The 121,896-nt window shown below is 39.9% G+C and overlaps 1 protein-coding gene across 3 annotated transcripts; it reads left to right on the top strand.

The window, feature by feature from the left end:
- The first annotated feature begins 3,267 nt into the window (after positions 1–3,267).
- Positions 3,268–74,227, top strand: TIPRL (TOR signaling pathway regulator). Of its 3 annotated transcripts, XM_019986375.2 has the most exons (8): positions 3,278–3,501; positions 11,185–11,304; positions 12,019–12,198; positions 12,950–13,049; positions 23,481–23,612; positions 67,995–68,090; positions 71,037–71,099; positions 72,059–74,227. In XM_019986375.2, the coding sequence occupies exons 2-8, from the start codon at positions 11,291–11,293 to the stop codon at positions 72,200–72,202; spliced, it is 729 nt and encodes a 242-aa protein (XP_019841934.1). In that variant the 5' UTR covers positions 3,278–3,501; positions 11,185–11,290; the 3' UTR covers positions 72,203–74,227. The 3 variants fall into 3 exon arrangements, 2 of the variants coding, with proteins under 2 accessions (XP_019841926.1, XP_019841934.1); XM_019986367.2 differs by lacking the exon at positions 11,185–11,304 and having other exon boundaries at positions 3,270–3,501; XR_011564670.1 differs by lacking the exons at positions 11,185–11,304; positions 71,037–71,099; positions 72,059–74,227 and adding an exon at positions 58,865–59,047 and having other exon boundaries at positions 3,268–3,501.
- The last annotated feature ends 47,669 nt before the right edge of the window (positions 74,228–121,896 follow it).

The raw sequence follows: 121,896 nt of genomic DNA, 5'->3' as shown, positions 1-121,896 counted from the left end.
CCTGGCAGGCTACAGTCCATGGAGTCACAAAAGAGATGGATACCACTTAGCGACTGAACAACAACAGCAACAAGCTCTAAACAATAGACCTTCATAAATGCTACAGGCTATTTAGAGACAATGAGCCTCTGCTTAACAAAACTTTTTGTTTTTGTTTTTGAAAGACATATACATTAATTTGATAAGCTTGCCAAGAGAGAACATGATATAGCTTACACATTATCTATGTGGTGGAGAACTTACTTGCCTCTCTGGACTCTTCCCAGTTTCCTCTTACTCCAGTCACACTGGCCTTCTTGCTCTTCCTAAAATGTGACAAGTCCATTGCCTCCTCTAGACCTGAATACCTGATGCTTGGAATGTTCTGTCAGATTTTCTCATGGATCTTCTTTATTATCAGCAAGTCTATGCTTGAACGTTACCTCCATCGATAGGGTTCTTCTGATCACTTCATCTACATAGTCTCCCCACCTCCCAAACACACACACACAAACACACACATACATGCATTTCCACTTAATTCGCTCAACATTCTGCACAGAATTTATCCATATCTGAAATTATAAATTTTGTATTTACTTATTACCTGTCTTTTATTTTTCCATTAGAACTCCAAGATGAAAGAGATGTTGCCTTTTTTATCCACTGCTCTGTCCTTGTACCTAAAACTTTCTGGCATCATAATAGGTGCCCAAAAATGTTTGTGGAATGAGTTAATTTCTATAATAACCAGCTGACTGTTCTCAGAACTGAATCTTGATAAACTTGTAGATGATTTGATTTGGTGACTCTAACATACTTTGTCAATTTGGTTGAAAATAAATCCACCCTCCCCATCATCCCCATCAAGTCCCAGGAATTATTCCATCCTAAGAACCAGCTTTATAAAGTAGACAGTTGTTGCATGATGGCTCTGGCTCTCTTTGGTTTTTGGCCTAGCCATTTAGCATGTGGGATTTTAGTTCCTCAACCAGGGATCAAATCCATGCACATTGTATTGGGAGAATGGAGTGTTAACCACTGGACCACCAGGGAAGTCTTGCATGATGATTCTTGAATAGACACTGAAAAATACCCTGTTAATGCCTAAATATCTCTTTTCCTAATGTGTGAGTGCTTGATATTGTACTTTTAAAGATTCATTTTCTTATATACTCAAAGAATTTTAAAGTCCCCTAACACATTTCTGAATTGGAGGCCATCGAGATAATTGGTTTAATTTTTAGATTTTAGATTTAAATTAACATACCCTTCTAATAAGAAATCTTCACCATATCTTTTCTAGGAAAATTTTGGAAGGGAATAAATGTTTTAGGAGAACAGGTGGAAAAGCACTGACTCAGCTTTGGATAGGGTGGCCTGGTACTTCTCTATCAAGGCTACCTCAAAGCCAGCTCATAGAAAATGATATAAAAATCATTTATACTAAGATGTAAATGACCAACTAAGCCAATCAATGGCCTGTTGCCATATTGAAAAGCAATTAAAATTTTAGATAAAATGTGACAGATGGATAACATATTTTGAGGGGCAGTGAGTCTTTCCATGAATCACTGAAATCATATATTAGAATTCCATTGTCAATCTCTGTTGTAAGTAAGGGGGTGAGTGCTGTTTTGTAATAAAATAAACTCTTGGCAAATAGCAGGTGCTCAAATTTTGACATTTGGATTAATGAATTAACAGTGGTAACTGAAGTGAGAGAAGTTGACAAATCAACATGTTGGCTCAAAGAAAGAAGTGATTAAATCCAGCTCTAGGGTTCAGGAAAATCCTTTTGAAGGAGATGTATCATTCCAAGGATGATCATTCCAATCTAGTGAAAAGCACAGGTGTTGGGGCTGCTGGGAGGAGAGCAAGACGGATTCCATCTTGAAGACTGTCAACCATCTTAAGGCAGGATGTGAACTGGGCTTGAACCCTGTTTACCATCATTGAAGAAAAACCAGGAAACCCCTTCCTACAGACAGCAAACAAAGATTGGAAGGAAAGATCAGGTTGTCTCAGTTAGATTAATGATAGTGCCTGCACTTGTGTCTTGTAACTGTTAATTCTTCCACACCTGCATGTTGTAAAACTAATTACTGATATGTATCCAGTCATGTGGGGGGTGGGTATAAAATCAAGTCCTCCGAAATCATTTGGGTTCTTGTTGGGAAACTATTCCCCTTGGACATGCTGGTGTAATAAACTGTACTCCACTGTTTTGAGTGTTCTCTGAGGTGTGTTTGTGACTTTGGATTCTACAATACAGGGACTGGGGAATCTATACTTTTAGAAAAGTTCCAGGTTGACTCTGAAGTGGGACAGGTTTGAGTATGACAGTTTCACGCATATAGAACAGTAAGAGTAAGGTCTCAGTAGTAGGGAGGAGTGCAGGTGAGTAGACCTGAGAGGAGTTGCTGGAAATGAAGCCGGAAAGAAAGATTTGGGAGATCCTCTAACATAAAATCATATCATTTTGAGGCAGCTGAAACCAAATCATTAGTTAAGTGTTTTACCAAGGATTGGGCTTCCCTGGCGGCTCAGGGGTAAAGAATCCACCTGCAAAGCAGCAGACGAGGGTTCAATCCCTGGGTCAGGAAGATCTCCTGAAGGAAATGGCAACCCACTCCAGTATTCTTGCCTGGGAAATCTCATGGACAGAGGAGCCAGGCAGGCTACATACACTCCATAGGGTCCTAAAAGAGTGGGACAACACTTAGCGACTAAACAACAATTGCCAAGCATGCACAGAACAGCATTGCAACGGTGGATGTAGCACCAGATCTCCAGTGTTATTTCCACTGTAACAGAAGCTTAGGTAATAGCTAGATCAGGACAGTCTTGAAATGTCTGAAGGATGAAATTTTAAAGGTCCACTTGTCTTGCCGGACTTGATGCTGAACCTCCTAAACTCTAAGTGATTTTAAAACTTTGTCCTCAACGGAAAATTATTGGGCATTTCCTCTACACCAAATCAGTAACACGCAAAGTAGTTCACTGCTTTGCAAGGTCTACAGGGATCACGTCGGATTCTCCAAACTGGGCTTCCCCCGAAGGGGCCAAGATGATGTCATCCAATGATGTGCACGCCCCTAACCACTTCCCCTGCAGCCGAAGCCTCGCCCCTCGGCATTTTCTCCCCACCTTTTTCAGGTGCGTCGTGACGTAAGACGTGGGTCACACAACCTCGGCAACTGGTCCCGGAAGCAAAAAGTCGAGGGACGGAGAAGGAGGCGGAAAGGAGGGCTTGAGTCCGTGTCGCCGGCAGGGGGCGGGGTGGGGCGGGGCCGGGCATGGTAACGGCTAGGCTGCTGGGCTGGAGGGAGGAGGAGGGACCGGTATCTGCCGCCGCTACCGCTGCCGCCGGTGCTCCAACCTGTTCCGTGTGGCCCACGCTGGCCTTGCCGCGGCCATGATGATCCACGGCTTCCAGAGTAGCCACCAGGACTTCTCCTTCGGGCCCTGGAAGCTAACGGCATCCAAGACCCACATCATGAAGTCGGCGGATGTGGAGAAGTGAGGCTCTAGGGCTGGGATCGGGGTTGCGGGCCTTGGAGCTCGGCCTGGGCGGGAGGCAGAGCGAGGCCTGCGAAGCCCCAGCCCTCCTCTAGGGCGGAGGCTCGTGTCCCTCTGGACGGGACCTTTGAATTGACAACACCAGGAAATATTCCTGTCACTACTTCCTGTCCTTCGGTTCGGGTTCGCCAGGCTCTGGCTTCGTGAAACAGTCACTCCGCCGGGGTTTGAGTAGAGTATGACTGTTCTGGTGGACTGCCCCCTCCCGTAGGTCTCTACCTGCCAAAGCCGGCGCCACCTTTAGATTATTTCTGGGTGGCTGTGACCTATTTTCTTGAGGGTTAATAACGGGGGTGGTATATATGCTTGGTTTTTAACATGTCAGGTGCCATGCCAGGCGCTTGAGATACAGAAGATGAAAGCCTCTTCTTCGAGGAATTCACAGTCTTGTGAAAGACACAGTTGTACAGTGTGAATTGATAGAGGTGTACCTGCAGGGTTATTTGGGAATTTTTTTTTTTTTTTTTTTTTTGAGGTGGGGAACAAGGCATCCAGGAAATTGAGGTGCCTGAAATGGATCTTACTAAAGACGGTGGGATGGGGTGGGGCTGGGCTCGTGTGTAGCGCCGCAGGGCCAGTGAGAGTGACAACCGTGATGCATTGTGATGCCCGAGCTGAATCTTGACAAGGTATGGGGAGGTCCAGGGGGACTTACAAAGCCAGGGGAGTCAGAGAGAGTGGGAGGCATGAAGAACAGTTCCTGTGTGATTAGAGCATGAGGTATTAGAAGGGAAGAACTGCAGTGAGAAGCCAGTGGCAGATAGGCTCCGGAGCAGCGAAGATACCACGGAGAGAACTTTTATGCCAGGCTAAGGAGTTTTGTTGGATTTTATCTGACTACCAGCAGGTGTTATTTTATACTAAGGGACGACATCAGATGTACACTCTGAAGGATCTGAACAAAGAATCTGAACATGATGTGGCGGTTGGATTGGAGGGTTGCAGGACTGGGGAAAGAGATCAGTTAGAAGGGTAGAGAGGAGAGGAGAGGTTTTAGAGATTAAGTGATTTGATGGTCACTTAATAGGAGGAGTAAGGGTAAAAGGAAGAATCTATACCCTTGGCAAGATTTCTGGCTTGGGTTATGGAAAGTTTTGCCATTGGATATGGTGAGAAATACAGGAGGAAGAGCAGTTGGGGGCAGGTGTTGGATGGAGGATGAGTTTAGTTTGTTGAAAGATGAATTGAGTGTAGTTTATAAAGTGGAGATGTCTTAGGCACTTATCTTGGAGCTTAAAAAAGATGATTTATTTATGGGTTTATGTTTGGGAATCATCAGTTGGTACCTGGAGGCTTGAGAGTGCATTAAGATTGTCTAGAAATCATCCAGAAGAAAAGAAAAAGGTCATGAGGTGAAACTCTAGGGAGCAATGACAGATTTAGGCAGAGGAAAGTGACCAGAAGAGAGTTTGAAAGGATGTTTAGTATCATAATTAGTAAAAAGGTAACTTTCTTTTAGAGTCACTAAGAAAAATTTTGTTTCATCCCACCACAGGTTGAGTTATTCTCTGAGTTTTCCTCTGTTGTATAACTTTCTGCTACATATTGCACCATATATATATAAAATTGTGGTATATATTCAGTTCAGTGCTGGTGCAAATCTAATTGTGATTTCGGATTGTGAATTTTAAATCGTTGTAACTAATAAAGCACATCTTTATTAATCAAAATAGGAACCATTACAGTCATCACATTTTTACCTGTGAGAAATGTTTGTTTATTTCTGTAGTTTAAAAATCTGTGCTTTGGGATTCAGCAATGAACTCTTGGTAGCATTTTCTGCCTCCTACTTGTTGTGGAAGCGTTTTCCCTGCAAAAAGTTGAGATGCTTGGAGAAGTGGTCATCAGTTGGTGAGAGGTCAGGTGAATATGGAGGATGAGGCAAAACTTGGTAGCCCAATTCATTCAACTTTTGAAGCATTGATTGTGCAACCTGCAGTCAGGCATTGCTGTGGAGAAGAATTGGGTCCTTCGTGTTGACCAGTGCTGGCTGCACCCTTTGCAATTTTCAATGTACCTCATCAGTTTGCTGAGCATACATCTCAGATGTAATGGTTTCCCCCAGATTCAGAAAGCTGCCGTGGATTGGACCGGCAGCAGACCACCAAACAGTGACTCTAACCTTTTTTTTCTGATGCGTGTTTGGCTTTGAGAAGTGCTCTGGACAACCACTGAGCTGATTGTCGCTGGTTATTGTATATTAATATTTAAGTGAATTAGGAAAATTTTGAATTAATAATGGCTCAGATGGTAAAGAATCTGCCTGCAGTAAGAGACCCGGGTTCTATCTCTGGGTTGGGAAGATCCCCTGGAGAAGGAAATGGTAACCCACTCAAGTATTTTTGCCTGGAGAATTCCATGGACAGAGGAACCTGGTGGGTTACAGTCCACAAGGTCACAAAGAGTCAGACACAACTGAGCAACTAACGCTTTCACTTTTCTTTGAATTAGTGAAATTTCCTTTAATGAGTTAAGGCATCTTAATCCTATAAAGGCTTCCTGTCTTCTTGGCCTTATAAATTTGTTGTTCAGTTGCTCAGTGAATCTGACTCTTTGTGACCCCCATGGACTGCAGCATGCCAGGCTTCCCTGTCCTTCACTAACTCCCAGAGTTTGCTCAAACTTGTCTCCATTGAGTCGGTGATGCCATCCAACCATCTTGTTCTCTGTCGTCCTCTTCTCCTCCTGCCCTCAATTTTTCCCAGCATCAGGGTCTTTTCCAGTGAGTAGGCTCTTTGCGTCAGGTGGCCAAAGTATTGGAGCTTCAGCTTCAGCATCAGTCCTTCTAATGAATATTCAGGATTGATTTCCTTTAGGATTGATTGGTTTGATCTCCTTGAAGTCCAAGCGTCTCTCGAGAGTCTTCTCCAGCACCATAGTTCAAAAGCATCAATTCTTTGGTGCTCAGCCTTCTTTATGGTCCAACTCTCACATCCAGACATGACTACTGGAAAAACCATAGCTTTGACTGGACGGACCTTTGTTGGCAAAGTGATGTCTCTGCTTTTTAATATGCTGTCTAGACTTGTCATAGCTTTTCTTTGAAGGAGCAAGTGTCTTAATTTCCTGGCTTCAGTCACCATTTGCAGTGATTTTGGAGTCCAGGAAAATAAAGTCTGTCATTGTTTCCATTGTTTCCCCATCTATTTGCCATGAAGTGATGGGACTGGATGCCATGATCTTAGTTTTTTGAATGTTGAGTTTTAAGCAGCTTTTTCACTCTCCTTTTTCATCTTCATCAAGAGGCTCTTTAGTTCCTTTTTGCTTTCTGCCATCTGGGTGGTGTCATCTGCCTATATGAGGTTATTGATTCAGGCAATGAGCTTCATCCAGCCTGGCATTTTTCATGATATACTGTACATATAAATTTAGAAGCAGGGGCTTCCCTGGTGGCTCAGCTGGTAAAGAATCCACCTGCGATGTCGGAGACCCTGGGTTCGATCCCTGGGTTGGGAACTCCAGTATTCTGACCTGGAGAATTCCATGGACTGCAAAGAGTCAGAGACAACTGAGAGACTTTCATTAGCACTAACTAGCACTAAGCAGGGTGACAATATACAGCCTTGATGTACTCCTTTCCTGATTTTGAGCCAGTCTGTTGTTCCATGTTGGGTTCTAACTGTTGCTTCTTGACCTGCATTCAGGTTTCTCAGGAGGCAGGTAAGGTGGTCTGGTCTGGTATTCCCAACTCTTCAAGAGTTTTCCAGTTTGTTGTGATCCACACAGTCAAAGGCTTTAGCATAGTCAATGAAGCAGATGTTTTTCTGGAATTCCCTTGCTTTCTCTGTGATCCAGTGGATGTTGGCAATTTGATGTCTGGTTCCTCTGCCTTTTCTAAATCCAACTTACACATCTGGAAGTTCTTGGTTCATGTACTATTGAAACCTAGCTTGGAGGATTTTGAGCATTTGCTAGCATGTGAAATGAGTGAAGTTGTATGGTAGTTTGAACGTTCTTTGGCATTGCCCTTCTTTGGGACTGGAATGAAAACTGACCTTTTCCAGTCCTGTGGCCACTGCTGACTTTTCTTTGACCTTATAAATAGGCATGCTGCTGCTGCTGCTGCTAAGTCACTTCAGTCATGTCCAACTCTGTGCGACCCCATAGTCTATGCCCACCAGACTCCGCTGTCCCTGGGATTACCTGTATGTTACAAAGAGTAAAATTTGCCATTAAAAATGGGGTTAAAATACTCTGTTTGGCCTGTATTCAAGATAATCTGAATTTAGGATGTTTGAAGAAATGTAAGTTATTGGCAGGTATTTTTTTTGACATATATATAACTGGAGTATTTCAGAGGACTACCAGATTTTTTCAGATATGTTGGGAAAATCCACAGAATCACATCTTATGTTAGTTTATATTTCATATGCACTTTGCAGTGGTTGCAGGTTATTTATATCTAATCTTTTTATGAAATGTTTATTCTGATTATAATCCATCCTATTTAGTCTTTTAAGTATTTAATATTTTCTTTTTTTAAAAATTTTGTTTTATTGTGGTAAAAACACTTAATATGAATTCTACCCTCCTGACAAATTAATAAATTTAGAATGCATTATTATTGGCTATAGGGACAGTGTTGTATAGCAGATCTCTAGAAGTTATTCATCTTGCTTGCCTGAAATTTTACATCTATTGATTAGCAACTTGTTTTTCCCTTCCTCCAACCCTTGGCAACTATCATTTCACTCTTTGATTCTATGAATAAGTGGAATCATGTAGTGTCTGTCTTTCTATGACTGGTTTGTTTTACTTAGCATAATGTTCTTAGGTTCATACATGCCGTCACAGATTGCAGAGTTTTCTACTTTTAAAGGCTGCATAATATTCCGTTGTATATGTAAACCATATTTTCTTTTCTCTCTTTTTTTAAAATAATATTTTCGCTGTCTGTCATGTCTATGGCATTTGCATGGGAGTATTGATCTTTCTAGTATTTGTTATTTTCTATTTCCTAATAACAAAAGAATAAATTTTACTTAAATTTATGATGAAAATTAATGGTATCAGGTATCACCCTAAAGATGTGCAACTTAAAATGTTAGATCACTGGTATGTGCTTATATACATAAACACAGAGATCTGATGAATAAACAGTGAGCCTGATTTTTTTCCTTACTGTTGTATCATAAGCATTTTTCAACATTATTATATTCTCCTTTTAAATATTTTTAATGATTCTGTAATGTTTTATCATTTGGATAGACAGTTGTTTGTGTGCTCAGTCGCTTGGTCATGTCTGTCTTGTGACTCCCTGGACTGTAACCTGCCAGGCTCCTCTGTTCAAGGAATTTTCCAGGCAAGAATATTGGAGTGGATTGCCATTTCTACCCCAGGGGAATCTTCCTGACCCAGGGATCGAACCCGTGTCTCTTACATCTCCTGCATTGGCAGGTGGATTCTTTACCACTGCACCATCTGGGAAACCCAGACAACAGTTTACATAACTATTTATTTCCTTATCATTAGATTGTTTCTTTATTGTTATAAATGAGATGATTATGAGTATTAATGTACGTAGTTTTTTCTTCCCTGCATTAGGGATTATTTCTTTATTACAGATTTCCCAAAGCTGATATTTTGAGTCAAAGAATATAAATTTGATTAAATTCTTGGTACTTTTTTTCTTAATTTTTGCCCGAGGGTGGAATGTAAATTGACATAGTTCTTCTGAAAATCTAAGTGAGCAAGTGCTGGTTTCCCTCAGTGGGTGTATTTGCTTTTTTCATTATCACCTTTTAAAGCTTGCAACAAGTTGAGAATTTTACTGGCAAAGGTGTTTTCCTATAAGAAATAGCAGCTTTAATTTTTTAGTGTTTTTTTCTTTGTTTCATAGCCAAAATTAATATAATTGTTATGTGAGAACAGAAAATTCAGCAGAGATAGGAAGCCTATGGAAACATGGGGCTGTGGTACATTAACTTCTCTTCTGGGCAGTCATGGTAAAATTAGAACCCATCTTCATTCTTAAAAGTGGTGAGGCTTTGATGATCCAGGAATGAAATAGATGTTTCTACTATCAATATTTTTTACATTAAAAGTTTAAATAATTTGTTTATGCATAGTTTTTACAATATTTGATTGGTATGTCTAATTGGGAATAGATTTAAAGCAACTGGAAAGAGGATAATTGTGGTCTTGGGATATACATAGATCTTTGTTAGCTTTATGTAAAAATACATTCTGTAATATATTGTTTCACCTTACCTAACCTGTATAGCTATATAGCTTTCAAAAATCTGGAAGTCTTAAAAAAGGAAAAAAAAAGAAAACCTGATCTGCTAAAGTAGCTGTCATATACCACTTGCACTAAAATCCTGTGCTTTGTTCAGGATCCATTAGAACTTCATTCAAAGCATTTTTAAACTTTGGACTCTATTGCATACTTTATAACTGTATTAGAAATGTAAGGAAGGAGAAAAGATCCCTACAGTCTCTTTGCCCTAATAAATGAATTATTATTATTTTTCCTGTTCTCTTTTTATTCATTATGCAGTTTAAAGATGTGTGCTTGTTTGCTTTTTCCAGCCTTTGATAGGTTAAAACAAAATAAAAAGGGATCAGGGTGTTTCAGGGGCAGATACCTACATTCTAGAGCAGCTAGAGGTATAAACCCTCGAACTTGAGGACCTTGTCTTAACAAGTTTGTTAAATATGATGATCTTTGATCAGTAGGAAAAGATGAAATAACATTTTAAAGTTTTTGTTTGTGAACAAAGTACCTAATACTTTTTGAAAATTTTCTGAAAGCAGTAAAATTAAAAAATTGATATAAAAGATAATTAGAAAATTGCTTCCATGGAGCCTCTGTGTTAGTTATGCTTTCAGGTTGCAAGGAAAAGAGAATCCCTGCCCCACCCCTCAGCCCCCTTCCCATCCCTGTCCACCTCGGTTGCCTTGAGTGATGAGAATTTAATAGTACATGAAGAAATAATTAAACACAGGATTTAGCTCAGAAAATGAACAGTTCTTATGACCAAAACAACTATAGATGTTTCTAATCTTATTATCCTTATTTTTCAGTTTCTCCTTTGCTCTGTCTGCTTCTCTGGCTGTTACTTAAAGTGTTCACTCTCCCCTCCTCTCTACCTCATGGTTCTGTGTCATGCCATATCTCTTGGTTTGTGCTTTATTTAACTGTCATCCAAACTTATGAAAAGAGGGATCAGAATAAATTTAATTGGCCGTTATTCAATTCAGCATGACTGTATTGGGCAGAGTTCTCAGGCTAAAATTCAGGGGTTCCTGCCAGCCCATAGATAATTGCCGTTGTTTGAGAAGCTGAACTTCCATCCCTAAACTGAATGTCCTGTTTGTAACTGAGGTGATAGGGTTATAAGGCATGGTAACCTATACATAAAGGGCTTCCCTGGTGGCTCAATGGTAAAGGATTCACCTACCAATGCAAGAGACACAGATTCAATCCCTGGGTCAGAAAGATCCCCTGGAGAAGGAAATGGCAACCCACTCCAGTATTGTTGTCTGGGAAATGCCAGAGACAGAGGACTCTGGTAGGCAAAAGAGTCAGACATAACAACTAAACAACAACAACAAAAAACCTATACGTAGAGTTACTTTTTCCAGAAGTAACTAGTAGCCACTTAAAAATCTTTAAAACAGGGCTTACAAACTCAGCTTTCTAAAGAGTCAAGGGGACTGGTGAACCAGCAAGCTCATACCCCACGTAAAGAGAGAAGCCTCTACTCTGTTCCAGCCAGTTGGTGTCATGTGGAAATACAGGTGCAGTATTGGCCAAATCTTCCTTTTTATTTTCCAAAGAGAAACCGAAAGTCCAGATTTCTCAAAAATCTCTCCATTTTTATTGGCAACTCGATAATTTCGCCAGTTATTTCAAATATTAAAAAAGTATTCTGTGTAGGCTAGTCGTAACATATCTGTGAGTTAATAATTTGTGATCTTGGCCTCATAGTAGGTCTAATATAACTTTCTTGTGTAATAAGACTAGCCAGGTGAGGTCCAAGTTTTTATAAAGCAGGCCAGTATAATGGAAAGAGGCCTAGTTTTACCACTTACTAGCTCTGTGATTTCAGTTAGCTACTTAAGTTCTCTGAGCCTTTCTTAGCTCACAGGATAGTTTTGAGGCTCAGATTCAATTATCTCAGACTTTGATCATCCTACCTTAAATGGTACCCTTCCATTGCTTTGCTTCAATTTTCGTGTATCACTTATTACTAGCTGACATTATATTATGTATTTTTTGTACATTTGTTTATTACTTATCTTGTTATTTAGCCCACTACCTAGTACAGGCCAAAAAGGTATACACAAAGACAATGGATGATGAAAGCATTTATAGACTTCACAACTGTATCATCTTATTAAATCATATTATTTAACTCACTTAGGAGTAGAAGGTATTCTGTGGAGATCAGAAGGAAACAAGAGTGCCAACAGTGATATAAAATAATCCTCCTGCCTTTTGATTACGCATAGGTTAGCTGATGAATTGCATATGCCGTCTCTCCCCGAAATGATGTTTGGAGACAATGTTTTAAGAATCCAGCATGGCTCTGGCTTTGGAATTGAGTTCAATGCTACAGATGCATTAAGATGTGTGAACAACTACCAAGGAATGCTTAAAGTAGCCTGTGCTGAAGAGTGGCAGGAAAGCAGGTGAGAACCTGGGCAGTTAGGGGTTGAAATAGAAAAGAGTTGAAAAAGTATTCAGTTGTGATATTTTATTAGAATGAAGGGCTAGTGTTATTATTAAATTTGATAGTTGAATCTAGAGTTCATTTTTCTCATTGATAAAAGAGATCAATTACCCCCTTTTTAGTACTTCTTGAGTTAAATTGAATGATAGTTGAGGTGAGCTATGGAAGCTTTAGTTTTTTGAGCTTTCAGTGTTCTTTAGTGAAGACACATTACACTGTATACTTTAATGTTCCTGTTTTTGAAGAAAAATGTTTGCTTATGATTTGCATTGAAAATCTAAGGAGGATTGAAATCAAGAAAAATGAAAAATGTATTTTATTTTGTAATCAAATCGAGAGTTATTTATTTTGTTCCTGTTATGTATTAGGTTCTTTGAAAAAAGTATAAACCTTTAAAACCATGTCCTTAGGCAGTATACAGATTAACTGGGGAGACTACATTATCAATTCATGAATAACAGGTTAAATAACAATACATGTACAGAAAAGCTAAGAAAGATCTTATATTAGTGAATTTTGACAAGTATATGTGTTTATTAATAGGATACTTTATATTATGTATAGAATGTAATTTGGTGTGATGCGTGAATACTACAGTCCAGGGGGTCACAAAAGAGTTGGACATGACTTATCAGCTAAACAACAAAATGAATACAGATGTTCTATATTCTGCCTCACTGAATCTGATCCTTCTCATTTTGGTATTTGAGGACGGAGGGCGAACACTCTAAAGAGGTTATTAAACCGTATGATTGGACCTATACAACGGATTATAAGGGAACATTACTTGGAGAATCACTTAAGTTAAAGGTAAATCTTATTTTTTGCTTTTATAAATCATTGATTGCTTTGGATAGTCTCAATATTAAAGCTTCCTAGTAATGGGTTATTTTATGCTGCTACTTTCATCCTACTTACTTTGTATTGTGGGAGGCTTTAGAACCTATTGTGAGGGAATTTTGCTCATTGATTATCAGCACAAAATAAAAGAAGGCCATAGTGGAACAATTTTTATTAAAAATATGGTTGTAGTAGTTGGCAGATTGCCTTAATGTTATTATGTAATATCAAGAAGCATTAAAATGTATTGTCCTTGGTGTACTGTATTAGGTGTTTTAGACAAACCCTGCTTGCTAGTAGCTTGCAGTTTTACAGATAAACGGATATGTGGGCAGGGAGGAATTTTGGTCAGACAACTGGGATTATTTTTCTCTCTGCACTGTGTGTGAATCAGGTATGACTTTAGGCAAGTTATTTAATCTGATTCTATTTTATAAGTAAATTGGATAAACAGAAATATCTACCTTATAGCAGAATTTTGATATAAAATTATCTGTGGGAGTTTTCAGTGAATTCTGAAACTCTGTATTGATTTTAAACTGCATCTGTATAAGACCTGCTTAAGAAGAGATTCACTTCATGGTAAATGACACTAGGAATGTGGAACCGGCAGGCCTCGTATTGGGAGCTTAGCTACATAGAGTCATGGATACAGCAGAGTACAGACAAATAATCCCTCCACTACAGTCTAATGGGGGAGGAAGGTTATTCTAGTCTGTTAATACTTTATAGATTAATATTCCCTCTTTTCATTCCTGATTGAAAAACTTTTCAAAGTGTGTAGACCGTTTGCTGTTTCATTGCAGAAAGTGAGGAAATGAGAATTTGTTTTCCCTTATGCAATACTGATGACTTTCTTTGTGGGAGACAGGAGTGTGAGAGCAGTAGGAGGTGAAAGGCATATGCTCAGTGCTCTTCATTGGCACTTCACCCTGTCATCTGATTTGTCCTAAGGTGTTGCTGACAAATGTCAGTATGATCAACCACTCATTAGTGGTCAGGAGCTGAGGCTTTGGCAGACCTTAGTTCAAATCTCAGCACCAGTACTTAACAGCTTGGAAAAGCAATTTAATCTTTGCTAAGCCTTTGGGCTTCCCTGATAGATAGCTCAATTGGTAAAGGATCTGCCTGCAATGCAGGAGACCCCAGTTCGATTTTTGAGTCAGGAAGATCCGCCGGAGAAGGGATAGGCTACCCACTCCAGTATTCTTGGGCTTCCCTTGTGGCTCAGCTGGTAAAGAATCTGCCTGCGATGTGGGAGACCTGGGTTCCCTCCCTGGGTTGGGAAGATCCAGTATTCTGGCCTGGAGAATTCCAGGAGATCACAAAGAGTTGGACACAACTGAGCACCTTTCATTTTCACTTTCAAGCCTTTGGTAAACTAAGGATAATACCAGTTGTGATGTAGTAAAGAATATATGTATTAAGTGTTTATAGCACAGTGTCTGTTAACACAATTAGATCTTAATAGCAGCTGCTATTATTATAGTATCATATTTCAAATGTCAAGTTAATATTATTGAAATACCAAAAATAAAAGTAGATACATTGTCTAAATAGTATTTATCTCTTGCTTTATGATCTAAATAGAGTTGATAAATGTGTTCCTTTGTTGCCTTAAAAAATAGTGACTATTTTCCAGGTAAAATTGTTAGGACTTTGTTGCTTAACTCTCAAAATAATCTTGTTAGATAGGCATTATTCTCATTTTGTAGATGAAGAAATGGGTTCAAGATCTTTAAGTGTGTATCTCTTAGTAGGGTAACACTGATGCTAGAGCTTATTGTTAAGCACATTTGTTACATGCGGAAGATCACTTTCATAGGAACATATTTTACATTTAACTTTCTTTTAATACCTAAGGATTTTTTGACCTATAATATATATATTTTTGACCTGTAATATTATTTGAGATTTTTAATTATTTAATCCTTCAGCTGTTCCTCAGAACACTTATTCAGAAGCCCTAGTATATATAGGAAGTGTATGCCAGTGTAGGAGAAGGTATTTTATATGTATAGTAAGAATATCAGAGAATGAGGCATTAGAATGAAGCCTTTCCTTTGCCCTTAAATTTTTGCTTTTTAGTTGCTGGTGGCTTCTGGTGTGTGTGTATATTTAATGTTTTCTCACTCTTCAGATTGTTTAACCCATTACCCTCAGTTGTATCATGGTGTAATAGGAGAGAGAGCCAGTCACGGAGTAATACTGACCTTGCTGGATTCATACCCAGCCTTGTCATTTGTTGTCTGGGCTACCATGGGCACTTCTCTTAGATTATGGTATGAAGATATTATGAGAAAACAGGTCAAATGCATAATATGTACCTGGCCCATAGTAACCTATCAACATTTGGCTGGTTTTTTTTTTTTCTTTCCTATAAAATAAATGGGCTTCCTTGATAGCTCAGTTGGTAAAGAATCTGCCTGCAATGCAGGAGACTCCAGTTTGATTCCTGGGTCAGGAAGATCCACTGGAGAAGGGATGGGCTACCCACTCCAGTATTCTTGGGCTTCCCTTGTGGCTCAGCTGATAAAGAATCCGCCTGCAATGTGGGAGACCTGGGTTTGATCCCTAGGTTGGGAAGATCCCCTGGAGAAGGGAAAGGCTACCGACTCAAGTATTCTGGCCTGGAGAAATCCATGGACTATATAGTCATGGGGTTGCAAGGAGTTGGACATGACTGAGCAACTTTCACTTATTAAATAAATAAATTGGATATACAGGAAGATAGAAGTACAAGGTTGCCTCTTCTATTGATACTGTGTTTTAGGAATAAAACATGCTTAGTGTGCATGCATTTTAAAAAGTTTTTTTTTTTTTTTAAAGCACATTGGAACATTTGCCCAGTTATTTTAGTATGATTCAGTATCTTAAATTTTCTTTTTCTTTTTTCCTTTTGATAAAAATGTATATAACATAAAACTACTATCTTAGTTATTTTCAAGCATATTAATTAGTGTTAAAGTATATTCATGCTGTTGTGCCACCAATCTCCAGAACTTCCTTTTTAAAAACTGAAAATCTATACCTATTGAACATGAACTTCTCCATTTCTTCCTTCTTCAGCACCTGGCAACTGCCATTCTCCTTTCTGTTATTGTGAATTTGACTACTTTAGATACCTCATGTAAGTGGAACCATACATTGCCTTTTTGTGGCTGGCTTGTGTCACTTAGCATAATGTCCTCAAGGCTTATCCATGTTGTGGCATGTGTCAGACTTCGCATCCTTTTTAGGGCTGGATGATATTCCATTGCATGTATACACATTTTGTTCTTCCATTCACTTCCTCTTGACTATGGTGAATAGTGCTGCTATGAACATAGGTGTGCAAATATCTCTTCAGAATTCCGCTTTCATTTCTTCGAGTGTATACCCAGAAGTGGAATTGCTAGATCACATGGTAATAATTCTATTTTTAATTTTCTGAGGAACCTCTGTACGATTTTCCATAGCAGCTATACGTTTCACATTCTACCAGCAGTGTGTGAGAGGTTTTGATTTGCATTTCCCTAATGACTTGTGATGCTGAGCATCTTTTCATATGCTTTTTGGCCATTTGTATATAATCTTTAATATTTTGAGCTTTAAAAGTAAATTAAGTGGGAGGGCGGGGGTAACGTGCTGACACAAACATTGGAAATGAGTGGAGTTTGTAAGATAAAAGGCAAGAAGAACATATATAAATACTGTAGGCTTCTTTATAGTTGTTTACCACAGAAGTGTAGGTTAACAATTCTGATACTGTTTTAGTTTTGCAAGATGAAAAAGTTTTAGAGATCTGTCTGACAACAATGTGAATATAATTAACACTATTGAACTGTACACTTATAAATGATTTACATGGTAGATTTCTTGTTACTCATTTTTTCTCACCAGCAATTAAATAAAGTTAAACACAGTTATCATGTAACCCAGCAATTTCACTCCTAGGTATACACTCAAGAGAGAAAACTATATATCCACATAAAAACTTATATGCAAATATTCATAGCTGCATTACTCATAATAGCTAAAATGTGAAAACTACCCAGATGTTCATCATTGGATAAGCAAAACTGGTATATCTAGACAGTGAAATATTATTTAGTCTTGAAAAAGAAACAAAACAGTGATACATACCTTGGAAATGTTATGCCAAGTGAAAGAAGCCAGACACAAAGTTACACGTATATGATTCCAGAAGGATTTGCAAAACAAATCTATAAAAAAAAATTAGAGTAGTGGCTTCCAGGAACTGTGGGAAGTGGGGAATGGAGAGAGACTGCTAGTGGGTATGACAGTTTCTTTTTGGGGTGATGATATGTTCTGGAATTAGGTAATAGGGATGTCTACACAGTCTTGTGAACATACTAAAAACCAGTGAATTATAGTATGGGAGTTGTATCTCTTTTTCTTTTTAAAGAAAGAAATCACCATAAAACATAGCAGTTTCATGGTATTTCCTAATGGGATGTACATACACACACACACTATTTTCAATAATTTTTGAAAAGGAAATTTAACATTGGGTTCTTAACATTTGCTATTAATTAACTTTATATGATAAATATGAAAGTATTTATATCAAGTAATTTCCCTATTATAAACCTTCATCTGATGTGAGAGATAGAGAGACGTTCACTTGAAAGATGTGACCAAGACTTACTTTTCTTGCAAGGTATCAAGAATATTTTTAGCTTGAATATTTGTACATTTTTAAGCCTTTGAAAATTGTGAAATAACTTATAAAAGTTCATGAAATATGAAAATACAGTTTAATGTAACCACAGAGTAAAAGAAATAGAAGATTGTCATCACCCCCTGCACCCCCAGCAGGATTTGCCTGATCACAATTCTGTTTGAAAAGTATGTCCTAGTTTCTTTTGATATGTTCAACCTTAATTTTATTTCCTTGAAATAAAACTAGTGTACCTTGTTGTTTATAGCTTGGGCCTCGTTATTTTCAGCATTTAGAGTCTCTAGTGTCTTTTATTGTCTTATTTCTGTTGGTTCTGATTTACGGTGTCTAGACTCCTAATAAATCAGTACCAACAAATCACTGCAGATGGTGACTGCAGCCATGAAATTAAAGACGCTTACTCCTTGGAAGGAAAGTTATGTCCAACCTAGATAGCATATTCAAAAGCAGAGACATTACTTTGCCAACAAAGGTCTGTCTAGTCAAGGCTATGGTTTTTCCCGTGGTCATGTATGGATGTCATAGTTGGACTGTGAAGAAAGCTGAGCACTGAAGAACTGATGCTTTTGAACTGTGGTGTTGGAGAAGACTCTTGAGAGTCCCTTGGATTGCAAGGAGATCCAGCCAGTCCATTCTAAAGGAGATCAGCCCTGGGATTTCTTTGGAGGGAATGATGCTAAAGCTGAAACTCCAGTACTTTGGCCACCTCATGCGAAGAGTTGACTCATTGGAAAAGACTCTGATGCTGGGAGGGATTGGGGGCAGGAAGAGAAGGGGACGACAGAGGATGAGATGGCTGGATGGCATCACTGACTTGATGGACGTGAGTCTGAGTGAACTCCGGGAGTTGGTGATGGACAGGGAGGCCTGGTGTGCTGCGATTCATGGGGTCGCAAAGAGTCGGACACGACTGAGCGGCTGAACTGAACTGACTCCTAATATACCTTATTTTCTTTGAATCCTAGGATGATGATATTTTCCTCCACAGAGGATTTTTGTTTATTTCTCATAAGCTACTAAGGGCATTCATAGTCAAGGCCATAGGTCTGCAATCTGTTTATGTAAAGGATCAGATAGTAAATATTACAGGCTTTGAGGACCATAGAGTTATGTTGCAGTTACTCAGCTGTGCTGTTGTAGTTGAAAGCAGCCATAGACAATATGCAAACAAGTAGGCACAGCTGTGTTTCAACAAATGTTTTTTATGGACATGGAAATTTGCATTTCATACAGTTTTTTATTCATGAAATATTAAAAAAAATTTTCCCCACAGTCATTTGAAAAAATGTGAAAATGATTCTTAGCTTGCATTCATACAAAACTAAGTAGCAAACCACATTGGCCTGAAGTCTTAGTTTGCTAACCTCTTTTATGGGATCAGAGCTTGAGGTTTCAGTTCAGTTCACTTCAGTTGCTCAGTTGTGTCCAGCTCTTTGTGACCCCATGGACTGAAACACACCAGGCCTCCCTGTCCATCACCAACTCCCAGAGCTTGCTCAAACCCATGTCCATCGAGTCGGTGATGCCATCCAGCCATCTCATCCTCTGTCGTCCCCTTCTCCTCCTGCCCTCAGTCTTTCCCAGCATCAGTCTTTTCCAATGAGTCAGTTCTTCGCATCAGGTGGCCAAAGTATTGGAGTTTCAGCTTCAGCATCAGTCCTTCCAATGAATATCCAGGACTGATTTCCTTTAGGATGGACCGGTTTGATCTTCTTGCAGTCCAAGGGACTCTCAAGAGTCTTCTTCAACACTACAGTTCAAAAGCATCAATTCTTCGGCACTCAACTTTCTTTATAGTCCAACTCTCACATCCATACATGACTACTGTAAAAACCATAGCTTTGAGTATATAGACCTTTGTTGGCAAAGTGATGTCTCTGCTTTTTAATGTTCTGTCTAGGTTGGTCATAGCTTTTCTTTCAATGAGTAAGCATCTTTTAATTTCATGGCAGCAGTCACCATCTGCAGTGATTTTGGAGCCCCAAAAAATAAAGTCTCTCATGTTTCCACTGTTTCCCTTTCTACTTGCCATAAAGTGATAGGACTGGATGCCGTGATCTTAGTTTTCTAAATGTTGTTTTAAGCCAACTTTTTCACTCTCCTCTTTCACTTTCATCAAGAGGCTCATTAGTTCCTCTTCACTTTTTGCCATAAGGGTGGTGTCATCTGCATATCTGAGGTTATTGATATTTCTCCCAGCAATCTTGATTCCAGCTTGTGCTTCATTCAGCCGGAATTTCACTTGATGTACTCTGCATATAAGTTAAATAAGCAGGGTGACAATATACAGCCTTGATGTACTCCTTTCCTGATTTGGAACCAGTCTGTTTTCCATGTCCAGTTCAAACTGTTGCTTCTTGACCTGCATACAGATTTCTCAGGAGGCAGGTAAGGTGGTTTGATATTCCCATCACTTTAAGAATTTTCCACACTTCGTTGTGATCCACACAGTCAAAGGTTTTCGCTTAGTCAATAAAGCGGAAGTAGATGTTCTTCTGAAATTCTCTTGCTTTGTCTATGATCCAGTGGATATTGGCAATTTGATTTCTGGTTCCTCTGCCTTTTCTAAATCCAGCTTGAACATCTGGAAGTTCATGGTTCATGTACTATTAAAGCCTGTCTTGCAAAATTTTGAGCATTACTTTGCTAACGTGTGAGATGAATGCAACTGTGCTATAGTTTGAACATTCTTTGCCATTGCTTTTTGGGATTGGAATGAAAACTGACCTTTTCCAGTCCTGTGGCCACTGCTGAGTTTTCCACATTTGCTGGCATATTGAGTGCAGCACCTTAACAGCATCATCTTTGAGGATTTGAAATAGCTGAACTGGAATTCCATCACCTCTGCTAGCTTTGTTCGTAGTGATGCTTCCTAAGGCCCACTTGACTTCACATTCAAGGATGTCTGGCTCTAGGTGAGTGATCACACCATCCTGGATGTTTGGGTCATGAAGATCTTTTTTGTATAGTTCTTCAGTGTATTCTGAAGAAGGAAATGGCAACCCACTCCAGTATTCTTGCCTGGAAAATCCCATGGACGGAGGAGCCTGGTAGGCTACAGTCCATGGGGTCGCAAAGAGTCGGACACAACTGAACGACTTCACTTCACTTCACTTCAGTGTATTCTTGCCACGTCTTCTTAGTATCTTCAGCTTCTGTTGTGTCCATGCCATTTCTTTTATTGTGCCCATCTTTGCATGAAATGTTCCCTTGGTATCTCTAATTTTCTTGAAGAGATCTCTAGTCTTTCTCATTGTTTTCCTCTGTTTCTTTGCATTGATCACTGAGGAAGGCTTTCTTATCTCTCCTTGCTATTCTTTGGAATTCTGCATTCAAATGGGTATATCTTTCCTTTTCTCCTTTGCCTTTAGCTTAGTGGGCCTGTAATATAAGAAGTTGTGGATCCACTGTAGTACTTTGAGATGTCTTTGCAAAACTGGGAGCAGGGCAAGGAATTCTCCAAGGCCTCTGCTCCTGGTGAAGACTGAACAGTGTCACTTTTCTGGACTCCAGTCCTCTTCCAGATCTCAGTCCAGTCCTTCTTCACTTCATTGGCTGTATAATGCTTTTAAGAAGTTTTTTTTTTTTTTTTCATCCCGCTTTTTAAATTGCCTTTAGCTTACTTGGGCTTCCCTAATAGCTCAGTTGGTTAAGAATCTGCCGGCAATGCAGGAGACCCCAATTCGATTCCTGGGTCAGGAAGATCCGCTGGAGAAGGGATAGGCTACCCACTCTACTACTCTTGGGCTTCCCTTGTGGCTTAGCTGGTAAAGAATCCGCCTGCAATGCGGGAGACCTGGGTTTGATCCCTAGGTTGGGAAGATCCCCTGGAGAAGGGAAAGGCTACCCACTCCAGTAATCTGGCCTGGAGAATTCCATGGACTGTGTAGTTGATAGGCTCACAAAGAGTCTGACACAAGTGAGCGACTTTCACTTTTACCTTTCACTTTCAGCAAGAAAGTTTGTCTAGATTATTTATTTTGACAATGCCAGAAGCCAGAAATGTTCAGTATCTCTTAAGTTTAACTGTTTTACCTCTTCAGATGCTTGAGTTTAGAGAGGAGATAAGTGGAGTTGAGGAAGAAAAAAGGCTGAGATATATAAAGTTTTAAACATATTTTTCCTTATTAATGAAGAAAATAGTATATAGCTAAGCTAAATATAATGAATTTCCCTAATCCACGTGTTATCTAATTATTTTTTGTCTTTCTGTTTCAAACATTTTATGAGAACTCACTTGGCAAACGGATGGATTCATGTTCACCAATCACTTACTGAAGGCTTATTTGAAATATTAGTGAAATGGCCATTTACTAACGAGATGTAATGGTTAATTTTTGGAAATCAGATGTATCTATAAGGAGGATCTTTCAAATGTGTTCCTTTGAACTAAAACTAAATAAAAAGTAAGGAATTAAAAGTTGTATTTATTTAATACTAACTAAAGTTTTATGCTCTTAGGCGGTCCTAGAGGCACGGACCTTTGTCTTAAATAGATCACAAACATGCAGGTGATGCAAGGCACTGGTCATATGCCCTAAATCCTATCCCTACCCCTCACCGTCCTTCCGCCCCCTTTAGTTTCACCTCCATTGTGGTCTCATGTCTGCTGGATGTTGAAATAAAATTGTAGAGAGCTAAAATATCATCTCTAAGTAAACATGGAAGAACTATGGACATTTTTTTCACCTCTTGGGAATCAAACTGCCAGATTCTTTCATAGCACCCTTTCCTCCTCTGCATTACTTAACAGGGAGCTAAAACCATTTTCCTACAAAGTCTGTGTAATCACTTAGACATCCATTGTCATATTTTTATAATTCTTATCCAGTTTTCTGAAGCTACTCTAAATTTCTTAATTCTGTCCTTGAATGAAAAAAAAATGACCTATTCACAGCTTCTAAGTAAAGTACAATAATAGCTACCATATACCAAATACTTATAGTTTGGCAGGCATTGCTTTGTTGTGTTTATTCATGATACAGCTTTTTTAAAGAGTTGAAAAGCTGAACATTTTATAGTAAAAATGAATGTAGTATTGAATAGTACCACAAAACATACTTTCATGTTACGTTAGGAGATACTTGGATTTAGTGAATTACTGATGTGACCCACCTTGAGATTGTTGGTGCTTTTGTTGGGTTTTATATGTTTGTGTCTTGTAGCTGTAAAATAATACTTAGAAAAAAATATAGCCAGTATCTTCTAAAGCTCTTTGGAATGCTAGGAGTTTCCCTTAAAATTTCTCTAAAGTTCTTATTTATCTCAATATTTAAAACACTTTTGTTTGTAGACTTGGAGATAGATCTAAACTATGTAACATCATTCTTATAGGAAAGATTTTTTTTAAGTTGCAAAAAATGTCTTATAAGTAGACTTTTATAGCACCAAACTGCTTTGAACTTCTATGATAGTAGTAGTTTATTCTTCACATTGACTAATTTTCAGATAGTTAATTTTCTCATAGTCACAATAGAGCAGTTGATTTTACTGTGTCCTATTTCATGATTTGAATGAGATGATGAATTTTGACTGTATGTGTTGTGAAGCTATAATATTGGACATTTTCTGTTTTTCAGGGACAAGGTATATATCTCATGTTGTGTGTCTACCTATAAAATCAAAATTTAGAACCATGCTCTGGGTATGCAGAAAATATTGGTAGGAAAACTGTTTAATTTTTTTTTATGTGCCCATTCTTAAATTTTTTCTTTCAGGTTGTACCTACAACAGATCATATAGATACAGAGAAATTGAAAGCCAGAGAACAGATTAAGTTTTTCGAAGAAGTTCTCCTATTTGAGGATGAACTTCATGATCATGGAGTTTCAAGCCTGAGTGTGAAAATTGTGAGTATTGTGAATTTGTTTAAAATTAACTTCTTTCATTTTTGCTATTGGTTAGAAATATGACTCACTTCAAATCACAGTGTTAACATGATGTCATGTAGAGTTTCACTTGAGTCTAGGATACATCTTATTAACATCCATTATAAAATTCACAAGTCTTAGCATATCGCTAAGACTTTAGCAAAGCATTTTTTTTTTTGTAGTTTAGCAAAGCATTTTTTTTTGTAGGCCCTTCTAGTTACTTTGTGGTTTGTTTATTGTTTAATTTGAATGAAAATTATAGCTTAATTTCCTTTTGTTAATGAAGTTTCTTTTTTATCATCTATTTGTTTTTGGCTGTGCTGCATTTTTGTTGCTTCACACAGGCTTTTCTGTGGCTTTTCTGGTGAGTGAGGGCTGCTCTCTGCTGTGGTGCATGGTGGCTTCTCTTGCTGCAGAGTGCAGGCTTCAGGCGTACGGGCTTCAGTGGTCGCAGCTTGTGGGCTCTAGAGTGCAGGCTTAGTAGTTGTGGCACAAGGGCTTTTTTAAAAAACAAAACTAATGTATTTATTTTAATTGGAGGATAATTACTTTACAGTATTTTGATGATTTTTGCCATACATCAGCATGAGTTGGCCATAGTGTCGGCTGCATGTGTCCCCCCCGCCTCCCCCCATTTTGAACCCTGCTTCCACTTCCCTCCCCACCCTATTCCCAGGGCACTGACGTTGGGTACCCTGCTTCATTCATCAAACTTGCATTGCTTATACGTTTTATATATGGCACTATATATGTTTTAATGCTATTCTCTCAAATCATCCCACCCACTCCTTCTCTTACTGAGGCCAAAAGTCTGGTCTTTACCTCTCTGTTTCCTTTGCTGCCCTGCATGTAGGATCGTTGGTACCATCTTTCTAAATTCCATATATATGCATTAATATACAATATTTGTCTTTCTTCTTCTGACTTACTTCACTCTGTATAATAGGCTCTAGGTTCATCCACCTCATTAGAACTGACTCAAATGTGTTCCTTTTTATAGCTGAGTAATATTCCATTGTGTCTGTGTACCACAACTTCCTTATCCATTCATCTGCTGATGGATGTCTAGGTTGCTTCCATGTCCTAGCTATTGTAAATAGTGCTGCAGTGAACACCGGGGTACATGTGTCTCTTTCACTTCTGGTTTCCTCGGGGTATATGCCCCGCAGTGGGGTTGCTGGGTCATATGGCAGTTCCATTCTTGGTTTTTTAAGGAATCTCCACACTGTTCTCCATAGTGGATGTACCAGTTTGCATTCCCACCAACAGTGTAAGAGGATTCCCTTTTCTCTATACCCTCTCCCGGAGAAGGCAATGGGACCCCACTCCGGCACTCTTGCCTGGAAAATCCCATGGACGGAGGAACCTGGTGGGCCACAGTCCATGGGGTCACTAAGAGTCAGACAAGACTCAGTGACTTCACTCTCACTTTTCACTTCTATGCATTGGAGAAGGAAATAGCAACCCACTCCAGTGTTCTTGCCTGGAGAATCCCAGGGATGGGGGAGCCTGGTGGGCTGCCGTCTCTGGGGTCGCACAGAGTCGGACACGACTGAAGTGACTTAGCAGCAGCAGCACACCCTCTCCAGCATTTATTGTTTGTAGACTTTTTGATGATGGCTGGAACATAAAATTAACTGGACCAAAAAGAAGGCTGAGTGCCAAAGAATTAACATTTTTGAATTGTGGTGCTGGAGAAGACTCTTGAGAGTTCCTTGGACAGCAGGGAGATCAAGCCAGTCAATCCTAAAGGAAATCAACCCTGAATATTCATTGGAAGGGCTGATGCTGAAGCTCCAATACTTTGGCCACCTGATGCAAAGAGCTGACTCATTGGAAGGGACCCTAATGCTGGAAAAGATTGAGGGCAAGAGGAGAAGGAGGTAACAGAGGATGAGATGGTTGGATGGCATCACTGACTCAATGGAGATGAGTTTGAGCAAATTCAGGGAAATAGTGAAGTATAGAAGAGCCTGTCATGCTGCAGTCAATGGGATCACAAAGAGTTGGATATGACTTAGTGACTGAAAAACAGCAACAGTAATTCTAACTGGTGTGAGATAATACCTTATTGTGGTTTTGATTTACATTTCTCTAATAATGAGTGATGTTGAACATGAGTGATGTTTATTAGCTATCTGTCTTCTTTGGAGAAATGTCTGTTTAGGTCTTTTGCCCACTTTTTGATTGGGTTGTTTGTTTTTCTGGTATTGAGCTACATGAGCTGCTTGTATATTTTGGAAATTAATTCTTTGTCAGTTTCGTTTGCTATTGGTTTCTCCCATTATGAGGGCTGTCTTTTCACTTTGTTTATAGTTTTCTTTGTTGTGCAAAAGCTTTTATGTTAGGTCCCATTTGTTAATTTTTGTTGTTATTTTCATTACTTTGGGAGGTGGGTCACAGAGGATCTTGCTGTGATTTATGTTGGAGATGGTTCTATGTTTTCCTCTAAGAGTTTTATAGTCTCTGGTCCACATTTAGGTCTTTAATCCATTTCGAGTATATTTTTGTGTGTGGTGTCAGAAAGTGTTCTACTTTTATTTTTTTACATGTAGTTGACCAGTTTTCCCAGTACCACTTGTTGAAGAGACTGTCTTTTCTCCATTTTATATTTTTTAATTCTTTATCAAAGATTAGGTGTCCATAGATGCATGGATTTATCTCCAACCTTTCTATTTTGATTTATATTTTCTGTCTTTGTGTCAGTACCATACTGTCTTGATGACTGTAGCTTTGTAGTATAGTCTGAAGTCAGAAAGGTTGATTCCTCTATTTCCATTATTCTTTCTCAAGATTGCTCTGGCCATTTGGGGTCTTTTGGGCACATGGGCTTTAGTTGCTCCATGGTGTGTGAAATCTCCTCAGCTAGGGATCAACCCCATGTCCTCTGCTTTGGCAGGTGGATTCCTATCTACTGTACCACCAGGGAAGTCATATATCTTAACTTTTACATTTCTGAATTAAAATGTTTATAGTTTCCCTTCTTGTGCAGAAGCTTTTAATTTTAATTAGGTCCCTTTTATTTATTTTTGCTTTTATTTCCAATATTCTGGGAGGTGAGTCATAGAGGATCCTGCTGTGGTTTATGTCAGAGAGTGTTTTGCCTATGTTTTCCTCTAGGAGTTTTATAGTTTCTGGTCTTACATTTAGATCTTTAATCCATTTCGAGTTATTTTTGTGTATGGTGTTAGAAAGTGTTCTAGTTTCATTCTCTTGCAAGTGGTTGACCAGTTTTCCCAGCACCACTTGTTAAAGAGATTGTCTTTTCTCTGTTGTATATTCTTGCCTCCTTTGTCAAAGATAAGGTGTCCATAGATGCATGGATTTATCTCTGGGCTTTCTATTTTGTTCCATTGGTCTATATTTCTGTCTTTGTGCCAGTACCATACTGTCTTGATGACTGTGGCTTTATAGTAGAGACTGAAGTCAGGAGGGTTGATTCCTCCAGTTCCATTCTTCTTTCTCAAGATTGCTTTGGCTATTTGAAGTTTTTGTATTTCCATACAAATTGTGAAATTATTTGTTCTAGCTCTGTGAAAAATAACCATTGGTAGCTTGATAGGGATTGCATTGAATCTATAGATTGCTTTGGGTAATATACTCATTTTCACTATATTGATTCTTCTGATCCATGGACACGGTATATTTCTCCATCTGTTAGTGTCCTCTTTGATTTCTTTCACCAGTGTTTTATAGTTTTCTATATATAGGTCTTTTGTTTCTTTAGGTAAATATATTCCTAAGTATTCTTTTCATTGAAATGGTGAATGGAATTGTTTCCTTAATTTCTCTTTCTGTTTTCTCATTGTTATTGTATAGAAATGCAAGGGATTTCTGTGTGTTGATTTTATATCCTGAAACTTTACTATATTCATTGATTAGCTCTAGTAATTTTCTGGTGGAGTCTTTAGGGTATTCTATGTAGAGGATCATGTTATGTGCAAACAGTGAGAGTTTTACTTCTTCTTTTCCAATCTGGATACCTTTTGTTTCTTTTTCTGCTCTGATTGCTGTGGCCAAAACTTCCAAAACTATGTTGAATTGTAGTGGTGAGAGTGGGCACCCTTGTCTTGTTCCTGACTTTAGGGGAAATGCTTTCAATTTTTCACCATTGAGGATAATATTTGCTGTGGGTTTATCATATATAGCTTTTATTATGTTGAGGTATGTTCCTTCTATTCCTGCTTTCTGCAGGGTTTTTATCATAAATGGATGTTGAATTTTGTCAAAGGCTTTCTCTGTATATATTGAGATAATCATGTGGTTTTTATTTTTCAATTTGTTAATGTGGTGTATTTCATTGATTGATTTGTGGATATTGAAGAATCCTTGCATCCCTGGGATAAAGCCCACTTGGTCATGATGTGTAATCTTTTTACTATGTTGGTGGATTCTGTTTGCTAGGATTTTGTTAAGGACTTTTGCATCCATGTTCCCTGGTGGCTCATACGGTAAAGCATCTGCCTGCAGTGCAGGAGACCCGGGTTCGATCCCTGGGTGGGGAAGATCCCCTGGAGAAGGAAATGGCAACACACTCCAGTACTCTTGCCTGGAAAATTCCATGGACTGAGGAGCCTGGTAGGCTACAGTCCATGGGATTGCAAAGAGTTGGACACGACTGAGTGGCTTGTTTCAGTTTCATCAGTGATACTGGCCTGTAGTTTTCTTTTTTTTGTGGCATCTTTGTCTGGTTTTGGTATTAGGGTGATGGTGGCCTCATAGAATGAGTTTGGAAGTTTACCTTCCTCTGCAATTTTCTGGAAGAGTTAGCTCTTCTCTAAATTTTTGGTAGAATTCAGCTGTGAAATTGTTTGGTCCTTGACTTTTGTTGGCTGGAAGATTTCTGATTACAGGTTTGATTTCTGTGCTTGTGATGGTCTGTTAAGATTTTCTGTTTCTTCCTGTTTCAGTTTTGAAAAGTTGTACTTTTCTAAGAATTTGTCCATTTCTTCCAAGTTGTCCATTTTATTGGCATATAATTGCTGTTAATAGTCTTTTACAATCCTTTGTATTTCTGTGTTGTCTGTTGTGATCTCTCCATTTTCATTTCTAATTTTGTTGATTTGATATTTCTCCCTTTGTTTCTTGATGAGTCTAGCTAAAGGTTTGTCAATTTTATTTATCTTCTCAAAGAACCAGCTTTTGGCTTTGTTGATTTTTGCTATGGTCTCTTTTGTTCCTTTTGCATTTATTTCTGCTCTAATTTTTAAGATCGCTTTCCTTCTACTAACCCTGGTGTTCTTCATTTCTTTCTTTTCTAGTTGCTTTAGGTGTAGAGTTAGGTTATTTATTTGACTTTTTTCTTGTTTCTTGAGGTAAGCCTGTATTGCTATGAACCTTCCCCTTAGCACTGCTTTTACAGTGTCCCATAGGTTTTGGGTTGTTGTGTTTTCATTTTCGTTTGTTTCTATGCATATTTTGATTTCTTCTGTGATTTGTTGCTTATTCAGCAGTATGTTGTTCAGCCTCCATATGCTGGAATTTTTAATAGTTTTTCTCCTGTAATTGAGATCTAATCTTACTGCATTGTGGTCAGAAAAGATGCTTGGAATGATTTCAACTTTTTTGAATTTACCAAGGCTAGATTTATGGCCCAGGATGTGGTCTATTCTGAAGAAGGTTCCGTGTGCACTTGAGAAAAAGGTGAAATTCATTGTTTTGGAGTGAAATGTCCTATAGGTATCAATTAGGTCTAACTGGTCTATTGTATCATTTAAAGTTTGTGTTTTCTTGTTAATTTTCTGTTTAGTTGATCTATCCATAGGTGTGATAGTCTCCCACTATTATTGTGTTATTGTTAATTTCCCCTTTCATACTTGTTAGCATTAGTCTTACATATTGTGGTGCTCCTATGTTGGGTGCATATATATTTATAATTTTTATATCTTCTTCTTGGATTGATCCTTTCATCATTATGTAGTACCCATTTTTGTGTCTTTTCACAGCCTTTGTTTTAAAGTCTATTTTATCTGATATGAGTATTGCTACTCCTGCTTTCTTTTGGTCTCTATTCGCATGGAATATCTTTTTCCAGCCCTTCACTTTCAGTCTGTATGTGTCCCTTGTTTCAAGGTGGGTCTCTTGTAGACAACATATATAGGGGTCTTGTTTTTGTATCCATTCAGCCAGTCTTTTTCTTTTGGTTGGGGCATTCAACCCATTTACATTTAAGATAATTATTGATAAGTATGATCCCCTTGCCATTTACTTTATTGTTTTTGGTTCGAGTTTATACGCTCTTTCTGTGTCTCCTGTCTAGAGAAGATCCTTTAGCATTTGTTGGAGAGCTGGTTTGGTGGTGCTGAATTCTCTCAGCTTTTGCTTGTCTGTTAAGTTTTTGATTTTTCCTTCATATTTGAATGAGATCCTTGTTGGGTACATTAATCTGGGGTGTAGGTTATTTTCTTTCATCACTTTAAGTATGTCTTGCCATTCCCTCCTGGCCTGAAGAGTTTGTGTTGAAAGATCAGCTGTTATCCTTATGGGCATCCCCTTGTGTGTTATTTGTTGTTTTTCCTTTGCAGCTTTTAATATTTGTTCTTTGTGTTTGATCTTTGTTAATTTGATTAATATGTGTCTTGGGGTGTTTCGGCTTGGATTTATCCTGTTTGGGACTCTCTGGGTTTCTTGGACTTGGGTGATTATTTCCTTTCCCATTTTAGGGAAGTTTTCAACTATTACCTCCTCAAGTATTTTCTCATGGTCTTTATTTTTGTTGTCTTCTGGACTCCTATGATTCGAATGTTGGAGCGTTTATCATTGTCCCAGAGGTCTCTGAGGTTGTCCTCATTTCTTTGAAATCTTTTTTCTTCTCTATTTCATTTATTTCTGCCATTCTATCTTCTACCTCACTTATCCTATCTTCTGCCTCCGTTATTCTACTGTTGGTTCCCTCCAGAGTGTTTATGATCTCATTTATTGCATTATTCATTATATATTGACTCTTTTTTATTTTTTCTAGTGAACCAGTGAAGTTGCTCAGTCATGTCTGACTTTTTGCCATCCCATGGACTGTAGCATACCAGGCTCCTTCATCCATGGAATTTTCCAGACAAGAGTATTGGAGTGGGTTGCCATTTTCTTCTCCAGGGGATCTTCCTGACCCAGGGATCGAAAACCCAGGTCTCCTGCATTGCAGGCAGATGCTTTACTGTCTGAGCCATCTTTAAACCTTTCTTGTATCTTCTTGATTCTTGTCTCCAGGCTATTTATCTGTAACTCCAATTTGTTTTCAAGATTTTTGATCATTTTCACTATCATTATTCAGAATTCTTGATCAGGTAGATTCCCTAACTCTTCCTCTTTTGTTTGGTTTGGTGGGCATTTATCCTGTTCCTTTACCTGCTAGGTATTTCTCTGCCTTTTCATCTTGTTTATATTGCTGTGTTTGGGGTGGCCTTTCTGTATTCTGGCAGTTTGTGGTTCCTTTTTACTGTGGAGTTTCCTCGCTGTGGGTTGGGTTGGACGGGTGGCTTGTGAGGATTTCCTGGTTAGGGAAGCTTGTGTCGGTGTTCTGGTGGGTGGAGCTGGATTTCTTCTCTGGGGTGCAGTGAAGTGTGCAGTAATGAGTTTGAGTTGTCAGTGGGTTTGGTGTGACTTTGGGCAGCTTGTATATTGAAGCTCAGGGCTATGTTCCTGTGTTTCTGGAGAATTTGCATGGTATGTCTTGCTGTGGAGCTTTTTGGCCGTTGGGTGGTGCTTGGTTTCAGTGTAGGCATGGAGGCGTTTGATGAGCTCCTATCGATTAATGTTCCTGGTATTCAGGAGTTCTATGGTGTTCTCAGGATTTGGACTTAAGCCTCCTGCCTCTGGTTTTCAGTCTTATTCTTACAGTAGCCTCAAGACTTCTCCATCTATGTGGCACCAATGATAAAACATTTAGGTTAATGATGAAAAGTTTCTCCACAGTGAGGGACACCTGGAGAGGTTCACAGAGTTACATGGAGAAAAAAAGAGGGAGGAGGGAGATAGAGGTGACCAGGAGGAGAACAGGGGGAATCAAAAGGGGCAAGAACAAGCTCGCCAGTAATCACTTCCCTATGTACCCTCCACAGTCTGGATCCCTCAGAGATGTTCACAGTGTTACACAGAGAAGAGAAGAGGAGGAAGGAGACAGAGGTGGCCAGAGGGCTAAAGGGGGAATCAAAAGGAGAGAGACAGATCCAGCCAGTAATCAGTTCCCTAAGTGTTTTCTGCAGCCTGGAACACACAAAGAGATTCACAGATGTGGGTAGAGAAGAGAAGGGGGAGGGAGGAGATAGAGGTGACCTGGTGGAGAAAAAGGAGAGTCAAAAGGTGGAGAGAGCAATCAGGCCGGTGATCTCGCTCCCAAGTAAAAATGGGTACTGAAGATTGGGTTCTTATAGGTACAAAGTTGATAACAAATACCAAGAAGCAAAAATTAAATATCTAGAGTAGAGGTTAGATTCTCAAAAATACAATATTAAAAAAAAACACGACAAAGTCACAAAAATTATAAAATATATATTTATATATATGAAGTTTGCTTTAAAAATAGGGTCTTTTTTTTGGCAAGGTAATAGTAGGTTATAAAAATGAAAACTAAAGGAGTAATAAGGGACTTAAAATAAAATTTTTTTTTTTTTTCAATTTAAAAAATGGTAGTAGTAAAAATATATTTAGGACTTTCTCTGGAGCTGTTGTGGACAGTGTGGGGTCAGTTCATTTTCAGATAGTTCCTTGATCCAGCTTATACTTCTCAAGATCTATAGGCCCTTTTCTATGTAGTTGGTGCTAACTACAGGGTTTTAATCTATTGCACCTGTCACTTCCAAAGCGGTTCCCTCTGTTTATTTTAGCTTCTTCTGTTTACTGGTCTCTTCAGTGTCTAATTTCCACCCTGACACAAGGGGGGTGGTGGTGGTCACTTTTTTTAGGCTCACTTGTTCAGTTGTGCTTTGGGGAGGGAGGAACACTACAAACAAATATCACTGGGGTGTGTGGGGAGTGCTTGCAATGTCTTGGCCGCACTGGTTTTGCCCCTGCTCACAGCGTGTGTGCTTTCCCAATCTACACTGTTCAGGCTCTAGGTTGCTCTGATGGGGAACTGTCTGAGGCAGGCCCAGGGTTGCATGCAGTCCCCAGGTCTAAGCTGCTCAGGTTCAGGTTCTCGGGTACTCTACAAAGGTGCAGACTTGGTTGGGCCTTTTGGCATTTTGTGCCCTTCCCAGGTCTGAGCAGCTCAGGTGACCAGGTGCTTGGCGAGTGCAGTCACCCCCAGTTGAAGGCTGCGACTTAATGCATACCCTGTCCCTGGCGCTCGGTATTCTGGGTGTATAACAGGCGCGCCTTCTCAGGTGTGCCATGTGTCTCTTCTGGGGAGCTGATCTCTGGCTGCGACCCTCCTGGCAGATGTCGACCATCCAGAATCCCAAGAAGTCTTGGTTGGCAACGATGTCTGCTTGCAGTTTGGTAGATGATACCTCTCTGGGGCCGCGATTGCCCCCTTCCAGCTCTGGCTGCCCTCGCCTGCCTATCTCTGGCGGGGGATGGGCCAGTCCGCAGCCGGCTAGTTCTGCTCGGTCCTTTGTTCTGAGCGGGCCTGGCAGGGTCTTCAGTTCAGTTTAGTCCCTCAGTTGTGTCCGACACTTTGCGAACCCATGAATCGCAGCACGCCAGGCCTCCCTGTCCATCACTAACTCCCGGAGTTCACCCAAACTCATGTCCATTGAGTCAGTGATGCCATCCAGCCATCTCATCCTCTGTCGTCCCCTTCTTCTCCTGCCCTCAATCCCTCCCAGCATCAGAGTCTTTTCCAATGAGTCAACTCTTCGCATGAGGTGGCCAAAGAAATGGAGTTTCAGCTTTAGCATCAGTCCTTTCAATGAACACCCAGGACTAATCTCCTTTAGAATGGACTGGTTGGATCCCCTTGCAGTCCAAGGGACTTTCAAGAGTCTTCTCCAACACCACAGTTCAAAAGCATCAATTTTTCGGCTCTCAGCTTTCTTCACAGACCAACTCTCACATCCATACATGACCACTGGAAAAACCATAGCCTTGACTAGATGGACCTTTGTTGGCAAAGTAATGTCTCTGCTTTTGAATATGCTATCTAGGTTGGTTATAATTTCCTTCCAAGGAGTAAGCGTCTTTTACTTTCATGGCTGCAGTCACCATCTGCAGTGATTTTGGCACCCCAAAAAATAAAGTCTGACAGTGTTTCCACTGTTTCCCCATCTATTTCCCATGAAGTGATGGGACCAGATGCCATGATCTTAGTTTTCTGAATGTTGAGCTTTAAGCCAACTTTTTCACTCTCCTCTTTCACTTTCATCAAGAGGCTTTTGAGTTCCTCTTCACTTTCTGCCATAAGGGTGGTGTCATCTGCATATCTGAGGTTATTGATATTTCTCCCGGCAATCTTGATTCCAGCTTGTGCTTCTTCCAGCCCAGCGTTTCTCATAATGTACGCTGCATATGCAGGGTGACAATATACAGCCTTGACGTACTCCTTTTCCTATTTGGAACCAGTGTGTTGTTCCATGTCCAATTCTAACTGTTGCTTCCTGACCTACATACAGGTTTCTCAAGAGGCAGGTCTGGTGATCTGGTATTCCCATCTCTTTCAGAATTTTCCACAGTTTATTGTGATCCACACAGTCAAAGGCTTTGGCATAGTCAATAAAGCAGAAATAGATGTTTTTCTGGAACTCTCTTGCTTTTTCCATGATCCAGCGGATGTTGGCAATTTGATCTCTGGTTCTTCTGCCTTTTCTAAAACCAGCTTGAATATCTGGAAGTCCACAGTTCACGTATTGCTGAAGCCTGGCTTGGAGAATATTGAGCATGACTTTACTAGCGTGTGAGATGAGTGCAATTGTGTGGTAGTTTGAGCATTCTTTGGCATTGCCTTTCTTTGGGATTGGAATGAAAACTGACCTTTCCAGTCCAGTGGCCACTGCTGAGAACTGGAATTCCATTACCTCCACTAGCTTTGTTCGTAGTGATGCTTTCTAAGGCCCACTTGACTTCCCATTCCAGGATGTCTGGCTCTAGGTGAGTGATCACACCATTGTGGTTATCTGGGTCATGAAGATCTTTTTTGTACAGTTCTTCTGTGTATTCTTGCCACCTTTTCTTAATATCTTCTGCTTCTGTTAGGTCCATAGCTATCCCACAGTCTGGGTTGCTATCTCAAGCTAGTTCCCTCAGATTGCCCTCGGGGCATTCAGGTCCAGTCCTTATCCTTAGCAATGCAGCCCGCGCCTCCCTGTCCAGCCCCTGTTTGCTAGTGGCGGATGTGAGCCTCTGGGCTGCTGCTCTGCTGGAGTTGCTGTTAGGCACGTAATCTGTGGGTTTTGATTATTTATTTGTTTTTCCTTCCGATTATTTTGCCCTGTGAGATTCCAAGGCTCGCCACAGGCCCGCCGGAGAGAGTGTTTCCTGGTGTTTGGGAACATCTCTTTTTTAAGACTCCCTTCCCAGGATGGATCTCTGTCCCTACCTCTTTTGTCTTTCTTTTTGTCTTTTTTATTTTGTCCTACCTCCTCTCCAAGACAATGGGCTGCCTTTCTGGGTGCTTAATGTCCTCTGCCAGCATTCAGAAGTTGTTTTGTGGAATTTGCTCAGCGTTCAGATGTTCTGTCGATGAATTTGTGGGGGAGAAAGTGGTCTCCCCGTCCTATTCCTCTACCATCTTAGGACCGCCTCCCACCTACTTCTTTAAATACTTTTTTTTAAACCCCTCCATTATAGCACTTATCATAAGGACTGCCAAAAACAAAGGCCCAGCATCAAACATTGTTTTTGGAGCATGATACTGATATTGTGATTTAAATAATAATAAGGAATGAAAACAGTAAGTCAAAAGCAGCAATAAATGTGTTTTCAAGCTGAGTTTTCTGTAGAATCATAGGATTTGAGAATTGTAATGAATTTTTAGAGAATCATTTAGCCTAGCCTCTCTAGATGAGGCCCCAAAAGTTAATCTAAGGTTGTGACACTAACTAGTGACAAAGTTTTCTTTGTATCATTTAACATATTTCATTATTCTAGCATTAATTGGTTGTTTCTTGTTCACCTGTAACTTTTTCCCAGTTTATCTCTTGTAATTTAGATTTGTCCATTCTTCAGCTCATCTAGTCATGTACCTTTCCACTTGTCTGCCTACCTACAGAATTGACTGTGTTGAATTTTTATTATGAGTTTGCATATCTGGGTGTGCATTTGTATCCCAGTGGGTAGGTATGTGGGGAGCACATGTATTTTTTTTGCAGTTGAAGGAGTTGGAGAGGCTATGGGCATAAATGTATGATGTGTGTACCAGAATAAATAGTAAGTCTCAAACTGAAGAGTAACAACATCTTAAAGTATTTTTTTCTTACCTCATGTAACTTTTAAAAAGTTATGTGATAGGGTTCCATCTTAAGAATGTCTGGAAGGATTTCATTAGAATAGTGAATTTCTTTTCTGGGTTGATCTCTTTCTAAGAATGTAATAGATATTGCTGTAAATAAAATAAATGTCATAATTTCTGGCTTAGAGGTAATAGGGGAGGGACAAGTGAAGTTTTCTTCCAAAGACTAGCCTGACTAGCCTAAAAGCAAAGACTAGCCTGGTAAATATGAATGTAGGTGGGAAAGCAGGAAAATGATGCCTGGAAAGTGAAGGGAGTAGAGCTTTTCAAGAAGGATGGTATGGAGGTCAGTGTCATGCTGAAAAGAGATCTCAGTAAACTTAGAATAGCATGGTGTCCACTAGACTAAAACATTTGTTTATTGGTTTTAGCAGTTAGGTATTGTTATTCATCTTGACAAGGTCCATGCAAGTTAAATAGTTAGGGGGTAAATGAAAGATGTGGAGGTGGAGACAAAGTGTAGATTACTTTCTTAAAACTTACTGGATTAGGGGGAGAAACAGACATGGCTAAGAGAGAACATGAGGTTGACAAAGGAGTGTGTGTGTGTGTGTGTGTGTGTGTGTGTTTTGTTTTTCTTAAATATGGGGAAAACATTAGCATGTTTAAGGGGCAGAAAAGAGTCACTGGACTTGTAGAGTAAGGGGTGAAAATGGATAGAATGAGGTTTCTGAGGATGAGTATGGGAGGAAGGGGAGGGCTTTGAGCCTTTGCTGTATGTGAAACTGATTGTAAAAACTCCAGTTTTCTCCTGTATTTTCCTTTATTCTCACACTACTATTTACCCATAATGCTTCTGACACCAGATATGTGAGTTTTTATCCTAACACCAAGCAGTTTGTGACATCAGCTGGATGTCCTATAATTTAACCCAGTTCTGATATTATCTACCTGGAAATAGCGTCAGGTCCCACAGGTTAAGTGGTCCCATGAGAGTGCCTTCCCTCCTTCAGATGCCAGTTGCAAACAGTAGAACCTTGGGTTATCCACAACCCCTGTTGGATTTGGCTACAAATTGGAGGTTCCCATGAAATTCTCCATGGATTTGATTATTTGCTGCTGCTGCTGCTGCTAAGTCACTTCAGTTGTGTCCGACTCTGTGCGACCCCATAGATGGCAGCCCACCAGACTCCAGCGTCCCTGGGATTCTCTGGGCAAGAATACTGGAGTGGGTTGCCATTTCCTTCTCCATGATTATTTGCTAGAACTTATAACTCAGGGAAACACTAATGTTCACCAGTTTATTAGTTCAATTCAGTTGCTTAGTCATGTCTGAATCTTTGTGACCCCATGGACTGCAGCATGCCAGGCCTCCCTGCCCATTACCAACTCCAGGAGTTTACTCAAACTCATGTCCATTGACTTGGTCATGTCCATTGAGTTGGATGGCAACATCTTATCCTCCGTCTCCCCCTTCTCCTTCTGCCTTCCATCTTTCTCAGGATCAGGGTCTTTTCAGATGAGTCAGCTCTTTGCATCAGGTGGCCAAAGTATTGGAATTTCAGCTTCAGCATCAGTCCTTCCAATGAATATTCAGGACTGATTTCCTCTAGGTTGGACTGGTTGGATCTACTTGCAGTCCAAGCGACTTTAAAGAGTCTCCAAAACCACAGTTCAAAAGCATCAATTCTTTGGTGTTCAGCTTTCTTTATAGTCCAACTCTCACATCCATACATGACTACTGGAAAAACCATAGCTTGACTAGACGGACCTTTGTTGGCATGTAATGTATGCTTTTTAATATGCTGTCTAGGTAGGTCATAGTTTTCCTTCCAAGGGGTAAGCGTCTTTTAATTTCATGGCTGCAGTCACCATCTGCAGTGGTTTTGGAGCCCCCCAAAATAAAGTCCTCCACAGTTTCCCCATCTATTTCCCATGAAGTGATGGGACCAGATGCCATGATCTTAGTTTTCTGAATGTTGAGTTTTTAAGCCAACTTTTTCACTCTCCTCTTTCACTTACATCTAGAGGCTCTTTAGTTCTTCACTTTCTGCCATAAGGGTGATGTAATCTGCATATCTGAGGTTATTGATGTTTCTCTGAGCAACCTTGATTCCAGCTTGTGCTTCATCTAGCCCAGCGTTTCTCATGATGTACTCTGCATGTAAGTTAAATAAGCAGGGTGACAATATACAGCCTTGACGGACTCCCTTTGCTATTAGAACAAGTCTGTTGTTCCATGTTCAGTTCAAACTGTTGCTTTCTGACCTGCATACAGATTTCTCAAGAGGCAGATCAGGTGGTCTGGTATTCCCATCTCTTTCAGAATTTTCCACAGTTTATTATGATCCACACAGTCAAAGTCTTTGGCATAGTCAATAAAGCAGAAATAGATGTTTTTCTGGAACTCTCTTGCTTTTTCCATGATCCAACGGATGTTGGCAGTTTGATCTCTGGTTCCTATGCCTTTTCTAAAGCTAGCTTGAACATCTGGTAGTTCATGGTTCGTGTATTGTTGAAGTCTGGCTTGGAGAATTTTGAGCATTACTTTACTAGCGTGTGAGATGAGTCTAATTGTGCAGTAGTTTGAGCATTCTTTGGCATTGCCTTTCTTTGGGATTGAAATGAAAACTGACTTTTTCCGGTCCTGTGGCCACTGCTGAGTTTTCCAAATTTGCTGGCATATTGAGTGCAGCACTTTCACAGCATCATCTTTCAGGATTTGGAATAGCTCAACTGGAATTCCATCACCTCCACTAGTTTTGTTTGTAGTGATGCATCCTAAGGCCCACTTGACTTTGCATTCCAGGATGTCTGGCTCTAGGTGAGTGATCGATCACACCGTCATAATTATCCGGGTCATGAAGATCTTTTTTGTACAGTTTCTTGTATTCTTGCCACCTATTCTTAATATCTTCTGCTTCTGTTCTGTCCATACCATTTCTGTCCTTTATTGAGCCCATCTTTGCATGAAATGTTCCCTTGGTATCTCTAATTTTCTTGCAGAGATCTCTAGTCTTTCCCATTCTGTTGTTTTCCTCTATTTCTTTGCATTGATTGCTGAGGAAGGCATTCTTATCTCTCCTTGCTATTCTTTGGAACTCTGCATTCAGATGGGAATATCTTTCCTTTTCTCCTTTGCTTTTCACTTATCTTCTTTTCATAGCTATTTGTAAGCCCTGCCTCAGGCAGCTATTTTGCTTTTTTCCTTTCTTTTTCTTGGGGATGGTCTTGATCCCTGTCTTGATCCCTTGTACAATGTCACGAACCTCCATCCATAGTTCATCAGGCACTCTGTCTATGAGATCTAGTCCCTTATATCTATTTCACACTTCCACTGTATAATCATAAGGGATTTGATTTAGGTCATACCTGAATGGTTTAGTGGTTTTCCCCACTTTCTTCAGTTTAAGTCTGAATTTGGGAATAAGGAGTTCATGATCTGAGCCACAGTCAGCTCCCGGTCTTGATTTTTCTGACTGTATAGAGCTTCTTTTCCATCTTTGGCTGCAAAGAATATAATCAATATGATTTCGGTGTTGACCATCTGGTGATGTCCATGTGTAGAGTCTTCTCTTGTGTTGTTGGAAGAGGGTGTTTGCTATGACCAGTGCATTGTCTTGGCCAAACTCTATTAGTCTTTGCCCTGCTTCATTCTGTACTCCAAGGCCAAATTTGTCTGTTGCTCCAGGTGTTTCTTGACTTCCTACTTTTGCATTCCAGTCCCCTGTAATGAAAAGGACATCTTTTTTAGGTGTTAGTTCTAGAAGGTCTTGAAGGTCTTCATAGAACTGTTCAACTTCAGCTTCTTTAGCATTACTGCTTGGGGCATAGACTTGGATTACCGTGATATTGAAAGGTTTGTCACGGAAGCGGAGATCATTCTGTCGTTTTTGAGATTGCATCCAATTACCAGTTTATTAAGGTTATGTTAAAGAATACAAATGAAGAGATACATAGGGTGAAGTCTGGGAGGATCCTAAGCCTGAATCCATGATCCTCTCTGAATCACATTTTTATGGAGACTTGTTCTTAAAGGCATAATCAATTATTAATTCCATTTCCAGCCTTTCTCTCCTTCTCTGGAGAATGAAGGGGTTCTGAAAACTCCAAGCTTACAATCATGGCTTGGCCTTTCTGGGGACCAGCTTCCATCTAGGAGCCCATCCAGAGTCATCTCAGTAGAACAAAAAGTATTTGCTTGTACTTCTCTTATCAGTTGGGAATTTACAAGGGTTTCAAAGTCCTGTTTTGGGAAACAGGGGTAGAGACTAATGTATGATTCTGTATTATCTCACAGATAGCATGCTAGATAATTATCAGTATTACCTCATTTAATCCTCATGAAAATTCTATGCAGTGAATACTTACCCTTGTTTTTGCAGATATTAAGTTACTTGCCCTACATAAGTCATACAGTGGATGAGTTTGTCTCTGCCTTGTTCATAATCTTCTAGAATCTACATCATGAGTATAAGGACTAGCTTTAGGAAAGAGAGATGCTTCTTCCCTAGTGATCAGAGGAAAGGGGAACAGCGTTAGATAAATCTGCCTCCATGCCAGTGATTCCTAAACCTGGAATTTAATCAGAATGCCTAGTTATGTTGGAAATTTAGTTGCTTTTTAAACTGTAGGACAAAGGATATTTCTTGTTTGACAGCATATCAAGCACTCGCCACATGTCTGTTGACGGAAAGGTGGACAGACAGATGCAGAAACAGAGGGGACAGGCCAGGGAAGGCTCTTCAGAGGAAGTGGCCCTTGATCTGAGCTTGAAGTGTGTAAGTTTCTCCAGCTAGACTAGAGAGGCATATAGCAGTTGAACACAGTGACATTGATGTATTTTCTGAGTTAATTTCTTCAGGCTGTCATGTTCAGGCTAATATCAGAAAATTAAGTATGATGATTAAATAAATAAAATTAAATATCATTTCCAAAGTCCTTGCTAAGTTCTTTCCACTTTGAGCTCACTTAATTGGCCTTTTTCCATAGAGTTTTTTCCTGACTTAAAATCTACATTTTTCCCAATATCTGTCAAATAAAATGTGGACCATCAAAGATTATTTTCAGTTTCTCAAAGTTTTCCAAAGAACTTCTAAAAAAAAAGCATATATTTTAAGAAGTATCGTAGGTCTTTTCTTATTGTTAGACATTTGATCAGAGAAGGCAATGGCACCCCACTCCGGTACTCTTGCCTGGAAAATCCCATGGACGAAGGAGCCTGGTAGGCTGCAGTCCATGGGGTCGCTGAGGGTTGGACACGACTGAGCGACTTCACTTTCACTTTTCACTTTTATGCATTGGAGAAGGAAATGGCAACCCACTCCAGTGTTCTTGCCTGGAGAATCCCAGGGACGGGGGAGCCTGGTGTGCTGCCATCTGTGGGGTCGCACAGAGTCGGACACGACTGAAGTGACTTAGCAGCAGCAGCAGCAGCAGACATTTGATTGGGGGTGTGGAACATATAGATATCTCACTTTCAAAATGTTCTTAGCATCATTGGTAATACAGTTCATTGCTTTTGTTTGGTGTTTTAACCTTGGCTGAAAAACTACTAAATAGTTACTGTTTTAGAATCACAAATCTAGTTGGTTATGAGTGTTTGTTTTTTTAGTTTCCATAATAACTATAAAACATTCTGAAAAGAAATGTGGAAGATACTTATATAAACAAAGTAACATACTTTAGAATCTCGATGTTATTGGATTGAGCCTTCTAGGTTACTCTTAATTTCTTTAACCATTTCAGATTTTAAAGTGTTTTCACTTAAATTTTCAATTCTAAACATGGACAGTTTTTATTAAAAAAAATCATAATTTCATTGTCGTGCATTTCCCCAGTGGCAAAGAGTGGATTTAGAGCTCTATGCACCATGAGTCCTGGAATGTTTTGGATTTGTTTCATTGAGTTTATTATGAGTTTTGATAGCTTTGTGTGGCTGGCATTACCTATACATAATTAGGAGATGTTGCAGAAATTAATCTTCTTTTGTGTTTCTAAATTAGTTTCTCTCAGCAGTGTTTGTTTTTCGTTTAGAATTTTGTGTCTTAACCTACTGTCCTTGTTAGGGCTTTCAGCTTGTGGGACTGTGCTGTCACAGAGATCTTTTTTGTCAAGAGAAGCTCTTTTTTTGTGCTGTCAGTTTCTAGCTTTCAAAGAAAATTAGTTTCCTATCTGCAAAAGAGCTGCCTCATTGGAAAAGATCCTGATGCTGGGAAAGATTGAAGGCAAAAGGAGAGGGGGCAGCAGAGGATGAGATAATTAGATATCATCATCAACTCAGTGGACCTAAATTTAAGCAAACTCTGGGAGATAGTGGAGGTCACAGGAGCCAGGTGTGCCCGAGGACCCCATGGATCACAAAGGTTTGGATATGACTTAGTGACTGAACAGCAACAACAATCTGCCAGATACTGGCAGTGCTGTCATGTTATGTAATGGCTTTTATAGCTAATGGTTAATTCCATTCTGAGTCAGGAGTGAACATTGTCTACCTTCTGCTTCCATGTTTTGTTTTTGTTTGTTTTTTTTGGCTGCACCATGCAGCATGTAGGATCTTAGTTCCCTGCATTGTATGTGTGTGCTTTGTCATGTTCCATTCTTTGCAACTCCATGGACTGTAGCCTGCCAGGCTTCTCTGTCCATGGAAATTTTCAGGCAAGAATGCTGGAGTGGGTTGTCATTTCCTTCTCCGAGGGGTATTCCCCACCCAGGGATTGATCCTGTGTCTCTTGCATCTCCTGCATTGGCAGGTAGATTCTTTACCACTGAGCCATTTGTTAGTTCCATCACCAGGGATCAAACCCATATCCCCTGCATCCCTGCATTGGAAGTGTGGAGTCTTAACCACTGGACTACCAGGGAAGCCCCTCCTTCCATGTTTTATTTCGAGTCCAAGTGTAGTGGGCAGAGACATAGCTTTCACCTTTGTGTACAAAGAATTCTACAGTGCCTGTGCAGAGGTAACTTTTGTTGGACATGTAGTCCCATAGCATTGTTATATTTTACAGACATAGGGACCAAGAGACTGTTTCTTTACATCCCCTGTTTTTGTAGGTGAAAGAGATGACTTTGGGTGGTTTGGTAACTTGATGGTTCTCAACCTTATCAGACCCATTGCTTCATTTTTTTTTTTTTTTCCCTAAACCAAGTACTTTAACCTTTTGCTGTCCTGAAAGAAATTCATAGATAATATAAGCCACCTTCTTTCTAAGAAATCAACATAATGCCCTATTTATAAGATAAAAGGAAACTTTGAAATTGATTTAGAATAAAATGAGTATTTCTCTATGTAAGTGCACAGTATAACTGCATAAGTAGTCAGATACTTACATTTGCATGTGAGTCACTGTGAATATGACAGCTGCAAGTGTAGACTGACAGATATGCCAAGTGTCAGTCAGTGACTCAGATAACACCCATCAGTGATGTAATTTTTCAAAATGGTGGACAACTCTTAGTGAAGTGTCAGATCCAAGTATAATATTCCCTTGATTTACAAGGTAATTGCCTTCCTTGGAAATTGAGTGATTTTATGTTTAAATAATATAAAATAGAATAAGGTTCTGCTGCTGCTAAGTCGCTTCAGTCGTGTCTGATTCTGTGTGACCCCAGAGACGGCAGCCCACCCTTCCCTGTGATTCTCCAGGCAAGAACACTGGAGTTGGTTGCCATTTCCTTCTCCAATGCATGAAAGTGAAAAGTGAAAGTGAAGTTGTGCAGTTGTGTCCGGCTCCTTAGCGACCCCATGGACTGCAGCCTACTAGGCTCCTCCGTCCATGGGATTTTCCAGGCAGGAGTACTGGAGTGGGGTGCCATTGCCTTCTCCAAAGGTCAGATAATTAATTATAAGTTTATTTTTTTTTCACCTACATGAATGCCAGGTGAGATTATTTGGCAGTTTTGTGGGAAGCAGAATTGGAGTTTGTTGTAAAGGATTGACCTGGGCACTATCAAACATTAATGTGTCTGGTCTTTCACTGCTAAATGTTAGTATTGGCTGCTCATTTTTGTGACAGTGAAAAAATACCCTCAAATTTTCAGATGTCTCTTTGGAGAAAACGCCTATCTTAAAATATATAGTTGAATTGTAGAATTGGAGATAGAACTTGGATCCCTTAGATTCTCCATTGTACCATGCTGAAGTGATACTTCAACTTGCTTCATGTGTTGTGCCTGGATGATTGTTAATAATTTTGAAATTTAAAAAATGTTGCAAATGAATCCAACAGCACTCTGCCAGATAATGATGTGCTTCTCAACCAATTGTAATATCAAGTTATCATAAGTCAGGGTCTTTCTTCAGCTCTTCATTCCTGTAAGCCTTGCTTTTGAAAGTCTGTTGTTAATCTGCAGAATACAGTTTGACTCAGAGGTTTTTCTCCACCAAATAGCTTCTGGCCTCCATTTCATTCAGTCAGTAGTTAGCACCTGCTGTGTGCTAGCAACTTTTTTAGGCAGTAGAGACATTGTGATGAATGAAGCAGTTATTCCCACTGTCTTAGAACCTGCAGTCAAGTGGAGAAGAGATAGACTTTAAGCAAGTAAGCACATAAATGAATATAGTTACAGATCTGCTCATTTGTAATGGAGAACTATGAGAAACAATAACAAGAAAAATCTCGGTGATTATGGGACAGTGGGAGAGGCATTGACATTTATTCTGAGGTTTGAAGGACAAGTAAGCATTAACCAAGAGAACAACTCCAGGATAGGGAACAGGATGTTGAAAGGTCCTAGGGCAGGAGAGCTTGGCCTGCCACTGGTGACTCTCCAGGCGGTGAAGCTACTTTTGTTTCCTGGGTTATCTTGTTGTTTCTTTCATTAGCATTACCCTGTGCTTATCTGGAACTATTTCATGCTTCAGTACTTTATTTTTATTGTACGTGCTATTTCCTCTTTCTAGAATTCTCCTTCCCACTCCAGCTTTTCATTTCATGATCAGCTCTTCTCTGACTTTCTCCAGCAGACTTAACTACTTCTTTATTTGAGCACTTATTGAACCTTGTATGTACCTCTGTTACAGCAGCTACCACATCATTTTGTCTGTTTTCCTTTTTGATAAACTTCTTAGGAATTGAGATTGTACTTCATTTATGTACCTCCAAGGCCTACTAACTCTGGGAGATGGTGATGGACAGGGAGGCCTGGCGTGCTGCGATTCATGGGGTCGCAAAGAGTCAGACACAACTGAGCGACGGAACTGAACTGAAGGCCTACTATAATAAGAACCTGACACTTAGTAGACAATAGTATTTGTTTAGTAAATGGTCAAATATATTTACTCTTTTTAAAATAATCCTTTATTATAAAACTTCCATATTCAAAAGTAGATGCAATTCTCTTTTTTATTTAAAAAAATTTTATTGAAAGTCTAGTTGATGTACAGTATACAGATATACAATATAATGATTCACAGTTTTTAAAGATTATGCTTCATTTATAGTCATTATAAAATATTGGTTATAATCCCCATGTTGTATGACATATCCTTGTTGCTTACTTTATACCTAATAGTTTGCATGTCTTGATACCTTATCCCTGTGTTGCCCCTCCTCCATTCCTCTGTACTGGTAACCACTTGTTTGTTCTCTGTGTCAGCGAGTCTGCTTCCTTTTTGTTATATTCACTACTTTGTTGTGTTTTTAAAATTCCACATGTAAGTGATATCATGTAGTATTTGCCTTTTCTCTGTCTGATATATTTCACTTAGCATAATGCCCTCCGAGTCTATCCTTGTTACTTCAAATGGCAAGATTTCGTTCTTTTTTTATGGCTGAATAGCATTCCATCATATCCATATCTTCTTTACCCACTCATCTTAGGACACTTTAGATTGTATCCATATTCTTGGCAATTTTAAATAATGCTTCTATGAACATTGGAGTGCATGTATCTTTTCAAATTAGTGTTTGTTTTTTTCAGGTATATACCTAGGAGTAGAATTTCTTGGTCATATGGTAGTTCTATTTTTAATTTTTGAGAAACCTCCATACTCTTTTCAACAATAGCTGCACCAGTTTACATTCCCGGCAACAGTACATGAGGGTTCTCTTTTCTCCGCATCCTTGCCAGCATTTGTTATTTGTGTTCTTTTTAAATGATAGTTATTCTGACAGATGTGAAGTGGTATCTCACTGTGGTTTTGATTTGCGTTCTTTGATGATTAGACAAAATTCTATAATGAATCAGTATATATTTGTCATGTACCAATTCATGTCAATCTTTTAAAAATTTTTAAATTTTTTATTGCAGTAACATGGATTTACAACATTATACAAGTTTAGTTACTTTGTAGAAATATTATATTTCTACTTCTGCATACCCTACAATGTGCTCACCACCAAAAATTTACTTTTCATTTGTCACCATATGGTTGACCTCCTTTAACCATTTTGCCCTCCCCACTACGCTTCCCCCTCTATCTACTACTCTGTTCTCCATATCTGTGTGTTTCTTTGTTTGGTTTATTCACTTATTTTGTGTGTTTGTTAGTTTTTTATATTATACGTATGAGTGAAATCATACAGTTTTTGTCTTTTTCCATTTGACTTATTTTGCTTAGGCTTTCCTGGTAGCTCAGATGGTAAAGAATCTGCCTGCAAAGCAGGAGACATGGGTTTGATCCCTGGTTCGGGAAGATCCCCTGGAGAAGGGAATGGCAATCCACTCCAGTATTCTTGCCTAGAGAATTCCATGGACAGAGGACCCTGATGGGCTACACTCCGTGGGGTCACAAAGAGTAGGACAGGGCTGAGCAGCTAACACTTTCACTTTTTTTACTTGGCATAATGCTCAGCAGTAAGGAATTTACCTGCCAATGCAGGAGATGCATGTTTGATCCCTGGGTCAGGAAGATCTCGAGAAGGAAATGGCAACTTACTGCAGTATTCTTGCTTGGGAAATCCCATGGACAGAGGAGGCTGGCGGGCAATAGTCTATAGGGTCACAAAGAGTCAGACAAAACTTAGTAACTAAACAACAACAGCAACATGATTATTGATAGATGAGGATTTAGTCTTGCCCTGTTTCTTTTATGTTCTGGGGATTTCCTATGATATTTTTCTTAGTTTCCTCTTTCTTTGTTCTGTATCTCTGCTCTGTGTGGTTACCCTGAAGTTTGTATGAAACCTCTCATAGAGATGATAGTGCTTTTCCTGCTGATAACATCTTACTTTCTTTAATCTGTGGAAGTTCTGTTCTTTTCCTCTTCCCTTTTTATGTTTTTGTTTTCTCTAATTATCTACTTTTTAAAAAAAAATTATTTTACTTGGAGGCTAATTACTTTACAATATTGTGGTGGGTTTTGCCATATATTCACATGAATCAGCCATGGGTATACATGTGTCCCCCATCCTGAACCCCCCGCCCACGTCCCTCCCCATCCCATCCCTCAGGGTCATCCCAGTGCACCAGCCCTGAGCACCCTGTCTCATGCATCAAAACAGGACTGGTGATCTATTTCACATATGGTAATATACATGTTTCAGTGCTATTCTCTCAAATCATTCCACCCTCACCCTCTCCCACAGAGTCCAAAAGTCTGTTCTTTACATCTGTGTCTCTTTTGGGGTCATTGTTAACATTTTTACAATTCCATATATGTGTGTTAATATACTGTATTGGTGTTTTCCTTTCTGACTTAAACTTTGCTCTGTATAATAGGCTCCTGTTTCATCCACCTCATTAGAACTGATTCAAATGCATTCTTTTTAACAGCTGAGTAATATTCTATTGTGTATATGTACCACAGCTTTCTTATCCATTCGTCTATTGATTGCCTTGCCTAAGACATCTAGGCTGCTTCCATGCCTTGGCTATTATAAACAGTGCTGTGATGAACATTGGGGTACATGTGTCTCTTTCAATTCTCGTTTCCTCGGTGTATATGCCCAGCAATGGGATTGCTGTGTCGTATGGCAGTTCTATTTCTAGTTTTTTAAGGAATCTCCACACTGTTCTCGATAGTGGTTGTACTAGTTTGCATTCCTACCAACAGTGAGAGAGGGTTCCCTTTTCTCCACACCCTCTCCAGCATTTACTGCTTGTAGACTTTTGGATAGCAGCCGTTCTGACTGGCGTGAAATGGTACCTCATTGTGGTTTTGATTTGCATTTCTCTGATAATGAGTGATGTTGAACATCTTTTCATGTGTTTGTTAGCCATCTGTATGTCTTCTTTGGAGAAATGTCTGTTTAGATCTTTGGCCCATTTTTTGATTGGGTCGTTTATTTTCCTGGAATTGAGCTACAGGAGTTGCTTGTATATTTTTGAGATTAATTCTTTGTCCGTTGCTTCGTTTGCTATTATTTTCTCCTATTCTGAAGGCTGTCTTTTCACCTTGCTTATAGTTTCCTTTGTTGTGCAGAAGCTTTTAAGTTTAATTAGGTACCATTTGTTTATTTTTGCTTTTATTTCCATTACTCTGGGAGGTGGGTCATAGAGGATCCTGCTGTGATTTATGTCAGAGAGTGTTTTGCTTGTGTTCCCCTCTAGGAGTTTTATAGATTTTGGTTTAGATCTTTAATCCATTTTGAGTTTATTTTTGTGTATGGTGTTAGAAAGTGTTCTAGTTTCATTGTTTTACAAGTGGTTGACCAGTTTTCCCAGCACCACTTGTTAAAGAGATTGTCTTTTCTCTGTTGTATATTCTTGCCTCCTTTGTCAAAGATAAGGTGTCCATAGGTGCATGGGTTTATCTCTGGGCTTTCTATTTTGTTCCATTGATCTATATTTCTGTCTTTGTGCCAGTACCATACTGTCTTGATGACTGTGGCTTTGTAGTAGAGCCTGAAGTCAGAAAGGTTGATTCCTCCAGTTCCATTCTTCTTTCTCAAGATTGCTTTGGCTATTCGAGGTTTTTTGTATTTCCATACAAATTGTGAAATTATTTGTTCTAGCTCTGTGAAAAATACTGTTGGTAGCTTGATAGGGATTGCATTGAATCTATAGATTGTTTTGGGTAGTATACTCATTTTCACTATATTGATTCTTCCAATCCATGAACATGGTATATTTCTCCATCTGTTAGTGTCCTCTTTGATTTCTTTCACCAGTGTTTTATAGTTTTCAATATATAGGTCTTTTGTTTCTTTAGGTAGATATATTCCTAAGTATTTTATTCTTTTTGTTGCAATGGTGAATGGAATTGTTTCCTTAATTTCTCTTTCTGTTTTCTCATTGTTATTGTATAGAAATGCAAGGGATTTCTGTGTGTTGATTTTATATCCTGCAACTTTACTATATTCATTGATTAGCTCTAGTAATTTTCTGGTGGAGTGTTCAGGGTTTTCTGTGTAGAGGATCACGTCATCTGCAAACAGAGTTTTACTCCTTCTTTTCCAATCTGGATTCCTCTTATTTCTTTTTCTGCTCTGATTGCTGTGGCCAAAACTTCCAAAACTATGTTGAATAGTAGTGGTGAGAGTGGGCACCCTTGTCTTGTTCCTGACTTTAGGGGAAATGTTTTCAATTTTTCACCATTGAGGATAATGTTTGCTGCGTGTTTATCATATATAGCTTTTATTATGTTGAGGTATGTTCCTTTTATTCTTGCTTTCTGGAGAGTTTATCATAAATGGATGTTGAATTTTGTCAAAGGCCTTCTCTGCATCTATTGAGATAATCATATGGCTTTTATTTTTCAATTTGTTAATGTGGTATTACATTGACTGATTTGCGGATATTGAAGAATCCTTGTATCCCTGGGATAAAGCCCACTTGGTCATGATGTATGATCTTTTTAATGTGTTTTTGGATTCTGTTTGCTAGAATTTTGTTAAGGATTTTTGCATCTATGTTCATCAGTGATATTGGCCTGTAGTTTTCTTTTTTTGTGGCATCTTTGTCAGGTTTTGGTATGAGGGTGATGGTGGCTGTATAGAATGAGTTTGGAAGTTTACCTTCCTCTGCAGTTTTCTGGAAGAGTTTGAGTAGGATAGGTGTTAGCTCTTCTCTAAATTTTTGGTAGAATTCAGCTGTGAAGCTGTCTGGACCTGGGCTTTTGTTGGCTGGAAGATTTCTGATTACAGTTTGAATTTCCGTGCTTGTGATGGGTCTGTTAAGATTTTCTATTTCTTCCTGGTTCAGTTTTGGAAAGGTGTACTTTTCTAAGAATTTGTCCATTTCTTCCACGTTGTCCATTTTATTGACATATAATTGCTGATAGTAGTCTCTTATGATCCTTGATATTTCTGTGTTGTCTGTTGTGTTCTCTCCTTTTTCATTTCTAATTTTATTGATTTGATATTTCTCCTTTTGTTTCTTGATGAGTCTGGCTAATGGTTTGTCAATTTTATTTATCCCTTCAAAGAACCAGCTTTTGACTTTGTTGATTTTTGCTATGGTCTCTTTTGTTCCTTTTGCATTTATTTCTGCCCTAATTTTTAAGATATCTTTCCTTCTACTAACCCTGGGGTTCTTCATTTCTTCCTTTTCTAGTTGCTTTAGGTGTAGAGTTAGGTTATTTATTTGACTTTTTTCTTGTTTCTTGAGGTATGCCTGTATTGCTATGAACTTTCCCTTAGCACTGCTTTTACAGTGTCCCACAGGTTTTGGGTTGTTGTGTTTTCATTTTCATTGCCTTCTATGCATAGTTTGATTTCTTCTGTAATTTGTTGGTTATTCAGCAGCGTGTTGTTCAGCCTCCATATGTTGGAATTTTTAATAGTTTTTCTCCTGTAATTGAGATCTAATCTTACTGCATTGTAGTCAGAAAAGATGCTTGGAATGATTTCAGTTTTTTTGAATTTACCAAGGCTAGATTTATGGCCCACAATGTGATCTATCCTGAAGAAGGTTCCGTGTGTGCTTGAGAAAAAGGTGAAATTCATTGTTTTGGTGTGAAATGTCTTATAGATATCAATTAGGTCTAACTGGTCTATTGTATCATTTAAAGTTTGTGTTTCCCTGTTAATCTCTGGTCTTTCCAATTTGTTCCATTGATCTATATTTCTGTTTTTGTGCCAGTACCATACTGTCTTGACGACTGTGGCTTTGTAGTAGAGCCTGAAGTCAAGCAGGTTGATTCCTCCAGTTCCATTCTTCTTTCTCAAGATTGCTTTGGCTATTCGAAGTTTTTTGTATTTCCATACAAATTGTGAAATTATTTGTTCTAGTTCTGTGAAAAATACTGTTGGTAGCTTGATAGGGATTCAATGCAATTGAATAGGGATTGCATTGAATCTATAGATTGCTTTGGGTAGTAAACTCATTTTCACTATATTGATTCTTCCAGTCCATGAGCATGGTATATTTCTCCATCTATTTGTGTCCTCTTTGATTTCTTTCACCAGTGTTTTATGGTTTTCTATATATAGGTCTTTAGTTTCTTTAGGTAGATATATTCCTAAGTATTTTATTCTTTTTGTTGCAATGGTAAAAGGAATTGTTTCCTTAATTTCTCTTTCTGTTTTCTCATTGTTATTGTATAGGAATGCAAGGGATTTCTGTGTGTTGAATTCATATCCTGAAACTTTATTATATTCATTGATTAGCTCTAGTAATTTCTGGTGGAGTGTTTAGGGTTTTCTATGTAGAGGATCATGTTATCTGCAAATAGTGAGAGTTTTACTTCTTCTTTTCCAATCTGGATACCTTTTGTTTCTTTTTCTGCTCTGATTGCTGTGGCCAAAACTTCCAAAACTATGTTGAATTGTAGTGGTGAGAGTGGGCACCCTTGTCTTGTTCCTGACTTTAAGGGAAATGTTTTCAATTTTTCACCATTGAGGATAATGTTTGCTGTGGGTTTGTCATATATAGCATTTATTATGTTGAGGTATGTTCCCTCTATGCCTGCTTTCTGGAGGGTTATTATCATAAATGGATGTTGAATTTTGTCAAAGGCTTTCTCTGCATCTATTGAGATAATCATATGGTTTTTATCTTTCAATTTGTTAATGTGGTGTGTCAGATTGATTGACATGTGAATACTGAAGAATCCTTGCATCCCTGGGATAATGCCCACTTGGTCATGATCTTTTTAATATGTTGTTGGATTCTGTTTGCTAGAATTTTGTTAAGGATTTTTGCATCTATGTTCATCAGTGATATTGGCATGTAGTTTTCTTTTTCTGTGGCATCTTTGTCTGATTTTGGCATTAGGGTGATGGTGGCTTCATAGAATGAGTTTGGAAGTTTACCTTCCTCTGCAATTTTCTGAAAGAGTTTGAGTAGGATAGGTGTTAGTTCTTCTCTAAATTTTTGGTAGAATTTATGTTCCCACCAACAGTGCAAGAGGGTTCCCTTTTCTCCATATCCTCTCCAATATTTATTATTTGTAGATTTTTTGATGATGACCATTCTGACTGGTGTGAGGTGATATACCTCTGGGTAGTTTTGATTTGCGTTTCTCTAAGAATGAGAACTAAGGTCCGTCTAGTCAAGGCTATGGTTTTTCCAGTGATCATGTATGGATGTGAGAGTTGGACTGTGAAGAAAGCTGAGAACCGAAGAATTGATGCTTTTGAACTGTGGTGTTGGAGAAGACTCTTGAGAGTCCCTTGGACTGCAAAGAGATCCAACCAGTCCATCATAAAGGAGATCAGCCCTGGGATTTCTTTGGAAGGAATGATGCTAAAGCTGAAACTCCAGTACTTTGGCCACCTCATGCGAAGAGTTGACTCATTGGAAAAGACTGATGCTGGGAGGGATTGGGGGCAGGAGGAAAAGGGGACGACAGAGGATGAGTTGCCTGGATGGCATCACCAACTCGATGGATGTGAGTTTGAGTGAACTCCGGGAGTTGGTGATGGACAGGGAGGCCTGGCGTGCTGCGATTCATGGGGTCACAAAGAGTTGGAGACGACTGAGTGACTGAACTAACTGAAGAATGAGTGATGTTGAGCATTTTTTTCATCTCTTTATTAGCCATCTTCATGTCTTCTTTGGAGAAATGTCTAGGTTTTCTGCCCACTTTTTGATTAGGTTGTTTGTTTTTCTGATACTGAGCTACATGAACTGCTTGAGCTTTTTGGAGGTTTATCCTTTGTCAGCTGTTTCAGTTGCTGTTGTTTTCTCCCATTCTGAGCACTAGGTTTTCACTTTGCTTATAGTTTTCCTTCATTGTGCAAAAGCTTTTAAGTTTAATTAGTCTCGTTTGTTTATTTTTGTTTTTATTTCATTACTCTGAAAGGTGGGTCATATAGGTTCCTTCTGTGATTTATGTTTTAAGGGTGTTCTGCGTGGTTTCCTCTAAGAGTTCTATAGTTTCTGGTCAACATTTAGGTCTTTAATCCATTTCGAGTTTATTTTTGTTATTGGTGTTAGAAAGTGTTCTAATTTCATTCTTTTACACATAGCTTCCCAGATTTCCTAGCACCATTTATTGAAGAAACTGTCTTTTCTCTATTGTATATTTTTGCCTCCTTTGTCAAAGATAAGGTGTTCATACGTGCATGGATTTGTCTCCAGGCTTTCTATCTTGTTCCATTGGTCTATATTTCTATTTTTGTGCCACTTCCATACTGTCTTGATGAGTGTAGCTTTGTAGTATAGTCTAAAGTCAGGAAGGTTGATTCCTCCAGCTTTCATTCTTCTTTTTCAAGATTACTTTGGCTGTTTGGGGTCTTTTGTCTCTCCATACAAATTGTGAAATTGTTTGTTCTAATTCTGTGAAAAATATCATTGGTGGTTTGATAGGGATTGTGTTGAATCTATAGGTTGCATTTGGTAGTATAGTCATTTTCACATTATTAGTTATTCCAATCCAAGAACATGGTATATTATTCCATCTGTTTGTGTCATCTTCAATTTCTTTCATCAGTGTCCTATAGTTTTCTGAATATAGGTGTTTTGTCTCTTTAGGTAAATTTATCCCTAAGTGTTTTATTTTTTTTGTTACAGTGGTAAATGGGATTGTTTCCTTAATTTCTCTTCCTGATTTTTCATTGTTAGTATATTGGAGTGCAAGAGATTTCTGTGTCTTTAATTTTGATCCTACAACTACTGTATTCATTGATTTTTGTTGTTGTTCAGTTGCTCAGTCATGTCTGACTCTTTTCAACCCCATGGACTGCAGCATGCCAGACTTCCTTGTCCTTCACTATCTCCTGGAGTTTGCTAAAACTCATGTTCATTGAGTCAGTGATGACATTCAGCCATCTCATCCTCTGTCACCTCCTTCTCCTCTTGCCCTCAATCTTTCCCAGCATCAGGATCATTTACAGTGAGTTCGCTCTTTGCATCAGGTGGTCAAAGTATTGGAGCTTCAGCTTCAGCATCAGTCCTTACAGTGAGGATTCAGGGTTGATTTCCTTTAGAATTGACTAGTTTGATCTCCTTGCAGTCCAAGGAACTCTCAAGACTTCTCCAGCACTACAGTTGGAAAGTATCATTTCTTTGGCTCTTAGTCTTCTTTATGGTCCAAAGCTCACATCTGTACATGAATACTGGAAAAGCTATAGCTTTGACTAGATGGACCTTTGTAGGCAAAGTAATGTATCTTCTTTTTAATACACTGTCTAGGTTTGTCGTGGTTTTTTTTTTTTTTTTTTTTTTTCGCAAGGAGCTAGTGTCTTTTAATTTCATAGCTGCAGTCACTGTCTAGTCATTTTGGAGCTGAAGATGATAAAGTCTGCCACTGTTTCCATTTTTTGCCCCTCTATTTGCCATGACCAGATGTCATGATTTTAGTATTTTGAATGTTGACTTTTAAGCCAGCTTTTTCACTCTCCTTTTTCACCTTCACAAGAGGTTCTTTAGTTCCTCTTTGCTTTCTGCCATTAGGGTGGTATTATCTGCATGTCTGAGATTATTGATATTTCTCCCAGCAATCTTGATCCAGCTTGAGCTTCATCCAGCCTGGCATTTAGCATGATGTACTCTGCATATAAGTTAAATAAGCATGATGACAGTATACAGCCTTGACATACTCCTTTCCCAATTTTGAACCAGTCTATTGTTCCATGTCCAGTTCTAACTGTTGCTTCTTGACCTGCATACAGGTTTCTTATGAGGAAGTCAAGGCGGTCTGGTATTCCCATCTCTTTAAGCATTTTCCACAGTTTGTTGTGATCCACATAGTCAACGTCTTTAGTGTAGTCAATGAAGCAGAAGTAGATGTTTTTCTGAATTTTCTAGTGGCATCTTTAGGGTTTTCTATGAAGAAAATCATGACATATGTAAACAGTGAGAGTTTTGCTTCTTTTCCAATCTCGATTCCTTTTATTTCTTTTTCTTCTCTGATTGCTCTGGTTAGGACTTCCAAAATTCTGTTGAATAATGGTGGCAACAGTGGGAAACCTTGTTTTGTTCCTCATTTTAGAGGAAATGATTTCAGTTTTTCACCATTGTGAACAATATTTGCTATGGATTTGTCTTATATGGCCTTTATTATGTTGACTTATGCTCCCCTGTGCATACTTTCCGGAGAGTTTTCATCATAAATGAGTGTTGAATTTTGTCAAAGAATTTATCTGCATCTGTTGAACTAATTATGTGGTTATTATCTTTCAGTTTGTTAATATGATGTATCATATTGGTTGATTTATGAATATTGAAGAATCCGTCCATCCCTGGGCTAAAGCCCACTTGATTATGATGTATGTTCTTCAGTTCAGTTCAGTCACTCAGTCGTGTCCGACTCTTCGCGACCCTATGAATCGAAGCACGCCAGGCCTCCCTGTCCATCACCAACTCCCGGAGTTCATTCAGACTCACGTCGATCAAGTCAGTGATGCCATCCAGCCATCTCATCCTGTGTCGTCCCCTTCTCCTACTGCCCCCAATCCCTCCCAGCATCACAGTCTTTTCCAATGAGTCAACTATTCACATGAGGTGGCCAAAGTACTGGAGTTTCAGCTTTAGCATCATTCCCTCCAAAGAAATCCCAGGGCTGATCTCCTTCAGAATGGACTGGTTGGATCTCCTTGCAGTCCAAGGGACTCTCAAGAGTCTTCTCCAACACCACAGTTCAAAAGTATCAATTCTTCGGTCCTCAGCCTTCTTCACAGTCCAACTCTCACATCCATACATGACCACAGGAAAAACCATAGCCTTGACTAGATGGACCTTTGTTGGCAAATTAATGTCTCTGCTTTTGAATATGCTATCTAGGTTGGTCATAACTTTCCTTCCAAGGAGTAAGCGTCTTTAATTTCATGGCTGCAGTCACCATCTGCAGTGATTTTGGAGCCCAAAAAAGTAAAGTCTGACACTGTTTCCACTGTTTCCCCATCTGCTTCCCATGAAGTAATGGGACCGGATGCCATGATCTTCATTTTCTGAATGTTGAGCTTTAAGCCAACTTTTTCACTCTCCACTTTCACTTTCATCAAGAGGCTTTTGAGACCTCTTCACTTTCTGCCGTAAGGGTGGTGTCATCTGCATATCTGAGGTGATTGATATTTCTCCCGGCAATCTTGATTCCAGCTTGTGTTTCTTCCAGTCCAGCGTTTCTCATGATGTACTCTGCATATAAGTTAAACAAGCAGGGTGATAATATACAGCCTTGATGTACTCCTTTTCCTGTTTGGAACCAGTGTGTTGTTCCATGTCCAGTTCTAACTGTTGCTTCCTGACCTGCATACAGATTTCTCAAGAGGCAGGTCGAGTGTTCTGGTATTCCCATCTCTTTCAGAATTGTCCACAGTTTATTGTGATCCATACAGTCAAAGGCTTTGGCATAGTCAATAAAGCAGAAATAGATGTTTTTCTGGAACTCTCTTGCTTTTTCCATGATCCAGCGGATGTTGGCAATTTGATCTCTGGTTCCTCTCCCTTTTCTAAAACCAGTTTGAACATCTGGAAGTTCACGGTTCACATATTGCTGAAGCCTGGCTTGGAGAATTTTGAGCATGACTTTACTAGCATGTGAGATGAGTGCAATTGTGCAGTAGTTTGAGCATTCTTTGGCATTGCCTTTCTTTGGGATTGGAATGAAAACTGACCTTTTCCAGTCCTGTGGCCAGTGCTGAGTTTTCCAAATTTGCTGGCATATTGAGTGCAGCACTTTCACAGCATCATCTTTCAGGATTTGGAATAGCTCAACTGGAATTCCATTACCTCCACTAGCTTTGTTCGTAGTGATGCTTTCTAAGGCCCACTTGACTTCACATTCCAGGATGTCTGGCTCTAGATGAGTGATCACACCATCGTGATTATCTGGGTCGTGAAGATCTTTTTTGTACAGTTCTTCTGTGTATTCTTGCCACCTCTTCTTAATATCTTCTGCTTCTGTTAGGTCCATACCATTTCTGTCCTTTATCGAGCCCATTTTTGCATGAAATGTCCCCTTGGTATCTCTAATTTTCTTGAAGAGATCTCTAGTCTTTCTCATTCTGTTGTTTTCCTCTATTTCTTTGCATTGATCACTGAGGAAGGCTTTCTTATCTCTTCTTGCTATTCTTTGGAACTCTGCATTCAGATGCTTATATCTTTCCTTTTCTCCTTTGTTTTTCACTTCTGTTGTTTTCACAGCTATTTGTAAGGCCTCCCCAGATAGCCATTTTGCTTTTTTGCATTTATTTTCCATGGGGACGGTCTTGATCCCTGTCTCCTGTACAATGTCACGAACCTCATTCCATAGTTCATCAGGCACTCTATCTATCAGATCTAGGCCCTTAAATCTATTTCTCACTTTCACTGTATAATCATAAGGGATTTGATTTAGGTCATATCTGAATGGTGTAGTAGTTTTCCCTACTTTCTTCAATTTAAGTCTGAATTTGGTAATAAGGAGTTCATGATCTGAGCCACAGTCAGCTCCTGGTCTTGTTTTTGTTGACTGTATAGAGTTTCTCCATCTTTAGCTGCAAGAAATATAATCAGTCTGATTTCGGTGTTGACCATCTGGTGATGTCCATGTGTAGAGTCTTCTCTTGTGTTTTTGGAGGAGGTTGTTTGCTATGACCAGTGCATTATCCGGCAAAATTCTATTAGTCTTTGCCCTGCTTCATTCCGTATTCCAAGGCCAAATTTGCCTGTTACTCCAGTTGTTTCTTGACTTCCTACTTTTGCATTCCAGTCTCCTATAATGAAAAGGACATCTTTTTTGGGTGTTAGATCTAAAAGGTCTTTTAGGTCTTTATAGAACTGTTCAGCTTCAGCTTCTTCAGCGTTACTGGTTGAGGCATAGACTTGGATTACTGTGATATTGAATGGTTTGCCTTGGAAACGAACAGAGATCATTCTGTCGTTTTTGAGATTGCATTCAAGTACTGCATTTCGGACTCTTTTGTTGACCATGATGACTACTCCATTTCTTCTGAGGGATTCCTGCCTGCAGTAGTAGATATAATGGTCATCTGAGTTAAATTCATCCATTCCAGTCCGTTTTAGTTCGCTGATTCCTAGAATGTCTACATTCACTCTTGCCATCTCTTGTTTTATGTTCTTTTTATTATGTTGTTGGATTGTGTTTGCTAGAATTTTATTAAGGATTTTTGCATTTATGTTCATCAGTGATACTGGCTGCTAGTTTTCTCTTTTTTGGGGCATCTTTGTCTGGTTTCGGTATCAGAGTGATGGTGGCTTTGTAGAGTGAGTTTGGGAGTTTACTTTCTCTGCAGTTTTCTGAAAGAATTTGAGTAGAATAGGTGTTAGCTCTTCTCTAAACTTTTGGTAGAATTCACCTGTCAAGCCATCTGGCCCTGAGCTTCTGTTTGTTGGAAGATTTTTGATTAGAATTTCAATTTCCATGTTTGTGATTGGTTTGTTCCTATTTTGTATTTCTTTCTGGTTCTGTTTTGAAGGGTTATATATACTTTTCTAAGAGTTTGTACTATCTGAAATGCAGTACTTGGGTGCAACCTCAAGAATGCCAGAAAGAGCTCTGTTCATTTTCAAGGCAAACAATTCAATATCACAGTAATACAAGTCTGTGCCTCAACCACTAAGGCCAAAGAAGCTGAAGTTGAATGGTTCTTTGAAGACCTTCTAGAAGTAACACCAAAAAAAGATTTCCTTTTTGTCATAGGGGACTGGAATGAAAACGTAGGAAGTCAAGAGATACCTCGAGTAACTGGCAAGTTTGGCTTTGGAGTACGAAATGAAGCAGGGCAAAGGCTAACAGAATTTTGCCAAGAGAATGCACTGGTTATAGCTAAGACCGGCTTCCAACAACACACGAGATGACTCTCCACATGGACATCACCAGATGGTCAGTACCAAAATCAAATTGATTATATTCTTTGGTTCCAAATTGAGAAAGGAGTACATCAAGGCTGTATATTGTCACCCTGCTTATTTAACTTATATGCAGAGTACATCATGTGAAATGCCGGGGTGAATGGAGCACAAGCTGGAATCAAGATTGCTGGGAGAAATGTCAATAAACTTCAGATTTGCAGATGACACCACCCTTACAGCAGAAAGTGAAGAACTAAAGAGTCTCTTGATGAAACCGAAAGAGGAGAGTGAACAAGCTAGCTTAAAACTCAACATTAAAAAAATAATAAGATCATGGCATCCAGTCCCATCACTTCATGGGAAATAGATGGGGAAACAATGGAAACAGTGACAAACTTAATTTTGGGGGGCTCCAAAATTGATCAGATGGTGACTGCAACCATGAAATTAAAAGATGCTTGCTCCTTGGAAGAAAAGTCATGACCCACGTAGACAGCATATTAAAAATCAGATGCATTTCTTTGCCGACAGAGGTCCATCTAGTCACAGCTATGCTTTTTCCAGTAGTCATGTTTGGATATGAGAGTTGGACTGTAAAGAAAGCTGAGTGCCAAAAAATTGATGCTTTTGAACTGTGGTGTTGGAGAAGACTCTTGAGAGTCCCTTGGACTGCTAGGAGATCCCACCAGTTGATCCTGAACAAAATCAGTCCTGAATATTCATTGGAAGGACTGATGCTGAAGTTGAAACTAATACTTGCCCACCTGATGCAAAGAACCCAGTCACTGAAAAGACCCTAATGCTGGGAAAGATTGAAGGCAGGAGGAGAAGGGTACGACAGAGGATGAAATGGTTGGATGGCATCACCGACTCAATGGACATGAATTTGAGCAATCTCTGGGAGTTGGTGATGGACATAGAAGCCGGGTGTGCTAAAGTCTATGGGGTTGCAAAGAGTTGGACCGGATTGAACAAATGAACTGAACTTGAAAAATTTGTTCATTTCTTCCAGGTTACCCATTATATTAACATATAGATGCTGATAGTAATCTTTTATGATCCTTTTGTATTTCTGTGTTGTAATTTTACCTTTTTCATTTCTAATTTTAATGATTTGAGTCTTCTTTCTGTTTTTCTTGATGAGTCTGGCTAACCATTTATCAATTTCAATTATCTTCTCAAAGAGCCAGCTTTTAGTCTTATTGATCTTTGCTATCGTCTCCTTCATTTCTTTTTGATTTATTTCTCCTCTGATCTTTATGATTTCTTTCCTTCTAACTGAGTTTTTTTCATTCTTCTTTTTCTAGTTGCTTTAGGTGTAAGGTTAGGTTGTTTGTTTGATGTCTCTCTTGTTTCTTGAAGTAGGCTTGTATTGCTATAAACTTCCCTCTAGCACTGCTTTTGTTTCATCCCATAGGTTTTGAGTTGTTGTGTTTTCAGTATCATTTTTTTCTAGGCCTACTATGATTTTATTTATTTCTTCAGTGACGTGTTGGTTATTCAAAAGCATATCGTTTAGCCTCCATATGTTTATGCTTTTCCTAGTTTTTTTTTTTTTTTTCCTGTAGTTGATATCTAGTCTTATAGTGTTGTGGTCAGAAAAAAATGCTTGAGATGATTTTGATAGCTTATGGTGAATGATGTTGGATCCATGATATCTGAAGAAGATTTAACTTCAGAACCAAGGACCAAGCTTGATCACTCAGAGCTTTTGTTCACAGAAGTTTTATTACAGTGAGAAAGGACAGAGAAAGCTTCTGAGACTGACATCAGGAAGGGGATGGAGAGTGCCCCACTCACTAGGCTTGTCAAGGCCTTACACACTTTTACCAGACTCATCTCCACAACATAAACCTTAAATTAACAAGCTTAGAAGTAACAATAGAAAAGTCTTGCCAGACCCACTCCCACAACTAGGTTTTAAGATAACAAGATTAGTCAGAAGGTTCTTGATAAGAAGGAGAAGGTGTCCTGGAGCAAGATACATTGTTGTTATATAATCATTAGTACAGAGTTTAAGGAAAAACATACCCTTGAGCAAGATGAGTTGTTTTGTTTAGATCTGGGCTTAAACAAAGTTAGTCTTAAAGACTGTTGTTGTAACAACTCAGAGTTTAAGATAAAAAGTCTTATGTTACTAAGACAAAGCAGTGTAGAAAAGAAAAACTTTCTCCTCCTTGAGGGCCCTGGACCCCTTCCTCCTTCTCAGGAGCCCCAGACTCCTTATCAACCTACCAAAGAAATAACTCTCTCAATTCCAGTTTTTATTTTTTTTAAACCAAGGTTTGATTTATGGCCCAAGATGTATTCTATCTTGGAGAATGTTGCATGTGCACTTGAGGAAAAAGTGAAATTGTTCTATTGTTTTTGGATGAAATGCCCTGTAGATACCAATTAGGTCCAACTGGTCCAGTGTATTGTTTAAAGCTTGTTTTCCCCTATTTTCTGCCTATGATCTGTCCATTGGTGTGAGAGGAGTATTAAAGTCCCCCACTATTACTGTGTTACTGTTGATTTCCCCTTTAATAATTAGTTGTTAGCATCTGCCATATGTATTTAGGTGCTCCTATGTGCATATATGTTTGTAATTGTTACATTTTCTTCTTGGATTGATCCCTTGATTATTATGTAGTGTCTTTTGTCTCTTGTAACAGTCTTTATTTTAAAGTCTATTTTATCTGAGTATTGCTACTCCTGCTATCTTTTGATTTCCTATTTCATGGAATATCTTTTTCCAGCCCTTCACTTTCAGTCTGTGTTTATCCCTGGGTCTGAGGTGGGTCTCTTGTAGACAGCATATATAGTAGTCTTATTTTTGTATTTGCTCAGCCATCTGTTGTCTTTTGGCTAGAACACTTAGCCCATTTACATTTAAGGTAATTATTAATATGTATGATCCTGTTACTATTTACTTTATTGTTTTGGGTTTGTTTTTTAGGCCTTTTCTTTTTGTGTTTCCTATCTAGAGAAGTTCCTTTAGCATTTGTTGAAGAGCTGGTTTGGTGGTGCTGAATTCTCTTAACTTTAGCTTGTCTATAAAGCTTTTGATTTCTTCTTCGAATCTGAATGAGATCCTTGCTGAATAGAGTAATCTTGGTTGTAGATTATTCCCTTTCATCACTTTAAGTATACCCTGCTATTCCCTTCTGGCCTGCAGAGTTTCTGTTGAAAAATCAGCTGTTAGTCTTATGGGTATCCCCATATGTTATTTGTTGCTTTTCCCTTGCTGCTTTTAATATTTGTTCTTTGTGTTTAATTTTTGTTAGTTCGATTAATATGGGTCTTGGCATGTTTCTCCTTGGGTTTAACCTGTATGGTGGAGAAGGAAATGGCAACCCACTCCAGTACTCTTGCCTGGAAAATTCCATGGATGGAGGAGCCTGGTAGGCTACAGTTCATGGCGTTGCAAAGAGTCAGACACGACTTCACTTTCACTTTCACTTATCCTGTATGGAACTCTCTGGGCTTTCCGGACTTGGGTGGCTATATCCTTTCCCATTTTAGGGATGTTTTCAACTAAAATATCCTTAAATATTTTCTCTTGCCCTTTCCTTTTGTCTTCTTCTGGGACCCCTATGATTCGAATATTGGGGTGCTAAATGTTGTCCCAGAAGTCCCAGATTATCCTCATTTCTTTTTTATTATTTTTTCTTTAATGCCGTGTTCAGTGATGTGTTTTGGGGTGTCTATGGGATCAGTATGGCTTTGGGCAGCCTGTCTGCTAATGTTCCAGGGTTGTGCCCCTCTTTTGCTGAAGGATTGGCATGAGGTGTCCAGCACTGGAACTTGCTGGGTTTTAGGTGGGGCTTGGTCTTAGTGTTGAGATGGAGGCCTTTGGGAGGGCTCTCACCTATTCATGTCCATGGGGTCAGGAGTTTTGGTGATCCAAAGTCCCAGGAGTCAAGTCTCCTGCATCTGGGATTCAGGTCCGATCCCTTACAATAGCATCAAGATTTCACAGTCCACATAGCACAGAAGACAAAATGCCTAGACTAATGGTGAAACAGCTCTCAACAGCCAAGAACACCCAAAGAGATTCACACACTGACATAGGAAAAAGGAGAAGAAAGATGAAGAAAAGGGGGTGAAGAAAGGCTATGAAGAAGAGTCAAAAGACAGCACTCAAGCTAATAATCAACCCCCTAAGTGAAAATTGATACTAAAAATTAGACTCTTAAAGATACAAAATTAAAAACAAAAAATAAAAAAACAAAAGTCAGAAACATGGAATTTATTTTAAAAATGGAGAGTTTTTTTATGGAATAAGTAGGTTATAAAAATAAAAACTAAAGAATTAATAAATAACCATATTAAGGACAATATGATAAAATACTTTTTTAAAAGGGGGGAAAAAACATATATATATAGAGAGAGAGAGTGGTACTGAGAGGAATGTCCAAATGATTCTTCCATTTTCCTGCTCCAGTTGATTTGCCTACCCAGAAAGTCCTCCAGTATTTCTAGAAAGGTCTTGACCTGTTGTGGGCATCTTCCCTTGCTCCAGTTTGTACTTGTTCTCAAAATCTACAGTTGCCTCTAAAGCTTATGGTCTCAGGCTTAGAGTGGAAATGTAAACCATTGCACCTGCCACTGCCAGGGCAGTTTCTCCCTCTTCCCTTTGCTTATACAGCCACTGGAGTTCTGCTTTAGTTTGGAGCCCACCTCTCCTTATAAGGTGCCTTACCTCTGGAAAAGGTCAGTTTTCATTCTGATCCCAAAGAAGGGCAATGCCAAAGAATGTTCCAGCTAGTGTACTTTTGAGCTCATTTCACATACTAGCAAGGTAATGCTCAAAATCCTTCAAGCTAGGCTTCAATAGTATGTGAACTGAGAATTTCCATATGTAAAGGTTGGATTTAGAAAAGGCAGAGGGACCAGAGATCAGATTACCAACATCCACTGGATCATAGAGAAAGCAAGGGAATCCCAGAAAAACATCTACTTCTGTTTTATTGACTCTGCAAAAAACCTTTGACCTTGTGGATCATAACAAACTGTGGAAAATTCTCAAAGAGATGGGAGTGCTGGACCACCTTACCTACCTCCTGAGAAACCTTTATGCAGTTAGAACTGGAACATGGAACAATGGACTGGTTCAAAATTGGGAAAGTAGTATGTCAAGGCTATGTTTTGTCACCCTGCTTATTTAACTTATATACAGAATATATCATGTAAAATGCTGGGCTAGGTGAATCACAAATTGGAATCAAGGTTGCTGGGAGAAATATCAGCAACCTTAGATATGCAGATGATACTATCCCAATGGCAGAAAATGAAGAGGAACTAAAGAACCTCTTGATGAAGGTGAAAAAGGAGAGTGAAAAAGCTGGCTTAACACTAACATTAAAAAAACTGAGATCATGGCATTCGGTCTCATCACTTCATGGGAAATAGGTGGACAAAAAATGGAAATAGTGACAGACTTTATTTCCTTGGCTCCAAAATCACTGTGGACGGTGACTGCAGCTATGAAATTAAAAGACGCTTGCTCCTTGGAAGAAAAGCTATGACAAACCTAGACAGCATATTAAGTATAGTCAAAGGTATGGTTTTTTCAGCAGCCATGTAAAGATGTGGAATTGGACTGTAAGGAAGGCTGAATGCCAAAGAATTGATGCTTTCAAACTGTGGTACTGGAGAACACTCTTGAGAATCCTGTGGACAGCAAGGAGATCAAACCAGCCAATCCTAAAGAAAATCAACCCTGAATATCCCTTGGAAGGGCCGAAGCTGAAGCTGAAGCTCTAAGATTTTGGCCACCTGATGTGAAGAGCTGACTCATTGGAAAAGACCCTGATGCTGGGAAGGATTGAGGACAGGAGAAGGGAGCCACAGAATGAAATTGTTGGATGGCATTACTGAATCAATGGACGTGAGTTTGAGCAAATTCCGGGAGACAATGAAGGACAGGGAAGCCTGGCATGCTGCAGACCATGGGGCTGCAAAGAGTAGGACATGACTTAGCGACTGAACAAAAACTGCTTGTAAGTCTGTCTCCAGTGTCTGTCCACCTAGAAACGAGGGTGTGAAAATAGGAGCTTGTTAGGGCTCACTTGCTCAGTTGTGCTGGGATGGGGGAGGGGTACAGCAGATGTTGTTAGGGTGTGTGAGGAGTGCTCACCACAGCTAGTCCTTGCTTGGTCCCTGTGGGAGGTCCCCAGTCTGAGGCAAGTTGTGCACCTTCCCGGGGGAGTTGGTCCTGGTCCTTGGCAGAGTCGTGCTGCTCAGGCTCCCAGGAAGATGTGGGTAGCAACCCTTAGCCGCTCACAACTTGGTGGTAGTTGCAGTCTCTGGGGTCGGGACCTTATTGGCCCTCTACCTTCCACTTCTAGCGTTTGCCTCTCTGCCTCTGGGGCCATAGACCACTGCCATCTTGCCCCCATTTGGCATTCACTAGGATTGTGTCCTTTTTTCTGTGAGCGTGCAGAGCTAGAGCGAAGCATTAGTCTTCCCATGGGAATGATCTTTTGCTTCTCTGGCATTTTCCCAGGTCTGCCTCTGCCGTGTCATGTTAGTGCCCCCAGAGTATCTTCATGGCAGTCAACCCTGATCCTTTCCCTGAGGACCAAACCCCAAGGGCTGAGCCTCTGCACCCAGCCCCTACTCAAATGCTGGGAGATGCGAGTGTGAGCTGCTTCTTGGCTGGGAAGTGCCAACCAGTGCAATCTCTATGGTGAATTTTCTCCAGTTTGCCTTCAGAGCACCTGGCTTGCTGTGTTCCCCTCTGAGGTTCTGAAGCTTCCCCCTGACCCCACCTGTGAGGGGGTTTCCTAGTGTGCAGAAACTTTTCCTCCTTCATAACTGCCTCCCAGGGGCTCAGGTCCTCGCCCGGAACTCCTTTGTCTCCCTTTTTGTTTTTATCTTTTGCCCTACTTTCTGAGGAGATTGGTTTGCCTTTCTGAAACTCTGGGGTTCTCTGTCCGCATTCAGAAGATGTTCTGTGGGAACTGTTCCACGTGCAGATGAGTTTTTTGATATATTTGTGGGGGAGAAGGTCATCTCCCTGTCCTATTCCTCTGCCATGTTAAAGGTTCCTCCTCTGAGTTTTCTTAAATCTCATTAAGTTTTTTCACAATAGCTACTTTGAATTCTCTATCAGTTAGATTGAAATATTCTGTGACTTTAAGTTTGGTTTCTGGAGATTTGTCGTTTTCTTTTTGTGGTTTAGTATTACTATGGTTCTTCATGGTGCTTGATGAAGTGCTCCTCTGCTGGTGCATTTAAATAACAGGTTAAACGTGAGAGTGCTTTCTTTTGTTGTCTGTTAGGTGGCACTATTGACTTCTGTCCCTCTTGACTTCCCTGGTGGCTCAGATGGTAAAGTGTCTGCCTATAATGCAAGAGACCTGGGTTCAATCCCTATGTCGGGAAGATCTTCTGGAGAAGGAAATGGTAACCCACTCCAGTATTCTTGCCTGGAAAATCCCTTGGACAGAGGAGCTTGGTGGGCTACAGTCCATGGGGTCGCACAGAGTCGGACACGACTGAGCGCCTTCCCTTTCACTTTCAGGTGACACTGTAGCACAGGTTTCGGTTTCTCTTGGCTGTGCTGCTTCTGCTATATTTGAGAATTGGCGCTTTCTGTGCTTTGTAAGAGGTATGGCTCTGTGCCTTCTTTGGCTCTTCTTGTGCCTCTGGATTAGCTGCTGCTTTGCTTCTGTTGGAGCTGCTGTGTCATGGGGATGGTGGGCTTTCCCTCGTGTCTGGGATCCCCTGAGACATAGGCTCTGCTCTGGGAGGAGGATGATAATTGGAGGGGAGCAGGGTTGTACAGTCACCTCCACCATGTTGGGTGTTGTAAGTGTCTTGGGCTCTGCCATTGCAGACTGTGGGGCAGGTCTTTGGGTATGTCAGCCGCTGGAGGGACAGAGTCCTAGGCCCCACTGCTACTGCTTCCCAGTTGCCTGTGCCCACAGGTGCTCCCATATTCAGGACACCAAAGTCATGTGTGCTGCTTCCCGTGCTGCTGGGGTTTCTGAAGCTGTGGACTCAGCCGTACATAAGGCTGGGATTGCAGGCACGGACTCCACTGTTCCTTTGGTTCTGCCTCTTTCATATGTTCCAGTACACCCACCAGTAGATGTATGCAGCTGCTGCTGCTGCTAAGTTGCTTCAGTCGTGTCTGACCCTGTGCGACCCCATGGACGGCAGCCCACCAGGCTCCTCCGCCCATGGGATTTTCCAGGCAAGAGTACTGGAGTGGGTTGCCATGGCCTTCTCCAATAGATGTATAGATATGTGGAATTCTCCAGTGACCTATTGAGTTGGGCACAGATATACTTCTGCTGAGTTGTGGATGTTTTGCAGGTTGTAGATTGAAGGGGAGAAACAAAGGTAACCTTGTTTCTGACAGCATTCCTATGAGGTTTAAAGACCTGAAGACCCCACACCCTATCCATCCTCTCCCTTCCTGACACCAGGACCCACACTCCACTTATTCTGACTTTCTTCGGTGGTAATACTGGAAAACAGAAATGTATAGATGTGACACAGGTCAAAGATGTTAAGAACATGTTATAATGATCTCATAAACCAGACCTTGGCAGTATAAAATAGTAAATACTCAATTGGTTGCGTTGAATTAGACCATACCATTAAAGGCCTTCTGTCTTTATGTACAGTTAATGAAAGATGAGTAGCAACAAAGAACTAGGTTGTTTTCTCATTTTTATATTACTGATATTGACATTTACTATAAGTGTCAATTTTTTTATAGTGTACATTATAATTTTCATATTATTTAGGTATGTTTTAAGTGTTTAACCTCATTATTTTTGACCTAGAAAAAATATTTTTCTATTATAGGAAGCTGTTTATGTTATGTTACATAATAAAAAAACAGGTTTTCAGCTTTGGTTGGAACTAGGGCAAAGAACCTCTAGTTGAGAGATTTTATGCCTTAAAATTTTTTTTCTTTTAGCAAATTAATAAAATATTTAATTTTCATTAAAATATTGATATACTTTTTTCTTTTCCAGAGAGTAATGCCTTCTAGCTTTTTCTTGCTGCTGCGATTTTTCTTGAGAATTGATGGGGTCCTTATTAGAATGAATGACACAAGACTTTACCATGAGGTATCTCTTCTTCTTTAGTGAATATACTAGTTAATATTGGGCTTGTTCATGTTGTTACATACATTGTCAGTCTGAGAGTTTGAAATTCAACAGTGCTTTATATTATATGGTTATCCATCTAACCTTTAAGATTGAGTGTTTCACATTCACTGTTGACTGCACAGTTATCAAAACATTACAGCTTCTTTTCCAAAAGTTCTAGTAGCTGAAAATGTTTTTCTAAAAGACATTTCCATTAAGGGGAGCCTAATGCTTTTTTAAAAGAACTGTATTTACTCTGTTTAAGAAAACTATCCCTTAACTCTTACTTTTTTTTAATAGTATGTGTTGTTTATGTGATGTCCTGATATTAGAAATATTAATCACATAGCCTCCAGAAATTTGTGTCATCCCATCATTTTAATAGTTGTTTTAATGCTTGGAAATTCTGTGTTCTATTTCAAGGAATTGTTAACCTACAAGATTCTTAAAAAATAAGTGAAGAAAGTATAGGGAGGCTTAATTGAGTAATAAAAATTCTTCTAGTAGCTTATAGCAGCCTATCCTTTTTTAACGAATTTTTGACATCAGATTTGTGATCATACAGAATGATAAATAAAAGAAGAGACCACCAGAATGACAAATGAGAGAAGAGTATCAGTATCAGTCACGGTAGTTGTAGTAATAGTTAACTTTTCTAACAATCCTATAAAATAAATATTATTATCTCTGCTTTATAGCTGAGGCAACTAAGGCAAAGAGAAATTAACTAAATTGCCTGTTATACAATTAATAGGGCTTCTCTGATAGCTCAGTTGGTAAAGAATCCATGTCCAATGCAGAGACCCCAGTTCTATTCGTGGGTTGAGAAGATCCGCTGGAGAAGGGATAGGCTACCCACTCCTGTATACTTGGGCTTCCCTTGTGGCTCAGCTGGTAAAGAATCTGCCTGCGATGTGGGAGACCTGGGTTCTATCCCTGGGTTGGGAAGATCCCCTGGAGAAGGGAAAGGCTACCCACTCCAGTATTCTGGCCTGGAGAATTCCACGGACTATACAGTCCATGGGGTTGCAAAGAGTCGAATGTGACTTTCACTTTTTTTCATACAAGTAACAGGTGGCAGAACTGGGATTTGAACCCAGTAAGATAGAATTGGATTGGTATTTTCCTTTTTTTTTTTTTTTTTAACAGCCACACTGTGTGGCCTCTGGGATAGCTCCCCAACCAAGGATTGAAACCCCCACCCTGGCTACCTTCAGTGGTAGAAGCTTGGAGTCTTAACAACTAGATCACCAGGAAAGTTCCTGGATCTTTTTCTTTTCAAAAGTGATAGCAAAGTACTAAAAATAGGCTACATTTTACTCCCTCAGAAAAAAATGAAATTTGCATTTTTAGAAATGCTTGCACTTTAGCTCAGAAATGTTGATTTCTTTTCAGGGTTTATCCTCAAAAAGATTCTTATATACAGTAACCCACAAATTTTAATTAGGCAGATGTATAGAGTTGTGTGTTGTGTGTGTGTGTATATATATATATATATATGTATTCATGGAAATGCTATTGTTTGTAACAGTTCAAGGATCTTCCAGGCAAGAATACTGGAGTGGGTTGCCATTTCCTTCTTCAGGGGATCTTCCCGACCCAGGGATCGAACCCGGGCCTCTGGCATTCTAGTCAGACGCTTTACCGTCTGAGCTACCAGGGAAGCCCCAAAGGAAAGAAGGAAAGTGCTTTAATAACCATTGAATGAGTATTGATTAAATGGCCATTCATATCCTGTTAACCTGCAACAAATAGACTGCCAGATATTTCTCCAGCAAAATTGGATTTATTCAGGATCAGCAGCAAATTGCAGTTTGGGATCTGTAACCATGGTGAGCCATGTGCAAGTCCCTGCATGGCAAGGGAAGGAGAATACTTGTATAGACTGGAAAAGGAAGGTGAGAGGGCTGTAGGAAACAGAGTCCATGGTTTTCCATTGGATGATTCCTTGCCAGAAACTAAGAGGAGTCTTTCTTTTTTTTGTGGGGCTTTGCTATGGTTGCAGGATGTGAGAGCTTCCCGTTTTAGTCTCCAAACTGTATTTAATTGAGGTTTCTATTTTTAATTTTTACAATTCATATAGTAGAAAATATATAACCATTAGAATTAGTGGTTGATTTGAAGAGATGTACAAATTAATATTGACTTTTAAGGTGCAAGTATGAATATAAGATTTTCTGTAGAGATTTCTAAATGTTGAGGATAGTGTTATCTATAGAAGTTGTGATTATTGATAATTTATACTCTTATGTTTATATTATTTGATTTTTTTTACAATGAGCATCAATCTTTTTGTTGATATAGAAGATTGAAACTTTCAGGGAATGTAATCTTGTGATTTTTTTCTCTTATTAAATAATGTTTTACCAAAAACCAAATTGTAATAAATTGCTTTCTAAAACCTCCCTTTAAAACGTCTTAAATGGGAAAATTGAAGTATAGAAAAAGTGACTATAAATAAGCGATTTAACAAATTTTTAGAAATAGGAAAGAATAAAACTTGTTTAAGCTTTTTTTTTTTTTTTTTTGAATATAAGGGTAGCCACAGTTATGTAGGTAGATGCTAGTATAACTTAAGGAAAAGGTGTGGTTCTAAACTTGACATGATATTTAAATCTCTTACATATTTCATTACAAATATATACATTTTCTTTCAGAGTAAAACCTTTGCTTATGTTTCTCTTACATGACAATTATTAAATATGTTTACATATATATATATCTGATATTACTGTAGTTTATATAGATTGGAATTAATAATTCAGAATTCTTGAATTAGTTATCTCACTGTAGAATTAGATGGTCTCATCAGACTTAATGCTACTTTTACAATCTGTTCTTAAATGCAGGCAATTCTATTTAATAGAAAGGATTTTGTAAATCAATATAAATGAATTTATTGCGATTTTTTATTTTTAAATATAGGCTGACAAGACCTACATGTTACGAGAATATACATCACGAGAGAGCAAAATTGCTAATTTAATGGTACAGTATTTAAATATCAATTTTTAAAAGTTAAGTTTTAATGTTTTACTTTAGGTATGGTATCCTCCCATGTCCCACCCATCTACCAAACCTGTATCCCTAAATCCATTCATTTACCTAATAGGTAGGTAAATCCTGCTGAAGTGTATTTTTTCTGGTAGTCACCTCAATTACAGTTAGAGTTGTTAGGTATATTAGTCATCATCCAACCCAGTTTCCACTTGTATTCTGGAAAAACTGAGAGCCAGAGGTGTGACTTACTGTAGCTCTTACAACTGGTTCGTGGTGGACCTGCAATAGGATGTTCTTTCCAGTACTTATTTTGGGGGACATAATACCCCCCTCCTTTTTTTGCTCCCCTGGAGTTTGTAAAGGGCTTTTGCAAGTCTATAGGAGTTAATAATGGCTTGTTTAAAAAGTGATACCTTCCTGCTAAGTTGATATTTTTAAATTCACCCTTAGTGCTTATTTCTATCTGTATGTATTGGGTTGGCCAAAAGGTTTGTTTGAGTTTTGATGTTAAGATATTATGGAAAAATCTGAATAAACCTTTCAGCCAACCAAATAGAATATATGAGTTAGAAAAGTTACTTAGAGTCTATTGGAGACTACATGTTGGCATCTAACTGAAGACTGGTGCTTTCAGGATACAAAAGTAACAGGAAAAGGGAATTGGAATAAGATGTATTGAATTCTTAGAACATTTAATGGTGCATTATTAAAAGACATCTCCCTATGATTTTTGAGGAAACCCTCTAGTAACAGACTAAATGAGTCAGTAACAAGAGATATTATTAGGAGTATCTAATGATGTTCCTTTTATATATATATATATATATATATATATATAGTACCTCATTTTAAAATTGCCATGCTTTAGGAATGCTTGAACCAAAGCATTTCCAAAATTATCATTGTAGTAACTTCATATATACTAATATGATTTATGTATTTCCTAGCATGTTTCACCTTCCCTCTTCACGGAACCTAATGAAATATCACAGTATTTACCGATAAAGGAGGCAGTTTGTGAGAAGCTAATATTTCCAGAAAGAATTGATCCTAACCCTGCAGACTCAAAAGAATGTACACCTGTGGAATAGAATGTGTTATAACATATACTTACTGTGGAATCTGATTGGCTCTTTGGAGGGGGGTATTTTTATTTTGAGAATTAATTGCCTTGTCTATGTGCAGATTTTCTGTAACCTTAAAGGAAAAGAAAAAATAAAGGATTGTTGCAGGCAGATTCCACTCAACTGCTGTTTGTACCCTGTCTTCAAATTCATATTCCAGGAATTTATATTCTCTGGAATTAAGTTCAGATTTCTAAATTGTAATGAAGCAGAGTCTCACTAAGAAGAAGGTGATGTGTGTATGTCTCTGAAGGAGTGAGCACAACCTGCATCTATCATGAAACGCTATCTTCTACCATGAGGAGAAGTTGTTTTAAATCACTCAATCATCGCACCTTGTGGCTTTCATTGGATTCCTAATCATGCACATTGATACAGTTTAGTGGCTCTTTACCTTGTTTTTTACCTCCTAGGAAATTGATCTGTGCCCAGGAATTAAAAAAAAAAAAAATTACCCCTTAAATTTTAAATTGGCTTTTGAAATTTAAAGGAAGATACAGAACCAAATAAACTATATTTTTGGATAACGTAAGGTGTTATGTCAATGAAAACACATGAACGTGGTTTGCCACTAACAGCTAGGGTGTTAGAGCTGTCTCCTTCCATCTTTAGGTGCTTTTTCTGTATTTGTTACTATTTGTACTGACATGTATTTTACTTCCATCTTCCATTGGATATTGAATTTGATATTGGTCCTAAAAAGTTTGAATTAAAGTGGATTATTTTAAGCAAACATTACATCAAACCCTAAAACAATCAGATTAATTTTCTGCTTAAAATATTTGAAGGATAGCTGTGAAGGACGAGGAGGCTTATTTTAAAGTCTGAAAGCCAGTTTTTCGTTTTTTTTAAGATTCATGTTTTTAAAATTACAGGGGATCCAGGAAAGTGTAATTAATTAGGACAAAACCTCAGTAGTACGGAAAGTACACAGAGGTAAATTAAAAATCCATTTGGTTATTTTGATGACCTTTAAATATTTTATATTCTTTTCTGCCTTTCTAAATGATCTCCATAAAGTAGAAAGTAGTTATAAAGCACCAAGTAAGAAATTATTTTAAATGGATTTTTAAAAATATTTTATTTATAGGGCAGGGGAAAAGAATTACCCTCCCCCCGACTTTTTCTAGTTTGAAATGTCTATTGTACATATTTCCACTTGATGCATAAGTCATTAAAGAAGAATATTTAATTTTAAGTATTAGAAAAACTCTTCAGGTATTGGCCTGAAGATAAATTTTAGTGAAACAAATACAATTGGATATTCATCATTGCTCAGACTCTGGTGTAGTGTTGTGTGTATTTTTTTTTTTTTTTTTTTGCTTATTTTATTAGCTAAATTTAGTCACAGATAATTTGTGTATTTGTGTTCTGCTTCATCAATCTTCAAGGTGTAAAAGAATCAGGATTTTTTTGGCTATAAGAAAACACATGACATACTCACTGTATATTAAATATATCTGTACTTAGTGTTTCCTCCGAGGACAGAAAAGTGTATGTTTTGTACTCTGCTTTCTGTTTATTTGCCATGCAGATTTGAATAGAACAGACTCTTTTAACTATAAAAATTATAAAAAATGGAAAGCGTAAGAATATTCATGAGTTGAATTAGTTGAGGTTTCTGGGTAACAACATATTATACATATATTTTTAACTTAATTCAGATATCTTAGTCACAAAATAAGTCTTAGATTACTTATTTTGAGAATCCATTATTAAAAATTGTAGAATTGATCTTTTTATAGAGGGTGGAAGGTGGGTAGGATGAGGTGAATGGATAAACTTATAAAAACCTCACTAGCTTATTCCTTGGAGAATACCAAGAAAACTTGTATTTGCCCATTGCTTAACAAGACCAATACCATTTTATATTTATTGTTCCAAGTGTCTTTTTGTAAGAGGAGAATAAACAATAAGTAATTGCTGATCTGTGTTTTGCTATTTCATTTGATTTGATTTTTCTTGAAACTTAATTAAAAATGGTTTGGTGTACCTTTCTTGTTTGTGCTTTATATATATATTTTTAAAATATTTATTTATTTGACTGCGTTGGGTCTTAGTTCTGTGGCACTTGGGCTTCAGAGTGTGTGGGCTTTAGTAGCTGTGGCATGCGGCCTTAGTAGCTCTAAGACCTGTGAGGTCTCAGTTTCTCGACCAGGGATCAAACCTGTCTGTGGCTCCCGCAATGCAAGGCAGAGTCTTAACCACTAGATCACCAGGGAAGTACCATGCTATAAATGTTTGTGGTAATGTATCATTCCATTTCAAGTACTATATGTCCTATATGGTGCTAGATACAGGGATCACAATAATGAAGAAGATACTCAGTCAGCCCTCTGCTGGTTCGACATCTGCAGATACAGCCAACCATGGATCAAAAATACTGAAAAAGAATTTCCAAAAAGCAAACCTTGAATTTGTTGTGTACCTGCCAGCTATTTACGTAGCATTTACGTTGTACTTAAAACTATCTACATAGCCTTTACATATTATAAGTATTTAGAGATGACTTAAAGTGTATGGGAAGATATGTGTAGGTTATATGTAAATACACCATTTTGGAGTATGAAGTCAAATGGGCCTTAGGAAGCATCACTACAAACAAAGCTAGTGGAGGTGATAGAATTCAGTTGAGCTATTCCAAATCCTGAAAGATGATGCTGTGAAAGTGCTGCACTCAATATGTCAGCAAATTTGGAAAACTCAGCACTGGCCACAGGACTGGAAAAGGTCAGTTTTCATTCCAATCCCAAAGAAAGGCAATGCCAAAGAACACTCAAACTACCACACAGTTGCACTCATCTCACACTTTAGTAAAGTCATGCTCAAAATTCTCCAAGCCAGGCTTCAGCAATACATGAACCGTGAACTTCCAGATGTTCAAGCTTTAGAAAAAGCAGAGGAACCAGAGATCAAATTGCCAACATCCGCTGGATCATGGAAAAAGCAAGAGAGTTCCAGAAAAACATCTATTTCTGCTTTATTGACTATGCCAAAGCCTTTGACTGTGTGGGTCACAATAAACTGGAAAATTCTGAAAGAGATGGGAATACCAGACCACCTGATCTGCCTCTTGAGAAATCTGTATGCAGGTCAGGAAGCAACAGTTAGAACTGGACATGGAACAACAGACTGGTTCCAAATAGGAAAAGGAGTACGCTAAGGCTGTATATTGTCACCCTGCTTATTTAACTTATATGCAGAGTACATCATGAGAAATGCTGAGCTGGATGAAGCACAAGCTGGAATCAAGATTGCCAGGAGAAATATCAATAACCTCAGATATGCAGATGATACCACCCTCATGGCAGAAAGTGAAGAAGAGCTAAAGAGCCTCTTGATGAAAGTGAAAGAGGGGAGTGAAAAAGCTGGCTTAAAGCTCAACATTCAGAAAACTAAGATCATGGCATCTGGTGTCATCACTTCATGGCAAATAGATGGGGAAACAGTGTCAGACTTTGTTTTTCTGGGCTCCAAAATCACTGCACATGGTGATAACAGCCATGAAATTAAAAGATGCTTACTCCTTGGAAGGAAAGTTATGACCAACCTAGACAGCATATTAAAAAACAGAAAAAAAAAAAAAAGGCAGAGACATTACTTTGCCAACAAAGGTCCATCTAGTCAAGGCTATGGTTTTTCCAGCAGTCATGTATGGATGTGAGAGTTGGACTATGAGGAAAGCTGTGCACCAAAGAATTGATGCTTTTGAAGTGTGGTGTTGGAGAAGACTCTTGAGAATCCCTTGGACTGCAAGGAGATCAAACCATTCTAAAGGAGATCAGTCTTGGGTGTTCATGGAAGGACTGATGCTGAAGCTGAAGCTCCAGTACTTTGGCCACCTGATGAGAAAAGCTGGCTCATTGGAAAATGCCGTGATGCTGGGAAAAATTGAAGGCAGGTGGTGAGGGGGACAGAGGATGAGATGGCTGGATGGCATCACCAACCCAATGGACATGAGTTTGGGTAAACTCCGGGAGTTGGTGATGGACAGGGAAGCCTGGCCTGCTGCAATTCACGGGGTCGCAAAGAGTTGGACACAACTAAATGACTGAACTAAACACCATTTTGTATAAGGGACTTGAACCATCCTCTGATGTTGGTAGGGGGAAGGAGGCCTGGAATCAATCCTCTGGATACCAAGGGATGACTGTGCTGCTTATGTCTTCATGGAGTTAAAGACTAATGGAGGAGACAAAAATAATTATAAATTTTAGTAATTTCAATGATGGAAATAATACTGTTTTAAGAGATTGACAAAATCACCTTTGGTGTAGAGGTAGAGTTCTACCTGGAAGAGAATGTAGAAAGCCTCAAGGGAATGCCAGTTCTACCTGGAAGAGGATGTAGAAAGCCTCAAGGGAATGCCAGTTCTACCTGGAAGAGGATGTAGAAAGCCTCAAGAGGTACAGTAGTCAAGACTATATGACAGTTTTTTAGGGAATGCCTATCTTAACCAGGAGAAAAAGCTGGATAATTTATGTACTAAGATTGAAGGTGCTGGGAAGAATTGAAGGCAGGAGGAGAAGGGGACGACAGAGTATGAGATGGTTAGATGGCATCACTGACTCAATGGACATGAGTTTGAGCAAACTCTGGGAGATAGTGAAGGACAGGGAGGCCTGTATGCCACAGTCCGTGGAGTCACAAAGAGTCAGACATGAGTGAGCGACTGAACAACAACAATATATAATTACAATTTTTCATGAGCACATCAGACAAGTAAGTTTGCAAAGAAAAGTCAACTGTATCACAAAGTGATAAGCCCTCAAGAGATGGACCATACCAATTGTTCCATCTTAGAGCATGAGAGAAAGAGGTGGCCACTGTACAAGCAGGTAAGAAATCAACTAAGATTTTAACAAATTCTGAAAGGCTAATTATGGGCTAGTGTATCTATTTGGAAGAGCCAAGAGTCTCAAAAAGAGACTTCGTACTCAAGGGCCTACCCCAGTGCTTACAGCAAATGGGCAGGACAAGGGACCAGAAAGTCCCTGTCAATAGTTCAGGCATGCAGGAGACCACTGCTGAGGGATACGTATGAAACCTGCCCATTTACCCTAGACCCTTCTTTTGAAGGATGCAAAAGACTTAAGCTGCTGGGGGGAAGAGCAACAAATATCACCTCCAAGGCCCCAGAAAAATCCAGTATTTCTGGGAGAGGAATAAAAGCAAAACCCATCTGCTTCTGGGAGAAGAAATAGGAAATGCTCTGCCTTCAGGACCCAACCATTATTGCTGGAGAAGGAGTATAAGCAAGTAACCTCTGATCTCAGGAGGAACAGAAAAACCTGGCCCTGGGATACCACATGGATAACAAAAAATGAAGTCTGCTACCACTGGGAAATGGGCATGAAATTTACACAACAGTAGAATTCACATCATTTTCAAGTGCATCCAGAACAATCACCAAGATAATGAATATTCTAGGCCATAAAACAAACCTCAACCAATACGTAAAACACTTCAAGTCATGTGGATTATGTTTTCTGACCATACCAAACTAGCAAAAACCAGTAACAGAAATCTGGGAAATACCTGAATAACCTCTGATGAAAGAAGTAAAGGGAGCAAATACCATGGTCATAGAATGAAAGACTTAAGATATGAATATGGCCTATGGAACATTCCCCAGATTGGCTTACAGAATCAATGTAATCCCATTCAAATTCCTAGTGCTTTTTTACACTAGACATTTATAAGATAGGATTCTAAAATATGTGAAATTCCAAAGAATCTAGAATAGCCAAAACAATTTGGAAAAAGAATAAAGTTGGAGGACTCAAAATACCTGACTTCAAAATTTAGCCTAGAGGTACAGTAGTCAAGACTATATGACAATTTTTTTAGAATAGACATGTCATGGAGTCCAAGCTTGCTCTGCTCACCACACGACAGACCAATAAGTCTATAGATGAGATGTTGAGGCAAGGAATAAGACTTTATTTGGAAAGCTGGCAGACCAAGAAGATGGCAGTGTCTTAAAATAGCTATCTTATCTGGGTCTAGGTGCCAGGTTCTATTACAGAACAGAGAGTGGGAAGGTGAAGAAGTAAAGTAAAAAGGCCATTTACTCTTGCAAATATTTCCTGGAATGACCAGCTCTGGGGAAGGGATGTGTTAATTTCTTCCTTCTTCCATCCATCCACAGGTAGACAGGTTCCTGAACAAAGGCATGTTGGCTTAAAATTTAGGCAGAAGAGCAGGGTTCCCTGAGGTAGGCCACTGTATGAACAGTATCCTTTTGGTGAACAAAAACAAAGCTTAAAGAAACAGATCCAACATGGAGTCAAAATTGGCTCTTCCCTGTAACAGACATACAGATCAATGGAACATAATAGTAAATCAAGAAAGAGACCTACAAATCTACCTTGAACAAAAATGCAAACATAATTAAATGGAGAAATGATAGTCTTTTTGTGATATTTAAAAAAAAATTTATTGAAGTACAGTTGATTTACTATGTTGTGTTGTACAACAAAGTGACCAGAAAGTTGGTATATGTATCAACTTTAAAAAGTAGTCACAACCTAGAAGTTGAGGGTTATGTTTTATTTGGTGAGAATTTTTAGATCTTCAAGCCCAGGAGACAGCATCTCAAATAACCTTGAGAGAACTGTTCTAAAGAGGTGAGGGAAGGAGTCAGGTTATATAGAAGCTTGCAACAAGGGGCAGGTAGTCTGAACATCAAAAGATTATTGTTAATTAAGGAAAAACATATCTCAAGGAGTTTAGTGCTTTTCTACGTATGGGAAGATGCAAGCGTCTGGGCCTACTGAAAACCTTCCTTTCATATGCACCTCAGCTATATGGGGCCAGCATCCTGCGATTTGATTTTTCACATCTTTTTAGTTCCTTACTCACAGTAGGTAGTGGCGGCAGCTCGTGGCAGCTGCCAGAAAGTAGGCATTGTTCTTCCTGGGTTCAGAAATTCACATTTGAAGGGCCAATATCCCTGAGGCTGTGGCATTCTTGTTTATTCTTACTGCAGGAAACACTCCGTTTCACAGTCCCTCTCCATAGTCAGAAATTTGATCAGTATTTGGGAGATATTTCATGACCATTTTTTGTCCCACAGTACTGGGAGGCTCTTTTAGATCAGGTGAAAGTTCTTGTTAATATGTCACTCCAGGTGTTAATTTCCAGATTAAGCCCATTGATAGGTAACAAAAGATTCTCTGGATCTTCTATCTTCTTACCTGTTAGGATCCAGGAGATATTTCGCTTATTGCTTTTTCCCATACCTAGAATCACACTATTATAATTATTGATGTCATACAGAACTATATCTCTGTTAGTTGTTTCAAGTTGCCTAGTCACCATTACATTTATTGGTGATGGGATTATATACTGTAAGAGACAATGATCTTATAAAATAGATATAAGTAACGTAGCTCCTTATTGCCAAATTCAGACATAAATTGAAGAAAGTAGGGAAAACCACTAGACCATTCAGGTATGACCTAAATCAAATCCCTTATGATTATACAGTGGAAGTGAGAAATAGATTTAAGGGCCTAGATCTGATAGAGTGCCTGATGAACTATGGAATGAGGTTCGTGACATTGTACAGGAGACAGGGATCAAGACCATCCCCATGGAAAAGAATGCAAAAAAGCAAAATGGCTGTCTGGGGAGACCTTACAAATAGCTGTGAAAAGAAGAGAAGTGAAAAACAAAGGAGAAAAGGAAAGATATAAACATCTGAATGCAGAGTTCCAAAGAATAGCAAGAAGAGATAAGAAAGCCTTCAGGGATCAGTGCAAAGAAATAGAGGAAAACAACAGAATGGGAAAGACTAGGGATCTCTTCAAGAAAATCAGAGATACCAAAGGAACATTTCATGCAAAGATGGGCTCGATAAAGGACAGAAATGGTATGGACCTAACAGAAGCAGAAGATATTAAGAAGAGATGGCAAGAATAAACAGAAGAACTGTACAAAAAAGATCTTCATGACTCAGATAATCATGATGGTGTGATCACTGACCTAGAGCCAGACATCCTGGAATGTGAAGTCAAGTGGGCCTTAGAAAGCATCACTACGAACAAAGCTAGTAGAGGTAATGGAATTCCAGTTGAGCTATTCCAAATCCTGAAAGATGATGCTGTGAAAGTGCTGCACTCAATATGCCAGCAAATTTGGAAAACTCAGCAGTGGCCACAGGACTGGAAAAGGTCAGTTTTCATTCCAATCCCAAAGAAAGGCAATGCCAAAGAATGCTCAAACTACCGCACAATTGCACTCATCTCACATGCTAGTAAAATAATGCTCAAAATTCTCCAAGTCAGGCTTCAGCAATACGTGAACCGTGAACTGCCTGATATTGAAGCTGGTTTTAGAAAAGGGAGAGGAACCAGAGATCAAATTGCCAACATCCGCTGGATCATCAAAAAAGTAAGAGAGTTCCAGAAGAGCATCTATTTCTGCTTTATTGACTATGCCAAAGCCTTTGACTGTGTGAATCACAATAAACTGTGGAAAATTCTGAAAGAGATGGGAATACCAGACCACCTGATCTGCCTCTTGAGAAATTTGTATGCAGGTCAGGAAGCAACAGTTAGAACTGGACATGGAACAACAGGCTGGTTCCAAATAGGAAAAGGAGTACGTCAAGGCTGTATATTGTCACCCTGCTTATTTAACTTATATGCAGAGTACATCATGAGAAATGCTGGACTGGAAGAAGAACAAGCTGGAATCAAGATTTCCGGGAGAAATGACACCACCCTTATGGCAGAAAGTGAAGAGGAACTAAAAAGCCTCTTGATGAAAGTGAAAGTGGAGAGTGAAAAAGTTGGCTTAAAGCTCAACATTCAGAAAACGAAGATCATGGCATCCGGTCCCATCACTTGATGGGAAATAGATGGGGAAACAGTGGAAACACTGTCAGACTTTATTTTTCTGGGCTCCAAAATCACTGCAGATGGTGACTGCAGCCATGAAATTAAAAGATGCTTACTCCTTGGAAGGAAAGTTATGACCAACCTAGATAGCATATTCAAAAGCAGAGACTACTTTGCCAACAAAGTTTCATCTAGTTAAGGCTACGGTTTTTCCTGTGGTCATGTATAGATGTGAGAGTTGGACTGTGAAGAAGGCTGAGCGCCGAAAAATTGATGCTTTTGAACTGTGGTGTTGGAGAAGACTCTTGAGAGTCCCTTGGACTGCAAGGAGATCCAACCAGTCCATTCTGAAGGAGATCAGCTCTGGGATTTCTTTGGAAGGAATGAAGCTAAAGCTGAAACTCCAGTACTTTGGCCACCTCATGCGAAGAGTTGACTCATTGGAAAAGACTCTGATGCTGGGAGGAATTGGGGGCAGGAGGAGAAGGGGACAACAGAGGATGAGGTGGCTGGATGGTATCACCGATTCGATGGACGTGAGTCTGAGTGAACGCCAGGAGTTGGTGATGGACAGGGAAGCCTGGTGTGCTGGGATTCATGGGGTCGCAAAGAGTCGGACACGACTGAGCAACTGATCTGAATGTAGCTAGTAATGTTGACGAAGCGTAGCAGAGAGACAGTGGCATACACAATTTGGAAACAACAAATTAAAATAACGATTAGTATAACTGCTGGTGCTGCTGCTAAGTCGCTTCAGTTGTGTCTGACTCTGTGGGACCCCATACACGGCAGCTCACCAGGCTCAAGCGATCACCAGGAATACATGCTGGGGAACTAGTGCCCCGTGAAACATGTCTATCCCGCAGTGTAGTTACTAAGCCCATTTAAATATACCGATTTATATACTTTTATCAAAATTCTGTTAACTTTTACACCTTTAACTTTAGTTTTATTAGGATCCCATCAACAAGCTTTGGTCTCTAAGAGGCGTTTTGTTTTTGTTCCCTGTCCATTTTACTTTACATAAAAGCTCTGGAATCCCCAGAGGTTGAGCCAAGAAGTTCAGGCCCTTTGGCCTAACTGTCTCAAATAGTCAAATAGTGTAAAATTTTTGAGCCCCTTAAATATATAACTTAAAATTGGGGTAAATAGAACAGAATTGTTTGGCTTTTAATGTTGGGGAACAGTAGGGTGTCCTTTATGGCCCAAGAATTGGACATGACTGAGCGACTTCACTTTCACTTTTCACTTTCATGCATTGGAGAAGGAAATGGCAACCCACTCCAGTGTTCTTGCCTGGAGAATCCCAGGGACGGGGGAGCCTGGTGGGCTGCCGTCTATGGGGTTGCACAGAGTCGGACACGACTGAAGTGACTTAGCAGCAGCAGCAGCAGGGGGCACAAGTGGTCTCTGATGGTACCAAGGCTCCGGATCCTTGTAGAGTTCAGGTAGAGGAGGGGAATCTGCTCTGGGTCCCTTCATGGGTCAACAAACTGTTGACTTTAAAAAGTAGTCACAACCTAGAAGTTGAGAGTATGTTTTATTTGGTGGGAATTTTTAGGACTTCAAGACCAGGAGACAGCATCTCATGTAACCTTGAGAGAACTGTTCTGAAGAGGTAGGGGGAGAAGTCAGGATATATAGAAGCTTGCAAAAGGGGGAGGTAGTCTGAAGATAAAAAGATTATTGTTAATTAAGGAAAAACAGATATCTCAAGTTAACAAATTCAGTGTTTCTCTATGTATGGGAAGATGCAAGTGTCTAGGTCTACTGAAATCCTTCCTTTCAGTTATCTTGGGCCAGCACCCTGTGGTTTGATTTTTCACATCCTAGGGAACGGCAGCAGCTTCTGGTGGCAGCTTTGTCGGGCTGGGTAGCAGGCATTGTCCTTCCTGGGCTCAGAAATTCACACTTGGGGGCTAGGATCCGTGATGTCCCTGACATCCTTGTTTATTGATATGACAGAAAATGCTCCATTTCTCTCTCTCTCTCTCTCTCTCACACACACACACAAACACTGTCTTTCAGATTCTTCCCTGTGCTATACAGTAGGTCTTTGTTATTTATCTGTCTTATATGAAATGAAGTCTTTTCAACAAATGACTCTGGAACAATAAGACATACACAGGCGAAAAAATACTTAACCTTATCTCATACCACGTACAGAAATTAAATCATAGACATCAATGTAAATCTAAAATTGTGAAAGTAAACAAAAATCTTTGTGACTTTACGTGGGCAAAGACTTCTTCAATAAAACACAAAAAGCACTGAACATAAACAGAAAAAAATGATAAAATGACCTTCATTAAAATGAAAAACTACTCTTTGAAAGACATTGTTGAGAATATCAATAGATAACCCACATACTGGAGAAAATATTTGTAAGACAATTATCTGATCAAAGGACTTATATCCAGAATATATAAAGAACTCAACTCAATAATAAGATAAATGCTCCAACCAAAAACGTATGGGTGGTAAATAAGTATATGAAATGATGCTAAAAAAACATCAGTTATGGGACTTCCTAATGGTCCAGTGGTTAAGAACCCACCTTCCAATGCAGGGGATGTGGGTACTAAGATCCCACATGCTGTGGGGCAACGAAGCTCTTGTGTTGCAACTAGAAAAGCCTGAGCGCCACAACAAGAAGCCCCCATGCCTCAAACTAGAGAAAGCCCATGCACCACAACAAAGACCCAGGATAGCCAAAATTAAAAAAAAAAATCATCAGTTATTAGGCAAATACAAATGAAAACTTCAGTGAGATATCATTATGCTTATTATAATAGAGTCTGGAAACTATTCTGAGGATTTGGCATTTAAGCTAAAACCTGAAGGATGAAGATAATTTAGCTATGTGATTTGTTTGGGGGTGGGAAGAGCTTTTTAAGAGAGGAACAGTATAAGAGTCCTCCAGGTAAGAAAGACTGGCAAATTCATGGAAGTGGAGAGACCTGGGTTGTTTGAACACAAAGTGAGGTTAAAAAATTAAGTCCAGATCATTTAGGAGTTTACAGTTCATGTTTAAGGAGGATAGATTTCAATGCAGTGAGAAACAATGAAAAGTATAGATGCAAGTGATCTGATTTATATTTTACACTTACTTTAGCTGTGACATTGGGATTGGCTGAAGGTGTGAAGAGGCAAAGCAGAGAATCAATTAAGGAGGCTGTAGCAGTAAGACAGGTGAGGGGTTGATGCCATTTGAACTAGGCTTACACTGTGGAGGGACCTATAAAAATCAAAATGAAGTCTAATATACACCTTCTATTTCTGTAACTCAGCTTGCTCCTTGCATTATCACGTTGATCATGTAGTTTCAGGGAAATGGAAACTTACAACAATGTTAAGAACTGAAGCTTATCTTGCCCCTGCTTTGCAACTGCTCAGCCCCTGTGATCTTGATTAGCCATGCTTGTCTGTGAAGGTCAGGCAGTTCCCCGACCCCTCCCCATCCTGCATGTCTAAAGTATCCAACAGAAGCTATAGAATGCAAACCTGTAATTGGGATCCTTTAATAGAGCTGTATACCCAACAGTCTGGGCTCAGAACTTGGAGTCCTATGGGCCCGCTGGCTTAATAAACTTGAGTTCTCCAACTCTCCGAGTGTTGCTTGGTTTCTCCACAGCCAGTTTCTGCAATACCACCAGTGCATATTAAGAAAAATGGACTCAAAGTTGAATTTATTGGGTTTTCTGAAGAACAAAATGGGGGAATTAAGGTGGATGTTTAAGTTTTTGTCTTGACTGAGTAGGGAGATATTAGTGCTATGACATGTGATGGGGACAGAAAGGAGGGACAAGTTTAGAGGAATGAAATTTCTGTTTGAACACTTGAGATATGGAATGCCTAAGAGAAGTCCAAATGGAAATTCTTAATGCATATTTTAATGAGTAATGAAATCTGTAGCTCAAAAGTTGTCCGAGCTGGAAATCAGGGGTGTTATCACCAATATAGATAACATTTAAAGTCATAGCAATGAACGAGATCACTTTGAGAATTTTTAAAGGAAATTAAGAAGGCCTTCAGAGAGGGGGAAAGAACAGCCAGTAAGTAGGTAGAAATCAGGGAAGAGTGGTGGAAGTCAAGGGAAGAGCAGAATGTTTAAAGGAAGGAGCTATCATCTGTGTGGAATGCTGTCAAGGGAACTATTGATAGTAAGAGGACAGGGGTTTCTAATGGAAGCATGGAGGTATAGCTGGTTTTGATAGTTTTGGGGGAGTGATGATGGCACAAGCCAGCATGGACTGTGAAGATCAAATATGGCGATGACAGAGCTTTCAGCAAAACTGCTTTTACAGAAATGGGTTGGTAGCTGTGGTCTTGTGGAGACAGTCATGTTTATGTCTATGCGAATAGTCCGATAATCAGACTGGTGATTCAGGAGAGGATACAACCAGTGGAGCAATCAGTGTTATTGTAAATGAAGCAATTAAAAGAAAGCCTCATGCTTTATACTTACTTGCTTATCAGACATTTCTCACAGTAATTTTGTAAAGAATGACTAAGTCTACCACAATAAGTTTCCAGATAACACTGGCTCCAGAAACCAGGAATTATCTAGTTTCTTTCCTTACATGCTTAACTACATAGCTTCCCTCAGGCATTTAGAGAACATCAAAGGCTTTCCCTAATCTTTCCTAGGAGTGTGAACTTAGCTGTCCCTAAAATGTGATACTCCTATAGATGTGAGGCCTGTTATTGCTTTGGGGCTTTGCTGAGTTGCACTGTGACTATGAGATCAGGTGATGCATCTGGGAAATCTGCCTGTGCTGGTGTCATCTCAGTACACATCTTTGGGGGTGTGGATTTTCCTATTCAGGGTTATTTAGGGCACTGGCAGAAGAACACCTGTTTGACTGTGAGGGCTGGACTAGTGTTACAGTGACAGCTGTCTCTGTGGGCATGGGATTTGACTTTGTCAGAGATAGAAATAAAAGTCCATTACAGCAAATACCACCCCTGTCTTGGTTTGGGTTTTCTCCAAAGCATAGCCTGAAACCAGCGCTAAGATGCAGGTAGTTGGGAGGTGATCTCAGGAAGAACAAATAAGTGAGAAGATGGAGGAAGGGAGATAAGGGAGGCCAGGTAAAATGAGGTGTAATGAATGAATAGATTTCCTCTTGCTGGATACTTCTGAGATGCTTTGTGGGACATGTCTTAGATTGTCCTAGCACAGGAGAAGGTCCTGTGCATTTATCATCCCAACTTCCTGGGCCTGGCTCCAGATAATAGGTCCCCCCTTAAGTGCCACACCTTAGCACATATGCACACACATACACAACCACACACACACACAAACACACACACACAAACAAGCAAGAAAGGGCTTAGGCAGAGATGCTGTCTGTAAGCCAGGATGTCTGCCACTGGCATAGGTGGCTTCAGGTGGGCCAAAGAATATGAGATGGGGCATCAACTGCTGCTGCCGCCAAGTCACTTCAGTCGTGTCCGACTCTGTGTGACCCCATAGACGGCAGCCCACCATGCTCCCCGTCCCTGGAATTCTCCAGGCAAGAACACTGGAGTGGGTTGCCATTTCCTTCTCCAATGCATGAAAGTGAAAAGTGAAAGTGAAGTCGCTCAGTCGTGTCTGACTCTTAGCAACCCCATGGACTGCAGCCTACCAGGCTCCTCCATCCATGGGATTTTTCAGACAAGAGTACTGGAGTGGGGTGCCATTGCCTTCTCCGGGGCATCAACAGCCCTTGTTAAAACCCTCCAAATTCATGTATTGCAAACTCACTCCCCCGAAGACATGAGGAGAGTTTTTATTGTTAAATAAAACAATTTTATTTTATTGTTTTTATTTGGCCCAATTCTGTGCACTCCTGAACTGAAATTGTTTCTTTGTCCTGCCCATATAACTGTTCCTTTATCAGCCAGCTGTGTTGTAATTGATCAAGGGACTACTGGACAGTAAGTATCCCTGAAGAGGGTTGATAAGATGGTAAACAATTACTCTTTAGTTCTTTTTCCTCCTTTAAATGATCATATGTCTCCCCAAAGGGACTTTGAAAAATGTGAACACCACCACTAAAATCAAAGCAAAGCAATATAGGGCTTGTGAAAAAGAAAACTGATGTCCATTTCCCTGCTGAGCCTGGGTTCTCAACCATGCACCCACAGTCAGTGGCTGAACTTCTGCTCTACATAACTCCCCTGGAACTGAAGGCAACTTTTCTGCATGTGGGCCTACGGAGAGAGGTTCTATGACAATTATAGTCTCAAAATAAAATAAGAATCGCTATACTCATTGGCTTGCCTACTTCACTTATTTATTTCATGTGAAGGATTCAAGAAAGGCAAGAATACCCATCAGATGGAGAGAAGAAGCCTGGCTGCCCAGACAAATCCCCACAGGGAGACATAACCCTGAGGAGCACCTCTCCGGCTCCAGTCCAGCCTTTCAGTTTCACAGTTTCAAGGTCTGACTTCTGTCCACTTAGAGGGTAGACAGCTCCCTGGGCACAGCAGATTATAATGGAGAAGGCTGCTTGGTAAGCAAGAAACCAGAGCAAAAGAATAAAGTTCAGGATTTGCACAATCAGTGGCCCCATGTTCTCACAAGTATGATGGGGATGTAGCTGCTTTAGGCAGAATTCATGTACCCAAACCACATCTTACTTGCTCTATGATTAAATGGGCTTTACCAACATTGCCTCAGACTTTTTTTTTTGGCATTTAGGATGAATCAGTCTGAGGAACTGGTTTGCTTCCCTCTCCCCCTTTCTCCTTTCCCAATATATTAAAACATTCAATCTCAGTATCTTAACGTCTTTTAGGTCTTTCTCTTTGAAATCACCAGGAATGCATATCTCAGGTCTGATAGTTTCTGTCTTAATATCATGCATTATCACTCAGAGATCTATCTCATTTTTCATTCCCTCAAGGCTACCTTTGTAGAGCACCCTGAATACAGTTTTCTTAGAGACCCTCTAAGGGCTGTTTTTCTTTTAGCTGTTGCTAAGGGGAGGGTGAAATGCAACAAGGCACACATGAAATTTCATTTAAAAGATGCCTAATACAGCCACTATGGAGAACAGTGTGGAGATTCCTTAAAAAACTGGAAATAAAACTGCCTTATGATCCAGCAATCCCACTGCTGGGCATACACACTGAGGAAACCAGAAGGGAAAGAGACACGTGTACCCCAATGTTCATCGCAGCACTGTTTATAATAGCCAGGACATGGAAGCAACCTAGATGTCCATCAGCAGATGAATGGATAAGAAAGCGGTGGTACATATACACAATGGAGTATTACTCAGCCATTAAAAAGAATACATTTGAATCAGTTCTAATGAGGTGGATGAAACTGGAGCCGATTATACAGAGTGAAGTAAGCCAGAAAGAAAAACACCAATACAGTATACTAATGCATATATATGGAATTTAGAAAGATGGTAACAATAACCCTGTGTACGAGACAGCAAAAGAGACACAGATGTATAGAACAGTCTTATGGACTCTGTGGGAGAGGGAGAGGGTGGGAAGATTTGGGAGAATGGCATTGAAACATGTATAATATCATGTATGAAATGAGTCGCCAGTCCAGGTTCGATGCCCGATACTGGATGCTTGGGGCTGGTGCACTGGGACGACCCAGAGGAATGGTATGGGGAGGGAGGAGGGAGGAGCGTTCAGGATGGGGAACACATGTATACCTGTGGCGGATTCATTTTGATATTTGGCAAAACTAATACAATATTGTAAAGTTTAAAAAAAAAAAAAAGATGCTTGCTGGAGCAGCAGTGGAGACATGGACATTGAGAACAGACTTATGGACACGGCTGGGGTGGTGGGGAAGAAGGAGACGGTGGGATGTATGAAGAGAGTAACATGGAAATATACATTACCAAATGTGAAATAGATAGCCAATGGGAATTTGCTGTATGACTCGGGGAACTCAAACTGGGGCTCAGTAACAACCTAGAAGGTGGAATGAGGAGGGAGGTGGGAGGGATGTTCAAGTGGGAGGGAACATGGGTAAACCTACGGCAGATTCATGTTGATGTTTGGTAGAAACCAATACAATACTGTAAAGCAATTATCCTTCAATTAAAAGTAAATATATTTTTTAAATGATAAAAAGAATAAAAAATTTAATATAGGAAAAGTGGTATGCTAAGAGCTAATTTGCAATTATTTTATTACACAAGACTGTAGACATAAGTGCAATTGTTAACCACTTAGTTTCTTAGTCAAAAATTGCCAGTGAGAGTCCTCTGTTTTTATGTAGTGGGTTGGAGTGTTTTCATTACTCTCTTCCATCACGTTCTTTCAAAATGAATTGGATTTTTTTTTTCCACACAAAAAAAGAATCCAATTCTGAAACAGCTGAAAAGCTGCTCTGGTTTGCACACTTAGAACTGTCTCCCATCCACCTTATATTCATTGTCTCGATTTTCTGCCGAAACCTCCCTATGTCTCTTGGGCCTCTACATTGTTATATGTTTCTGACAGTTTCTAGGATCTCTCTAGTTCAGCCCTGATGGAAAACAAAGGCTTTTTGCCACTTTCCCTCAAGGGAAAATGAGCAGAAATATATTTACTCTCCATTATATTTTCCACCTTTACAGGTGAGGATAGGGATTGATGTTATGTAAAGGAAAACAAACAAAAATCACATGCTTTTTATAGATTAAGGTAGTTTTTAAAAAATTAAACACTATTAATTAGAGAGATCTACAAAAGGATCCTGATTTCTAGAACTGATGTCACTTGAAAGATAAATTTGGGGGATAAGCATATAAAAAAGTGAATGCAACCACTTTAAAACATTTTACAACTTGATTACATTTTATGTCTAATTTTATTCTGAGTATCAATTACAAGAAAAGTGTTTTAAGCCACAGAATTTTTCATAAATAAGTAAGCTCCATAAAAGTTCAATAGCTGCATTTAGAGATGTATTACAAAGTAAATACAGTGAGGAGCTGGATTCAAAACTGAAGAAAATTATACACATTACAGTGACTAGAGTTACCATTATAAAGGCCAGAGTATGATTGGAATTACTTCTTCTTTAATGGTATTTCTAAAATGCATTATTCATAGTGATGGTAGTAACTATCCACAGGTTTTCAAAAACTATAGAGGGAGAGATACTTTCTTTCATTTATTTTATTCTTTTTTTTTTTTTTTTTAAACAGAGCTTATATCTGGGCAAAAATTACTACCAAAATTGTATAAATATAGAACCAGATATTTGATTATTTTATATTTATTTGTATACCTTAAAGAGAAATAAATCTAAAGTACTTGGTATCATATAGATAAAGAGTAAAATCTTTCTCTATATAGCCATAAATATTAGGACAAATTAAAAGAAGAAAAAATATTGAGACAAATTTCACAAAACCTCTGAATTCTAAATTTAAGAATAGTTTTTCATTGAACCGAAGTGATTTAAACTTATGAAAGGAGATAAGATATAGAAAAAGCTAGAAGGAAACAACTAGGAGATATTTAGTATACGTAGGGAGAATTTGAGGGGCAGGAAGAGAAGGGGACGACAGAGGATGAGATGGCTGATGGCATCACCGACTCGATGGACATGAGTTTGAGTGAACTCTGGGAGTTGGTGATGGACAGGGAGGCCTGGTGTGCTGTGATTCATGGGGTTGCAAAGAGTCGGACACGACTGAGAGACTGAACTGAACTGAACTGAACTGAAAATAATATAAGTATCTACGGACTTCTTTTCAGGAAGCTTACAAAGAACTACCCAGAAAAAGATGCAATTTTTTGCTCCCCAAGTCACCTCTAGAATATAGCCAAGATATTTTCAATTTTGCTATAATATCTAATTTATTGCTGATGTGCAATATACATGAAAGAACTACTCAGTTTTACAAAGAGGCTGCTTCTGTTCAAGTTGACTTTATCATCTGCTGGGATTTTACAAAAACTGCTTCATTTTTATATTTTCCATCTCATATTTGAATCTTGTGTTTTATGTATATGTGTGATATTTACTTTTAAACATTTTATGATTAAAGTGCCATATATTATGTAAGTATATAATACACTTAAAATTTGCAACAGTTTCATATCACTATATTGTTTGATTATTTGAGTACATTATAAGACTAACTGTAACAAATAAATAGGTATGAAGTTTCAAAAAAGAAAAGCTGCCCGCTGGACTTCCCTCATGGTATCAGTTCAGTTCAGTCACTCAGTCGTGTCCAACTCTTTGTGACCCCATGAACCAGGGCATGCCAAGGCCTCCCTGTCCATCACCAACTCCCAGAGTTCACTCAAACTCATGTCCTTTGGGTCGGAGATGCCATCCAGCCATCTCATCCCCTGTCATCCCCTTCTCCCTCCTTCAATCTTTCCCAGCCTCAGGGTCTTTTCAAATAAGTCAGCTCTTCGTATCAGTGGCCAAAGTATTGGAGTTTCAGCTTCAATATCATTCCTTCCAATGAACACCCAGGACTGATCTTTAGGATGGACTGATTGGATCTCCTTGCAGTCCAAGGGACTCTCAAGAGTCTTCTCCAACACCACAGTTCAAAAGCATCAATTCTTTGGCACTCAGCTTTCTTTATAGTCCAACTCTCACATCCATACATGACTACTGGAAAAATCATAGCCTTGACTAGATAGACCTTTGTTGACAAAGTAATATCTCTGCTTTTTAATATGCTGTCTAGGTTGGTCAAAACTTTCCTTCCAAGGAGTAAGCTAATTTGATGGCTGCAGTCACCATCTGCAGTGATTTTGGAGACCCCAGTAATAAAGTCAGCCACTGTTTCCACTGTTTCCCCATCTATTTGCCATGAAGTGATGGGACCAGATGCCATGATCTTCATTTTCTGAATGTTGAGCTTTAACCCAAATTTTTCACTCTCCTCTTTCATTTTCATCAAGAGGCTCTTTAGTTCCTCTTCACTTTCTGCCGTAAGGGTGGTGTCATCTGCATATCTGAGGTTATTGGTATTTCTCCCAGCAATCTTGATTCCAGCTTGTGCTTCATCCAGCTCAGCATTTCTCACAATGTACTCTGTGTACAAGTTAACTAAGCAAGGTGACAATATACAGCCTTGATGTACTCCTTTTCCTATTTGGAACCAGCCTGTTGTTCCATGTCCAGTTCTAATTGTTGCTTCCTGACCTGCATACAGGTTTCTCAAGAGGCAGGGCAGGTGGTCTGGTATTCCCATCTCTTTCAGAATTTTCCGGTTTATTATGATCCACACAGTCAAAGGCTTTGGCATAGTCAATAAAGCAGAAATAGATGTTTTTCTGGAACTCTGTTGCTTTTTTGATGATGTTGGCAATTTGATCTCTGGAACTCTCTTGCTTTTTTGATGATGTTGGCAATTTGATCTCTGGTTCCTCTGCCTTTTCTAAAACCAGCTTGAACATCTGGAAGTTCACAGTTAACATATTGCTGAAGCCTGGCTTGGAGAATTTTGAGCATTACTTTACTAGTGTGTGAGATGAGTGCAATTGTGCAGTAGTTTGAGCATTCTTTGGCATTGTCTTTCTTTGGGATTGGAATGAAAACTGACCTTTTCCAGTCCTGTGGCCAGTGCTGAGTTTTCCAAATTTGCTGGCATATTGAGTCCAGCACTTTCACAGCATCATATTTTTTTTTTTTTTTAACTTTACAATATTGTATTGGTTTTGCCATATATCAAAATGAATCTGCCACAGGTATACATGTGTTCCCCATCCTGAACCCTCCTCCCTCCCCATACCATCCCTCTGGGTCGTCCCAGTGCACCAGCCCCAAGCATCCAGTATCGTGCATTGACTTTTAGGGTTTGAAATAACTCAACTGGAATTCCATCACCTCCACTAGCTTTGTTCATAGTGATGCTTCCTAAGGCCCACCTGACTTCATATTCCAGGATGTCTGGCTCTAGGTGAGTGATCTAGGTGAGTGATCATTGTGATTATATTATCTGGGTCATGAAGATCTTTTGTGTACAGTTCTTCTGTATATTCTTGCCACCTCTTCTTAATATCTTCTGCTTCTGTTAGGTCCATACCATTTCTGTCCTTTATTGAGCCCATCTTTACATGAAGTGTTCCCTTGGTATCTCTAATTTTCTTGAAGAGATCTCTAGTCTTTCCCATTCTATTGTTTTCCCTCATGACATATTGGATAAGAATCCGCCTGCCAATGCAGGAGACACAGGTTGGATCTCTGGTTTGGGAAGATTCCACAAGCCACAGAGAACCCAAGCCCCTGTACCACAACTACTGAGCCCACAGTAACTAAAGCCTGTGCTCTGCAACAAGAGAAGCCCACTCACCACAATTAAGAGTAGCTCTCTCATGCCACAACTAGAGAAAGTCTGAGCACAGCAAAGAAGAGCCAGTGCAACCTAAATTAATTAATTAATAATAATTTAAAAATGCTACCTGCTTGTCAACCCTAGCAGGACAGGTGTACAGAGAGTCTGTGCAGGAGTGCATCATGCAGCCTGAGGAGCTGGTAGCCTCTGCATTGTGCAGTGGAGAATCAGGAGAATTGGCTGTCCATAGCAAGCAAAATGGACAATGATGCAGTAGGGCCTTGATGCTAAATTTATTCCTTCATTAGCACTTCCTTTGTGTCCTGGCACTGTGCTTGGTGCTGGAGATGTGAAGGCAAATAACATAGGTTCCATGCCCTGTATGGACTCTTACGTAGATAGGAGGAACAGCAAATTAGAGCATATTACGCCAAGTGTTAAAATAGAGGTAAGAATCAGGTGACTTGGGAGTACTGTGTGTTGGGAGAAAGAAGGGGAAAAGGATGAGCCGGAGCAGAAGTTTTTCAGAAAGACAAGGTGGCAAATGCAATGAGTTCAGGAACTATTGTCTCTTAAGCTTGGGGCCTCGCATGTCAGAGAAAGGGAAGAAATGAGACCATGAAGGAAGGGTGTAGGTGGTGAGGACCCACGTGCGTTAGTTTCCTGGGGTTGCTGTAACAAATTATTACAAATTTGATGGCTTAAAACGGTAGAAATTTATTCTCTCACACGTAGAAAGGATCCCTCTTACACCATTGGTGGGAATTTAAATTTGTAGAGCCACTATGGAGAACAGTATGGAGGTTCCTTAAAAAAACTAAAAATAGAGCTACCATATGACCCTGCAATCCCACCCCTGGGCATATATCTGGAGAAAAACATAATCTGAAAAGACACATGCACCACAGTGCTCATTGCAGCACTGTTTACAATAGCCAAGACATGAAAACAGCCTAAATGTCCACTGACAGAGGAATGGATAAAAAAGATGTGGTACATATACACAATGGAATATTATTCAGACATTAGAAAGAATGAAATAATGCCATATGCAGCAACATGGATGGACCTAGAGATTGTCATACTGAGTGAATTAAGTTAGTGAGAGAAGGAGAAATATTGTATGAAATCCCTTATATGTGAAACGATACAAATGAACTTACAAAATAGCAAGAGACTCACAGACTTAAAGAATGAATTTATGGTTGCCAGCGGGGAAGGGATAGTTAGGGAGTTTAGGATGGAAAAGTATACCCTGCTGTATTAAAAATGGATAAGCAACAACAGCCTATTGTATAGCACATGGAACTCTGCTCAATGTTATGTGGCAGCTTGGATGGGAGAGGAGTTTTGGGGAGACTGGATACATGTATATGTATGGCTGAGTCCCTTTGCTGTTCATCTGAAAGTATCCCAACATTGTTAACTGGCTATACCCAATGCAAAATAAAAAGTTTTTTAAAAAGAAAGAAATGTATTTTTTCACATGTCTGGAGGCCAGAAATGTACCAATCAAGGTGTTGGCTGGGCTATGATCCCTCTGGAGGCTCTAGGGGAGAATCCTTTCTTTGCCTCTAATAGCTTCTGGTGGCCTCCAGCATTCCTTGGCTTGTGGCTTTTGTCAAATCTTCTGCCTCCTTCTTCTGGGGATGTGATTGCACTTAGGACCCACCTAGATAAACCAGAAGCTGAAGCTCCAACACTTTGGCCACTTGATGTGAAGAACTGACTCATTGAAAAAGACCCTGATGCTGGGAAAGATTGAAGGCAGGAGAAGGGATGACAGAGGATGAGATAGTTGGATGGCATCCCCGACTCGATGGACATGAATTTGAGCAAGCTCTAGGAATTGGTGATGGACAGGGAAGCCTGGCTTGCTGCAGTCCATGGGGCTTCTAAGAGTCGGACCCAACTGAGCCACTGAACTGGACTGAACTGAGATAAACCAGAATAATCTCAAGATTCTTTCTTTTTAAAAAATGGAATCATATAATATGTGACCTTTTTTGTCTGTATTTATTTTTGAATAGTAGACATATTCAAAAGTTTCATAATTGAAAAGTCAATGAAAGATATACAGAGATATGTTCTCTGCCCATGGCAGGATGTTAAATAGCTCAACTGGAATTCTATCACCTCCACTAGCTTTGTTCATAGTGATGCTTCCTAAGGCCCACCTGACTTCACATTTCAGGATGTCTGGCTCTAGGTGAGTGATCACACCTTCATAATTATCTGGGTCATGAAGATCTTTTTTGTACAGTTCTTCTGTGTATTCTTGCCACCTCTTCTTAAATCTTCTGCTTCTGTTAGGTCCATATCATTTCTGTCCTTTATTGAGCCCATCTTTGCATGAAATATTCCCTTGGTATCTCTAATTTTCTTGAAGAGATCTCTTTCCCATTCTCTTGTTTTTCTCTATTTCTTTGCATTGATCACTGAGGAAGGCTTTCTTATCTCTCCTTGCTATTCTTTGGAACTCTGCATTCAAATGGGTATATCTTTCCTTTTCTCTTTTGCAGGATATTTCATGTATATAAAAGCAAGTATATTACTATATATACATAGTCTATGTTTACATCTATCTATCTATATATACACATATATATGCTTAGTCGTTCAGTTGTGTTAGACTCTTATGACTCCATAGACTGTAGCCTGCCAGGCTCCTCTGTCCATGGGATTCTCCAGGCAAGAATACTGGAGTGGGTTGCCATTTCATTCTCCAATAAACATATATAGGCTTCCCTTATGGCTCAGCGGTAAAGAATCTGCCTGCCAATGAAGGAGACTTAAGAGATTCAGGTTTGATTCCTGGGTTGGGAAGATCCCCTGGAGAAAGAAATGGCAACTCACTCCAGTATTCTTAGTATTCTTGCCTGGGAAATCCCATGGACAGCAGGAACCAGGTAGGCTACAGTCCATGGGGTTGCAAAAGAGTCAGACACAACTAAACAAACAAACAAAAAAATATATATATAGGTTTCCCAGGTGGATCTAGTGGTACAGAACCTGTCTGGCGATGCAGGAGATGTAAGAGACAAGCGTTTGATCCCTGGTTTGGAAAGATTCTCTAGAGGAGGGCATGGCAACCCACTCCAGTGTTCTTGCCTGGAGAACCCCATGGACAGAGAAGCCTGGTGTGCTATGGTCCACAGGGTCACAAACAATTACACACGACTGAAGTGACTTAGCACACACGCATGCATATATATACATATATATCTATTTATGTATTCATCATCTATTTATCTTCTCCAGCACTCTTTGAACGGCTTTCTCAGGTAATGCTAATGGTAAAGAACCCACTGTCCAGTGCAGGAGATGTGAGAACCATCAGTTCACTCCCTGGGTTGGAAAGATCTTCTGGAGGAGGGCATGGCAAACCACACCAGTATTCTTGCCTGGAGAATCCCATGAACAGAGGAACCTGGAGGATTATAGTACATAGGGTCGCAAAGAGTCGGAAAGGCTAAAGCAATTTAGTACACACACGCACACTGTTGGACCTGATTTTTTTTTTTCTCCTGACAGTATATCTTGGAAAGAGTTTCATATAAAAGTACTAAGAATGCCCTCATTCTTCTTCTAATAGTCTTTTTTTTTCCTTTTTGTATAGTTCTTCTGTGTATTCTTGCCACCTCTTCTTATTATCTTCTATTTCTGTAGGTCCATACTGTTTCTCAGAGAAGGCAATGGCACCCCACTCCAGTACTCTTGCCTGGAAAATCCCATGGACATAGGAGCCTGGTAGGCTGCAGTCCATGGGGTTGCTAAGAGTCAGACATGACTGAGAGACTTCACTTTCACTTTTCACTTTCATGCATTGGAGAAGGAAATGGCAACCCACTCCAGTGTTCTTGCCTGGAGATTCCCAGGGACGGGGGAGCCTGGTGGGCTGCCGTCTATTGGGTCGCACAGAGTTGGACACGACTGAAGTGACTTAGCAGCAGCAGCAGCAGCATACTGTTTCTGTCCTTTATTGTGCCCATCTTTGCATGAAACGTTCCCTTGATATTTCCAGTTTTCTTGAAGAGATCTCTAATCTTTCCCAACCTATTGTTTTCCTTTATTTCTTTGCATTGATAGCTTAGGAAAGCTTTCTGATCTCTCCTTGATATTCTTTGGAACTCTGCATTCAGATAATCTTTCCTTTTCTCCCTTGTCTTTCACTTGTTTTCTTTTCTCAGCTATTTGTAAGGCCTCCTCAGACAACCGTTTTGCCTTTTTGCATTTCTTCTTCTTGGGGATGATTTTATCACTGCTTCCTGTACAATGTTTTCTTTTTTTCAGTTCAGTTCAGTTGGTCAGTGTGTCCAACTGTTTGTGACCCTATGGACTGCAACACGCCAGGCCTCCCTGTCCATGACAACTCCCAGCATTTACTCAAACTTATGTCCATTGAGTCAGTGATGCCATCCAGCCATCTCATTCTCTGTCATCCCCTTCTCCTCCCACCTTCCATCTTTCCCAGCATCAGGGTCTTTTCAAATGAGTCAGTTCTTCACATCAGGTGGCCAAAGTATTGGAGTTTCAGCTTCAGCATCAGTCCTTCCAACGAATATTCAGGACTGATTTCCTTTAGGATGGACTGGTTGGATCTCCTTGCAGTCCAAGGGACTCTCAAGAGTCTTCTCCAACACCACAGGTCAAAATCATCAATTTTTCAGCGCTCAGCTTTCTTTATAGTCCAGTTCTCACATCCATACATGACTACTGGGAAAACCATAGCCTCGACTAGACGGACCTTTGTTGGCAAAGTAATGTCTCTGTTTTCTAATATGCTAAGTTGGTCATAGCTTTTCTTCCAAGTAGCAAGAGTATTTCAAATTTCTTTTTTAAAAAAATTTATTTATTTTTAATTGGAGGGTAATTGCTTTACAGTATTATTGTAAATTATTATTGGTTTCTACCATATATCAACATGAATCAGCCATAGGTATACATATGTGCCCTTCCTCTTGAGCCTTCTTTGCACCTCCCATCACATCCCACTCTTCCAGGTTGTCACAGAGAATTGGGTTTGAGTTCTCTGTGTCATACAGCCAATTCCCACTGGCTATCTATTTTACATGTGGTAAAGCATAAATTTTGATGCTACTTTCTCAATGGGTTCCACCATCTCCTACCCCCACTGTGTCCCCAAGTCTGTTCTGTATGTCTGCATCTCCACTGCTGCCCTGCAAGTAGGTTCATCAGTACCATCTTTCAAGATTCCATGTATATATGCATTAACACACGACATTTATTTTGCTCTTTCTGACTTACTTCATTCTGTATAATAGACTCTAGATTCATCCATCTCATTAGAAGTGATTCAAATGCATTCCTTTTTATGGCTGAGTAATATTCCACTCCAGTATTCTTTCCTGGAAAATCCCATGGACGGAGGAGGCTAAGTCCATGGGGTCACAAAGAGGCGGACATGACTGAGCAACTTCACTTTCACTTTATATATATATATATATATATATATATATATATATATACACACACCACAATTTCTTTCATTCATCTGTCAATGGACATCTAGGTTGTTTCCATGGCCTGGTTATTGTAAATAGTGCTGCAATGAACATTGAGATACATGTGTCTTTTTCAATTATGGTTTTCTCAGGGTATATGCCCAGTAGTGGGATTGTTAGATCATATGGTAGTTTTATTCCTAGTTTTTAAAAGAAATCTCCATACTATTTTCCACAGTGGCTATACAAATTTGCATTCCCACCAACAGTGTAAGAGGGTTCTTTTTTTTCCAGATCCTCTCCAGCATTTATTGTTTGTAGGTTTTTTTGATGATGACCATTCTGACCAGTGTGAGGTGACACCTCTTTGTTGTTTTGACTTGCCTTTCTCTAAGAATGAGCCATGCTGAGCATCTTTTCACCTGTTTATTAGCCATCTGTATGTCTTCTTTGGAGAAATGTCTGTTTAGGTCTTTTGCCCATTTTTTGATTGGGTTGTTTGTTTTTCTGGTTGAGCTATATAAGCTGCTTGTGTATTTTGGAGATTAATCCTTTGTCAGTTGCTTCATTTGCAATTATTTTCTTCTATTTTGAGGGTTGTCTTTTTGTCTTGTTTATGGTTTTCTTTGCTGAAGCTTTTAAGTTTAATTAGATCCCATTTGTTTATTTTTGGGTTTTTTCCCCCATTATTTTAGGAGGTGAGTCATCAAGGTTATTCCTGGGATTTATGTCAGAGACTGTTTTATAAATTTTACGGTTTTATAAATTTTATAGACTCTGGTCTTAGATTTAGGTCTTTAATCCATTTTGAGTTTATTTTAGTGTATGGTGTACAGGGTCAGAATACAGCCCCACCCATCAGCAGAAAATTGGATTAAAGATTTGCTGAGCATGCTCCCACCCCCAACCTTTTCATACTGATCATGGGATTCTTACACTGGGACACCACCCTTATGGCAGAAAGTGAAGAATAACTAAAGAGCCTCTTGATGAAAGTGAAAGAGGAAAGTGAGAAAGTTGGCTTAAAGCTCAACATTCAGAAAACTAAGATCATGGCATCTGGTCCATCACTTCATGGCAAATAGATGGGGAAACAATGGAAACAGTGACAGACTTTATTTTCTTGAGCTCCAAAATCTTTGCAGATTGTGACTTCAGCCATGAAATTAAAAGACGCTTAATCCTTGGAAGAAAAGTTATGACCAACCTAGATAGCATATTAAAAAGCAGAGACACATTACTTTGCCAACAAAGGTCCGTCTAGTCAAGGCTATGGTTTTCCCAGTAGTTATATATGGATGTGAGAGCTATAGCTATAGCTCAGCTATAAAGAAAGCTGAGCACCAAAGAATTGATGCTTTTGAACTGTGGTGTTGGACAAGATTCTTGAGAGTCCCTTGGACTACAAGGAGATCCAACCAGTCCATCCTAGAGGAAATCAGTCCTGAATATTCATTGGAAGGACTGATGCTGAAGCTGAAACTCCAATACTTTGGCCACCTGATGTGAAGAGCTGACTCATTTGAAAAGACCCTGATGCTGGGAAATATTGAAAGTAGGAGGAGAAGGGGACAACAAAGGATGAGATGGCTGGATGGCATCACCAACTTGATGGACTTGATTTGAGTAAACTCCGGGCATTGGTGATGGACAGGGAGGCCTGGTGTTCTGCAGTCCATGGGGTCACAAAGAGTCGGACATGACTGAGCAACTGAACTGAAGTGAACTGAACCCTCCCACCAGAGCAAGACCCATTTTTCCCTAAAGCCAATTCCTCTCATCAGAAAGCTTCCACAAGCCTCTTATTCTCATCCATCAGAGGGCAGACAGAATAAAAATCACAATCACAGAAAACTAATCAAAATGATCACATGATTCATTGTCTAACTCAATGAAACTATGAGCCATGCCATGTAGGATCACCCAAGATGGACGGGTCTTGATGGAGAGTTCTGACAAAAAGTGGTTGACCGGAGACAGGAATGGCAAACCGCTTCAGCATTCTTGCCTTGAGAACCACACAAACAGTATGAAAAGGCAAAAGATTTGACACTGAAAGATGAACTCCCCAGGTTGGTAGGTACCCAATATGCTACTGGAGAAGAGTAGAGAAATAGCTCCAGAAGGAATGAAGAGGCTGAGTCAAGGCAAAAACAATGCCCAGTTGTGGATGTGTCTGGTGGTGGAAGTAAAGTTCAATTCTATAAAGATCAATACTGCACAGGAACCTGGAATGTCAGGTCCATGAATAAAGGTAAACTGGAAGTGGTCAAACAGGAGATGGCAAGAGTGAACATTGACATTTTAGGAATCAGTGAGCTAAAGACCAGAATGGGCTAATTTAATTCAGATGACCATTATATCTACTACTGTGGGCAAGAATCCCTTAGAAGAAATGGAGCAGCCCTCATAGTCAACAAAACAGTCCATAATGCAGTACTTTGGTGCAGTCTCAGAAATGATGGAATGATCTCTGTTCATTTCCAAGGCAAACCATTCAATATCACAGTAACCCAAGCCTATGCCCCCACCACTAATGCTGAAGAATGAAGTTGAACAGTTCTATAATACCTAGAAGACCTTCTAGAACTAACACCAAAAAAAGTTGTCCTTTTCATCATAGGGGATAGGATTACAAAAGTAGGAAGTCAAGAGACACCTGGAATAACAGGCAAATTTGGCTTCAGAGGAAAATGAAGCAGGGCAAAAGCTAACAGAGTTTTGCCAAAAGAATGCACCTGTCATGGCAAACAACTTCTTCCAACAATGCAAAAGATGACTCTACACATGGATATCACCAGATGGTCAATACTGAAATCAGATTGATTATATTCTTTGCAGCCAAAGGTGGAGAAGCTCTATACAGTCAGTAAAAACAAGACCTGGAGCTGACTGTGGCTCAGATCAAAAAAACCTTGTTGCCAAATTCAGACTTAAACTGAAGAAAGTAGGGAGAACCACCATGCCATTCAGTTACAACATAAATCAAATATCTTACAATTATACAGTGGAAGTAACAAATAGAATCTAGGGATTAGATATGATAGATAGAGTGCCTAAAGAACTATGGACAGAGGTTCATAACACTGTACAGGAGGCAGTGATCAAAACCATCCCCAAGAAGAAAAAATGCAAAAAGGCAAAATGGTTGTCAGAGGAGGCCTTAAAAATAGCTAAGCAAAGAAGACAAGTTAACGGCAAAGGAGGAAAGGAAAGATATATCCATCTGAATGCAGAGTTCCAAGAAATAGAAAGGAGAGTAAGAAAGCCTTCCTAAGATATCAATGCAAAGAAGTAGAGGAAAACAATAGTTTGGGAAAGACTAGAGATCTTTTCAAGAAAATTACAGATACCAATGGAACATTTCATGCAAAGATGTTCACAAAAAAGGAAAGAAATGGTGTGGAAGTAAAAGATATTAAGAAGAGGTAGTAAGAATACACAGAAGAACTATACAAAAAGATCTTGCTGCTAAGTAGCTTCAGTTGTGTCCGACTCTGTGCGACCCCATAGATGGCAGCCCACCAGGCTCCCCCATCCCTGGGATTCTCCAGGCAAGAACACTGGAGCGGGTTGCCATTTCCTTCTCCAATGCGTGAAAATGAAATCTCTCAGTCCTGTCCGACTCTTAGCGACCCCATGGACTGCGGACCACCAGGCTCCTCAGTCCATGAGATTTTCCAGGCAAGAGTACTGGAGTGGGTTGCCATTGCCTTCTCCAACAAAAAGATCTTAATGACGCAGAAAATCACGATGGTGTCTGGCTCACCTAGAGCCAGACATCCTGGAGTGTGAGGTCAAGTGGGCCTTAGGAAGCATTACTATGAACAAAGCTAGTGGATGTGATGGAATTCCAATTGAGCTACTCAAACCCTAAAAGATAATGCTGTGAAAGTGCTGCACTCAATATGCCAGCAAATTGGGAAAACTCAGCAGTGGCCACAGGACTGGAAAAGTCAGTTTTCATTACAATCTCAAAGAAAAGCAATGCCAAAAAAAATGTTCAAACTACTGCACAATTGTACTCATCTCACACGCTAGCGAAGTAATGCTCCAAATTCTCCAAGCTAGACTTCAACAGTATGTGAACTGTGAACTTCCAGATGTTCAAGCTGGTTTTAGAAAAGGCAGAGAAATCAGAGATCAAATTGCCAACATCCGTTGGATCATCAAAAAAGCAAGGGCATTCCAGAAAAACATCTACTTCTGCTTCATTGACTATAGTAAAGCCTTTGACTGTGTGGATCACAATAAACTATGGAAACTTCTTAAAGCAATGGGAATACCGACCACCTGACCTGCCTCCTGAGAAACATGTATGAGGGTCAGGAAGCAACAGTTAGAATTGGACATGGAACAACAGACTGGTTCCAAATCGGGAAAGGAGTATGTCAAGGCTATATATTGTCATCCTATTTATTTAACTTATTTGCAGAGTACATCATGAGAAATATTGGGCTGGATTAAGCACAAGCTGGAATCAAGATTGCTGGGAGAAATATCAATAACCTCAGATATGCAGATGATACCACCCTTATGGCAGAAAGTGAAGAGGAACTGAAAAGCCTCTTGATGAAAGTGAAAGTGGAGAGTGAAAAAGTTGGCTTAAAGCTCAACATTCAGAAAACTAAGATCATGGCATCCAGTCCCATCATTTCATGGCAAATAGATGGGGAAACAGTGGAAGCAGTGACAGGCTTTATTTTCTTGGTCTCCAAAATCACTGCAGATGGTGACTGCAGACATGAAATTAAAAGACGCTTAATCCTTGGAAGAAAAGTTATGACCAACCTAGATAACATATTAAAAAGCAGAGACACATTACTTTGCCAACAAAGGTCCATCTAGTCAAGGCTATGGTTTTTCCAGTAGTCATGTATGGATGTGAGAGCTGGACTATAAAGGAAGCTGAGCGCCGAAAAATTGATGCTTTTGAACTGTGGTGTTGGAGAAGACTCTTGAGAGTCACTTGGACTGCAAGGAGATCCAACCAGTCCATCCTAGAGGAAATCAGTCCTGAATATTCATCGGAAGGACTGATGCTGAAGCTGAAACTCCAATACTTTGGCCACCTGATGTGAAGAGCTGACTCATTTTAAAAGACCCTGAGGCTGGGAAAGATTGAAGGTAGGAGGAGAAGGGGATGACAAAGAATGATATGGTTGGATGGCATCACCGACTCAATGGACATGAGTTGGTGTAAATTTGGGGAGTTGGTGATGGACAGGGAGGCCTGGTGCATTGGAGTCCATGGGGTCGCAAAGAATCCGACATGACTGAGTGATTGAACTGAATTATTGGTTCTGAGTCTTACCAATAAGTGGAACCGACTTGAGGAAAGAGTCTAGGGTAAATACATAGTTCTTTAACATAGCTTAAGAAAAACATTTCCATAAGAAAAACACATTGGTTAGCTCAAGGTTTGAGAAAAGTTAAGTTCAGGTGGCGCTAGGCCTCATCATGGCAGATAGAATTTTAAGAGAAACCTTTTTTAAAATTTTTATAGAGAGTGGAAAAGAATTTAATACTAGTAGTTTTTTTCCTCCTGCTGCTTGAGAGGGAGATTAAAAAAAAAAAAAAAGTCTGACACTTGTAGCCTATTTCCTCCATTTGGAGACCCCTGGCCTTCCTTCCTGTTACCCTCTCAAGTCCACCTTCTCCCCAGGTAGCCAGCCTCCTGAATAAAGTAATCTTTCCAACCAACACTTATCTATTGAATATTGACTTTTGAGTGGCAAATAGTCAAACCTGAGTTTGGTAATACATGATTACAAAACTAATAAATACAGGAATCCAGATTTAAAAACATATCCTTCTGACACTAGGGACTACTTTACACAAAGAACTTTATAAATTGTAAAGTACTGTAGACATGTGTTGTTGAAATCCTGAAAGGAATAAACTTTCCAAAGATGAATGTATGAAGAGAGCAAACAGAAAACCCAGCCTATTGAAACATTCATTTTATGGTTGGGAAAAGTAAATAAAGGTAGAGAGGAACTGGTTATAAATGTGATACATGAAACCAGTGGTTCTCAGACTTACAGATTTCCTAAGTTTTCCTAGTTTTCACAGTATGACAGCTAATCACATGACCACTTTACTACAATATCATGTATATAATTCATATGATCCTCATATGATCTTCCCAGGTGGCTCAGTGGTAAAGAATCCACCTGCAATGCAGGAGACTCAGGTTCAATCCCTGGGTCAGGAAGATCCCCTAGAAAAGGAAATGGTAACCCACTCAACTATTTTTGCCTGGGAAATCATGAACAGAGTATCCTTGAGGGTTACAGCCCTTGTGGGGTCACAAAAGAATTGGACGTGACTTAGTGACTAAGCAACAACAAACATACAATTCAGGTCAAGGCACTGTTGTGGATGGCCACAAACATTTGCTAAGAATATTTTAAAATATCTACCTTTTCTATCACTATCATTTCAGAAAATTATAAGTAATTATAGAGAAAACAAGTTCTCCCCAGAAAGTATGGATATTATACCACCACATATACATGACACTTTGTTGTATACTGCATAGTAAATATCTTGTAAGTGCATACATATATTGTGTTTTGTTGTTAAAGACTTTTTTAATTTCCCTGTTAAAATGGTCAAAACCTCATCACATGTAACTTCATCCTCTTTGAGACGAGGAACTGCATATTTCTTAATTGGCACATAGCACTCTATACATGTTTTTAAAATAAATAACAAATGAATTAAAAAATGAATCAGCAACCATGAAAACAAGGTGGGGGAGGAAGTTATTTTTAAGATATTTTAAGATATCTTGTATTTTAAAACAGTGTTCCTCAAGTATTACATGACCATTGCTTGCACTGTGGGAGAGCTAGTAATATAGGGCTATTGTACAGATTGTAATATTCTGTCTCCCTCCTCTTTCTTATGGGTCCTGCAATTAACTCAAAGTGCTTCCTTCTTCTTTCCAGTAGGAGAGGAGTTTGGTCTCTAACGTTCTCTGAAGGCAGGGATAATGTTTCTTTAATTTTGCATTTGTATGTCAAGCACCTGACTGTGTGTGTGGTATATAGTCCTGTTGTTCAGTCACTCAGTTGTGTCCAACTCTGCAATCCCACGGACTGCAGCACACCAGGCTTCCCTGTTCTTCACTATCTCCTGGAGTTTCCTCAAACTCATGTGCACTGAGTCAGTGATGCCATCCAACCATCTCATCCTCTGTCGGCCTCTTTTCCTCCTGCCCTTACTTTCTGCCAGCATCAGGATCGTTTCTAGTGAGTGGGCTCTTTGCATCAGGTGGCCAAATATTGGAACTTCAGCTTCAGCATCAGTCCTTCCAGTGAATATTCAGGGTTGATTTCCTTTAGGACTGACTGGTTTGAACTCCTTGCTGTCCAAGGGACTCACAAGAGTCTTCTCCAGCACCACAATGTGAAAGCATCTCTTCTTGGTGGACAGCCTTCTTTATGGTCCAACTCTCACATCGGTACATGACTACTAGAAAAGCAATAGCTTTGACTATCGAACCTTTGTTGGCAAAGTGATGTCTCTGCTTTTTAGTAAGTTGTCTATGTATGTAATAGGTGCTCAATAAATGTGAAAGGACTGAAGGCAGTGAGGCTAATCAATGTGGAACAGGGAGGCTGCCTTGGAGAGGATGGAGGGATTTTTGAGGGAAGAGACTGACCTCTTGGAGGAGTTCGCCATTAGCCCTACCACAGAGCCATCAAGTGGGCAACCCACAAACTGGAGAACAATTATACCATAGAAGTTCTCGCACTGTTGGGAAGGTCCTAGACCCCACATCACACTTCTCAACCTGGGATCCAGCCAAGAGACTGGGAATCCCCAGGTCTGAAGCTCAGTGGAGGTTGATTATGGAACTTTCACAAAACTGAGGGAAACAGAGACTCTTGGAGGGCCCAAACAAAACCCTGTGAACATCAGAACCCAGGGGAAAGGAACAGTGAGTGCACAGGAGACTGAGGTAGACTTGCCTATGACATCTCTTGCAGAGATGTGGGCCTGCCACAGGGTTGGGGGCACTGGCAGCAGTCATCCTGGGAGGCACAGCATGTTGGCATAGGTCCTCTTGAAAGAGGTTGCCAATCGCCTTACCATAGCCTGTGGCCCTATCATAGCGACTGCAGATTCCAGGACTGGGCTGCCTTGGGCCAAACTACAGCGAGGGATCACAGCCACACCAATAAGCAGAAAATTGGTATAAAGATTTACTGATCATGGCTGTGCCCAACAGAGGAAGACCCAGTTTTCCCCACAGAGAGTCCCTCACATCAGGAAGGTGCACAAACTTCTTATCCTCATTCATTAGAAGACAGAATATCAAATAACTACAATCCCTTGGCCTTCAGAATGAAACAAAAGACAACAAACCTAAATGACCACATGGATAACAGCCTTGTGAAACTTAATGAAACTATGAGCCATGCTGTGCAGGGTTACTGAAGTTAGATGGGTCATGGTGGAGAGTTCTGACAAAACATGGTCCACAGGAGAAGGGGATGGCAAGCCATTTCAGATTCTTGCCTTGAGAACCCCACAAGGAGTTTGGAAAGGCAAAATGATATGAAATTGGAATATGAGCACCTCCCCCCCCGCCCGGGTCAGTAGGTGTCCAATATGTTACGGGCAAAAGTGGAGAAATAGCTACAGAAAGAATGAAGAGGCTGAGTCAAAGTGGAAATAGAACCCAGTTGTGGATGTTTCAGGTGGAGAATGTAAAATCTGATGCTGTAAAGAATACCATTGCACGGAAACCTGAAATGTTAGGTCCACGAGTCAAGGAAAAGTCTGTTCAGTTCAGCTGAGTTGCTCAGTCATGTCAAACTCCCTGCCACCCCATGGACTGCAGCATGCCAGGCTCCCCCCTCCACCACCAACACTCGGAGCTTGCTCAAACTCATGTCCATGGAGTCAGTGCTGCCATCCAACCATCTCATCCTCCATCGGCTTCTTCTCCTCCTGCCTTCAATCGTTCTCAGCATCAGGGTCTTTACAAATGAGTGTTTTTTTGCATCAGGGGACCATAGTATTGGAGTTTCAGCTTCACCATCAGTCATTCCAATGAACATTCAGGATTGATGTCCTTTAGGACTAACTGGTTTAATCTCCTCCAGTCCAAGGGACTCCCAAGAGCCTTCTCCAACACCATGGTTCAAAAGCATCAATTCTTAGGCACTCAGCTTTCTTTATGGTCCAATTCTCACATCTATAAATGACTACTGGAAAAACCATAGCTTTGACTAGATAGAACTTTGTCAGCAAAGTAATGTCTCTGGCTTTTTAATATGCTGTCTAGGTTGGTCACAGCTTTTCTTCCAAGGAGCAAATGCCTTTTAATTTCATGGCTGAAGTCACAATCTGCAAAGATTTTGGAGCCCAAGAAAATAAAGTCTGTCACTGTTTCCATTGTTTTCCCATCTATTTGCCATAAAATGATGGGACTGGGTGCCATGATCTTCATTTTTTGAATGTTGAGGTTTTTAAGAAAATAAATTAATTTATTTTAATTGGAGGCTAATTACTTTACAATATTGTAGTGGTTTTTGCCATACATTGACATGAATCAGCCATGGGTGTACATGTGTTGCCCATTCTGAAGCCCCCTCCCACATCCCTCCCCATCCCATGCCTCAGAGTCATCCCAATGTTCCGGCCCTGAGCACCCTGTCTCAGGTATCAAACCTGGACTGGTGATCTATTTCACATATGGTAATATACATGTTTCAATGGATTTCTTAAATTATCCCACCCTCGTCTTCTCCCACAGAATGTTGAGTTTTAAGCCAGCCTTTTCACTCTCTTCTTTCACTTTCATCAAGAGGCTTTTTAGTTCCTCTTTACTTTCTCCCATAAGGGTGGGGTCATCTGAACATCTGAGGTTATTGATATTTCTCGCTGCACTCTTGATTCCAGCTTGTGTTTCATCCTGGCATTTTGCATGATGTACTCTGCATATAAGTTAAATAAACAGGGTGACAATGTATAGTCTTGACATACTCCTTTCCCAATTTGGAATCAGTCTGTTTTTTCATGTCCGGTTCTAACTGTTGCTTTTGACCTGCATACAGATTTCTCAGGAGGCAGGTAAGGTGGTCTAGTATTCCCATCTTTTTAAGATTTTTCCACAGTTTGTTGTGATCCACACAGTCAAAGGCTTTGGTGTAGTTAGTAAAGCAGAAGTAGATGTTTTTCCTGGAACTCTCTTGCTTTCTCTATGATCCAATGGATGTTGGCAATTTGACCTATGGCTCCCCTGCCTTTTCTAAATCCAACTTAAACATCTGGAAGTTCTCTGTTCAGTTCAGTCACTCAGTCCTTTCCGACTCTTTGCAACCCCATGAACTGCAGACACCCGGCCTCCCTGTCCATCACCAACTCCCGGAGTTTACCCAAATTCATGTTCATTGAGTCAGTGATGCCATCCAGCCATCTCATCCTCTGTCATCCCCTTCTCCTCCTGCCCTCAATCTTTCCCAGCATCAGGGTCTTTTCAAATGAGTCAGCTCTTTACATCAGGTGGCCAAAGTATTGAAATTTCAGCTTCAGCATCAGTCCTTCCAATGAACACTCAGGACTGATCTCTTTAGGATGGACTGGTTGGATCTCCTTGCAGTCCAAGGGATTCTCAAGAGTATTCTCCAACACCACAGTTCAAAAGAATCAATTCTTCATCGCTCAGCTTTCTTTATAGTACAACTCTCACATCCATACATGACTACTGGAAAAACCATAGCCTTGACAGACCTTTGTTGATAAAGTAATGTCTCTGCCCTTCACGTGCTATTAAAGCCTTGCTTTGAGAATTTTGAGCATTACTTTGCTAGCGTGTGATATGACTGCAATTGTAGTTTGAGCATTCTTTGGCATTGCCTTTCGTTGGGATTGGAATGAAAACTGACCTTTTCTAGTCCTGGACACTGCTGAGTTTTCCAAATTTGCTGACATATTGAGTGCAGCACTTTCATAGCATTATCCTTTAGGATTTGAAATAGCTCAGCTGGAACTCCATCACCTCCATTAGCTTTGTTCATAATGATGTCTCTGAGGCTGTCTTAACTTCTCATTCCACCTGGCTCTAGGTGAGTGATCACACCATTGTGCCTATCTGCATCTTGAAGATATTTTTTGTATAGTTCTTCTGTGTATTCTTGCCACCTCTTCTTAGTATCTTCTGCTTCTGTTAGGTCCATAATGTTTCTGTCCTTTACTGTGCCCATCTTTGCATGAGATGTTCCCTTAGTATCTCTAATTTTCTTGAAGAGATCTCTAGCCATTCCCATTCTATTATTTTCCTGTATTTCTTTGGATTGATCTGAGGAAAGCTTTCTTATCTCTACTTGCTATTCTTTGGAACTCTGCGTTCAGATGGATATAGCTTTCCTTTTCTCCTGTGCCTTTCACTTCTCTTCTTTTCTCACTTGTTTGTAAGGCCTCCTCAGACAACCATTTTGCCTTTTTGCATTTCTTTCTCTTGGGGATGGTCTTGATCACTGCCTCCTGTACAATGTCATGAACCGCCATCCATAGTTCTTCAGGCACTCTTTTCTATCAGATCTAATCCTTTGAATCTATTTATCACTTCCACTGCATAATTGTAAGGGGTTTGATTAGGTCATACCTGAATGCTCTAGTGGTTTCCCTTACTTTCTTCAATTTAAGTCTAAATTTGGGAATAAGGAGTTCATGATATGAGCCACAGTCAGCTCCTGGTCTTGATTTTGCTGACTGTATAGAGCTTCTCCATCTTCCACTGCAAAAAAATATAATTAATCTGATTTCAGTATTGACCATCTGGTGATGTCCATGTGTAGAGTCATCTCTTGTGTTGTTGGAAGAAGGTGTTAGCTATAACCAGTGCATTCTCTTGGCAAAAATCTGTTAGCCTTTGCCCTGCTTCATTTTGTACTCCAAGGCCAAACTTGCCTTTTACTCTAGGTATCTCTTGACTTGTAATTTTGCATTCCAGTCCTCTGTGATGAAGGACAGGATTTTTTGGTGTTAGTTCTAGAAGGTCTTGTAGGTCATCATAGAACCATTCAACTTCAGGTTCTTCAGCATTAGTAGTTGGGGCATAGATTTGGATTACTGTGATAGTGAATGGTTTGCCTTGGAAATGAACAGATACCATTCTGTCATTTTTGAGATTGCACGAAAGTACTGCATTTCTGACTTTTTTGTTTACTATGAGGGCAATTCCATTTCTTCTAAGAGATTCTTGCCACAGTATTAGATATAATGGTCATTTGAATTAAATTTGCCCTTTTTGGTCCATTTAGTTCACCAATTCCTGAAATGTCAATGTTCATTCTTGCCATCTCCTGTTTGACTGCTTACAATTTACCTTGATTCATGGGCAAAACATTCCAGGTTCCTATGCAGTATTGTTCTTTATAGCATCAGACTTTACTTCCATCACCAGTCATATACACAACTGGGTGTTGTTTTCACTTAGGCTCCATGTCTTCATTCTTCCTGGAGTTATTTCTCTGCTCTTCTCCAGTAGCATATTGGGCACCTACTGATCTGAGGAGTTCATCTTTCAGTGTCCTATCTTTTTGCCTTTTCATACTGTTCATGGGGTTCTCAAGGCAAAAATACTGAAGTGGTTTGCCATTCCCTTCTCCAGTGGACCACTCTTTGTCAGAACCCTCCACCATACCCGTCCATCTTGGGTGATCCTACATGGCATGGCTCGTATTTTCATTAGTTAGACAAGGCTGTCATCAGTTTGGTTAGTTTTCTGTGACTGTGGTTTTCATTCTGTCTGCCCTCTGATGTATAAGGATAAGAGGCTTATGGAAGCTTCCTGATGGGAGAGCCTGACTGAGGGGGAAGCTGGGTCTTATAATGATGGGCGGGGCATGCTCAGTCAGTTCAGTTGCTCAGTTGTGTCCGACTCTTTGTGACCCCCATGGACTGTCACATGCCTGGCTTCCCTGTCCATCACCTACTCCCAGAGCATACTCAAACTCATGTTCATAGAGTTGGTGATGCCATCCAACAATCTTGTTCTCTGTTGTCCCCTTCTCTTCCTGCTTTCAATCTTTCCCAGCATTGAGATCTTTTTCAATGAATCAGTTCATCACATCAGGTGATTTGATGGGAGTTTCAGCTTCAGCATCAGTCCTTCCAATGAATATTCAGGACTGATTTCATTTAGGATTGACTGGTTGGATTTCCTTGGTGTTCAGAAGACTCTCAAGACTCTTCTCCAACACCACAGTTCAAAAGCAGCAATTCTTCGGCACTCAGCTTTCTTTGCAGTCCAATTCTGACATCCATACATGACTACTGGAAAAACCACAGCCTTGACTAGATGGACCTTTATTAGCAAAGTAATGTCTCTGCTTTTTAATATGCTGTCTAGGTTGGTCATAACTTTTCTTCCAAGAGGCAAGTGTTTCTTAATTTCATGGCTGCAGTCACCATGTTCAAAGATTTTGGAGCCCAAGAAAATAAAGTCTGTCACTGTTTCTATTGTTTCCCCATCTATTTGCCACGAAGTAATGGGACTGGATGCCATGATCTTAGTTTTCTGAATGTTGAGTTTTAAGCCAACTTTTTCACTCACCTCTTTCACTTCCATCAAGAGGCTCTTTAGTTCTTTTTCGCTTTTGGCCATAAGGATGCTGTCATCTGCATATCTGAGGTTATTGATATTTCTCCTGGTAATCTTGATTCCAGCTTGTGCTTCATCCATCCTGGCATTTCTCATGATGTACTCTGCATATAAGTTAAATAAGCAGGGTGACAATATACAGCTTTTACATACTCATTTCCCAATTTGGAACCAGTCTATTTTTCCATGTCCAGTTCTTTTTGTTTTCTTTTTAAAATTAATTTAATTGGAGGCTAATTACTTTACAATATTGTGGTGTTTTTTTGCCATATCCCAGTTCTAACTGGGACATAACCCATGTCCAGTTCTAACTTATTTCTTGACGTGCATATAGCTTTCTCAGGAGGCAGGTCAGGTGGTTTGGTATTCCTTTGTGTTGTGACCCTTTGATCACAACAAACTGGAAAATTCTTAAAGAGATGGTAAATCTTTAATCCACTTATCTGTTGATGGGTGGGGCTGTATTTCCTCCCTATTATTTGGCCTGAGGCCAAACTGTCCATGCATGCCTCCACCTTCTCCAGACTTCTGGACACTAATAGGAAAGTATGTGTGTTCAAACAGGAGATGACAACAGTGAATATTGGTATTTAAGAAATCACTGAACTGAAATGGATGGAAAAGGGTGAATTTAATTCAGATGACCTTTATATCTACTACTGTGGGCAAGAATCACTTAGAAGAAATGAAGTAGCCCTCATGGTCAAGAAAAGTGTCCGAAATGCAGTACTTTGCTGCAATCTTAAAAATGACGGAATGATCTTGGCTCATTTCTAAGGCAAACTATTCAATATCACAGTAATCCAAATCTGTGCCCTAACCACTAATGCTGAAGAAGCTGAAGTTGAACTGTTCTATGATACCTACAAGACCTTCTAGAACTAACACCAGAAAAGATGTCCTTTAAATCATAGGGGACTGTATGCAACAATAGGAAGTCAGGAGGTACCTGGAGTAACAGCAAGTTTGGCCTTGGAGTACAACATGAAGCAAGGAAAGGCTAACAGAGTTTTGCCAAGAGAAAGCACTGGTCATAGCAAATATCCTCTTCAAACAATGCAAGAGAAGACTCTACACATGGTCATTACCAGATGGTCAATACTGAAATCAGATTGATTATATTCTTTGCAGTGGAAGATGGAGAAGCTCTTTTACAGTCAGCAAAAACAAGACCAGGTGCTGACTGTGGCTCACATCAAGAACACCTTATTGACAAATTCAGACTTAAATTGAAGGAAGTAGGGGAAACCACTAGAACATTCAGATATGACCTTTTCAGATCGAACCTTTTACGACTACACAGTGGAAATGATAAATAGATTCAAAGGACTGGATCTGATAGACTTCCTGAAGACCTATGGATGGAGGTTCATGACTTTTACAGGTGGTGATCAACACCATTCCTGAGAAAAAGAAATGCAAAAAGGCAAAATGCAAAAAGGTTGTCTGAGGAGGCTTTACAAACAGCTGAGAAAAGAAGAGAAGCAAAAGGCACAGGATAAAAGGAAAGATACCCATTTGAATGCAGAGTTCCAAAGAATAGCAATGAGAGATAAGAAAGCCTTCCTCATTGGTCAATGCAAAGAGATACAGGAAAACAAGAGAATGGGAAAGACCTGAGACCTCTTCAAGAAAATTAGATACCAAGGGAACATTTCATGAAAAGTTAGACACAGTAAACTACAGAAATGGTATGGACCTAACAGAAGCAGAAGATTCTAAGAAGAGGTGGGAAGAATACACAGAACTATACAAAAAAGATCATCATGACCTAGATAAACACAATGGTGATCACTCATTTAAACCCAGATATCCTGGAATGAGAAGTCAAGTGGGCCTCAGGAAGCATCATTATGAACAAAGTTAGTGGAGATGATGGAGTCCCAGCTGAGCTATTTCAAATCCTAAAAGATGATGCTGTAAAAGTGCTGCACTCAAGATGTCAGCAAATTTGGAAAACTCAGCAGTGTCCACAGGACTGAAAAAGGTGAGTTTTCATTCCAATTCCAAAGGAGGGGAGTGCCAATGAAAGTTCAAAGTACCACACATTTGTGCTCATTTTATGTGCTAGCAAGGTAATGCTCAACATCCTTCAAGCTAGGCATCAACAGTACTTAAACTGAGAACTTACAGATGTACAACCTGGGTTTAGAAAAGGCAGAGGAACCTGACATTTCCAACATCCACTGGATCATAGAAAAGGCAGGAGAATTTCAGAAAAACAACTACTTCTTTTTCATTGACTAAACAAAAGCCTTTGACTGTGTGGATCACAACAAACTATGGAAAATTCTTAAAGAGATGGGAATACCAGGCCACCTAAACTGCCTCCTGAGAAATCTGTATGCAGATCAAGAAGCAACAGTTATAACCAGACATGGAACAGGAGACTGGTTAATAATTGGGAAAGAAGTATATCAAGGCTGTATATTGTCACCTTGCTTATTTAACTAATACGCAGAGTACATCATGTGAACTGCCAGGCTAGATGAATCACAAACTGGAATCAAGATTTCTGGGAGAAATATAAACAACCTCAAATATACAGATAATACCACCCTTATGGCAGAAAGTGAAGAGCAACCAAAGAGCTTCTTAATGAAAGTGAAAAAGCTTTCTTAAAACTCAACCTTCAGAAAACTAAGATCACAGCATCCAGTCCATCACTTCATGGCAAATAGATGGGGAAACAATGGAAACAGTGAAGGACTTTATTTTCTTGGACTCCAAAATCACTGCAGACAGTGACTGCAGCCATAAAAATAAGACACTTGCTTCTTGGTTAAAAAAAAAAGCTATGACAAACAGACTATTAAGAAGAGACATCACTTTGCTGACAAAGGTCAAAAAGTCAAAACTATCATTTTTCCAGTAGTCATGTATGGATGTAAGGGTTGGGCCATAAAGAAGGCTGAGCGTGGAAGCACTGATGCTTTCAAATTGTGGGGCTGGAGAAGACTCTTGAGAGTCCCTTAGACAGCAAGGAGATTAAACCAGTCCATCCTAAAGGCGATCAACTCTGAATTTGGAGTTGGAAGGACTGATGCTGAAGCTAAAGCTCCATTACTTTGGCCACCTGTTGTGAAGAACAGACTCCTTGGGAAAGACCCAGATGCTAGGAAAGATTGAGGGCAGCAGGAGAAGAAGAGGACAGATGATGAGATGGTTGGATGGCATCACTGACTCAATGGACATGAGTTTGAGCAAATTCCAGGAGATAGTGAAGGATAGGGAAGGCTAGTATCCTGCAGTCCATGGGGTCACAGAGTCGAACATGACTTAGGGGCTAAACAACAACAACAGACTGACCAGGCTTTTTCTGGGGTAAGGTCCCCTGCTCCAGTCCTGCTGGAGATGGGTACCTAGCCTGTCTGCCTCAGGATGAGATTCTGTTAAGAGCTTTGCTCTAGATGAGGCTGTCTGGATCATAAGAGTTATAATATCCTGCTTCAAGTAATTTTATCACTGCTTGAACACAAAGCTTGTACACTGAAGCCTTAATAGCAGGTTTCCCCCCATTCCCCATTTTAAAACAGAAATTTCTTAGATAGAATGGCTATCATCAAAAAATCCACAAAAAAGAAATGCTGGAGTGGGTGTAAAGAGAAGGGAACTCTTCTACACTATAGCTGGGAATGTAAATTGGTATAGCCACTATGGAGAACAGTATGGAGGTTACTTAAAAAGTGAAAAATAGAGCTACCATATGACTCTGCAATCCCACTCCTGGGCATATATCTGGAGAAAGCATGATTGAAAAGATACATGCACGCCAATGTTCATTGCCTGACTATTTACAATAACCAAGACATGGAAGCAATCTAAATGCCCATTGACAGAGGAATGGATAATGAAGATGTGGTTCATATATACAATGGAATATTACTCAGCCATTAAAGAATGAATGATGCCATTTGAAGCAACATGGATGGATATAGAGAGTGTCATACTGAGTCAAGTAAGTTAGACAGAGAAGGAGAAATATCACATGACATCCCTTATACATGAAATCTAAGAAAAAATGATACATATGAACTTACTTCCAAAACAGAGAGACTCGCAGACTTAGAAAATGAACTTATCGTTGCTAAGAAAGGATAGTTAGGGACTTTGGGAGAGTCATGTATACACTGCTATATTTAAAATGGGTAACTAAAAGGACCTATGATATAGCACACGGAACTCTGCTCAATGTTGTGTGCCAGCCTGGGTGGGAGGGGTGTTTGAGAGAGAATGAATACATGTATGTGGATGGTGAATCTCTTCCCCATTCACTTGAAGCTACCACAACACTGTTAATCACCTATATCCCAATACAAAATAGAAAAAAGTTTTTTGGGAAAAAAAGAGATAACCATCAATGATACTGCATAGCACGGATAACATAGTGGTGAATGATGAACGGTGCAGCTGGATTCGTGGTCTCCAAAGGAGAAGCTTTAACTCTGGGACCAAAGACAGTCTCAGTCACTCATAACTTTGTGTAGATTTTTATTTAAAGTGAAAGTGACAGAAAAAGCTTCTGACATAGACATCAGAAGGGGTTAGGTGAGTATCCACCTCACTAGTTTAAGCGGGGCCTTACATATTTCTTAACTGGCTGCTGAGAATAGATAAAAAGAACACCTCAAGGTTGTAAGAGTTCCACCAGACCCTTTCCCAAGGCATACATCCTGAGATAATTTTTGGCACAAAATTAGCCAGGGAGAAAGGGTTCCGGGCAACGTCTCTGGGCAAGGTATACTGTTGCTATGTAATCAGGGGTACAAGTCTTGAGAAACAGGTTCCCAGGTAATATTTGTTACAGTTATAATCGTTAACATAGAGCCTAAGAAAAAGCAGGTAAGGTAGGAATACCAGACCACCTTACCTGCCTCCTGAGAAATCTGTATGCAGGTCAAGAAGCAACAGTTAGAACTGGACATGGAACAACAGACTGGTTCCAAATTGGGAAAGGAATACGTCAAGGCTGTATATTGTCACCCTGCTTATTTAACTTATACATAGAGTACATCATGAGAAACACTGGGCTGGATAAAGCACGAGCTGGAATCAAGATTGCCAGGAGAAATACCAATAACCTCAGATATGCAGATGGCATCACCCTTATGGCAGAAAGTAAAGAAGAACTAAAGAGCCTCTTGATGAAAGTGAAAGAGGTGAGTGAAAAAGCTGGCTTAAAGCTCAACATTCAGAAAACTAAGATCATGGTGTCCAGTCCTATCACTTCATGGCAAATAGATGGGGAAACAGTGACAGACTATTTTCTTGGACTCCAAAAGCACTGTGGCTGGTGACTGCAGCTGTGAAAATAAAAGATGCTTGCCCCTTGGAAGAAAAGCTATGATCAACCTAGACAGCATATTAAAAAGCAGAGACATTATTTTGCCAACAAATGTCCGTCTAGTCAAAGCCATGGTTTTTCCAGTAGTCATGTATGGATGTGAGAGTTGGATAATAAAGAAACCTAACACTGAAGAATGATGCTTTTGATGTGTTGGAGAAGACTCTTGAGAGTCCCTTGGACTGCAAGAGGGTCAAATCAGTCAATCCTAAAAGAAATCAGTCCTGAATATTCATTTGAAGGACTGGTGTTGAAGCTCCAATATTTTCTCCACCTGATAGGAAGATATGACTCATGGGAAAAGAACCTGATGCTGGTGAAGACTGAAGGCAGGAGAAGGGGACGACAGAGGATGAGATAGTTGTATGGCAACAACAACTCGATGAACATGAGTTTGAGCAAGCTCTGGGAGTTGGTGATGGACAGGGAAGCCTGGCCTGGAGTAGTCCACGGGGTCACAAAGAGTCGGACATGACTGAGTGACTGAACTGAACTGAAGAAAAGCATTTCCATGAATAACACACTGTGCTGTGTGTGTGTGATCATTTTCCAGACCTAAAGAAAGGCCAGATCTTGGGCAAGATACATTGTCGCACAAGGCTTAAGGGAAGCATGAGCAAGAATGTTCACCTTCTTCTTAAAGGGCCCTAAGCTTTAACTCTCTCATTCCCTCCTTTTTCTTTTAGGAGAATATGGTTGTCAGGGAAAGGGGTGGAGAAATCATATGTAATTTCTTCCTGTTGGTAAGTGGCACAGACCCTAAATTGTTAAGGCAACATATTCTCCTTACCCTCAGGGTCTCTGATCTAGAGGCCCCAAGTAACAGTTGGAGGAGGCTGTGGCAATTGTAGGAGCTTGAACCATTGTAACTTAAAAGTCTCAAGCTGCTTAGATACAAAATTCATTATACAATTACAGATACAAGGAACAAACCACATGAATAAGATGATTACAATTATCAAACTTATCCCAGATTTAGTGGGTAATACTGGCCCTTTCGGAGAAGGCAGTGGCACCCCACTCCAGTACTCTTGCCTGGAAAATCCCATGGATGGAGGAGCCTGACAGGCTGTAGTCCATGGGGTCACTCAGAGTCGCTCATGACTGAGCGACTTCACTTTCACTTTTCACTTTCATGCATTGGAGAAGGAAATGGCAACCCACTCCAGTGTTCTTGCCTGGAGAATCCCAGGGATGGGGGAGCCTGGTGGGCTGCTGCCTCTGGGGTTGCACAGAGTCAGACACGACTGAAGCGACTTAGCAGCAGCAGCACTGGCACTTTGTGATGTTCCCATCTGTAAGACAAAGAAAGAGATGATGTTCAGCGACTGTTCTTTCTTACTGTGGAAGCACCCCTCCCCCAGGTCTCTGCTGGGTGATGGGTAGAATATCTAGCCTCTCCCTTGCACTGGCCGGTCAGAGTCTGCCCATTCATCTGGTGCAGGTGCCCATCTTTCTCTCAGCTTGCTCTGAGGGAAAGGTGAGGACTGGTTGGGAAAGTCCCTGGCCATGTCCCAAACCCGTTGCCAGTCCCTGTCAAAAATGATCACCCCACGGCTTCCTTTTTGTCTCATATCACATGCTGGGTGGAGCAGTGTAGCTTGCTCCAAGGCTCCTATGGTCAAATCCTGAAGAGCGGGTACCCCTCTCATTACTGTGTTCATTTGTGCTCTTATGATATGAGACAGTGCTATGTGTTCTGAGTGACTTTTCTGTACACCAATGGGTCAGAGTTGAAACCCAAAGTGGCTTCCCCTGGTGACTTTACACCACTTCTTTAGTTACCTCCCAGGCTTTTCAAGATACAGTCTAAAGGGATGGGACTGAAATGGTGTGAAGCTCCCATTTGTAAGAGAGAAAAAGTGGCACCTGACACCCTTTTTTTTTTTCTACCAGAGGTGTATCTCTCTGTTCTAGATGGTGGTGGAGACAAGTTTTCCACCTAAGTGTCCCTTCCCTGATTGGATTTAACTCGTCTCCTATTGGCGTGGGTGTACTATCTGTTCTCTTTGATCCTACTCGTTCCACCGTCAGGGAGGGGTGGAGATGCACCAGGAGCGGACCTGGTAGCATTCCACATTGACGTCTAGTCCCTTACCATCAAAGCCTTCATTTCGTTTCCCCTTTTTCTCAGACGCCACCCAGGGTGCCACAGGATAGTCTTCTGGAATGCGCCCCATGCCAAAGTCGCAAGGCGACCATGAGTACTGTGTGTGTTCGTGCCCTGTTGCAGGAAAAGTGGTAAGTCCAAAGGGACAAATGTGAAACCCAAACGTCTCTTCTGAGAAAAGCCATGCCAGTCTATGGAATTTCCAAGGAGGCAATGAAGAGTTGGCCAGCGGTGAAAAGATAGTCTATCCTGTTCATGGAGTGTCAAGGTCAGCCTTTCTATTCCTGTCCTGCAGATTGTACAGAAAGATTATCTAAGGAGCTGAGACCAGAGCCACCAGGCATTCTCTGGTCTGCTAAGAGCTAGCATTACCAAGGGAAGAAGCGTGCTGCTTTTCCAATTTGCCCCAAACTGAGGTGCCCCAATCTATATCCTCAGGAATCTCATGCTCACCAGCAATGTCTCTGTCCATGTAGTCCAGAGGCATAGTGGTGACAAGAACTCGCCTCTGGGTCTCTGAAGTCAGGATGGTGATGTCCAGTCTGAGAGATGTCCCTGGAGCTAGAGCTCTAGCTAGCTCCCTAATGTGTCTGTGCCTGCAGTGTCTGTAAAACTTGAAATGGGGGTCTGGCTAGAAAAACACAATAGAAGCATGGATTGAAGGTCCCCTGAAAGTCTATAAACTGGCACACTAGATTCAGTTCAGTCAGTTCAGTTGCTCAGTCGTGTCCAACTCCTTGCGACCGTGTCCATCGAGTCGGTGATGCCATCCAACCATCTCACCCTCTGTTGATCCCTTCTCCTCCTGCCTTCAATCTTTCCCAGCATCAGGGTCTTTTCCAATAAGTCACTTCTTCCCATCAGGTGGCCACAGTATTGGAGCTTCAGCTTCACCATCAGTCCTTCCAATGAGTATTCAGGACTTATTTCCTTTAGGATTGACTGGTGTGATCTCCACAATTCAAAAGCATCTATTCTTCAGTGCTCAGCTTTCTTTATGATCCAACTCTCACATCCATACATGACTACTGGAAAAACCATCACTTTGACTAGACTGACTTTGTCAGCAAAGTGATGTCTCTGCTTTTTAATACACTGTCTAGGTTGATCATAGCTTTTCTTCCAAGGGGCAAGTGTCATTTAATTCCATGGCTGCAGTTACCATCTGCAAAGATTCTGGAGTCCAAGAGAAGCAAGTCTGTCACTGTTTCCATTGTTTCCCCATCTATTTGACATGAAGTGATGGGACTGGATGCTATGATCTTCATCTTTTGAATGTTGAGTTTTAAGCCAGCTTTTTCACTCTCCTCTTTCACTTTCATCAAGAGGCTCTTTAGTTCCTCTTCACTTTCTGCCATAAGGATGGTGTCATCTGCATATCTGAGGTTATTGATATTTCTCCTGGCAATCTTGATTCCAGCTTGTGCTTCATCCAGCCTGGCATTTCGCATGATGTACTCTGCAATAAGCAGGGTGACAATATACAGCCTTAACATACTCCTTTCCCAATTTGAAGCCAGTCCATTGTTCCACATCCAGTTCTAGCTGTTGCTACTTGACCTGCATACAGACTTCTCAGGAGGCAGGTAAGATGGTCTGGTATTCCCATCTCTTTAAGAATTTCCCACAGTTTGTTGTTATCCACACAGTCAAAGGCTTTGGCGTAGTCAATAAAGCAGAAGTAGATGTTTTTCTGGAACTCTCTCGCTTTCTCTATAATCCAGTGGATATTGGCAGTTTGATCTCTCTGGTTCCTCTGCCTTTTCTAAATCCAGCTTGAACATCTGAAAGTTCTGTTGAAGCCTGGCTTGGAAATTTTGCGCATTATTTTGTTAGCTTGTGAGATAATCGACCTTTTTCAGTCTTGTGGCCACTGCTGAGTTTTCCAAATTTGCTGGCATATTGATTGCAGCACTTTCATTGCATCGTCTTTTAGGATTTGAAATAGCTCAACTGGAATTCCAACATCTTCACTAGCTTTGTTTGTAGTGATGCTTCCTGAGGCC

Source organism: Bos indicus, chromosome 3 (assembly GCF_029378745.1).
Source record: "Bos indicus isolate NIAB-ARS_2022 breed Sahiwal x Tharparkar chromosome 3, NIAB-ARS_B.indTharparkar_mat_pri_1.0, whole genome shotgun sequence".
Lineage (NCBI taxonomy): Eukaryota > Metazoa > Chordata > Mammalia > Artiodactyla > Bovidae > Bos > Bos indicus.
This window is presented reverse-complemented; position numbering and strand designations above follow the sequence as displayed.

Coding starts and splice junctions, on each gene's coding strand:
- TIPRL (XM_019986367.2), top strand. CDS start 3,398: ATGATGATCCACGGCTTCCAGAGTAGCCACCAGGACTTCTCCTTCGGG. Junction 13,050..23,480: donor GAGAATCACTTAAGTTAAAG/GTAAATCTTATT, acceptor TTTTTCTTTCAG/GTTGTACCTACAACAGATCA. Junction 71,100..72,058: donor GCAAAATTGCTAATTTAATG/GTACAGTATTTA, acceptor TGTATTTCCTAG/CATGTTTCACCTTCCCTCTT.